The 137,569-nt window shown below is 40.2% G+C and overlaps 3 protein-coding genes across 7 annotated transcripts; 2 read left to right on the top strand and 1 right to left on the bottom strand.

Moving 5' to 3' along the window:
• The first annotated feature begins 15,614 nt into the window (after nucleotides 1–15,614).
• mstn (myostatin) lies at nucleotides 15,615–30,720 on the top strand. 2 transcript variants are annotated; one of them, XR_010001021.1, is made up of 4 exons: nucleotides 15,615–16,453; nucleotides 22,490–22,863; nucleotides 26,283–29,136; nucleotides 29,271–30,720. XR_010001021.1 is itself a non-coding variant. In XM_062963739.1 (3 exons), the coding sequence occupies exons 1-3, from the start codon at nucleotides 16,081–16,083 to the stop codon at nucleotides 26,661–26,663; spliced, it is 1,128 nt and encodes a 375-aa protein (XP_062819809.1). In that variant the 5' UTR covers nucleotides 15,615–16,080; the 3' UTR covers nucleotides 26,664–30,720. The 2 variants fall into 2 exon arrangements, 1 of the variants encoding a protein (XP_062819809.1); XM_062963739.1 differs by having other exon boundaries at nucleotides 26,283–30,720.
• Nucleotides 30,721–64,506: 33,786 nt separating this feature from the next.
• pms1 (PMS1 homolog 1, mismatch repair system component) lies at nucleotides 64,507–128,593 on the bottom strand. Of its 4 annotated transcripts, none has more exons than XM_062963713.1 (13): nucleotides 128,455–128,593; nucleotides 116,021–116,174; nucleotides 113,404–113,586; nucleotides 110,200–110,302; nucleotides 104,729–104,892; nucleotides 88,611–88,727; nucleotides 88,157–88,279; nucleotides 86,495–86,638; nucleotides 85,360–86,312; nucleotides 82,620–83,078; nucleotides 77,188–77,318; nucleotides 65,669–65,829; nucleotides 64,507–65,348 (listed from the first exon to the last, which is right to left on the bottom strand). In XM_062963713.1, the coding sequence occupies exons 2-13, from the start codon at nucleotides 116,150–116,152 to the stop codon at nucleotides 65,184–65,186; spliced, it is 2,835 nt and encodes a 944-aa protein (XP_062819783.1). In that variant the 5' UTR covers nucleotides 116,153–116,174; nucleotides 128,455–128,593; the 3' UTR covers nucleotides 64,507–65,183. The 4 variants fall into 4 exon arrangements, with proteins under 4 accessions (XP_062819783.1, XP_062819787.1, XP_062819794.1 ...); XM_062963717.1 differs by having other exon boundaries at nucleotides 77,188–77,309; XM_062963724.1 differs by lacking the exon at nucleotides 64,507–65,348 and having other exon boundaries at nucleotides 65,690–65,829; nucleotides 77,188–77,392.
• LOC107982435 (uncharacterized) lies at nucleotides 122,297–137,219 on the top strand. Its single transcript, XM_062961581.1, has 5 exons — nucleotides 122,297–122,307; nucleotides 128,514–128,916; nucleotides 131,978–132,066; nucleotides 134,330–134,525; nucleotides 137,052–137,219. Exons 1-5 carry the CDS (start codon nucleotides 122,297–122,299, stop codon nucleotides 137,193–137,195), a joined length of 843 nt encoding a protein of 280 aa, XP_062817651.1. The 3' UTR covers nucleotides 137,196–137,219.
• Nucleotides 137,220–137,569: the final 350 nt, after the last annotated feature.

Raw genomic sequence — 137,569 nt, 5'->3', positions numbered from 1 at the left:
ATCAGAACAGTAAATAAAGAACAACACTCTGAAAACAAGGGAATTCCAAACATGAAACAATAAGGGCCAGCTAACCTCCAAACAAAGGATTCCCCCAGGCAGGAAGAAACCAGGCCTTGCTAATCAAGGTGATTAATTACAACATCCACACCTGCCTCTAACAGACAAGAGTTTTTTTTTCTCCCACCCTGGACCTTACACAGATATATAAACCTCCCTTGCCTAGTTTCCAATATATCTCACAACCTCTGAGGACGCCTGAGACAGATGTGGCCGAAACGTCAGGAGAGAAAGCTTCCGGAATATGGCCATACAACCTGAAAAACTCACAGCAACCCTATAATAGTCACTCACACAGAACATCAATTTAGAGTTTTATGATTCCAAGTGGTTTATAACACCCAGAGGGTTGTGTATATATAGCCTTAATTTTTGTATGGTTTGCTTCTGAATGGCAGGCCATACAAAAACCTTTCATTTTAAGTTCTGGTTTAATAAACAGATTAGAGAGATGAGCCAAAACTAACAAAATGAATTTCAACAGAGGCAAATGCAAGATACTCCACTTAGGCAGAAAAAATGAAATGTCTAGATCCAGCGAAGTCATGCTCCCCCTCTATTCTGCCTTGGTCAGACAACACTTGGAATCGCACTGTGTCCAACTCTGGGCACTGCAATTGAAGGGAGATGTTGAGAAGCTGGAGTGTGGCTAGAGAAAGGCGACTAAAATGATCAAGGGTCTGGAGAACAAGCCCTATGAGGAGTGGCTTAAAGAACTGGGCATATAGAAGAGAAGGCTGAAAGGAGACAAAATGGGGGGCATTTATAAACATATAAGGGGAAGTCATAGGGAGGAGGGAGCAAGCTTGTTTTCTGCTGCCCTGGAGACTAGGGTCCCTTCTACACAGCCCTATAGTCCAGAATATTAAGGCAGAAAATCCCACAGGGTTATCTGAGTGTGGACTCAGATAACCCAGTTCAAAGCATATATTGTGGGATTTTCTGCCTTGTTATTCTGGAATATAGGGCTGTGTGGAAGGGCCCTAGCACGTGAAACAACGGCTTCAAACTTCAGGAAAGGCGATTCCACCTGAAAATTAGGAAGAACTTCCTCACTGTGAGAGCTGTTCAGCAGTGGAACTCTCTGCCCCGGAGTGTGGTGGAGGCTCCATCTTTGGAGGCTTTTAAGCAGAAACCAGATGGCAATCTGTTGGGGGTGCTTTGAATGTGATTTTCCTGCTTCTTGGTGGGGGTTGGACTGGATGGCCCACGAGGTCTCTTCTAACTTTATGATTCTGTTGTTGTTCTTTGGAATATGACACTTCACTCCGACTTTTCATTTTTCCATTGTTCTCCTTTGTAACTTCTACCGTAGTTTTCTAAATACAATATTTCTTTCTTTTTTTCTCCTTTTAATATAAACCACTTCCAGAGATTTGGGAAGATTTGGGTGGTTGATGTCATTGCTCTTCATCGTTTTCTGAAAAGAGTCTAGATGCTGAATAACGACAGAAATTTGGATGAAACCTCTAGACCAGGGGTCCTCAAACTTTTTAAGTGGAGGGCTGATTCACAGTCCCTCAGACTGTTGGGGGGCCGGACTAGGATGAAATAGTTCAAAATTAGGATTGTTTTTGTGTGCCATCAAGTCATTTCACACATAGGTCAACCCTAAGTCTAATGTTTAGGACAGAGGCCAGGTAAATGACCTTGGAGGGCCGCATCTGGCCCATGGGCCTTAGTTTGGGGACCCCTGATCTAGACAATCTCATAAGACTATAGGTAAGCAAAGAGACTTCCAAGACCATCTAGATGGTCTCATAGGACCATAGGTAAGGAAAGTGACCTCCAAAAGCCATCTAGATGGTCTCATACGGCTGTAGCTAAGCAAAGAGACCTCCAAAGACCATCTAGACAATCTCATAAGGCTATAAGTAAGCAAAGAGACCTCCAACGACCAAGTAGACTTAGGTCAACCCTAAGTCTAAAGTTTAGGACAGGGGCCAGGTAAATGACCTTGGAGGGCCGCATCTGGCCCCCGGGCCTTAGTTTGGGGACCCCTGCTCTAGACAAATAGAAGTACCTATGGCAAAGAATGTATAGCCTGCACACAAATCTTTTGTTTGTTTTATCTTTGTGGTTATACCTAAATATTTCTTGTGAAAAAATAAAGGTTTGTGGTTATATTTCAAATGCTTTCTTTTTGATTTCCAAACTCACTAAATTATACAAAACACTCAGGTAATAAGAGTAGATGAGGGATGGGAGAACTTTGTGAATTCACTATGTTTAGGGATAGAGTTGGGGGGAAATCAGGGACAAAAGAAAAAAACAAAATAATTCTGCATATAAAAGATAAGCAGTAGTGTATGTTTCCCTGATAACCACTTCATCTGGGTGGCCTTGTGTAGTTGTTAACCAAATCCACACCAACAAAAAATGTTCATTTTCTTCTTGTTTCTCCCCACTGGTGGCAGGAGAGTTTGCTACACATTTCACACACCAAGATATAAATTACAAAATAATTAAAGTTAGTGGAATTATAGAATTTTTTTTAAATGTCATCTTTATTCTAAGAAAGTTTTTTTCTTGAATATTTTTATCCAAAAATACATCAAGCAGCAAATTATTATTTTTAAATTCAGTATTTTTAAGTAATATAAATATTGTTTGACCTCAAACAATCCAGCAGAGGTCAGTATATGAACACTTTCACGGCACTACTGGATTGTTTCATTTTGTTAATGGACTTTCTGCAGGAAACATTTCGCACTGAGAAAAAATACAGAAAGGAGGCAATTATACTCTTTTTAAAAGTCCAATAGTGAAGGAAAACATTTGGTGTGTTTTTTTACTGTGTCAGAAGTGAATTGAGACAAGTCAATTCTGGTGTGAGAGAATTGGCCATCTACAGAGATATTGCCCAGGGGACACTCAGGTGTGTTAACATCCTGCTGGGAGGCTTCTCTGATGTCCCCGCATGGGAAGTTAGGGCTGATAGATGGGAGCTCACCCCATCTCATGGATTCGAACCTACAACCTTCAGGTCAACAGTTCAATCAGCACAAGGGTTTAACCCATTATGCCACTGTGGCTCCCATGGTGGTTAATATGGAGGTAGACTAAACTAGATAAGAATTCAGAAAGTGATGAGGTTTGCTGCTGCAAATATCTAATTGGCACCAGTCTGTGTTTTCCCAAAGCTCAATTTCCCAAAGTTAAAGAAGTAGGGTCCTTCCACACAGCCATATAACCAAGAATATCAAGGCAGAATAACCCACTTTATCTGCTTTGAACTGGAATATGTGAGTCCACACTGCCATATATCCCAGTTCAAAGCAGATAATGTGGGATTTTATTCAGCTGTGTGGAAGGGGAACAAAATGCCCAGAAACACATCTAGTTCATAAATATTTTTGTTTTTGATGCCACTTTTCTTGAAGTCCTTCTTTAGGAGTTTGATGCTTTACTACCCTGCCCCTCCCCCCCCCCCTCCCCCCACAAACAAGTCAGATTCTTATATAAATTTTTGCTCCAAAAGATGTGTTAGGGCTTCTTTTCAGAGGCAGTCTTATTTTTCCAAATTGACTTTTTAAATGAATTATATTTAGGACTTATTTTTGACATATTTCGAACATCCTCAGAAATGCTAAAAAATCATGATAGGTCTTATTTTCAGAGTAGGTTTTATTTTGGGGAAAACATGATAGCTAGTGCTAGGCTTCACTCTCCACCAAAAAAGCAGTATGCAAAAGTTTATTATAAACAGGAAAGGTTTAAAAAGAGGTGGGAATTTTCTGACTTTTAAAAAAACTAAAGTGGAATAACTTCATTTGAGACTGAATTGCAGAATTATGTTCAGAAAACATATTCAGGACTAGCTGTGCAGTCAAATTACAACACATTTTAAAATACACAAGACAAAAATACCTTCATTGACCAATGAAAATGCTCAAAATATATCACACAAAACTTTCAAAAACTTGCATATGTATTTTGTGTAGTTCTGTGGGCCAACCGAGATCGAAAACTAGGTTATTAACAAATTAAATGGAAAATGGTGCTAAAGAGCCAAAACCTTTTACATTGTCCTGTCAGTTATTCACCCTAAGCTCATTTTTCTTGGAATTTTGCAAAGTTACTTGTCTTTTTGGTGAGTCTCTCAGGCCCAGAAATTACAATGTTTGCGTCACAAAATCTGAGCCAAGTACTCCTGAGTTCCAGCAAGGTGAACTGTGAAGGGCTTTTGAGGTGTTATATAATCCAGATACTGGAAAGTTGTGTAAAATAAAAAATAAAGGGGGAGGGGGGAATGGAAAAATGTGCAAAATAAAAACCGGGGGGGGGGGAGAAATAAGAATATAAGTTCAGACACCTTTCTTCATTATTTTCCACCGATTAGCTTCTGGCTTCAGCCCAATTGTTAGACTGAACTAGTGTAGATCCATTGAATCAACTGCTTAATGGTTAATCCATACTATAATTCGACAGATATAGTGGCAATAGCCCTCAAGATGTACCTATCCAAACACCCTTTTGCACAAATACAAGACTGCTTTCAATTCACCAGTGTTGAGGTAAATATTCATTCAGATGCATTTGTATGAACCTGTTAAGTTAATTGCACTTGTATGAACCTGTTTGGTTCATTTTTGTTACAAAGCAAAATTGAAATGAAAATGCTGGGATCATCACGCACTAGACTTATTAAACCATACAACAGATGGTTACGAATTTGATTTTGAACTGTGTTTACTTGGAGTAAAAATGTGACCAGAGTGTCAGAATGGTGATTAGGAAGTTCAGGCTCAAGATGAGCCATGATACAAAGTGACATGGTTCTCTCTCTTATCTTTCAGCCGGATTTTGGGGAAAATACATTCTGAGTTGTCGAATGTGTTGTCGAAGGCATTCATGGCCAGAATCACAGAGTTGTTGTGAATATTCCAGGCTGTATGACCATGTTCCAGAAGTATTCTCTCCTAACATTTCGCCCACATCTATGGCAGACATCCTCAGAGGTTGTGAGGTATATTGGAAAAACTAAGCAAGGAAGGTTTATCTGTGGAAGGTCCAGGGTGGGAGAAACAATTCTTATCTGTTGGTGGCCAGTGTGAATGTTGTAATTAATCACCATGATTAGTATTAATGGCCTTGTCAGCTCCATGTCCTGGCTTCAATACATTTTGAGTTTGTTTGAAGAAGCATATACACAAAAATAATAAATCGTTTTGTCAATAAATACGGTATTTGTCTCCAAACAAAACAACTTGAAGCAGACTTCAGTGCTGTAGTAATTTCAGAGATGTCCCACTGAGTCTAAACCAGTGTTTCTCAACCTGGGGGTCGGGACCCCTGTGGGAGTCGCAAGGGGGTGTCAGAGAGATCCCAAAGACTCCTCTGACAAATGACAAAATCATCCCCCCGCCAATCCCACCGGTATTCAAATTTGGGCATATCAGGTATTTGTGCCAAATTTGGTCCAAAACCATAGTCGTTTGGGTTCACAGTGCTCTCTGGAAGTAGATGAACTACATCTCCCCTAAATCAGTGTCAATTCTTCCCTAATCCCTCCAGTATTTTCTGTTGGTCATGGGGGTTCTATGTGGGAAGTTTGGCTCAATTCTATCATTGGTGGGGTTCAAGGAGATCTTTGATTGTAGGTGAACTATAAATCCAAGCAACTCCAACTCCCAAATGTCAAGGTCTATTTCCCCAAACTCCACCAGTGTTCATATTTGGGCAAACTGAGTATTTGTGGCACGTTTGCTCCATAGTACTCTCTGCATGTAGGTGAACTGCAACTCCAAAACTCACGTTCAATGACTACCAAATCCATCCAGTATTTTCTGTTGGTCATGGGAGTTCTGTGTGCCAAGTTTCATTCAATTCCTTCATTGGTGGAGTTCAGAATGCACTTTGATTGTAGGTGAACCCTAGTCCTGGCAATTACAACTCCCAAATGACAAAATCAACCCCGCCCCATCCCCACCAATATTCAAATTTGGCCGTATCAGGTATTTGTGCCAAATTTGATTCAGTGAATGAAAATACATCCCGCATATCAGATATCTACATTACAATTCGTAACAGTAGCAAAATGACAGTTATGAAGTAGCAACAAAAATAATTGTATGGTTGGGGCTCACCACAACATGAGGAACTGTATGAAGGGGCTGTGGCATTGGAAGATTGAGAACCACTGGTCTAAACGATGATTTTGAAAAAACAAATCTGTTTAATTGCCTGCCACAATCCACCTTGGGTTCTGCAAAAGGGGAAAGACAATCAGTCAAAAACGATAAATAAAAAATACTAATATATTTAAGAAATAAGAATAGCTTTAGTTCATGATTTGAGCATAATACTGTAGTTAAATTAAGTCCAGATCAAAATATTTTAAATCAACAAGTAGCAAGGACAGCTTGGAAAGGATGGTTTTCTAGGCATTTCTATGTGCTCCTCCACACAGCCATGTAATCCAGAATATCAAGGCAGAAAATCCCACAATATCTGCTTTGAACTGGATTATCTGAGTCCACACTGCCATATATTCCAGTTCAAAAGCAGAAAATGTGGGATTTTATTCAGCTGTGTGGATGGAGCCTATGTTCCATACAAGATACTATGCACAGGTGAGGTTTCTCATCTGTCTCATACAACTGGATGGTGAAGCTCTTACATCTCAACTTTTGCTTTAAATCTATGTGGGAATCAGATAGCCAAAGAGATCTGGAAGGTAAGAAGATGAGATTATATAGGAAGCTGAATGTAAGAATAGGAGGTTTTGTGTGCTGGAGAAGAAAACTCAGCCCCCTTCCACACAGCCATGTAATCCAGAATATCAAGGCAGAAAAACCCACAATATCTGCTTTGAACTGGGTTATCTTAGTCCACACTGCCATATATTCCAGTTCAAAAGCAGAAAATGTGGGATTTTATTCAGCTGTGTGGATGGAGCCTATGTTCCATACAAGATACTATGTACAGGTGAGGTTTCTCATCTGTCTCATACAACTGGATGGTGAAGCTCTTACATCTCAAATTTTGCTTTAAATCTATGTGGGAATCAGATAGCCAAAGAGATCTGGAAGGTAAGAAGATGAGATTATATAGGAAGCTGAATGTAAGAATAAGAGGTTTTGTGTGCTGGAGAAGAAAACTCAGCCCCCTTCCACACAGCCATGTAATCCAGAATATCAAGGCAGAAAAACCCACAATATCTGCTTTGAACTGGGTTATCTTAGTCCACACTGCCATATATTCCAGTTCAAAGCAGATATTGTGGCATTTTATTCAGCTGTGTGGAGGGGCCCTCAATGTAGCTATGTAGTGGCTGATATAATCATGGGTTGCATTTTTTCAGCTTTGTTCTAATAAATCGTTTAATGTGGGAATTTTACTTAAATTTAAATGACCATTTAGAAAAAATTTAGTTAAAAATTTCAATTTCTAACATAAAGATAGTTCACAGCCAGTTATATCTGCAGCCTTGCATCATTGTTGGATTTCAATTGGTAGGGTTGAATGTTATTTTATGCAATTATTGTTTTGTGGATTTATTTTGTTACTGTTTTCTTTGTTATGTTATCTTATTGTATTTTGTGTGTTCTGCAGTATTGTGTGCTTTTTGTGAGCTGCTCCGAATCCCTTTGGGGAGATGGTGGTGGGGTACAAATAAAGTATATAGATATAGAAATATAGATATATATGTAATTTAAATATATATTTTTAAATCTTATTAACAATGAACAAAATAAATGCACATCATTCCACAAGGTATTTTTTTAAAAGTTGCTTTGCTAAATATATATGGTTTCAGATAGCATAGGGAAGAGTGAACACCCCTGTGATGTCTGTTTTTATTTCTGTGACTCTTCAGAAGATTTCACCTCACTTTCTGACACTGTGATAATTGGATTTTGAAAAATTTGGCTTGTTATGGAAACAAGGATTGGTGATATAGCTTCAGTGGAAACCCCCTTTCCCCATGATAATTATTTCAGGAGTGAATGTCCCTTTCTGGGGATAGATATCTCTCACTTCCTGTTGTCCCATCCCTGTTCTTAAATAGGAGTCATTTGCAAGTCGGATGTTTGTAACTTGGGGACTGTCTGTATTTGGCTCAGATGAATTACTTTCTTCTAAAAGAAGGATGAAACTATGCATCCTCCCAATCCTTCTTTTGCCATCAAAGCAACAAGACAGGGGGAAAAGGAATGGGTTCAGAGAAAATTGCCACCATGACTGATAGAACAAATTGGGTGAGAAGAGCCAATACTTGATCCAAGTAGGAGCAGATCTATAACTATAGCAGTGGTTCCCAGCCTGTGATCTGTGGACCACCAGTGGTCCCCAGGAACTAAAATATGGTCCGCAGCCTCACCATCACTACACCGTTGCAATGAGAGCGACTGGTCTCGCCCAACCCTCTTATAGTGCCGAGCCAATGGGAATGTTGGGAGGCAAGAGGCTGACTGCCCACCAAAGGCGCAACAACAAGCCTCCTGACTGCTGCTTCTCCTCCTCCTCCCTCCCCCTGAGTGGAGCCGTTCCATGTGGCACCTGGGAGCGGGGACACCTTGGTGTCTTCATTTTTAGGCCTGTTCCTGGGGTTATTTGGGGGTACAGATTCAGAAAATTGCATTGGATAGACCACATCAACTCTAGATTTTTAAATATGGTTTTCTGTGGGTGAGCAGATGGCGACTATTGGATGGCATATTTTCTGTATCAGAAACTAGAGCTGATGTGGTCTATCCAATGCAATTTTCTGAATCAGCACCCCAAATAACCAAACCAAATCTAAAATTGACCCAAAATTGATTCACAACCCTTTGGTATTAATGTTGGAGAGTGGTCCCTGATCAAAGTGGTCCTTGGTCAAAGTGGTTCCTGGTCAAAAAAAGGTTGCAAACCACTGAACTACAGCCATGATTGTAGTTGGCATAGGTGCTAGGTGTCAGCCCACCACTATCTAACTGAAATGATGGTCCTCACAATATCTTAAAGCGATCCTGGTTGGCTTTCTATTAAAGAACCAAAGCTGAGTACTCAATCCTGAGGAACCCTTCCAGCTTGAATGATTCTGTAGTGATATGATTAGAGAAACACGAGGTCCAGCTTAGGAAATTTGCATAAGGCTGCTAAAACTGATATATGATTCCAAGTGGACCAGTTGAAGTGGTTTATGTTCTGAAGGTAGATAGTTTACACAACTTTCAGCAAGTAACAGGTTAAAATAATGCTATCGCTGCAGCAGCCAAGTAAAATTGCATCCTTTGATCAGCAACCTTTAATGGTTTCAACTGAAGTGGTCAAACAGAATGGTGTACGGCTAGGAAGGGCAATACACTATGGCATCAAATTGTCCCCATTGCACAAAGGGATGTAATGGTAAGCCGACATATGGACAGTGTTCAAGACAGGATTAAAGTACAGTAGAGTCTCACTTATCCAAGCTACGCTTATCCAAGGTTCTGTATTATCCAAGGCAGTCTGCCTTTTAGTAGTCAATGTTTTTGTAGTAAATGTTGCAATGTTTTGGTGTTAAATTCATAAATACAGTAATTACTACATAACATGACTGTATATTGAACTGCTTTTTCTGTCAATTTCTTTTAAAACATGATGTTTTGGTGCTTAATTTGTAAAATCATAATGTAATTTTATGTTTAATAGGCTTTTTTCTTAATCCCTCCTTATTATCCAAGATTTTCGCTTATCCAAGGTTCTGCCGGCCCGTTTATCTTGGATAAGTGAGACTCTACTGTAGTTTCACTTAAGCATCTTCCTTGTTGCATTTCCTATGCCACCCATTTAAATATGCAAAAATGCAGCCTATAACTGGTGTTAATCTATTACAATGGCATTTGAAAGTATGGACCAGTCATGTTTAATAACTTCTTTGATATGACCTTTTCATGGTGCTACTGCAGTAACATTAGCACACATCTCTTTGGAACTGCAATTAAATCAACAAAAAGTGATGAAGCGTGGACATGACTTCACCCACAGACATTAGTTGGCATCCAAAAGTTGACTAGAAATGGAATGTTTTCAGAAAATATGATTCAAACAGTCATCACATTTAGTTCCTGCATTTTATTGCAATGATGCTGAATGTTTGTGCAGTTGTTTCCATTGTAAATCCCATTTTTGAACATTGCATAACTCTTATAAATGCTTTCTCCAGCCTAACACATGGCACACAATGATTTACATGAAGACCAAATTATTATTTATACCTTGGTTCATTTAAATCTTTCAGTGGAAAATATTAGCATTTCAATTCTTCCACAATGCTCAGTATTTTTTTGCTATCCTGTTTCTCTCAAAATAAGGCAGGGTTTTATATTAATTTTTACTCCAAAAGATGCTTTAGAGCCTGTTTTCAGGGCAGTTTTATTTTTCCAAATAGACTTTTTAAATAAACTATATCTAGGGATTATATTTCGAGCATCTTCAGAAATGCTGAAAAATCATAATAGGTCTTACTTTAAGGGTAGGTCTTATTTTGGGGGAAACGGTATTAATTAGAAAAATGTACATGTATGTAATGCATGGATCTATAAACGATCAAAGCAATAACAGGGGTTTGTATTGTTGTTACTGAAAACTCATTTACAGGATTGCAGCACAGACCACTGTTATATTTGAAAAATATCATTTTATTAGAACTCTACTGATTTTTACTGGAGCTCTGTATATACCACAAGAATATTTTAAAATGGCACAATGATTTCAATCAATTGAACAAACTATCTGTTTATCTTGACAGTCTCTATCCTATTTGTGGCTGGTATAAAATGTCATTATGAAACTAATAGAAGAGCCATGAGAATACTGATATTTTCTATCTGCGTCCAATATTTGGCACTCAGTGGGTTATGGCAGGTGAATAGTATTTTAGCAACTGAGAGCACATGGCCATGGACAGATGTAGTTTCTGTACATTACTCCCTCTGCCCTTGCGCTTTGCTACTCTGCTGCAGAGTACATATGCCTAGTATGGAATACATCTCACCATGTTAAAACAATGGATTTGGCTCTTAATGAGACATGCCGCATTATCACTGGATGTCTATGCCCTACATCACTGGAGGAATTATACTGTTTAGCTGGTATTGCACAACTTGACATCAATCAGGAAGTAGCAGCTGATAATGAAAGGACCAAGGTACTGACATCTCCAGCCCATCCTCCGTTAGGATATCAGCAAGTATGCCAACTGCTTAAATCAAGAAACAGCTTCCTAAGATCTACAGAGATACACACAGGAATATCTCAGCAAGAGAGTCCAAAAATGGCAGGCTAAAACCCAGAACCTCAATCCATGGCTGATTCCAGGTAAGAAACTCCCTCCTGGGCACACAGAAGACTGGGCGACTTGGAAGGCGCTGAACAGACTGTGCTCTGGCACCACGAGGTGCAGAGCCAATATTAAGAAATGGATCTCCAAAGTGGAGTCCATGACATGTGGGTGTGGAGAAGAGCAAACCATAGACCACTTACTGCAATGAAAACTGAGCCCTGCCACAAAGACAATGGAGGACCTTCTTACTGCAACACCATAGGCACTCCAAGTGACCAGCTTTTGGTCAAAGAAAATTTAGTATAATGCCAAGTTTTTAACTTTGTTTGGTTTTTTAAATACATTATAGCTATATTCTCAATTTGCTCCTGACATGATAAATATATACTCCCTCTGTAAAGGGATATGTGGATATGCCCGCATATGGGCACCACAGAAGGTTCAAGGGAACAGGAGAGAGGCAAAATACAGAATTGGAACAAAAGCCTACCTACTAAGCCCACAAATCAATGTGCCCGGAGGCTTGGCATGTTTACAAATCTCATGTTCCCAGAGACCCTTGGAACAAGGTAACGTGCAATCACACTAAGTCATTTGCCCTGGACTTGGTGGGGGACTGGAAAGAGAAACTGGTCTGCAAGGATTAGGCTTCTAAATCCCAGCTTAATTTCTCCCTCCTGGCTTTCCAAACGCATACACCTATCTCTTTAGTGATATATGCAACAATATCCATGATTGATAAAACACTTATACATTCATTGGTCAATCAAAAAGCCCAAAATACATCATACAAGAAGCATTGCTAGCTTCTTCATCAAGGAGAGACATTAAAAACCATACAAGAGAAAAATGTGACAATGACTGAGTCACAAGTTTGCATTTAGTCCTGTGTAAGGACTGGCAATATAAGACTGATAATAAAAGTTCGAATCCATTAGCAACAGAAAAGTAACTGTGTAATGCACATCTTTCAACGCCAATGATTAATCTTTTCAGTGGAGTGGGTTCTCCTTTCACTTATGAAAGAACCTTTGCCTATCGATTGGCCTCTGAAGGCACACAGCTTCTCCCATGGCCAGTTATTTTTTAGTAGGTAAGACAAACATGTTACCCCTTTCTCCATGAATTGTTCAGAGATATTGTATTTGACTAACCGTTGTATGTCTCTGATTAATTTGGCGGTGGGGAGAGGATTGCAGGCTAACATAAGATGACTTTAGAAGTTCTCAGGAGGAACATTCTGTCTCCTCCTCATTCTACCCAGGAGCACTTCCCTAAATGCCTCTCCAGAACAAGTTCACAATCCTGATCAATGTGAAGAGAGAATACTATGATTTTATGTGACGATTTCTGGGAAAGGTCAGAGCTCTCAGAATCAAGGGGATATCTGCCTGGTTTAGGTCTTCTCTTCTCTGGTCCAAACCCCTAAGTCCACATTGTTCAGGGAAAATCACTGAGCTTCCCAAAAGGGTTTTGGGAAAAAACAGATAGCAGGGATGTGGGAGAATGTGATGAAAAACTCTCTTTACTTGTGTGTGTCCTCAAGTTAACATCTAAGCAGTTAAATACAATAGTCAGCCCCTACTGAAATAGGCCCATGGACTAAGTGTGTGGACTTATCCACTGACTTGGTTGTTTATGTGTATGTGTATATGTGTATGTGTATGTATGTGTGTGTATATATATATAGGATTTAAGCCCAGGAACCTATATTTTTCTGGTTTTGTGATGCACAGAACTCTAATATCACTTGGAGAAAAAACCCTCTAAACTCTTTTGATAAATAAGGAAATTGAAGTAATCATTGCTATATACTGCAAGAAAGTGCTCTAAAGAATTACTTTTTTTTACAAATTTGAGTTTGTTGTTGTTGTTTATTCGTTCAGCCACTTCCAACTCTTCGTGACCTCATGGACCAGCCCACAACAGCCCTGTCGGCGGTCGCCACCCCCAGCTCCTTCAAGGTCAAGCCAGTCACTTCAAGGATACCATCCATCCATCTTGCCCTTGGTCGGCCCCTCTTCCTTTTTCCTTCCTTTTCCCCCAGCATCATTCTCTTCCCGAAGCTTTCCTGTCTTGATTTGAGTTACTCCCCCCCCCTACTTGAATCTCAATGAATAATCTATTGCAGAGCTAAGCCACGAAATAGACCTCACATTGTAAGAACAATTTTATTCCCCCTCCCCCACATGTTTATGCTTTTCAGTAAGTAGATGCAAATGTGGCTCATTATGAAGTGGAAGTTGTTGCTGAGTTTAACTGGATGATAATCCCCTCTTCTTCTTCTGCACTGGAAGTTTGAGTGGAGAAAGTTGGAAGATAACCAAGCCAGTGTTGTTTTGCAAGATTATGGCTTCATCCCATAATCATGGTATGCTTTTTATGAGGCAGGGTATGGGGAGTTAAAGTGTAAAGCCCTCTTTGCGCCTGCCAGCATAATCTTGACTATTTTCTTCCACTCCACATCTCGTAAAGAGATGAATATTAAGAAGGTTGTGGGTTGTTGTATGTATTCCGGGCTGTATGGCCATGTTCTACAAGTATTCTCTCCTGACGTTTTACCCACATCTATGGCAGGCATCCTCAGAGGTTGTGAGGTAAGAAGGTTGCTTTCTTTGCTTTGTCCCTTCTCACCTCATCCCACTGAACTGTCATCTACATGAAGGTGAAGACTAAGATCCTCAAGATTATTTTGGCCTGCAACTGCCCCCAGCCTTAACCACCATAGTCAGTGGTGAAGGACTATGGGAGCTGATGCCCCAAAACACAATTCTCCATCTATAGGAAGGATGTGGATTATCTCTGCAGAATCTCAACTCCCAGACCTACTTAATATACTTCCTGGATATTTCATTGCAAGAAGTCAGATATGTGTTCAGAAAGTGTGAACATCTGTCCAGGTTTTGATAATATCTGCTGTTGTGCCATGGTCGGCTCCATCACTAAGCACAGTGATTTAATAGTCTCAGGTGAGAAATGCAATGGTACTCCACCTCCATTATTTACCTTGATTCTCCTGGTCGTTTATTTGGGAACACTGCTGCATCTACCAAGATCTTAGATTGGTCAGAGAGGTCTAGCTCACAGGCGAAAGAAATAGGGCCTTCTAGATTCTTGTACTCTAGAATATCATCATCATACAGTAAACCTTTTCAGATATATTCCATTTCTATATGAACTGCAGAGTTTAATTTATACCAGTGCGGGTAACAATTGTCCTTCAGATGGTTTTGGTCTACAGCAGTGGTTCCCAACCTTTTTTTGACCAGGGACCACTCTCCTACATTAGTACCAAAAGGGTTATGAATCAGTTTTTAGTCAACTTTAGATTCAGTTTGATGTGGTCTGTCCAATGCAATATTCTGAATCTACACCCCAAATAACCCCAGGAACAGGCCTAAAAACGAAGACACCAAGGCGCCCCCGCTTCTAGGTGTAACATGGAACGGCTTCACTCAGGTGGAGGGAGGAGGAGGAGAAGCAGCAGTCAGGAGACTTGTTGTGGATAGTTAGCCTCTCCCATCATCCCTGTTACCTCGGCACTATAAAAGGGTTTCACGAGACCATTTGTTGTAACTGTGTAGTAACGGTGAGGCCGCAAACCATATTTTAGTTCCTGGGGACCACTGGTGGCCACGGACCACAGGTTGAAAACCACTGGTCTATAGCATAGCCAATGGTAACGAGTTCTGGAAACTGCAAAAACATCTGAAGAGCCACAACAGTCCACCCCAATTTACAAAAAGGCTTGTAGATAACCTGTATGCTTTTCTACTAAGCGAAGACATAATGAATACCAGCAATATTATCTACAGATGAGACAATGGTTACAGATGGTAAGCATTTGCACTCTGATCCTGAACTTGTTCAGTCTCTTTAAGCAAGGATGATCCAAGTATGGAGAAAGGCATATTGCAATATGCTGGGGGTGAGAAAAATGCTGCCTTTCAAATGTCTCTGGACTACAGCTCCCATCAGTCTTAGCTAGCACAGTCAATAGTGAGGGCTGCTGTCTTGTAGTGTAATACCCAAAGTGCTGCATTAGTCCATGTAATGTGTCCAGGATGGTGATGTCTAACAAAGCAAATATGATTTTAAAAAAACTGCAATTATATACACTGATGTATAATGAAATTATTTTTTTAAACCCCTATGCTGTATGATTGATTACAATGTTGGACTTTGAATCAACATTCATTGTTGTTTAATTAATGCTGCAAAACATAATTTTTGGGAAGATTTTTTATTTGGCAGTGAATTTCTTTCCAAATAGAAAAAAAGTTTTCTGTTTCAGTCATTGGCTATGTTTTTTGAATGCGTGGGGAATGTATAAATTGATTCATAAGAAAAGAAGCAGCTGATTCAAATTTAAGAATGGTAATACTATCTTCTGATACGGCTGGCTATATTCCTTGGAAATATTATTTCAGCATGTGAGGAGATACCCTCGATGGAACAGTCAGAATATCAGCTTAGCTTTGGCAGTAACAGAATAAGGTCTAGCAACTTATGACGGACATGGCTTTAACATCTGACAGCTAGATTCATTGTTGGTTTAACAGCCAATCACCACTTTTGACGACACAAGCTAATGAAGGGTTGGGAATATAAAAAGCCCTCTTGGAATATACAAGATTCACCAGAGTGGTGACTTGTCTCAGGTTGCATTTGCCTTCAGCAATTCAGAGTACGGAAAGATTAGAAAAAGAACTAAAGAAGGGGAGGGGGAAAAAAAGAAGGAACAGGAGTTCAGTGAATGTGGGACAATGCAAAAGTTTAAAAGTTATATTTATATTTATCTTCTCATGCTAATCATACCTGGTCCAGTGGATCCAAATGAAAGTAACCAGGCAAATGAGAATATAGAAAAAGATGGGCCATGCAATGCATGCACATGGAGGCAAAGTACAAAATCTTCAAGAATAGAAGCTATAAAAATTCAGATCCTCAGTAAACTGCGTCTGGAACAGGCACCGAACATTAGCCGGGATGCTATACGGCAACTTTTACCAAGAGCTCCGCCAGTACAAGAACTGATCGATCAATACGACGTCCAAAGAGACGACAGTAGTGACGGATCTTTGGAAGATGATGATTATCATGCAACAACTGAAACTATTATTACAATGCCAACTGAAGGTAAGTACTCTACAACTCCACTTTATACATTACGCTTCCTGGGTCTTTGTGTGAGAAGGCAAAAAGCCTCATTTGAGTGTTCTTTTAAAAATTGCTTTCAGTAGAAAGCTGGGAAATGATATTGTCAGGAGTCTGAATTCTGGTATTTTTAATGTGTGTATGCCTGAGTCTGCATGCACATGAGCATTAATGTATGCCTAGTTTTAATATACAATATAATACATTATAGGAGAAGAACTGCTATAAATATCCCCTGCTAGTTGTTAGGTAAAGGTAAAGGTTTTCCCCTGACATTAAGTCTAGTCGTGTCCGATTCTGCGTCCATTTCTAAGACAAAGAGCCAGCGTTATCAGTAGATATCTCCAAGGTCATGTGGCCAGCATGACTACATGGAGCACCGTTACCTTCTCGCCGAAGCGGTACCTATTGATCTACTCACACGTGCATGCTTTCAAACTGTTAGGTTGGCAGAAGCTGGGGCTAACAGCAGAAACTCACCCTGCTCCCAGATTAAAACTGCTGACTTTTTGGCCAGCAAGTTCAGTAGCTCAGTGGTTTAAACTGCTGCACTACTAGGGGGCTGCTGGTTGTTATAGATGTACAAATACAACAATTAATCAACCTATTTCAAACCATTGGAGCCCCTGGTGGCACCATGGGTTAAGCCCTTGTGCTGGCAGGACTGCTGACTGAAAGGTCGGTGGTTCGAATCCGGGGAGCGAGGTGAGCTCCTGTCTGTCAGCTCCAGCTTCCCATAAGGGAACATGAGAGAAGCCTCCCACAGGATGGTAAAACATCAAATATCTGGGCGTCCCCTGGGCAACATCCTTGCAGACAGCCAATTCTCTCACTCCAGAAGCGACCTGCAATTTCTCAAGTCGCTACTGACATGAAAAAGATCAAACCATTTGCACAGAATTATGAGAACAATACAAAAATAGTAATGTGTGCGTTACACCAGCAATCTTTCTAAAGGTGTCTATTTTTGAGGATTTTTTGAAAAGAGGAGGGAGAATATATTTGACAACTGTTAAACATTTATCTCCAGTGTGTTCATATAAGATTTGAGCTATGAAAAATATGAAGAGGGAATTTCCTGATCCCAATCCCCAGCTTTGCACACGTCAGAGCTTTTCTCCTGATCCCTTGCTGCTTTGGCATCTTTTTAATTCTAAGAAGGATTCTTGCTTCACCTTCAACCCAGCTAATGCAACATAATATAATCTATGTGGTGACATCACAGAGCCACAAAGCCAATTAGATGTGGTCACCCTGTGATGTTAGTGAAAGCCAAAAAAGCCACAACACTCTCACCCTGAAGCCACAATCCAGCTCCAGTTGTACACGAAGGTACTTTGGAATGCGTATTCGGACATGAGCTGTATCCAGTATGGAGAGATAATGTCCTAGTTTTGCTCTGCTGTGTTGTGGCATTTGCTGCAGTGCAAATGTGGCAAAACAGGGAAATTTGGTCCAGAATTCAGTCCACATACCACTCTCTTTGGAAAATGTGTATGCTTTCCTACGTTTCAACAAACTGTCCAACATAATGTGACATTATGGGCAATTTTGAAAAAACAGAAACATTTTCACTACACCTGTACTCAGTTCTGATACCCAATACTTGTCAGCAGTGATTACAAACAACACATATATATATTAAGTAACCAAATAATAAAAATGGCACTTATTACCATAAAAGCTCATTAACTGCCAGCCATACTCTATTTTTAGTATTAATAATGTTAATGCATACTTGTCAATTCTATCAGTTGTGCTATGAAGGACTGAAGGCATTTACTGAATGAGCAGATTCTTAGTTATCTTCTTAGTGCTAAGCATCTGCCGTGGCCCGTATCAAGTATCTTTTGCACAGATAATATTATAGTATCTCATGTGCTTCATTATCTAAAGTATTTGGCTGCGGCAGCTGTTTTGGGAATCACACTTGGAGCGATGATGAAATAATGTAAAATGAAAAGTTGTGACTTAGATTTGCTCTTGGCAGCAGTAGTATAAGCACTAAGTATAGTCAACAACAAAAATCTTCTGGTGCTACAGCTATCAGTGGTAGGGGGTTGGGCTAGGTGTACCTCTCAACATTGACAGCGATTTTTTTAAAGCAAACACTTCTAGAGAATTTGAAATATAGTCCGCTGAGCTGCTGAACTTGTTGACCGAAAGGTTGGCGGTTCGAATACAGAGAACAGAGTGAGCTCCCACTATTAGCCACAGTTTCTGCCAACCTAGCAGTTCGAAAACATGCAAATATGAGTAGATCAATAGGTACCGCTCCAGTGGGAAGGTAACAGCGCTCCATGCCGTCATGCCAGCCATATGGCCTAGGAGGTGTCTATGGACAATGCCGGCTCTTTGGCTTGGAAATAGAGATGAGCACCAACATCCAGAGTCGGACACGACTAGACTTAATGTCAAAGGAAAACCTTTATCTTTACCTATGCTTATCCCATTAAATTCAACATAACTTAATTCCAAGCTATGAATATAGAATTTGGATTTGAATATGCAGTAGAATATGCACTGTACCTGGGCTGCTTATGAAGAGGGTTCTGAAACTGCAATTAGTGCAGAGAGCAGGAGCCAGGTTTCTAATTGGAGCTGACTACAGGGAACACGCCACTCTCCTGTTAAAGCTGCCTGTGAGTTTTTGGGCTCAATTCAAAGTGCAGGCCATTACTTATAAAGCCATTTATGGTTCGGGTCCAGCTTATTTGTGTGACTGCATCACCTCCCTAAGACCCTAAGGGCCTCTGGGGAGGCCTTTCCCATGATCCCACCACTTTTACAAATGTGGTTGGTGGGAATGGGGGAAAGGGCCTTCTTGGTGATAGTGCCCTGGCTCTGGAATGCCCTCAGCAAAGAAATTAGACAGGCTCCCTCCCTAGCTTTCCTGCGACCTTTCGGTCTGCAAGTTCAACAGCTCAGTGCTTTAACACACTTCGCCATCGGGGCTCCTACTTGTATGTTAGTATACATCAAAATGGAATACGGTTACATTACATTACAAATATGGAGCGTTTATAAGTATCCAACAGGTTATATAACTTCGCTGCTTGCTAAAAATAGTTTTCCTATAGATGGCAATTTCTGCTCTCATAAACTAAGTCTTCACATGGCAAATTAGAAATCAAGGCATTAGGGTAAAGTGATTAACAAGTTTATTCCTACTCATAGAAGCCACTTGATTCCTGCTATACGTAATTCACAGCCTTATTTGCACGATCAATTGAATATGTCCCTAAGTTGAAATAACAGGCAATCACAGAAGTTAAATGCGTGTTTGCCATTCTCTCTCTTCTTATAAATACATTTTAGGAGCTGGCCTAGTAAGACGTTGCATGTCACAATCTTTTTCAGGCTGAGGACATTTGTACAGTGTGTTCAATATCCCTGGTGATTTTGACTGGGGCAGGGGAGTTGATTTCAGAGAGTGATTTGTGCAGCTGGTGGCAGCTAGTATAACCACACAGACTTCCAGAGATTCCCTAAGTGTATTTCTTTACAATGTGTATCCTTCTTAATGGCAATAATAATTATTTAATTTCCATCTGAAGTTTTCAGCAGAAATTAATATAAGGGTCTAACTCTAAAACAAGCCATCAACATGAAGCGCTAGATTTGCAACCTGGAAATACAGATGTAACCGTTAAAACGTTTTCAGTTTCTTTACAGCCTCAAATTACCTGAGTATTCCTATTAGTTTCCATGAAATTTCAGGCTATGTGCTGCAAGGCAGGTATTTTCAATAATGAAGTCTGCAATGTCTTTATAAAGGTGCTTTCCCCTGTTCAGCCTCTTAAAATCAATTTTCATCCTTCCTCCACTTTCCCATTCATTTGTTTTTTTTTTTTTACTAATTTTTAAATTGTGAGATATTTAATAGACTTTTTGTATTTTATACGTACTGAGAGCTGCTTTAGAGAATTTGGTGAAATACAGAAGTAAACTATAAGAAATAAAAGGTGGATGTAATGCCTCAAACGACTGCAGACATGTTAAAAGTAATTGGCCCTATTCTAAAACACTACAGAAGCAACACTATTTGTGGTCAGCCAGTATAACGCAGTGTGCAGTAAGATATGAGATATTCCTATTGAATATCTGGCAGCAATTTCTGCATGTGTTTCTTATTACTATATGTGGTCCTGTTCATGTCAAGCAGCATCCTTATTTATATTTGGTACAATATAGAATCATAGAATTCTAGAATTGGAAGAGACCTCACGAGCCATCCAGTCCAACCCCCTGCCAAGAAGCAGGAAAATCGCATTCAAAGCACCACCGACAGATAGCTATCCAGCGTCTGTTTAAAAGCCTCCACCACACTCTGGAGTGGAGAGTTCCACTGCTGAACAGCGCTCACAGTGAGGAAGTTCTTCCTAATGTTCAGATGGAATCTCCTTTCCTGTCGTTTAAAGCCATTGTTCAGCATCCTACAGTAGTCTCCAGGGCAGCAGAAAACAAGCCTGCTCCCTCCTCTCTATGACTTCCCCTCACATATTATACATGGTTCTCATGTCTACTCTCAGCCTTCTCTTCTGCAGGTTAAACATGCCCAGCTCTTTTAAGTCGCTCCTCATAGGGCTTGTTCTCCAGACCCTTGATCATTTTAGTCACCCTCCTCTTGACACATTCCAGCTTATCAACATCTCTTTAAATTGCAATGTCCAGAGTTGGACACAGTGTGATTCCAGGTGTGGTCTGACCAAAGCAGAATAGAGGGGTAGCATGACTTCCTTGGATCTAGACATTAGACTCCTATTTATGCCGGCCAAAATCCCATTGGCTTTTTTAGCAGCTGCATTGCATTGTTGGTTCATGTTTACCTTGTTGTCCACGAGGACTCCAAGATTTTTTTTTCACACATACTCCTGTTGAGTCTGACGTCCCCCATTCTGTATCTTTGCATTTCATTTTTTCTGCCTAAGTGGAGTATCTTGCATTTGTCCCTGTTGAACTTCATTTTGTTAGTTTTGGCCCATCTCTTTAATCTATTAAGATCTGTTTAGATTCTGCTCCTGTCTTCTGGAGTATTAGCTATCCCTCCCAATTTGTTGTCATCTGCAAAATTGATGATCATGCCTTCTAACCCTTCATCTAAGTCATTAATAAAGATGTTGAACAGAACCGGGACCAGGATGGAACCCTGTGGCACTCCATTTGCCACTTCTTTCCAGGGTGAAGAGGAAGCATTAGTGAGCACCCTTTGGGTTCGTTCGCTTAGCCAATTACAGATCTACCTAACCGTAGTTTTGCCTAGCTGGATCTGTAATTGGCTAAGTGAATGAACCCAACGGGTGCTCACCAATGCTTCCTCTTCATCCTGGAAGGAAGCAGTCTGCAAAATCTTAGTCACACCCAAATTGTACACATGGAGACCAGTCATGATATCTGTCAGATGTCGGGGGCAGGGGGATACTATACCCAAATGGCAAACGAAGGAGGAATTGGATATTGATTTAAGTGACATGTTGGGAGCTGAACAAATAAGATATTGGAAAGTGATGTGCATTAGACCTGCGACCTCATCAGATAGGTTAAATTACCCATTGTACACAGTTCCTCTTCTCTTTTGCCACGGAGCCTGCCAGCTCCCATCCTACCCTACGACATACATCTACTTCTGGCGGGACTCTGTGGCAAAAGGGAAGAGGAATCGGTGTATTCCACCACCATGGCAACACGGGAGGCTTCCCGTGTTGAATTTTCAACAATGGGGGAGAGGGAGCTGGGAGGTGGACACTTTGCCCTGTGGGATGGTGTAAGGGGCAAGCCGGGTAATGTGGGGTGTGGGGCAACGGGATCCCCAAGGCCTCAGCCAGGCACTGTCAGATTCGCTGCAATGCGTGGTAAATCCCTATGTTAACATGATAAGGTCCCTGGTCTCACAATTGTAAACGGGCATTTCTAATAAATCATATTAAGTGATTTAGAAATCTCATTTGTTATGTTTTATTGTTCAGATGTTTCTGAATGATTGCAAATAGGTAATATTTTCTCTCCATTATTTTACAGCTGATTTTCCGATGCCAGTGGAAGGAAAACCCAAATGTTGTTTTTTTAAGTTTAGCTCTAAAATACAGTATAATAAAGTAGTGAAGGCCCAGTTGTGGATCTACTTAAGACCAGTTCAGAGGCCTACCACAGTATTTGTGCAGATCCTGAGACTCATCAGACCCATGAAAGATGGTGCAACTTCGACTGCAATTCGATCTTTGAAACTTGACATGAACCCAGGCACCGGCATTTGGCAGAGCATTGATGTGAAGTCTGTTATGCAAAATTGGCTCAAACAACCTGAATCCAATTTGGGCATTGAGATTAAAGCTCTGAATGAGAATGGAAGAGATCTTGCAGTAACTTATCCAGGACCAGGGGAAGATGGATTGGTGAGTTCTGTCTAAAAATCTACACACATCTTCTTTTCATTTAGTATTTGAAAATGTGTTTTCTTTTAGATAAACAATACAGAGATTTTCTAAGGCTGTCACTATGAGCATTATTACTCAGCAGTAAGCCTTCCAAATTTTACTTCCAAATAAATGTCTTTAGTACTTTATTGAACAAGTTATCTGAAAATTAACAACAAAACTGGTAAATCTGCTCCTTCATGGTTTAAAATAACAATTATACATACATGTAGGGCCTTTTCCTATCTATAATACTGACAACACCTACCCTGTTTCCCCAAAAATAAGACATCCCCAGAAAATAAGACCTAGTAGAGGTTTTGCTGAATTGCTAAATATAAGACCTCCCCCGAAAGTAAGACCTAGCAAAGTTTTTGTTTGGAAGCATGCCCGACAAACAGAACACCAGAGAGTGCAGGATCGGTAAATGTACGTACCATAGATTGTTGTACATGGAAATAATGGTAGTAACAAGAAATTCTTGATAACATTCACAGTTTGTTTGGTTATGCTGGTTTGTGATGACAACTACTGTACAGTATATAATAAATGTTCATTTTTTTTGTTCAACAATAAATGTGAATTCTTCTTCATGGAAAAATAAGACATCACCTGAAAATAAGACCTAACGCATCTTTGTGAGCAAAAATTAATATAAGACACTGTCTTATTTTCGGGGAAACATGGTATGTCTAATCCACAGAGAAGCCAGGATATTCAGTTCATTAACAGTTTGTTTGTTATCCTGAGAATGACTAAACTTTTGTCTTACAAAATTGTATAGCTTTTCAGTTCAATAAATAAATTAGCCAATATCCTATTTCTATATAATTAAAATGGAATGGCAATAGCTTCTTCCCTAATAATCTAAACGACTCTTAAATAAATATGAATATTAACAAACACTTTGATGGATTATACCAATCTATCTAGTTTACCATCCTGCTAGCTATTGTGAACAACCAGATGGCCACGGAAAGTCTACAAACAGAATACTATAATGTCCTTTTTCTGCTGTTGTTCCCTAATGGTTGAATGGCATGTTGCCAGAGGTCAGAGTTGGCTGATGGGTTCTGCATTAGTGGTCTAGCCTGAATTTTTCAAAAAATTGGCAGGATTTACCAAATAATCTTTGATACTTAGTAATATAAGATGGATAAAAACTTTAACCCAGTGGTTCTCAACCTGAGGGTCCACAGATGTTTTGGCCTACAACTCCCAGAAATCCCATCCAGTTTACCAGCTGTTAGGATTCCTGGGAATTGAAGACCAAAACATCTGGGGACCCACAAGTTGAGAACCACTGCTCTAACCAGATTCTCCACTGATCTAGAAAAACGAATACATGGCGGTTCCTCAAATTACCTTGTTACTAAAAATAATGTCAGATGAAGCACCTGACATTATTTGTAATGCATGCTGTAAGAAGAAGGATGTGTCTCTTAATGAAACCATAGGATTTGAGTTGACAGCTTGCTGCATCAGATAGACTTTGTTTTGCTCTTCCAACATTATTCACATAGGAATTATCATCTTATTTAATCCAGCCCCATATACTTTCAGGGAAGTCAAAAACATTTTTAATGCTATGAAATAACTGCAAATAGTATTCAGTAATTTTGGTTCCCTTCTCGTGCCTTTTCCCAACAATTAAAATAATCTCAAAGAAAACAGCACATTGATGAGTGCTTTTTGGCAGGTGGCTTGCAGCGTTAGGACTTTGTCACATTGACTCCTTACTTTGTCATAGGCAGGGCCATAGCCAGAAAAAAAAAAAGGGGGGGGGGAATTAAAATTTTTTAGTGAATCATGAAGGGCAGTTCCATAACACAAAATATTTTAGAAATCAGGCTCTATCCATAAACTTCAGTGGACACTCAAGACAGGTAAACTTCATTGGACACTCATGGGGATTTGGTTAACCAGTTAACATTTATGATTAAACCAAGGGTTTTTTTAACCTGAAAATTTTCGGGGGGGGGGGGAGTTTGAACCCCTAACCTCCCCCTCCCCCGGGCTACGGCCCTGGTCATTTCAGGATGGAGCCAGCACAGAGACCGCCAGAGCCCATCACATGATCCAGGGCTACTTCCGACGGGACTGTGTCCTGGCTCTGTCCTGGAAGCATCTTACAATGGAGCCCATGCGGGGCTTCCCATGTTTTTATTACTTAAAATGGGGACAGCAGGAAGGGAGCCAGGCAGTGACACTTTCTCTTGTGTGATGGGAAAATCAGCAATGTGGGGTGACAGTTTCTCCCAATGCCCCACGGATTTGCTACCCTGCCTAATGAATCCCCCCATTGCTGCCTGCATTTGGAACCTCAATGTGATGAGGTCCTTAGTGTCTTAAATGTCTGTGCAGCTATTCCATTTTATTTCAAAATAAAATTTTTCTTTATGGAGAAATCATCCAGATCAAATCCCGCATAAAACTCTGTGTCTGGGGCAGGGCAATTCCACAGTAAAACTCTCATCCAAAAGCACCCTGATTGTCCAGAGGTTTGAGATGTGTTATTTCTCAAAGTTTAACTAAATTCACATTAGATCAGAGGTTCTCAACCTGGGGTCCCCAGATGTTTTTGGCTTTCAACTCCCAGAAATCCTAACAGCTGGTAAACTGGCTGGGATTTCTGGGAGTTGTAGGCCAAAACACCTGAGGATCCACAGGTTGAGAACCACTGATTCGGGGCCTTATAACAAAAAATTATATCGTAGTGGAACTGCAGACAACCATAGGATTGGAGTGATAGATGGTCTATATTCAGAACAAAAAGAAGTAGACATTTTAAAGCCTCAAAGTCTTCCTGTCCTGTAAAAATTGTGACAGCACAAGATGTAATATGTACATACAAATATAATCAACAACAAAAAGGGATGAAGTATGAGACGAAGCTTGGACAGTTTCTGACCTTATTCCTACATCTGGTCACTCTGGCCGGGGCCTGCCACTCAATGAATTCAGACCATGTTTGAATTCTAGTTCCCCTAGATGCACTAGAAGAAGGGATTTTCCCACCACTGATCTGCTCCCATTCCACAACTGGTACATTGGGCAGCCTGTTTGCTACTAAAAAGGTTTAATATCTATGACTGAAAATCAAGAATAAAATAAAATAAATCTCAGGTATTACTTCAGGCAGTTTTAGAAGTGGATGGGATTGTTTATTCAGTGATTCTCAACCTGTAGGTCCCCAGATGTTTTGGCCTTCAACTCCCAGAAATCCTAACAGCTGGTAAACTGACTGGGATTTCTGGGAGTTGTAGGCCAAAACACCTGGGAACCCCCAGGTTGGGAAACACTGGTCATTATAATTGTACAGGGCATTTGAGGTTAAATGTTAGTTGATGTATGAGAGTTATTCTTCAATTGTACACTCCTTTTCCCTTTATTCACAGAATCCATTTTTAGAGGTGAGGATTACAGACACACCGAAAAGATCTCGTAGAGATTTTGGTCTTGACTGTGATGAACACTCAACAGAATCTCGATGTTGTCGGTACCCCCTGACTGTGGATTTTGAAGCATTTGGATGGGACTGGATCATTGCACCCAAACGGTACAAAGCCAACTACTGCTCCGGAGAATGTGAATTTGTGTTTCTACAAAAATATCCACACACTCATCTGGTCCATCAAGCAAATCCAAGAGGTTCAGCGGGCCCTTGCTGCACACCCACTAAGATGTCCCCCATAAATATGCTGTACTTCAATGGAAAAGAACAAATCATGTACGGAAAGATACCAGCCATGGTAGTAGATCGTTGTGGGTGCTCATGAGTCCTTCATTAGGTTTTCTACTTCATAAATACGGAATCTACAAAAAAAAATTTCCTTGAGCAATTTTTGAAACTGTGAATTTTTTGAACAATAGGCCTACCTCTATTAGGCTGCACTCTAGGCTATTGTAAAGATTTCTTACCAGGCAAACTACAGTATGTGGACTGAAGGACATTTTAACCAGTGAAAAGATAAGCTACAATCAAACTTACAGGATTTCACAATGAATTTCTCATTCTGGAAAGGGATCTCTTTTCATTTATGCAAACCACATAATCATATAAAGGTATCAGAAATAGAGCGACCTTCTTATATTCCAGAGAATGAAAACGAGTAGATTAGTGAACGTAGTCTGAACAGTTTAATTTACTATTTCATTTACACTAGAGGATATACTGGTGATATATAGAGTGAAGAGAGTACCAATGAATTTCCTCAAACACTTGAATTGAGTTTAGAGTATGAAAACTGATAAGATGAAATTCCACAAAACAGAAGTCCACAAATTAGATTAGATATGTTATGTTTCCATTCCTTTTATAATTAGTATGTTCATTACTTTCTACCAGTGGTGCTATCACAATAGTTCAAACGCAAGATTGGCCGCTGGAGCACAGAAATATAGAATATGATTTATTAGCCATTAGATTACCAGATTGACCAGGTTCCAAAGGATAATTATTACCAACGAAGCAACTCCATTGGGTAAAATGAGAGGAAACACTCTTGCTTCATTCTGCAGTCCCTATAGTCAGGGATGGGCAACTATGGAAAACTTTTTTTCGGGTTCAGGAGCAACTTCAGAAACTGCAAGTCGCTTCTGGTATGAGAGAAATGGCCGTCTGCAAGGACGTTGCCAAGGGGACTCCCCAATGTTTGATGTTTTACATCCTGTGGGAGGATTCCCTCATGTCCCTGCATGGAAGGCTGAGGGGCCACAATAGCTTTCCAGGAGAACCTAAGACCATTGTATCTTCTAAACCTTTCTCAATGCCCCCCAAAGGTTTCCCCCTAAAAGTCTGGACTTAAAAGGGGATTAAAAACATAGGGGAAATGCCCCCATAAAACCAAAAGAGCATTGGGTGCAATTGGGAAGCACAAAAAAGTTCTGATGGCCTCATGTAATTCACAGCCTGTGTTTTGCCAAGTTCCATCCTTTGTACTCTAAAAACATGCTCCGTGGGACAAAGGCACCTAAATCTGTGGCTAGTCCAAAGCACTACTGCTTTGGACTGTCCTAGATTCTGGTGCAGTGTTTACACCTCTTTATTCCTAACTGTGCCAGCCGGTTGGTTGGTCACTCTAACCCTTTGCCTCAGACAGAGCTCATCATATGATGCAGGGCTACTTTTTGCCACTATAGTGGTGGCCACAGACCTCTGGAACCTCCTGTCTATCACCAGGCACCCTTGCCAGTATTATCAAACATGCCTGCGCAATGCACATCTTGGAGAAAGGAGCTTGTAAAGAAGGGGCGATCTCCTTCTCCTTCCCATGTCATGTGAGAACCTTTACTATGGACCTCATCAGATGGGATTTTTCCCCGTCCTAGGATGCTGTGGAGCCGAAGCCGGGACAGAGCCCGACAGAGCTCATCATATGATGCAGGGCTACTTGCGGTGGGGCTCCATCCCATCTTTGTCTCCGCAGTGTTGTCTGAGGAAGCCCTGAGGATACGGGTGACCAGGACCATAGCCAGAAAAATAGTTCGGGGGGGGGGGGGGGCAGTTTGAAACTTTTTTTAGCGAATCTTGAAGAGTAGTTCCATAATGCAAAATAATTTAGAAATCAGGCTCCATTGATAACCTTCAGTGGACACTTAAGACAGATAAAGTTCAGTGGACACCCATGGGGATTTGGTTAATCAGTTAAAATTCCTAAGTAAACCAGGTTTTTTTTTTAAACGTAAAAAAAATGGGTGGGGGGGGGGGGTTGAGCCCCTAAACTCCCTCCCCCCCCCCCTTGGCTACAGCCCTGCGGGTGACTACCCATATCCTCATTTAATAAGCTGGGGACAGTGTGAAAGGAAGTTGGGAGCAGCCGGGTAAACACAGTGGGACGGTGAGGGTATGAAGCTGGGTGCTGCCCCACCGTTTCTCCCGCTGTCCCCTGGAAAATTGGATGTCAGTACTGACCCATGTGACCAGTGAGACTGGTTCCAAACCAGAACTGGCACAGTTGTTCATTGCCCATCCCTCCCATCCTGCTGATGCATGTGGCTGCTTTGGAGTTTGGGGAAGCTTCTGAGCATTCCTCAACTTCTGCTGACATAGGATAAAATGGAGTTATCCAGTTTTACCCTGTGTTAGAGGTCAGAAGTTCCTGGGCATCATCTGGATGCCTAGAGGCAACTTCTGGAACAATTCAAGTTTTGTGGCCCATGCAGATAGGCTCTAAGAAAAACAATGGAACAGGTATTTAGAGATCTGCAGGGTATAGGAGAAGAAGGTTTGGGTGTTAGTGGTAGCATAATGTTGGATTTAGGACAGTGGTTCTCAACCTGGGGTCCCCAGATGTTTTTGGCCTTCAACTCCCAGAAGTCCTAACAGCTGGTAAACTGGCTGGGATTTCTGAGAGTTGTAGGCCAAAACACCTGGGGACCCACAGGTTGAGAACCACTGAATTGGGGCCTGCAGACAACCATAGGATTGGAGTGATATTTTTATTATACATTTTCTAAAAAAATATTAAGCACAAGAATTTATGTCTCTTTCTTCAAGTATAGTTTATTAATCAGAAAAGGAATGGGATTTAAAAAATTAATGATGCTTTTTGTGCTTTAGCGTACATCGCTATTACAGGGAATTATGAAAGGAAAATGTTTCCTTTTGATAAAAATAATTATAGCCCACATTACAAAATTACAGTTTGCACTATGATAAACCAATGGACAGAATTAATAAGTACAGTATTGTAAAAATAAAACATTGATATATTACTAAGTTTGTATAATATATATGCACACATGCATACACACTATTATAATGTAAATAAATGTTTGTTTTTTTATTTACTATTAATATATCATGAATCTTTTGGGTTAACTTGCTCTATCATGTATGATTACAATTCTAATAATGAGACACATTAAGGTTTTCTTCTTGTGTACCAAGTACACTCTGTTCTAGGACCGTTCCCACATTTCTGAGATCAGTGTGTACACACGATGTTCTCCTCACCACTTAACTGCTCCACTAACCTTTTGTACACTTATTGTTTGCATGGGTTCTGCTTCTTGACTTGTAATAAATGAGAAACGCTTCATGTAATCATTCTATGTGCATATGGATTAGTGGACCAGAGCAATTTTGGATACCATTACTGCAATGTAAACGTATATACATTTTCATGTTCTCCTCTTTTTTTTTTTTTTAGATTACTCAGTTGCACAAGGAGATAAACAGGGGACATTATGGGTTGGACACAAAGTGAAGGGCTATTCTATATTTTGCCTTAAAACATTACACAAGAAAAATGATATGCAAGAGAAGTATGAAAATGCCTATAGTATGTACCACCTAGAGCAGTGTGTGGAGCTATAAATTCTTGCACAAGCATTTTCAGAACAGTAACAGTGACTTTTTCACCAGTCATAGCTCTTTGGTTCCAGCCTGATGAATAATCAATTTTGTACAGATTCAGCTAAAATGTAATTTGCCATACTTTAGTAATATATCAATATATTGTTGACAACACCAATACGAACATGTTCAGCAACTCTATTTTTTCTTAAGAGCTAATATCTTACAAAATATTTTATAATTTTTATATTATAAGTATGCAATAAACTTTAATTTTCTCATATTACTGTATATTTTGCTCAGCATAATCTGTAATTTTTTAATCAAAACCAAATTTTAGAAATCTACCTATTTCCTATTAAGGGACTTTTTTTTCAAATGTGAAAGAATATTGAAAATACAGACATTGTACAATAACCACTATAATTTCTGTTAAAATATTTTCATTTTTTGTACAATATCAAAACTGTATTGTTGTGTTCTGGATTTCACCTTATCATTTTATTTATGTGAAATTACAGCAGAGTATGAGTCTCTTCATTTTCTTCCCTTTCCAACCTGATGCCTTCAAATAGTGTCTTTTGCTGAGCTTAAGGCGTCGTTCCTATGGGGGCCGTGGTTGCGCAGTGGGTTAAACTGCTAAGCTGCAGAACTTGCTGACCGGAAGGTCGACGGTTCGAATCCGTGGGGCGGGGTAAGCTTCCACTGTTAGCCCCAGCTTCTGCCAACATAGCAGTTTGAAAACATGCAAATGTGAGTAGATCTATAGGTACTTCTTTGGCGGGAAGGTAACAGCACTCCATGCAGTCATGCTGGCCACATGATCTAGGAGGCATCTACAGACAACTCTGGCTCTTCAATTTAGAAATGGAGATGAGCACCACCGTCCAGAGTCGGACATGACTAGACTTAATTTTAATGGGAAACCTTTAAGGCAATGTTCCACACATAGACCTGAAAATGGTGCTTTAGATCTTCACCATAAAATCAATGAGACTTAGAGTATATCTAAATGTACAATGCTGGAGAATGGCAAACATATTTTCATACTATCTTAAATCTGGACAGTGGACACATGTATATTTGGCATGCTTGTTTTTCTTGCCTATGCAGTGCATGTATAGGACTGCGAAAAAGCAGGAGAGTTCCATTATACTTATGGATATCTGCAAATGTAATGTTGGGTATACTCTATTTACTTTTAAAAGCACATAAAAACAAGATCTTACACATCTCTTCCAACACTTGTACAGCAGCTAATAGGGCAAAGAAATGACTTCCAGCTGACAAAGGCTCATATTATATCATCACACTGCATTATTCAGTTCCTGCGATGGTGCAATGGGTTAAACCAGTGGTTCTCAACCTGTGGTCCCCAGATGTTTTTGGCCTACAACTCCCAGAAATCCCAGCCAGTATATTAGCTGTTGGGATTTCTGGGATTTGAAGGCAAAAAACATCTGGGGAACCCAGGTTGAGAACCACTGGGTTAAACCCTTGTGCCGGCTGAACTGACCTGAAGGTTGGCAGTTCAAATCCATGAGACAGAGTGAACTCTCATCTGTCAGCCCTAGCTTCCCATGTAGGGACATGAGAGAAGCCTCCCAGCAGGATGGTAACACATGTAGGCATCCCCTGGGCAACGTCTTTGCAGACGGCTGATTCTCTCACACCAGAAGCGACTTGCAGTATGTTCTCAATTAGCTTCTGACACAATAATGAAAAAAAATCACTTCCTATGTTCAAGAAAAGTTTTTCATGAAAGCGTCTTAGTATTTCATGTGTCCTTATGCCACATGGAAGCCAACATAATTTTACTTGATGCCAAGTGTTACTTAGTAGACCCCCATGCACATTAAGAGTCCAAGTATTTCCATGGATTCAGGCCAATATATGAACTTGAGCAGGGATATAAAACAGAGTATCTATTTCACGACAGCTTGCCATCATTTGTAAGAATGAGGTAGGAATGATTCTGCATGTTTTGTACATTGTGCTCACACTTCAATATACTAATAAGTCTTTTGTTGTCAAAGGCTTTCATGAGCGGAATCACTGGGTTGTGAGTTTTCTGGGCTGTCTGGCCATGTTCCAGAAGCATTCTCTCCTGAAGTTTCACCCATATCTATGGCAAGCATCGTCATAGGTTTTGAGGTTTCTCATGGACAACTGAAGTCATACAGTGGAAATTTAAAAACTAAATCTCTCACGCCTTCCTCTTCTGCATACAATTTTCAGTTCTATACATAAGATACATCAGATGCCTTGCTGTGAAAGTCTCTCACCTGAGAGGCCCAATGGGCACTCACATTGATTGGATTCCCTGGTGAGTTAAAACTTGCACCTTTGTTAAAGCTTTTGGTGACTTAGGGTTCGCTGCTTGGTTAAGTTGTGAAGTTCTACTGGTATTTTGTTGCACACAATTTTAATTTCCATTTTAAACCTATTTTTAAAAAAATTCTTTTTAAAATGTTGCAGATATGCATAGAACAATGATTAAAATGAGAAAACAGTTAGGATTTTAAATAAACCTGTCTTCTTCCCAATAGTTTAAACTAATATATATGTGACTTACACTATAGGTAGAATTTTACACATGAAGGAAAATTCTATACAATATTCTAACACAGCACGATTAAATTTTTTAAAAGGCAAGAACATGATAAGAGTGCGTATTTCCTTGTGAACAGATGTTTACACTAAAAGTAATACGAAGTATCAGTAGGGTATATTTGTTTCCTAATAGTAAATATAGTTACATATTTCAGGGATATGTTTTCCTCCCAATGTGAGCACGTAACTCCTATTAACACTAATTGGAGTTACACATGCACACTGAAAGGAGATATCCCCCTTTTCCTTTTATGTCACTATCTAAAAGCATTAGAGTCTTGCCAGCTGCCTGACAGATCATACTGCAATTGTGGTGCTAATGTTAGCAGTACTATATCAAGTGCTGAAAGCAGAAAGAAGACCATCTAGGCAAACAGTTAAAATAGAAAAAGGTTTCATTGATAGCTTGTGCATAGAGAATGCACTTGTTCTCATTTGAATCATTAAATTCAGAATCTTCTTTCTGTATACTATAGGTAAAAGAAACATAGTTGTAAACTTGGTAAATTCTTTTTGTGTTTCAATTGCTCAAGTCTATGGAATCATAGTATTTGTAGTTTTACATGGCTTTTAGCTTTTTCTAGAGCCTTACTAACTACAATTCCCATAATTCCATAGTATTGAGCCAGGGCACACTAAGGGCGCTTCGAGAAAGCAGCAAATCGTGGGCTTCAGTCAGGGGCAAAAACTCCCAGGACTTCAGAAGAGGTCCACATACAGACCTGTAGGATTTCTGTCTCTGTCGCTCACACTTGCTGCTTTGTTGTAGGATTTTGCAGCTCCCAAGATGGCCATCGTGGGATGTCCGCAAGAAACTTCACCTTTTTTAAAAAAAGAAACTCAAGATGTGAATATGCGAAGAAGCGAATAATTGTATATGTTCCATTCCTGAGTTATAGAGACTGCCTGGCCATCTGTGTTGACAAGTTTGGCCGTGTACTTGTGGCATGGATCAACAGATTGCTGTTCCAGGGTTATACATGTCTGTTCCTGATTGCTCTTATTGTGAAAAGATGTACAGTAGAGTCTCGTTTATCCAACATAAACGAACCGGCAGAACATTGGATAAGTGAAAATGTTGGATAATAAGGAAGGATTAAGGAAAAGCCTAATAAACATCAGATTACATTATGATTTTACAAATTAAGCATCTGGGGACCCCAGGTTGAGAACCACTGGTTTACACAATCATATAATCCAGTTCAAAGCAAATAATCTGGATACAAAAACTGGATTATATGACAAGGTAGATGGGCCCATTGTTTCTTATTTACAGAAAGAGTGGGAAATGGCAGCCCTCCTGAATATGTAGTTGAATTGCAATTTCCATATCTCACCAATGATGAAAGCTATACTCCAAAACATCTGGAGTGCCATGGTTGCCCATGCCCATCTCTGACCTACAAGTTAACATTCTGGACACAGGAAGTATATCTCCTTGATATCAAATGCTGTACATTCATTATTATATGATTCTTTTTAAAGTGTATCTCTTTTGCATATACACAAACACACCATACTTTTTCTTTGGTTATCAACCCCTAATACTAGAACTAATAATGCAAATGTTAATATTAAGACAGTACAATTGCTGAAAACCTCACATCTAAAGTATAATTCATCGCCCCTAACTTAGTTTCCACCAGGCTGCTATGCCGTGAATGCTGAGATTTGGATATATACTTCTCACTATGGTAACTATGCTTGGCCAAGTCAGGTATTAAGAAACTAATCTATTGCCCCATGGTTTACTATATTTTTACACAATAGCTGTCAGCTTAATAATATTTTTTAATCCACTACAAAATTTTCAAGACATAAATAGTATGTGTGTGTGTGTGTGCACATGTGTAAAAGAATGAAATCTCTAAATGCCTAAAACCTAATATACGTGCTAAGCTTGTGAATGTGATCTTTTCAAGCATCTGTGACCCTCTGCAGGAAACAGAAGGGGCTTCTCATCTTCCTAAAGTTTCTGCTGATGCATTCAGTATGCAGCCTGAGATTAATGCATCTCAATATGTCTTTAACAGGCTAATAATTATACCAAGAAGTAATAATGACAGAAAATATATATTTTTTCATATAGCAATTGGTGTTTTCTCAAAAGCACTTATGATGACAAACCAGAAATGAAATATTAATGCCAAAGCAAAAGGACAACCCAAACACATGAACAATATTTTCAGTATTTGCTCATGGAAAGTATCTCCAGTTTTTAGAAATTCCCCAAACCATCGTTCAATTAATTCAGCCGAGCTCTCTGGCCATTTTTCTAGCATTTTGAGAGTGGTCAAAATGGATGGAGGGAAAGGGAACTCTGCTTACAACATGCTAGCTATACAGCTTACTATGCTATATAGTTGGCTAGCTGCATAGCTAGCTAGCAATAAGTATAAGAAAGTTGGTGTCTTCCTACACCAGTTGTTCTCAACCTGGGGTCCCCAGATGTTTTTGGCCTTCAACTCCCATAAATCCTAACAGCTGGTAAACTGTCTGGGATTTCTGGGAGTTGTAGGCCAAAAACATCTAGGGACCCCAGGTGGAGAACCACTGCCCTAGATATTATAGTGGGCCTATGGTATCTGCTAGGATTTAGTTCCAGACCAAATCCTAGCAGATTCCATACACAAACACGCACACAAATCCATGGATGTTCAAATCCCTATACAATGTTGTAATAAAATCTGTCCCTTCCATGAAATGGCAAAATCAAGGTTTGCTCTATCATCTTCTGGAGGGGCATTATGGCTTGACAACAACTTCACTTTCTTCCTCTTCCTCTAACCCATCACATGGAACACAAATAGAGGAAGGCTCTGCTTCCAATAATGAAAATGCACACAGTCAACAATTGGTGTCCCCAGACATTAATTGCCTCCTGTGAATACATTACAATATTCTGCTTCCATAACACTGCAAGCAATAAAAGCCGTAAAATCTATCTCGCGAATGCAGACATGGCAACTCTCTGCTACAAGTTGTAATGTTTCTCCTGAGTTAGCAGAAGATCTGAATGTTGAGGCGGGTAATTAGAAACTTAGTGTTATTTGGGTTTCTGCATAGATTAGCATGGGACCCCTATGCTAGTGGGGGGGGGGGCAGGCAATTGCCCAGAGTTTTATGCCCATGGCACTGGATAGGGCTGAATGGGCATAAAAAACTTTATAAAAAGGAGCTTCGTTCTCAAAGGCTTTGTTAACTGAAGTAACCTTGCACTTACCTGAATCAGGTTCTATCACATTAAATTATTATTCACAAAATATCAAACAACTATTCTATTAAAGTAACGGACCATGTTCTACTGCATAGCCTTCTGTGGAGGTATGAATGTTCAGGGAACTCCGAAATCTGCCAGGCCACTTGCAGACATCCAAAGTTCATGCCTACTCTGGCTATGGTGCTTTGTCCTACCTATTATTTGCTACTATTTATATACTACTAAATTTAAACATTTTGAAGTAAATTTTATGTCAATAAATATGAGATATACCCAATACACAAAAGCACAATACATTTTGATTGGGGCCATGAAATAGATGTTAGGTTGGACTAAATTACAAAGGCTTTCATAAAGAAATATGTTTTTAATAGATGTCTAAAGTAAGAATAGCTGGTTCATAGCATTTTTAAAGGGAAGAGAATTCAAAATAGTAGATGCTATGACATTACATGCTCTGCTCCAAATAATACAAGAGTAAAGCTCAGAGGCATGCAGCACCGCATATACTGACAGTGATAGGAACGGTGCATTCTGTTCTCCTATTCAAAATATTCTATTGTGTTAAAGGCCATTTTAAAGTTTATTGCAGGGCAAGTGGCAACCATCTAACAATATAAATATCCTCCTACAAATACTCTCACACTTGTGAAGGTTTGTCTTTCATTAAATGGTACACAATTGACTTTACGTCATGTAAAGTCCATGTCATTCTAAGTTGTGGATTTGTACAGAATAGAAGAAGCCGTGTTGGATCAAAACAAAGAAAAATAGAAAGGATGTATCGTTGGAGATATTTTTAACATATTTTGTTAATAAAAATGTGTGTTAGACCAGGCACAGGTTTTGGAAGGAACTGTACAAATTGAGAGAGAGTTACCCATTGTGAATGATAGTCTGAAAGAGCAATCCACAATTGGCAGACCTAATCTCCATATTCATTTGAATTGTTTTCCTCCAGTGTTGTTACACAGCCTTGCATATTTTTATCATTAGAATTATTCACAGACAGAGTAGATTGCTCATTTAACCTTTCTTGAGTGATTTTCAGGAGGCTGAAGGAGCAATTCACAACCATTGGGACAAAACTAAGTCATACCCTTTACAAGGGGAGTGATTGTCTGTTTCCTTTAATACTATTAGTAGAACAGTTTGCCTAAAGCAGTGGTTCCCAACCTGTGGTCCATGGACCACCAGTGGTCCCCAAGAACTAAAAGATGGTTCATGGCCTCACTGTTACTATACCATTGCAACTAGAGCGTCTGGTCTTGCGAAACCCTCTTATAGTGCCGAGGCAATGAAGATGTCAGGAGGGGAGAGGCTGACTACCCACGAAAGGCATGACAACAAGCCTCCTGACAACTCCTCCTCCTCCCTCCCCCTGAGCAGAGACCTTCTATGTAGCGCCTGGAAGCAGGGAGCCTGTGTATCTTCATTTTTAGGCCTATTCTCGGGGTTATTTGGGATATTGATTCAGAAAATTGCATTGGATAGACCACATCAGCTCTAGATTATTAAATATGGTTTTCTGTGGATGAGCAGATGGCGACTACTGGATGGCATATGCTCTTTATCAGAAACTAGAGCTGATGTGGTCTATCCAATGCAATTTTCTGAATCATCACCCCAAATAACCAAACTGAATCTGAAGTTGACCTAAAACTGATTCCAAACCCTTTTGGTACTGATGTTGGAGAGTGGTCCATGGTCAAAGTGGTCCCTGGTCAAAGAAAGGTTGGGAACCACTGGCCTAAAGGATACCCGCCCTGATCAAAATTTGTTTACTTTATCATGTCTGATAAATGTTGATGGTTCCTTTCATCCAGCTGCTTTACACACTTCATCCAATGAAGATGTTGGTTGGATGATGTTGTTGCTATTGAACTTGTCAAACAAATCCGCACATGCTATTGTCTCAGAATGTGGGAACAGTCACAGTACTGATAACTACAGCTTCTCAGTCTTCATAAAACCACTGGCTTTGTTGCTATGAATCCTAGGTTGTAGGATGAAAGAAACAAATAAAACATTTTGTATACCTAATTCTTTTTGTCTTTCTGCCTAAATCTTCACTAACCACCTAACATCCAATGAATGCCACTGTCTTTCCAGTAGATGTGTTGGATTCTAGGATTTTTATAATTTCTCATTAAATTTGTGTGACACACCTACACACTGCAGCCAACACACTAGCATGTTAACATACACAGTTTGAAGAGCTCTGCTCTAATAGATAGGGCTCATTTTATGCCACTTAATTTTAAGCTATTAATACTTCTGATTTAGACAGGGGTTTGAAACATTCCATAGCAAGGAAAGATATAGGCTCAATCCTCTCATAATGCCTGGCATCTAAAAGATGTATGCATACAAAAACATTTCAACCAAAATGCAGTTCGTACAAAGATGATACTGTGAGATGAACTTGGATGGTTTCAGTCCACAGGATAATCTTCTATCATCTTGGATGGTAGATCATTTCCAGTGGAAGCCTTTCACACTGTAAAATGATGGAAATCATTTTAAGAACTATGCAATAAATGCAAGATAATACACTGTAAATAGGTTGGAACTGCAAGTGTGTCAGATGTTTCTCTGATCACTTTTTATTCTGTTGTTCCTTAATTTTTTTTCTCTATGAACTTGTGTAGATAAAAAAAAACTCCAGTTCAAACCATGTGCCCAAAGGATTCTGCAACTGAATTGTCCTCAACAAGGAGCAGTTTGCATTTGGTTCACACTGTTTTGGTACAAAATACAACACAAACATGGGCTATGACATATCTGATTGGCACTCTCCCTTTGATAGTTGCAAACAAATGTGGGAGAACAGTTTGATTCTAGACACGCCTTTGGCATCACATCCTGGTACAGGATGAATCAAAGAAATTCTGGAATTGGGACTTTCTGTTGTAGTGTCAAATGTGACTTCCCAGGCTCCCCTTCCCATCATTTTAGACATTTAAGCTCTTTCCTACTCTAGAGGAGGAGAGGAGAGGCACTGTGGCAGGCAGGCAGGCACGCTTTCAAGGCATTTAAAGGAGGCATGTCCTTAAAGCTGTTTCCTATTCTAGAGGAGAAGAGGTGTTGCAGGAAGGAACATGTGTTTTCTCTCCCGGGTGTCACACTCTCTCTCCAAGGCATTTTAAAGAGGCTTCCCACTTCCTGGAGCTATCCTCCCTGGGCTACCTTTAAAAACCCTCTTTTTTCTTTGGCAGGCTTCAATCTCCTTTCTGCTTTGGTTTTAATGCTTCCTGATAGCTATTTCTACTTTCTAGTAAAGCAGTGGTAACTAGGTGCTAGTAGTTTTCAGGGAATTGTGGTTTTCTTTTTGTTTTCTGGGATTAATAAAATACTGAAGTATGATGTCCAACAGGGGAGGAGGAGCTGAGATCGGCTCCTGCTTGCTTTCATTGTGAGTGGGTTTTCATAGCAGGAAGGCCCTTACCGTTACATGCTCCCGAAGCTACCAAAGGAAATGGGAAAAAAGTAAACAACTCTACTAAATAGCATGGTGACTTTTTTTTTAAAAAAAACCTGTTATTCTTATTTGCAAAAACATATAAAATAAGTCAATGTATACTGTTCTTTGACAAACATTCAAATCTAAAATTCAGAAAAGTGAGGAAATAATACTATAATTCAGCGAATTAATTTGAGAGTTTTAACTCTTAGTTCCTGAACAGGCCTTTAGTAACTCTAATGTAGCCTTACCGGGATATATTTATTTATGTTTCCTGAGCAGAGTGATGTGCATTCAAGTCTCACTGCTATCCCAGCTGTACAGAATCTAAGCTATCATGTATCAGTGGCAAGCCTCCAGGGAAGACAAAATGTGCTGCACCTGTTTTTAAGTTTCATTATTATTTATACTTACCTTCAGCCCACTTTTGTTGAAGTACATATTTGTGCCAGGAACACTTCCCACCGTAAGTATCACTATGTTCACAAATGGTCTTCTGAATCCAAAACCTATCAACAAACTACTCTCAGAATAATCTCTGTCCTTTGTGATAATAACAGATATTTACTAGTACAATGGCTTAAGATTTTTTTAAAACTTGTAATTAGGATTGTGCACAAAGTGAATGGGATTTGACATATCTGAGTGGGAAAGAAGAGGGCAAAGTGCAGCTTTTGAAATATTGTTGGGACTGAAACTATTCATGTTCCTCACCATTGGCTATGTGGGCTAGGGGTGATGAGAAATGAAAATGAAGAATATACCAGTGGTTCCCAATCTTTTTTTTTTTTTGAGCAGGAACCACTTGGGGAGAGACCACTTTGACCAGGGACCACTTTCCAACATTAGCACCAAAAGGGTTATGAATCAGTTTTTGGTCAACTTTAGATTCGGTTTGGTTATTTGGGGTGCTGACTCAGAAAATTGCATTGGATAGACCACATCAGCTCTAGTTTCTGATACAGAACATATGCCATCCAGTAGTCGCCATCTGCTCAAAAAATTATATTTAATCATCTAGATCTGATGTGGTCTATCCAATACAATTTTCTGAATCAGCACCCCAAATAACCCCCGGAACAGGCCTAAAAACAAAGACACCAAGGCGCCCCCGCTTCCAGGCACCATGTGGAACTCTCAGGGGTAGGGAGGAGGAGGAGAAGCAGCCGTCGGGAGGCTTTTCATGGGTAGTCAGCATCTCCTCTCCCAACATCCCCATTGCCTTGGCACTATAAGAGGGTTTTGCAAGATCAGTCACTCTCATTGCAACAGTGTAGTAACGGTGAGGTCGCGGACCATGTTTTAGTTCTTGGTGATCACTGGTGGTCCACAGACCACAGGCTGGGAATCACTATTCTAAACCTTATTGGGAAGACTGGGAAAACCGATAAACTATCTTTCCAGAAATAGGAAGGAATTTAACAGGGAGAAAGGAACACACTGGATTTAGCCTTATAATATGACTGTCTTTCTCGAAATTGAATAAACAACTTTCTCACAGCAAAATCTCCTTGCACCATCTCTTTTCTTTCTCTTCATTCAATTACAATGGAAGAATTCTCAGTATAAATTTTAGCACAAGTGACTAATTATTGGCCGGGTACTTTGATGATGACATGTGTAAATGGCTTGTTCAACAGCTGACTCGCTCCAGATCCAACTGTTAGTTTTGCAATCAGTCTGGGAGCTTAAGGCATGGTTGAATCGCATATGATGAGGTATTTGAGAATGATTTAAAACATTCAACATCCATAACTGTAAAATTGAATTGGATAAAAGTTGTTATGGGAAGACTCCAATAAACAGGAAATACTACCAAATAGTTGAGAAATCCCTACAAACAATGGTATTTCAAATATGTATAATCATGCTTTGCCACTCAAACTGTATGGGATGGCTGACGTAGAAATTATTTGGAAAGAAAAGCAACACTGTGTTAAAGGAAGGTTGATCATTTGGTTTGGAATGGCAACTTAATCTCAATTTTACAGCCTATATGAATGTCCAGTTCCATGCACACTTGAGCTAGAATGCCCTACTTCTAATAAATACTAGTTATATAGGACTCAGAGAATACAGATATGCATGTTTGGATCATCAGATTTTTCACAAAGAAATAATATTTTTCTCCACTGAAATATAAAATATGTGGCTATGCATGTGTTTTTGTACAGAAAAACAAGACAAATATATCTTAGTGGTTAATATTGGCCCTTGGTCCAAAACCAAGGTCACAACAACATCTATTATAGAACTCCAATATGCTGATGATAAAGTAGTCTGGGTGCATTCAGAAGATCTACAAGCCACTCTAAACACCTTTACAGAAGCATACGAGAAGCTCGGCCTCTCATTGAACATCAAGAAAACCAAAGTGCTCTTCCAGCAGGCATCAGCCAATCCTTCTGCAATGCCAGGAATACAGCTTTTTGTGTAACATTAGAAAATGTTGACCATTTCCGCTACCTTAGCAGCAACCTCTCCACAACAGTCAACATTGACACTGAAATACAACACTACCTGAGCTCTGCAAGTGCAGCATTTCTCTGAATGAAGGAAAGAGTGTTTGAGGATCGGGACATCCCTAGGGATCCCATCCATTCATCTACCTATTGTCATCTACCTACCTACCTATTTATTTATCTATCTATCCATCCTTCTTATCTATCATCTATCTTCCTATCAATCATTTATCTATCTAACCCTGCTATACGCCTGCAAAACATAGACAGTCTACAAATGTCACACTCAACTCCTGGAAAGATTCCATCAGCATGGCCTCCGAAAAATCCTGCAAATCTCTTGGGAAGACAGGCAGACAAATGTCAGCATGCTGGAAGAAGCAAAGACCACCATCATTGAAGCAATGCTCCTACGCCATCAACTCTGCTGGACTGGCCATGTTGTCCAAATGCCCGGTCACTGTCTCCCAAAGCAGTTACTATACTCCTAACTCAGGAACAGGAAAGGTAATGTTGGTGGACAGGAAATGTGATTTAAAGATGGGCTTAAAACTAACCTTAAAAACTGTGGCATAGACACCAAGAACTGGGAAGCCCTGGCCCTTGAGCACTCTCACTGGAGGTCAGCCGTGACCAGTAATGCTGTAGAATTTGAAGAGGCACGAATGGAGGGTGAGAGGGAGAAATGTGCCAAGAGGAAGTCGCACCAAGCCAACCCTGACCGCCTTCCATCTAGAAATTGATGTCTTCACTGCGGAGGAACATGCAAGTCAAAAATAGGTCTCCACAGCTACTTATGCCTCCACTGCCAAGACACTATACTTGTAGGGCCATCATGCTCAGGCTATGAGGGATCGCCTAAGTAAGTAAGTAAGGTTAGTATTATGCAGTTGTTGTTGCTCTGTGGTATTAAACTCTATTCACAAGGCATGTGATCCTGTAACTGAGAGACCATCATAGCCAGGTCATTAAAATAATTCTTTTGGAGATGTACCTTAGCAACATCATACATAACTATGCCTCCGTCTTTTCAGGTGCCATTAGGCTTTCTCATTTCTGGTGGCCATCCTGCTTGTCCAACAAGCAACCGATGAGTGGGGTAAACTGAACTATAGCCCCACTGTATTTCTACAAGCTCTTATGCTATTTTTTGTAATTACTTATCACTACCTGTTTGAAAATGCAAAGAATTTACAGCTGCATAATAGTCTCAAATGTTCCACCACATCCCATAGTGCCTAGAGATCATACACAGCAATCACTTAATCAGTTACTGAAATACAGCTACTTCTGGAATGAAATACAACAACTGTTTCATGATATAGAGTGCAGCTCATCATAGACAAGGAAGTGAAGAAGAATACCATAACTAACTGAAATTGCAGGGAGAATTTAGGTAGGAAGAATGCAATTATCCCTTTTGGAATTTAGCCAGGATATTAACATTAGTATCTTATACTTCTATGATGTGTCCCACAGGAATTTTTAACAGCTACAAGTGGTCAGGACCTTGGTTTTACATCTCAGCCTACAGAAGCTCTAAAATATAATGCTTCACTTTGGCTTAAGAAGGAATTAAATGGAAGGGTGAGATATGCCTCACAAGTTCCTACACCATTTAGATTATTCCTTAGAGGTTTTCCATCCAACTATCTGTCATCAAGACAAAGCCTTCTGCTTCTATCTTATGCTAGCTCAGCATAAAGAGTGCAAAGGTCTACAATGATCTAAGCAGCAATGTGAAGTGAAGGATTAGCAACCTAATAAACAATCGTTTGAGCAATTGATTTATGGAGTGGTGTTTCTTCGCTTTTTAAAGTACGGTTCAGCAGTGAGCCACAGGAGTTTTATAAATCCTGTCAATCCAACATTAGTATCTTAGAAGAGAGCCCATATGTATGAGACACACACAGATACTTTACAAATAAGTATGAGACACAGACAGATACTTTACAAATATTAACACAGAACTAATGCAAACTAGTCAAATGCTATCTTATAGTATCTTACAACATTAGATATACAAGAAACAGTGGGGTAAATTCATAACCCATCAGTAGTGGTTAAAGGATCCCAAGTCAGGGGTCTGATTAATTCACTCCAGATTTGGATAACTCTCCAAAGAGCTCTCCAGGGTGCTGAACTGGTTTGGAAAGGGGAGATCAACAACTTGAATAGCTCCTTTAGGTAAAAGTAAAGGTTTTCGCCTGACATAAAGTCAAGTCGTGTTCAACTCTGGGGGTTGGTGTTCATCTCCATTTCTAAGCCGAAGAGCCGGCGTTATCCGTAGACGCCTCCTAGGTCATGTGGCCAGCATGACTGCATGGAGCACCATTACCTTTTTGCCGGAGTGGTACTTATTGATCTACTCACATTTGCATGTTTTCGAACTGCTAGGTTGGCAGAAGCTGGGGCTAACAGCAGGAGCTAACAGCGGGAGCTCATCCCACTCCCCTGATTCAAACACATTCAGCAGCTAGCTCTGCAATCCAGTCTTTCCATGAAGCCACAGAGGGCAAAATACTGATGGTAATGTTGTTGGGGTACAGGATAATCTAACCTGTTTACTTAGTAAATGTGCCTTGATGGTGATGCAATATAATATTTAGTAGCATTTGTATTTGTAAATGCCAGTAGAGAATGACAGAAATATTTTTTCCAAAAGGTTTTCTGATTTTCATTAAGGACTGCTGCATGTATCATATTGCTTATATGCAATATAGTATTCCTATGTAATTATTTACAAAAAAACCAGGAGAGATATTTTTGAAATACATACATAAACATATGCATACATCAATATTATAAAAACCACATGTATGGGGTATTATGTGATGATTCATAGCAAACCTCCAGACTGAATGTTCATTTTTATCTCACTTATCTATAACAGAAGCCACAATCTATATGTATGGTATGGATCATGATCATCGTCATCGTCATCATCTATGCTATCACTCATGGCTGAGTATGATTGTCTTCCAAGGGTAGTAGAGTCTTGGCAGTGGGTCCATAAGTGATTTTAGAGACTTATTCTGGATCCATATGGTCTTTTGCAGTGAGGACATACATTTTCAGATGGAAGGCAGTCCCAACAAGGGTTTGTTTGGCGCACCTTCCTCTTAGCATGTTTCCCCCTTTTGCCCTCTATTTGTGCCTCCTCAAAATCCACAGCACTCTTTGGTGATAGCTGTCTTCCAGTAACAGTGCTCGAAAGCGAGGACTTCCCACTTTTCAGTGTTTATTCCACATTTTTTTAGATTGGCTTTAAGCCCTTCTTTAAATCTCTTTTTCTGTCCACTGACATTCCATTTTCGTTTCTTGGGCTGAGAATATAGTAACTGCGTTGAGAAACAGTAATTGGACATTCAGACAATATGCCCAGTGCAATGAAGTTGATGGCAGAGAATCATCTATTCAAAGCTAGTGGTCTTTGCTTCTTCCAGAACGCTGACGTTTGTCCACCTGTCTTTCCAAGAGATTTGCAGGATTTTTCAGAGACAATGTGGATGGAATCTTTCCAGAAGTTGAGAGTGACGTTTGTAGATGGTCCATGTTTCGCAGGTGTACAATAGAGTTGAAAGGACAATTTCTTTATAAAGAAGTATCTTGGTATCCCTACAAATGTCTTGATCCTCAAACACTCTGTTTCATTTGAAACATACGCCACTGGCAGAGCTCAAATGGTGTTCTATTTTGGTGTTGATGTCAACCTTTGTAGAGAGGTGGCTGCCAAGGTAGCAGAATGGTCAATGTTTTCTAACATTACACCATTAAGGTTTTTTTTCATGTCAGGAGCAACTTGAGAAACTGCAAGTTGTTTCTGGTGTAGGAGAATTGGCTGTCTGCAAGGATGTTGCCCAGGGGATGCCTGGATGTTTTGATGTTTTACCATCCTTGTGGGAGGCTTCTCTCATGTCCCCAAATGAGAAACTGGAGCTTACAGAAGGAGCTCATCTGTGCTCTCCCCAGGTTGGATTCAAACTAGCAACCTTCAGGTCAGCAATCCAACCTTCAAGTCAGCAGTCCTGCTGGCACAAGGGTTTAACCCACTGCACCACTGGGGGCTCCTACCATTAAGCTGCATTTCTGGCATTGCAGAGGGGTTAGTTGGTTTCTTCTACCACTTTGGTTTTCTCAATGTTCATTGAGAGGCCAAGCTTTTTGTATGCTTCTGCAAAGATATTTCAAGTGGTTTGTAGGTCTTCCTCTGATTGAGCACAGACTACATTATCATCAGCATATTGGAGTTCAATAACATTAATGGTTGTGAACTTACTTTTAGTTTTCAGTCTGTTAAAGAGTTTGCAATATGTCTGATACGTGATTTCCATGCCAGTGGGAAGCTTCCTGCCAACAAGGTGTACAATCATAGCTATGGAAAATCAGGTTGGGGAAATAACACGTCCCTGTTTAACACCTGATCCCTGTTTGACACCAAAATGCTTCACATTGGGAACTGTTGTTGTTCAAGACTCCTGCAATAGTGTCATCATGGAGGAGCCACAGCATGTTCACATATTTACCGAGACATCTGATTTTCAAAAGGATGGGCTGAAGAGCATTACGACTCATGGTGTAAAAGGCCTTTGCAATGAATGTCATGTATAAAGGTTATTTTTTTTTCCTTGCATTTTTCTTGGAGCTGATCCAGATATCTCATCATCAACAGATTTGTGGTTGCTATTCCATGACGGTATCACTGAATAAAGTGTCTAAAGTAGTCAGCTAACAATGAGTTCCTGACAATATAAAGGCACAGAGATGCAACCAAAATATTGAATAAAGAATGTAGATAGGTTTCATCTGGTCAGTCAATTATTTCTTGTTGGATCTACAACTGAACTTCATTTGATAAAAACATTATTCTTATTACAATTTGACATCAATGAAAGGGTTAAGAATGTATTAGGCCTGCAAGGCTAAAAATGGACAAAGGTAACCATTTATTTTACCCTTTGGAAAAAGTTAGGAAGGCACAGCTGGGTTCTAGCCTGTCACACATTCCTACGTTTTTAGTTACTACCAGTATTCTCAAACAAGGATACATGATAAACAGTTGCAGGTGGTAAATTGCTCGTGTACGGAAATGGCTTTCTTCAGCAAAAATTCTACAAAAGTCATTTGTCAATAGAAATATTTGTATCTCAGGATGTGTATTTAGCAGTACTGAAAAGAAATGTCCTAAGTTTCTCAATGAGGAATAAGAACCGAAAGCTTGGAACATGTAAAACAGAAATTGCAATACATTCTACTATGTATAAGGGGACATAAATATGGGGAGATTATGTCATGGAATACAAAGCTTTGCTTTTGATGATGTTTTGTTTGCTAAAGATATAGGCCTCCAAGAAAGCTGGCCGACAGTCCTCCCACAGGTTAATATCTCGAAGTATGGCATAAACAATGTACATTGAGCTGTTTCTTGAGTATCAAGGAGAGAATTGGATTTCTAATATCAGGTACTTTGCTCACATATATCTCTGGCAATAACTAAAATATAACTGGATTCTGCAAATTGTTAAGGCTCAGGCTATTTGACCAGTCACATCTCCTCTTATAGACCAACTCAAACGCTGCGGTCAACGGAGGAAGCCCTATTCTCGATCCCACCCCCGTCTCAAGTATGGCTGGTGGGAATGAGAGAGAGGACCTTCTCCATGATTGCCCCCCACCTCTAGAACGCCCTCCCCCAAAAAATTATAATGCCCCCTTTCCTCCTCTCCTTCAAAAAGCAATTAAAGACACACCTTTGCTCACTGGCATATGGAGAGGAGGAGGATTAGTCAATTGTGTTCAGCCGTCAGGAAATTGTTTTACACCCTGCCTTTGTTGGCTGGGTTGGCCTTGTTGATATTACAGGTAATTATAATTAATTTTAACATTATTTTAAATAAACCTGGTGACTTCTGTGAATTCTTTGTGAATTCAGGTTCATGCTTTTATATCAGATATAACTTAATTTAATTCCAGGTTGATTGTTTAATTTGATCTTACATGTGGTTTTAATTTGATATATGTGTGTCTAAATATTTTGGGTTCTGGGAGTGGGGTCTTTCAATGTATTTATACTTATTATTGTATAGGCATTGAATGTTTGGCTTCTGTTGTTGGAATCCGCCCTGAGCCCTTGGGAGATAAGGGGAATATAAATAAAGCTATTTATTATTTATTTATTACTTTTAAGATGCTGAGACTATTAAAGAAATTCTATGGCATATAAGTCTAACAACAGCTAAAGGTTCTGTCTTCTGGAAAGATGCATGATCCCCATGCCTGGATCAGATGCAGAATATGGGAGCGGGAGTAAGATAACATGAGAAATATTCTAAAGAAGGTACTTAATGTTATGTACCATGATGACCCTATTATTACAAAAAATAATAATGCAGGACCATTGGTTCATGTCCCTGTTTTGTCATTAAATGTATTTATAAACAACAAAAGGTGGTATGGCACCTTAATTATTAACAAGGCTCCACTAAGTATCATCCTAAAATAATTCTTAATGTAGGATTTTTAAAAACTGGAAAACCCATTTTTATAAGTGATCTCCTGTTGAAGCAATGTTACAAATATGTGGTTTAATTGCAGTAATGGAATTCTAAAAGCTTACTGTGGAAAATAAGCTTTTCATAAACTATGAATACTGCTGAAGATATGAAAACATCCAGAAAGTGTTTTAGTTGAAGTCTGAGCATAAGTTCCCTATCCTGGGTTTTAAGAGACTACACTCATGAATAGGATAATAGACAACATTAAACATAAAATGCAGTGCCGTAGTTGCATGAAACTGGGTTTTAAGCTCACTGCATTAACCTATTTTTAAATAGAAACGTTTTCTAGAAAAGCAAATACAGCAGAAACATGCAGTATTTATTATGCTGCCTTCTGCACAGGTGTTATTTCAGAGTGATTAGTACAGATTATCAGATGATCATCTTCATCCATGTGATCAACAAGACCAAAAGGTCACCATGGTTTTAGTTTACCATATGCTATAAAATTCATATGTTAAACTGACAGGTTAGCATAACTCCTCTCTCCACCACCACCACACATACAGACACATACATTACAGATAATTTTAATTGAAGAAATCAGAAATTAGACTCGAAATCATTTTGTGGAATACAGCATGTCATAAGAGGACCTCTAAATATTTAGGTCATGCAAATTCCCACTGAAAACTAACATGACTTCTGTCCAGTAAATATATGATAAAAAAAATCAATGCAACTGCAAATGATACAACAGCGAATTTTCTCAGGAATATTTCTAAATAAGACAATGGGACACCAAAAAAATCAGTGAGAAATCTTTGTAAAATGGAGTATTTCCATTTTTGAAATAAACAAAAGGCAAAACCTATGTATGATTTGTTTGCAAATTATGTCAAGAGTCAGATTTCTTTCATTTTATTAATAAGTGATAACTCTGCTTTCTTACACTTCTAGTACGCTACTCCAGCATTACTTTATTTAGCTGCAACACCATGCACAAATGCTGATCCTAAATATATCTGCTGAACTCTAAGTGACTTCTGTTTATAAATAGGACACAACATGCTATTAAATCTTCCTTACAACAAACTGTCCTATGCCAAAATATTTGCTCTGGATTTTTTTAACCTACCGCTAAACATTGGATAACCAGAAGTTATCCTTAAATTTGTTTTGTAAACTTCTTGCCTTTTCTACGTATTGCCAGACAAGTGTTATAGTTTCTGGATTTGACTTTGGATCCAGTAGCACACTAATGCAGCAATTCTTAACTTGTGGTCTACAAATTTACTATGTAATCATTTCCAGAGTGAAACCACTTTCTTCGATGCCTAATAGTCAGCGTAGAAGCAGCCTCAGTTAACAATTATGGCTTTTTACAAAGTATTTTAATGCCTGGATAGTGCCCTTTAGGAGGAAAGTGAAAGAAGGCTGAAAAAACACAGGCTTTGTTGCATCTGTATGTCCATGGTTAATAAAATCAAAGTTTGAAATGGGAAACATTCTGCTCTACCCAATCCTACTGTAGCTGGGTGTGCCTGCCTACAACAGGTGAGTTGTGCCCAGGATCCCTTAAAGAGCATGCACATTAACTTAAGAGTTCAGCAGATATATTTGACACCATTTTAATTCTCATGGTTCGATGCCATGCCAGAACGGAAGTTGTGGCCTTCTCTGCTAAAGAGTGCTGGTGTCTCATCAAACTATTTATTTATTGTGTCAGAAGTGAATTGGGAATACGGTTATAATGTATAGAAAACCACAAATAGAAACTTGGTATTATTCTAAATGTCCTTTGACCAGAAGCTGGCCACTTGGAGTGCCTCTGGTGTTGCTGTAAGAAGGTCCTCCACTGTGCATGTGGCAGGGCTCAGACTGCATTGTAGTAAGTGGTTTGAGGTTTGCTCTCCTCCATACTCGCATGTCGTGGACTCCCTTTGTAGTCCCATTTCTAAAGGTTGGTTCTGCACCTTGTGGTTCCAGAGCACAGTTTGTTCAACGTCTTTCAAGTCACCCAGTCTTCTGTGTGCCCAGGCAGGAGTCGTTCATCCTATATCAGCCATGGATTGAAGTTTCCTGATTTTAACATGCCAGTTTTGGACTCTCGCTTACTGAGGTGTTCCTGCGGGTATCTTTGTAGAGTTTAGGAAGCTATTTCTTGATTTACAGAATTGGCTTACTGGCTGATGTCTGAACAGAGGATGGGCCGGAGATGTCAATGCCTTGGTCCTTTCATTACAGGCGGCAACTTCCCGACTGATGTCAGGTGGTGTGATACGGGCTAAACAGTATAATTTCTCCAGCTGCGTAAGGTGTAAATACTTTATGATAATGTGACATGTCTCAATAAGAGCCATGTCCACTGTTTTAATGTGGTGAGATGTATTTCATACTGGGGGACATGAGAAAAACCTCCCTTCAGGATAGTAACACATCCGGGCATTCCCTGGGCAAAGTCTTTGTAGAGGGCTGATTCTTTCAAAGCGACTTGCTCATCAAACTGCAAGTCCATGATGCCCTAGTATTGAGCCATATAGAGAGATACTGTAGAAAGGAGAACTCTTCAGGAAAAGGGGGCACAAACTGAAGCGATTTTATGCTCACCCAAAGTAACCTGAAGTTTGACCCACAGTAAGAATCAGGAGACATGCATGCTGATGTATAACCAAGAAGGGGGACAGTATGACCTTGATACCTTATTGTGCCCCAGATCACGTTCAGAAAATTGATATTAGATGCCTCTAACCCAGTCTTCTGGAACTTTGCATGGTTGTGCCACATATAATAATAATCCTTTATTTGTATTCCACCCTATCACCCCAAGAGGACTCAGGGCGGATTCCAGCATACACAAACACAAAGGCAAACATTCAATGCCTAGAAACAACAAAACACAGATGACGATAACGGCTTCCCTTTCCGGTTCTGAAAGGTGGTGCTCTGGCTACGGGGTGGTGTTCATCTCCATTTCTAAGCTGAAGAGCCTAGTTGTCTGTAGACACTTCCTAGCTTATGTGGCTGGCATGACTGTATGGAGCACCATTTACCTTCCTGCCAAGGCGGGTACCTATTGATCTACTCACATTTGCATGTTTTCGAACTGCTATGTTGGCAGAGGATGGGGCTAACAGCAGGAGCTCACCCCATCCCACAGATTTGAACCGCCAACCTTCCAGTCAGCAAGTTCAGCAAATCAGTGGTTTAACCCATTTTGCCACCACAACGGATAAAACCACTGAAAGAGATGAACAGGAAAACCAAGATTTAACTCCTTCTCTCCTGCTCTAGCATGGGAGAAATCCTGAATGAATAGAATGTAAAACTTCCCTGAAAATAAGTTCTAAATAATATACTGATCATGAATCCACTTCCAAAATTACTAGGCATTATTTGTTTGGCTCACAAACAGGCAACTCTGTTGAAGAGGTTTATCAAAAATCAGACTTTCCTCTGTAGAGTATGACTGAATAGTCCTTGTTTGCATTTAATAATAAATAATTAAGGAATAATTAATATATTAATTAGAATGTTTATAATATATTTACTTCATTTGGGAAGTCTGTTTCAAACTGAAATTGATAAAAATTTGTGAAGATAATAGTTTAAAAAACCCAGTGAATGAATTAATATTGAATTCTTGTATGCATGAATTAACAAATGGATTCAGGCTTCAGTACAATATTTGAATAATGCAGCTGCCAAATTCATTGGTTTCAATGTTTCCGGAAACTAATCTCCTGTGTAAGTTACAACACTCAACTACTGTGCTTCTATTCTGTTCTGAGTGATGACTTAATGATGCTTCACAGTTGCATGACATTTCATTAACAACGCTAGTTAAAATATGTGCCAGTTCTACAAATTAAAATGAATTAATCCTGTTTTATAAGAAATCGTGTTTACAGGTTCATGAAAATGCTCTGTTGAGAGCATAAAATTTTAAATATGAACTAAAAGTCTAAAGAAAGAGGAAAAGCAAAGACATTGCACTTGAAAATATTGGGATGATATGGCCACGACAATGAAAGTAAAGTAAAAGCAAATGGCCAGGATCTAAATATGCTTTATTTTCCAGCATATGTCTTGGCAAATTCTTTCAACTGTATTTCCTGCTGAAGCCCTCTAGCTTCAGTTCCAGAGGGATCTAGAAAATCCACTTGCAGGTAACTTTTTTGGGGCACAGGAGCATTTTGTGGAGGAAAGACGTGATGAAGCCTTGATTATGAACACTAAGATTTGCTCACTGTTCTCTGGCTCCACTGCCAAATCATTGATTCCAGGATCACAGAGAATTTGATGAGTAGATGTTCAGTCTTTAAACATATCAACATGTGGGGATAGTCAGGATGATGACTTTTGGCCCCATCTACACTCTGATACCTTTAAGGTCCTGCATGCACATATGTGTATATCCCAATGCATTCACACTCTATTTTTGTAGAGACTTCATATTATTCAACCCACATTCCCTTTTATCTGTTTCAAGCTTCTCAAACAATCGGAGATATGATAACCATTGACAAGTACCAATATAGTTGTGCATAAGGACCTAATCACATTAGGTGCCCTAATGCGCGCAACAGTGGGAGGATTCACCAGGCAACGTGGTGAATCTTGCAGGCAAAGGGGGAATCCATCGCCCTGTGTCCCACATTGCTACCTTTTCCATCACACGAGGGAAAGTATTGCTGCCCAGTTTTCGTCTGCTCTTGCCCCATTGCTGGCAACAATAACAATCACAGGACACTTTCATCTCAGTTTTGAGATGGAGCTCCCTCCTCCCAGCAGTAGCTGTGCATCATTTCAAGAGATCTGGTGGGTTCCATCCCTGAGCTGTACTGAAAGTGTCCAAGGACGGGTAAGTTTGCTCATGTGATGAAGCCCTAAGTGGACTTAATATATAAAGTAGGATTGGGGGCCAAAATTATGGATTATGATATGACCTGTGCATATGTGTGGGGGGGGGGGGGAGTGTCAGTTTCACCTCAGCAAGTCAGCTGCCCTTGGTCAGTGCCATTTCCCCACCCAGGCATTCAAAAAGACCAGAAGTGGTGCCATGGCAGAAAAAGTAGGAGTTGCTGCTTCTTTCAGATTCTCCTGGGACAGACTAAGGTCTTGTCTTTCTCACTCCCTGGAGTTACAAACATCCAACTTTCAAACAACTTATAGTTAACAACGGGGGTGAAACAACAGGAGGTGAGAGAAATCTACCTCTAGGAAAGGAAATTTACTTCTGGAAGAGTTATTAGGGGGAAAAGGTGTCTCAAAACTGAAGCTTTCTCACCAATCCTTGTTTCCAAAACAAGCCAAATTTTCCAAAATCTAGTTATCACAGGGACAGAAAGTGAGGTGACATCTTCTGAACAGGGGCACAGACAGCAAAACAAACACCACAGGAGTGTTAACCCTTCCCTATTCTATCCAAAGATAGATAGATGGATCAGTGGATGGATGGATAGATACCCTGTTTCCCCGAAAATAAGACATCCCCAGAAAATAAGACCTAGTAGAGGTTTTGCTGAATTGCTAAATATAAGGCCTCCCCCGAAAGTAAGACCTAGCACCATTTGTGTTTGGAAGTATGCCCGCCGAACAGAACACCAGAGCATGCGGGTTTGGTAAATGTACATACCATAGATTGTTGTACATGGAAATAATGGTAGTAACAAGAAATTCTTGATGGGATTCACAGTTTGTCTGGTTATGCTGGTTTTTGATGACAACTACTGTACAGGATATAATAAATGTTCATTTTTTTGTTTATCAATAAATGTGAATTCTTCTTCATGGAAAAGTAAGACATCTCCTGAAAATAAGACCTAGAGCATCTTTGTGAGCAAAAATTAATATAAGACACTGTCTTATTTTAGGGGAAACACGGTAGATAAATAGGATCAGGTACCATGAGGGTATTTAGACATGGGTAACAATCTTTAAGATATGAGTACATAAGAGGTCTTTCAACTACCTCTTTGCTATCACACTTCCAACTCCAAACAATTAACAGAAAATGGCTTGGATTTTAAAAGCTTCCACACAGCTGAACAAAATCCCATATTTTCTGCTTTGAACTGGAATATATGGCAGTATGGACTCAGATAAGCCAATTCAAAGCAGGTATTATGGGATTTTCTGCTTTGACATTCTGGGTTATATGGCTGTGTGGAAGGGCCCTTAGGATACAATGGGAACTCCATTCCATTTGCATACAGCTAGAGCAGAACTAGAAGAAAAGGCAGGTTTCTGTGATGTTCATACAAGCTGTGAAGGACAACAGAAAACAATTGGCTACTAGAGTTGTGTGTGGTACCCGTTTCTCCCATTTCATTTGATATTTTGTTCCAGGCGGGAGCCCAAAACGGGAACACCCCCGCCCCCGCCCCCCCAATGAAAATTAGCTCAAAATGAAAGAAATGGGAGTGACTACCATTTCCTTGCCTGCTTTTCATGAGCACATTTTAATCTTTTTTATTAATCCACCAGTAAACATTTACTCTCCTCTTCCAGGAGGTCATCACTCTTCCTTATCTGGAAGTGGGAAGCCTCCTTAAAATGTCTTGGAGAGTGCATGGTGACCAAAGCCCTCTCCTTCTCCCTCCTCCTTGGTTCTTGGAGCTGCCGCCTTGGGTCATTGCTTGCTGTTGCTGTTGCTTTGGTGCTGCTGCCTCTCCTCCTCCGCCTCTGTCTCTCATGCAAGAAAAGCGCCTCCAGCCCCTTCTCTTCCTCTTTGGCACCTCTTGAGCACAGGGACTCAAGGCAGCAGCTCCAAGACAAACCATGCAATTGCCAAAAATGATGGGAAGGGGAGACAACCCCCCTCCATTGCCACCAGTTAAAGAAGAAATGAAATAGTGGGGCTGGGCACTGGGCTGTGTGTCTGGTGTGTGGAGCATATTAGACATTTGGCATGAAAGAATGGTGCCCTTCCCTGTCTGCCTCCTGCTGCTGCTCCTGGAGACGTTAGAGGGCAGCGCCAGAAGGGGAAAGGGCAAATGTTTTAAGGATGCTCATTTTCATGCAAAAATGAAAATGGGGGGGGGGGGGTTATGAATGAAACAAACAGAAATGCATAGTGATTCTATACAAATGCACAAGCTTATTGGCTAGCTAGCAGCAAACCATATGCCTTTCGATCCTTGTGATTCAAACAATTTTAGATTTTGCCCCCGGTGAACTCCAACATGGGAACAGAACTCAGATGAAGAAAAAATGAACTGAAGGAAAGTGTGCGTGGTGTTTCCAGATGTGAATCACCAAATCAGTCATTGTGTTAAGAATTAAGAATTTTTTCTGTCATATTAGCCAATTCACCCTTGCAGATACATGTTTATGTATATTTATGGTTTTATTTTATGTTCCGGCATTGAATGTTTGCTGTATATATGTTGTGCTCCGCCCCGAGTCCCCTTCGGGGTGAGAAGGGCAGAATATAAATATTTTAAATAATTAAATTTATCCCAATTTCTCATCCATGAGGCTAAGGCCCCTTCGACACAGCTGAATAAAATCCCACATTATCTGCTTTGAACTGGAATATACGGCAGTGTGGACTCAGATAAGCAGATATTGTGAGATTTTCTGCCTTGATGTTCTGGGTTATATGATTGTGTGGAAGGGCCCTAAGTCACATTCTGTCTCTCAAAAGTATATTCCCATTTTGCTCTTTATCCCCTGCAAATGTAATTTTCTTTGATTTTAATTCAAACCTTCTTTAAAACATAAGACTATAATTGCTTAACATTTGTCCAGTGACTTATCCTGCCCAAAGAGTTCATAAACTCAGGATTAGGATTGTAGTGTAAATCAAAGTATCTAACAACATTGGTTATAATACTAGTTATGCTACTCCTTAAATTATATTTGCATCACATGTAAGAATTTAACCATTATGTTGTAATGATATTTTGTAGCAAAAGTAAGGATTATCTTATTACCCCAAAACATTCCATTACTTTTTGCATCTGTTTACTGATAATAAAAGAAGCAGCTGTTTAAAACCTAACAAACAGGTGTGAACAATTTGAGTCTTTAAACAGAAGCTGAACTAAATTTTTAGTCTTCATGTTCTGAAATTATATTTCAATGACCATTTTAATATCGTTATTTTTTTTACTTTATCTGCAATGACTGATAAATAATATAGAGGAAGTAAAAACAACAGAGAATCTTTTAGGACCTTTAAGACTGACAGATTCACTGTGGCATAACTTATCATGGACTTCAGTTCACAAGTTTACTTCAAGATCTGGTTCTTACACTCTGCACATGCTGAACTAATTATATCAGATGTGTTCCATAAAATCTTTAGTCACACAACTGAGCAGCCTTTTCTTCGCCAACTGTTGTATATCAAATTCGCTGCAGAAAACCATGATAATTATGAAGTAACAGAGTATCGGATTCATAGCAGTAATATATCTCTATCTTAGTTAAGCTATAAATGATAATCAAGCTTGAAATTGTATATTTATTTGACATAACTCTTCCGTATCGCTGGCATCCATGTCTGCTTAAAAATGTGATAAAATATTTCAATTTGTACACAGATAGCATTACTCAGCTCAGTGTGTTGCTTTGGAAGGCACCTGAACAGAAGTAAAAAGAGAAATTGAATACTGTTCCTCCGAAGATTACTAAGAAAATGCATAATTGCAGCAATGAATTAATTTAACCAGTGGTTGGATCCAATTTTAAAAAAAACAATTAAAAAATAGCAGGGAACAATAATATTACTGTAGACTCTCAGTTTAAAAGCACCTGTAGAGGGAGGATAAATGTTGTTTTTGGTTGCTTGAGAGTTACTATTAATAATAAGCCTAATATCATATCCCATACTATACTACACGACCAGTGGTCCCCAAGAACTAAAATGTGGTCCACGGCCTCACCATTACTACACCGTTGCAACTGGTATCTCAAAACTCTCTTATTGTGCTGGAGCAACCGGGACGTTGGGAGAGGAGAGGCAGACTACCCACGAAAGGCGTGACAACAAGCCTCCTGACTGCAGCTTCTCCTCCTCTTCCCTCTGAGTGGAGCCATTCCATGCAGTGGGGGCACCTTGGTGTCTTAGTTTTTAGGCTTGTTCCTGGGGTTATTTGGGGTGCAGATTCAGAAAATTACATTGCCCACATCGGCTCTAGATTTTTAAATATGGTTTTCTGTGGGTGAGCAGATGGGGACTACTGGATGGCATATGTTCTACATCAGAAACTAGAGCTGATGTGGTCTATCCAATCCAATTTTCTGAATCAGCACTCCAAATAACCAAACCGAATATGAATTGACCAGGAACTGATGCGTAACCCTTTTGGTACTGATGTTGGAGAGTGGTCCTTATCAAAAAGGTCCCTAGACAAAAAAAAGGTTGGAAACCACTGATTTAGATTGTCCTTTATTAAAAACAATAACATTCAATTTGATTTCAGAGAAATAACTGGTAATTTATTTACAAACTAAAGGATCACCATAATGGCTAGACCTGAGGGCCAAATCCAAGGCTCTGCTTCCCTTTGTAGCTAATCAGGCATCATCTACACTTACCATTTAATGCAGCTTGAAGTTAGCTTCAAACTGTGGCAGCCAGATAACAAGCACAAGTGAGCAAAAGAATGTACTTAATGTGCACCAGGGCTCTGTGGCTTGTACAATCTATCACTATTCAGGCTCAAACTGCCTCCAGGATTGCCCATGTAATCACCTGCATAGTGAACACTTTCTGCTATACCAGTTTGAAACTGCATTAAGTGGTCAGTGTAGATGAGACCAAGAAACCAAGGCCCTATCTTCACTGCCATATAATATTCAGATTATCTGCTTTGAACTGCAGTATATGGCATTGCAGACTCATATAACCCAGTTCTAAGGAGATAGTGTGGATTATCTGCTTTGATAATTTGAATTATATGGCAGTGTAGAATGGTCTAAGAGGTGGTGCAGCAGCAGTTGCAAACCAAACAGACTTTGGTTCCTAGGCTAGAGAAATTTCCAGCAGACTTCAAGGATGCCACTATCATCATCCTATGGAATTCGAAGAGGCATGGATGGGGGGTGAAAGGGAGAAACTGGATTGCTTTCCATCTTGAAAGGATGTCCTCTCTGCAACAGAACATGTGGATCCAGGTCTCTAAAGTCACCTATGGACCGACTACCAAGACCATACACTTGGAAGGCGATCATACTCAGCCATGAATGATAGCCTGTGATGACAGAAGGGTGGATACAGCAAACCTCTAAGTACAGCAGAGTCTCACTTATCCAACACTCGCTTATCCAACGTTCTGGATTATCCAACGCATTTTTGTAGTCAATGTTTTCAATACATTGTGATATTTTGGTGCTAAATTCGTAAATACAGTAATTACTACATAACATTAATGTGTAATGAACTATTTTTCTGTCAAATCTGTTGTATAACATGATGTTTTGGTGCTTAATTTGTAAAATTATAACCTATTCTGATGTTTAATAGGCTTTTTCTTAATATCTCCTTATTATCCAACATATTCGCTTATCCAACGTTCTGCCGGCCCGTTTATGTTGGATAAGTGAGACTCTACTGTACTGCACAAATCCCAGTACTGTGATGATGGCAAAATGAGTGGTTTTCTCGACCTACAACTCAAGAGCAATTCTCTGTGTGTATCTATATATCTGCATGAATATCTGGGCTAGGGGAATTTGGATTGCAAAACTACCTTGGCAGAAAAAACATTTTAGAAAAACCATCTCATCTGTTTGTTTGTTTTTTTGTTGTTGTTTTTTAAAAGACAATTAGCTGTAAGCCAAAGCAAAGCTATTACAGAGTTTGGAATGCTTTTTCCTTTCTAAGGAATTTAGTTATTCCTCCCCTCCAGATGGTAGATGTTTTTTGAACACTTACATTTCTACTGGTGTCAAATTAACTATCAAGTATCAAGCTAATACAGTGTTTCTCATCCTGCAGGTCAGGACCCCTGGGGGGGGGGGGGGGGGGTCAAAAGGGAGTTTCAGAGGGGTCATGAAAGATCAACCGAAAACACATATTTCTGATGGTCTTAGGAACCCAAATCCTTCCAGTATTTTCTATTGGTCATAGGGGTTCTGTGTGAAAAGTTTGACCCAATTCTATCATTGGTGAGGTTCAAGGGGCTCTTTGATTGTAGGTGAACTATAAATTCCAGCAACTACAGCTTTCAAATGTCAAGGTCTATTTTCTCCAAAACCAACCAGTGTTCACATTTAGGAATATTGCCTATCCTTGCCAAGTTTGGTCCAGATCCATTATTGTTTCGAGTCCACAGTGCTCTCTGGGTGTAGGTGAACTACAACTTCAAAACTCAAGGTCAATGCCCACCAAAGCCTTCCAGTATTTTCTGTTGGTCATGGGAGTTCTGTGTGCCAAGTTTGGTTCAGTTCCATCGCTAGTGAAGTTCAGAATGCTCTTTGTAGATGAACTATAATTCCCAGCAACTACAACTTCCAAATGACAAAATCAACCCCTAACCCCACCAGTATCCAAATTTGGGCGTATTGGGTATTTGTGCCAAATTTGGTCAATCAAATGAAAATATATCCTGCATACGAGATATTTACATTACAATGCATAACAATAGCAAAATGACAGTTATGAAGTAGCAATGAAGATAATTTTATGGTTGGGGGTCATGGCATTAGGAAGGTTGAGAACCACTGAGCTAATAGTTTTGATACTGATCCAAGCAGAAGCTGGCTTAAGTAGACACCATGATGAACACATGGATATGCCACATGCTGACCTCCTTTTCCTAACAGCAGCTATGCTAGCAAGAGCCAGCAAGGTCTTGAGCCTGTACTAAAAGTAGGCCAAGATTTTAGGTATTAAATGATATTCCCTCTCTATCTGTAGTGGATAAAAAGGGATTACATAGTCAGAGCTGAAGACCAATAGATAGGTTAAGTTTGAACAGGTTTGGCAGATGGAAGTAGTGTGGTATAGTGTTCTAGACTCTTTTTCTACACTATGATGTTATTTGTGACTATTATTCAAGATCACATATATCTATGTTTACTATTTATTGAAACTACAGTGCAGTCTCGCTTATCCAACCTTCGCTCATCCAACATTCTGTATTATCCAATGCAGTCTGCCTTTTAGTAGTTAACATTTTTGGAGCCAATGTTTTCAATACATTGCGATGTTTGGTGCTAAATTTGTAAATACAGTAATTACTATATAACGTTACTGTGTATTGAACTGCATTTTCTGTAGATTTGTTGTAAAACATGATGTTTTTGGAGCCAATGTTTTCAATACATTGCGATGTTTTGGTGCTAAAATTGTAAATACAGTAATTACTATATAATGTTACCGTGTATTGAACTGCGTTTTCTGTAGATTTGTTGTAAAACCTGATGATTTGTAAAATCAACATAATTTGATGTTTAATGGACTTTTCCTAAATCCCTCCTTATTATTCAACATTTTCACTTATCCAACATTCTGCCAGCCTGTTTATATTGGATAAGTGAGACTCTACTGTACAACATATAGGCAGTCCCCAAGTTAAAAACACCTGACTTACAAATTATTCACAGTTAAGAACAACGGGTGAGACAACAGGAAATGACAGAAATCTTCCCTTCGGAAGGGAAATTCACTCCTGAGTGTTATGAGGAAAAGGGGTCTCCAGTGAAGCTTTATCATCAATCCTTGTTTCCACAAACCAAATTTTTCAAACTGTTCTGACTTACAGATAAAATTTAACTTAAGAACAAACTTACACAACCTACCTTGTTTTGTAACTGCTTGTAACTGGAGCTATTTCAGGGGAAATAACTGACAACACCATCTTGAGTATTTCTTACCTATGAAATATGAAATACAGGCAATGTGAAGGCACATGCATATTTATACACTAATGTTAAAATAATGAACATGCTATTATAGCTTGCATTTCTGTTGCTTCCCATCCCCACCTCCCTCATGAGGCGATATGCATGAATTCGAAAAAGTGGGCCACAGTTCACAAGGCCTTATACCGAATAAACGTCACGATCTCACAAAGCTCTTTTGTTGTTTCTCCTTCAGCTGGTCTTACCTCACAGGGTTATTGTGCAAATAAAAGACAGGAAGTTTTCCACAGCAGCTCAACTTCTATTTGGACAAAAGGCAGGGTCTACATCTCAGTTCCATCCATGTCGAAATGGGTGGTTGTTTCACACTTCTTCCTTCTCTGAAACCAAGAAAAGGCGGGAAATTCTCTCGGGGCCTCTCCTCACCTGAGGTATGAAGCGTGAGGGGAAAAGGTGGGCAGGTGAAGCCACCAATTCAGTTCTGAGGGAAAATATGGCAGTAGCAGGGTGGCAATGAGGCAGAAAGGTGCTTGTTTATGAAACTATTGCTCTCCCAACCCTGTTATACGCCTGCAAAATGTGGACTGTCTACAGAAGTTACACTCAACTCCTGGAACGAATGTATCAGCGTTGCCTTCCCAAATCTTTTGGGAAGTCAGGCGGACAAATGTCAGCATGCTGGAAGAAGCAAAGACCACTAGCATTGAAGAGATGCTCCTTCGGCATCAACTCTGTTGGACTGGCCACGCTGTCCAAATGGCCAATGACTGTCTTCCAAAGCAGTTACTATACTTCCAATTCAAGAATGGGAACCAGAATGTTGGTGGACAGGAAAAGAGATTTAAAGATGGCCTTAAAGCTAACCTTAAAAACTGTGGTATATATACTAAGAACTGGGAAGCCCTGGCCCTTGAGCGCTCTAACTGGAAGTCAGCTGTGACCAACAGTGCTGTGGAATTTGAAGAGGCAGAAACGTGTGAAGAGGAGGGTGCATCAAGCCAACCCTAACCGCGGGACCGCCTTCCATCTGGAAACCGATGTCCCCACTGTGGAAGAACATGCGGGTCAAGAATAGGGCTTCACAGTCACCTACGAACCCACCACCAGGACGCCACACTTGGAAGGCCATTATACTTGGACAATGAGGGATTGCCTGACAACAAGTTCTCTTCAGCATTGCTTTAGGCGACATGTTTACTTTTAGTTTGCTTACTGCCTTGTCCCTCCACATACAGACAACCTTTGAACGTTTCTGAAATGTGTCGGTTCTTGGGAAAAAGAGAAGTGTTGGCCAGGGAAAAGAGCATAGTTGACAAAAGGGCACAGAGTTGATGTGTGGTGAAAAGGACCAGCCCGCCTTGGAAATGGTTCAAGAAGAGAAACCCACACAGAAGGGAGGCACCAGGCCCCACTCCAAAGGGCTTCCTTGAGAGGCAGTTTCCACTCTTAACCCCATGGCCTCTAGCAGTTTTTCCAACTTGGATTTCACTTGGATTTTCACTCTTGGTGTTCACTCTTCCCTGTGGTATCCAAAGTTAAAATGGCTGGAGTTATACTTTAAAAATATACCTGTTCTGGCTCACATACAAATTCAATTTAAGAACAAAAGCTACAGAACCTACCATGTTAGTAACTTCGGTACTGCCTGTATTCAGTGTACCTTCAAGTTGTTTCCCTAACATGAATATATCACAGGGTTTTCTTAGAAGAAGAACATTTTATTGATTAGCCCTTAGGCCATATCAAAGTACCAAGCCAAATAACCAGGTTCGAAATATCCAAAAATAACATATAAAACGGCTCTGTACTTGAGCAAAACAATACGATTGAGATCCACATATGTGGGGCTGATTGGGGTAAACTGTAGGGGTGACAATGACATATGATGTACATACTCAGTTTTATTATATTTATTTATTGTATGGTTACAAGGGTTTTCTTAGCAAAATTTGTTCAGAGGGGGTTTGCTTTGCCTCCCTCTGAGGCTGAGAGAGTGTAACTTGCCCAAGGTCACCCAGCCGATTTCCATGGCTGTTTCCAAAGTTGTAGACAAACCACAACATGACACTGGATCTCTACTTCTGTTTCTGCCCTAGAAATTCTGCCAAGAAAACCCTGTGATAGGTTCAACCTTGTTGTTGCTGTGTTTATTTAAGTTGTTTCCCCCTTAAGCCAGCCCTAAAGCGAACCTAACACTGTTTTTGAGGACGGAGGGCAAGACCAGTCAACTGATCTGGTTTTTGTGCTTCTTATACAAATTGCAAATAATATGATTTTGAAATATTTAATAACCTCAAAAGTGTATCTGCTTATATGTGTGGCACAATTTTTGAAGCGCTTTGGTCACATTATGTTGCACTGAAAACAAGAAAGCAAGTCAATGTCAATAACAAGAAATCCTAATTTCCAAATGTGGCATAAACGTTCAGTGTTGTATTATGACAATGATGAAGGCTGTCACTTGATAGTGAAGATATCCTTCAAAATCTGGTTTTTTCTGGTCTTATACATTTTTCTTTACCACTGCATATTCTCAATCTGTAAACCATTCACAACATAATGGCTGCAAAACCTATAGCCTTTAGTCATAGTTACACATCAAAAGAATATTCTGTTTATAAACAATCTAGCTACCTCATTCTAACACAAGTAATCAGCATTGCACTGCCTGACACCCATCAGGCTGTAGCAGCCTGTAATGAAAGGACCAAGGCATTGACATCTATGGCCCATCCTCTGTTCGGATATCAGCCAGCAAGCCAACACCTTATATCAAGAAATAGCTTCCTAAAATCTTCAGAGATACTCGCAGGAACACCTCAGCAAGCGAGAGTCCAAAAGTGGCAGGCTAAAACTTGGAACCGCAATCAGTGGCTGAGACTGGATGAGAAACTCCCTCCTGAGCACACAGAAGACTGGGCGACTAGGAAGATGTTGAACAGACTGCGCTCTGGCGTCACGACATGCAGAGCCAACTTTAAGAAATGGGGCTACCAAGTGGAGTCCACAACATATGAGTGTGGAAAAGGGCAAACTACAAATTACTTACTACAATGCAGTCTGAGCCCTGCCACATGCATAAAGGAGGACCTTCTTACAGCAACACCATAGGCACTCCAAGTGGCCAGCTTCTGGTCAAAGGAAATTTAGTACAATGCCAAGTTTTAAACTTTGTTTGTGAGTTTTCTATATATTATAACTGTATTCTCAATTCACTTCTGACACAATAAATAAATAAACACAAGTAATATTGCTACTGTATATTTAATGTAAAATAGTTACATATCATATAGCTCACTGTTATCTTTTGAAATATAACTGGATTCTTTAAGTATTCTGCTATGCTAAAGCATAACTCAATTATACTATTAAATTTGCAACATCCCACATTCATAGAATATGCATTTGATTTCAAGTTTCAAGTGTATGAGTGTACATGGCCCATCTTTTACATATCGTCTATACACTGCCAGCAACACGATCTGTGTCCACAAGTGGTTTCTACAAATACATCTGTATTAATTGTTTATAACATCTGCACAATCAAGACCTTGTTGAAAATATTGTACTTTTTGCTTTGGAAATGAGTTTTTATTCTGATCCTTGTCTATTATTGCTATTAAAAATCAAATCCCCTCTTCTTTGCTTTTGTTTTTAACTATAGGAATGGCATTGCCTTTACAGACTTTGCTTCACGAAACATTGTAAACGAATAAATGTGGGGAGTTAATCCCACCTTTAGTTGTTCTGTTTGAAAAGAAATCCAGTTTTCAACATATTTGCATTTTAAATAAATAATTATCTGAAAATACAATACAAAACAATGCATGAATTCAGTGCTCATGTTCTTCTTACAAAACAGCAAAATTTACATTTTATTTTGTATAAAAATATGAAATAGGATTTCAAATGAAATATTTCCTTGCTACTCGCTCTGTGGAATATCTGTTAAACAATGAACTAGAGGCCGGCCATGAACACAGCTTTTATCTTGATTTCCAAGTTGCTGTTTCATTCTATAGACAGTGTCCTGAACATCTTCCTTTGATAAATACAATGGTAGCTGCCGAGAAAGCCGCACTGCTTCTCCCTGTGGAAGCAAAAACATTGTATTATCTGCGCTTATAATATACTAAAGATGTAGAATGGTGAACTGTCAAAAGAACATTTTTTGCTAATTTTTGACATATATTATAAAATGAGGACTTTTTAATGTTATTTTCAGCCTTACCCATAAGCATTCCGCACCAATACCAGATTTAGAGGATGTAATAAAAGTATTGAATTTACCCATTCTTCTGGTAATACTTTAGCTCTCCAAAAGCAATATTTTTTTTAAAAAAAACCCATCAGATACATTAAAATAGCATGCTTTTAAAATAAATAATACAATATTCTTTTTCTTCTTACCTCCAGGTAGTTTACCACTTTAAGAGGTCTACATTCATATACTTCTTTTGCATTATCATTTATCACAGCATTGAGAATTTCTTTCAGATCTGATATGCCATAGTATGGAACACAATTGGCCATTCCTTCTATTTCCAGCTGATTTTCTGAAGCTTCAGAACCTATTAATAATAAACAAACAAATAAACAAAACAATGTAGTGTTTAAAGCATTGGTTCTCAACCTGTGGGTCCCCAGGTGTTTTGGCCTACAACTCTCAGAAATCCCAGCCAGTTTGCCAGCTGTTAGGATTTCTGGGAGTTGAAGGCCAAAACATCTGGGGACCCACAGGTTGAGAACCATTGGTCTAGAGTTAGGTAGTATGTTTTTACATTCAGTATTGATCTGTATTCTCAAAAATGCACAATGATCACCACTCTGCAGTACAGGTGAGTTTTTATTTATTATTTAATTCCTATGTAAGAAAGAGCATGGACAACAGAATGTCATATTGAATATAAGTGAGCACTACCCTTTCATATTACTTGTGCTTCAGTTTGTTCAAATCCCATTCTCCACTGGTTATATCGCACACTGCTTAACCCTTTAATTTGTAGAACACTGGGCTGTTCTTAAGTATCTGATTATTTTAAATTTCTAATTATTAAAGTATACAGCAATCCGGATTACAAGTTAGACTTCCAAACAAAACAAATTCATCTGGCTCTCCATATCCACTGGTTTTGGTTCTAGGACCCTCGTAGATACCAGAATCTGTGGATTCTCAAGTCTCATTATACACAACTGCGTATTAAAATGGCGTCCTTTACATAAAATGGCAAAATTAAGGTTTGATTTTTAAAATATATGGTTTCAAGCCATGGATGGTTGAATTCATGAGTGTGAAGGGCCAGCTGTAGCTAATTTACATGGGACTAGATGCTGCTTTATAACAATTCAATACTGATATAAGGGAAGTTGTAGAACATCAGTTTAATTTGAGATCTTTTAATATAGTGCGGTATTTAAATGCTTTAAAAAAAGGTTATGAGTACTCTGTATCTGTACATTGAAATGTGTCAGGCTTACTTCAAAGGACCAGTCTGAACGCAGATCAAAGACAGCTGCTCTCAAACACAATCTTTATTGAAGAATACATGACTTTGGAAAAGTCGAGAATGACCTAATGTTTACATACATCTAATTTTATCACTTCTGATGCAACGTAATATCACACGCAAATATCATCATCAAACCCCACCTTCTGGATCACATTTCCACCAAGGTTTCTATCCCCCCCACACTACAGCAATTATAATTGTTTATACTTTCACCCCTGAGTTCCCAGGCTCATTTTATCTTCTCCCGCCAGGTGCTCGCATGTTTATGTTATGAAGTCAGATTCAGGGCTTGGAAATTCAGCCCTGGGATCTGGCTGCATGACATGGCGCCCCCGTTTCCTTCGTCCTCCTCTTCGGTTCTTCTTTCACCATAGTCCTGAAACCAATCAAACAATAACTCTATGGGTCCATTTTGTCTAAAGTCCCCATATATTTTTTCAGCAAGCTGCGATGGAAGACTGGGTGTATTTTCCCTAAACTTTTTGGCAATGCCAATTGGAAAGTCACTTCATTGATAACACCCTGTATTCTGAATGGTCCAATATATTTGGGGCCCAGTTTTCTTGAAGGTAACCCCAATTTGATGTTTTGGGTACTTAACCACACTAGATCTCCTTTATCTAATTTATCGCCTTCCACCCTCTTTCTGTCTGCGAACGTTTTATACTTTTTGTGTGCTTCTTTTAACGAAGCAGTCACTTGATTCCAACATTCCATCATTTGCGTTTTCCATTTCCCTGCCTCTGTTCCTTCATTTTCTGTCCACCTCGGCAATTGGGGTAACGGTTGTATTTCATACCCGTAAACTACTTCAAAGGGGGTTTTGTTTGTTGCTGAATGTATAGTTGAATTAAAGGCTAGTTCCGCAAACGCCAACCACCTAGACCAGTCATTTTGTCTCATGTTAGAGTACATTCGAAGGAACTGCCCAAGCGTTTGCTGAGTACGTTCTACCGCCCCGTTTGTCATGGGGTGAAAAGCAGAACTTAAACTCCTTTCTGCTCCTAGCATTTCCAAGAATTTTTCCCAAAATTTTGCTGTGAATTGTACTCCTCTGTCACTGACTACTCTACTTGGACATCCATGTAATTTGTAAATATGGTTTATGTACAATTCAGCTAGTTTCTCAGCCGATGGTAGCTTCGTCAGTGCTATAAAGTGGGCCTGTTTAGAAAACAGGTCTAATACTGTCCAAATATAACGATGTCCTTTGCTGACTGGCAGTTCTCCCACAAAGTCCATAGCTACACATTCCCAAGGCCTGGTAGGTTCCGCTACTGTCTGTAACAATCCCATAGGCTTCCCTCCTCCCGATTTATTTCTGGCACAATCATCACATTGGACAACATGATTCTTTATGTCCTTCCTCATTCCTGGCCACCAACAATGTTTTGCTATTGCCTTTGTTGTTTTGGTAATTCCTGTATGACCAGCGCTCTGGTTGTTGTGAAAACGATGCAGAATCTTAATCCTTAATATTGCTGGGATATACAGTTTCTTGTTTACAAACCAAAATCCCCCCTTCTGGTCCCCCTTTTCTGCGTTGGACGCGATCCATTGATCTCCTTTATAAGACTGTTTTAGTTCATTTCCCCAGTTATCTTCCCCGCCGAGTTCGACAAAAGCCGTGTCCTCCTTTTGGGTTTGTGCTCTTGTCCTGACAGCTAAGCCCCATTGTTTGTCAGAGAATATTGTCCCCTCCTTTGCTGTGGTTAGGCCTTCGTGTTGAGGCATGCGTGAAAGAGCATCTGCCAAGACATTCTGTTTCCCTTGAAAAAACTTTAATTGGAAATCGAATCTGCTGAAGTATTGCGCCCATCTGATTTGTTTGGGGGACAATTTTCTAGGAGACTTTAAATACTGGAGATTTTTATGGTCAGACCAAATTTCGAATGGGATTCCGCTTCCTTCGAGGAAGTGTCGCCAGCATTCTAAGGCTTTTAATATGGCTAATGCCTCTTTTTCCCATATTGGCCAACTTTTTTCAGTTTCGCTGAACTTCCGTGACAAATATCCACAGGGTTTTAAGTTCCCATTTTGATCCTTTTGCAATAGCACTGCCCCGTACGCACAGTCTGAGGCATCGCAATGGATTATGAAAGGGCTCCTGATATCAGGGTGTTTTAGGATGGGTCCTTCAGTGAAGCATTCTTTTAAGGTCTCGAATGCCTTTTGGCATTCTGGCGTCCAACTCAGTTTGGCGCCGGGAGCTTTCACTTTTGCTGTCTCCCCTTTCCCTTTTGTTTTTAAAAGTTCTGTAAGGGGTGCGGTTATTTGTGCAAAGCCTTTTATGAAGGGTCTGTAAAAATTTGCAAACCCCAGAAATGATTGTAATTGCCTCCTTGTTTGAGGCACTCCCCATTCTTTCACATCTGCTACTTTAGCTGGATCCATAGCTAACCCTTCTGGAGACATCCGATATCCCAGAAAGTCAATTTGAGTTTTATTAAATTCACATTTGGACAGTTTTGCGTACAGCTTTGCTTCTCTTAGTCTCTGCAAAACTTCCCGGACCAATTTTACGTGCTTTTCCTTATCTTCAGAAATGATCAAGATATCATCAAGGAATATGAACACCCCTCTGTACAATAACGGGTGTAGTATTTCATTTATAAGCTGCATAAAGCAGCCGCTTCCATTTTTTAACCCGAAAGGCAAAATTTCGTATTCAAAATGGCCGAATGCGCAGGAAAATGCGGTTTTCCAAGTATCCTCCGGTTTGATCCTTAATTTATGATACGCTTCAATTAAATCCAGTTTAGTAAATATGCTCCCTTTCTTCAATACGGTAATTAAATCCTTGACTAAGGGCATAGGGTATTTATTGTCCTTGGTAATTGCGTTTAAATTTCGATAATCAATACACAATCTTAGGGAATTGTCTTTCTTTCTCCTAAATAACACTGGAGCCCCGAGAGGAGAATTAGATGGCTTAATGAAGCCTCGAGCCAGGTTTTTATCAATGTATTTTCTCAATTCCTCCTTCTCTTGCACAGACATGGGATACACTTTTGGTTTTGGTAAGTCTGCTCCTGGGGTTATTTCAATCCCTACTTCTATATTTCTTTTGGGAGGCAATTTACTGGCCTCTTTCTGATTGAAAACATCCGCAAAGTCTCTGTATTCAGGTGGCAATAGCTGTGGGTCTATTTCCCCTGCTTCGTCTTCCTCGTCCTCCTCTTCTGCAATTTTGCTTATCTCCCATTGCATCTGCTGTTCTTTAAATGCTAAGCTTTTTCCTCTCCAATCTACTTCAGGATTTGCTTGTTCGAGCCATGGTATCCCCAATATTACATGGTATGTGGCAATAGGGGCTATCACAAAGGATATTCTTCCTCCCCATTTGCCTATTTTGCATGGAACTCCCCGTAATTCCTTTGTAGATACTTCCCCAGCAGCGACTGATCCATCTAGCTGCGAAAATGCAATTGGGGAGTCAAGTGCCATCTGCTGGCATTTCAGCGCTCCTGCTAATTCTGGGGTTATAATGTTCCTAGAACACCCGCAGTCTACAAACGCCTTGCAGGTGGCCCGATTTTCTAGCCCCGAGAGGCAAATTGGTACTACTATCATGCGTTTGTCCCGACTCACCAATCTTTCCGAAGATTCTGGGGCCTGCACCTCCTCCTCCGCACGCCTCCCGGTTGCTGGCTTGGGCTTTGGGGCTTTTGGCGGCTCCCCCTTCCGGGCCCAGCATTCCGCTGCTCGGTGGCCCGTCTTCCCACATACAAAGCATCCCGGTTTAGGTTTGTTGTCGTCTCCTCTGGAGGGAATCCCCGGCCTCCCTCCGGGTCTTTCTTGCTTCCTCGTTTCTCCTCGACCTCTCGCCACCGGTCTTTGCTGGCCGCTGCTGCTCCTGAAGCGCTTTACTTGTGCCAGGGTAGATTCGACGCGCCCCGCTAGTTGAATCCATCCCTGGAGCGTCTCGGGGTCGTCTCTGTGCGCTGCCCAGCTGAAAATCTCGGGGCGTAGTCCCTCTTTAAATAGTTCCACTTTGGTTACTTCAGACCACTCCGGTACCCTTTCCGCGAGGTGGAGGAATTCCTCTGCGTACTCGGGCACCGTTTTGTCCCTCTGTTTTATTCCTTTCAGCTGGTCTCGAGCCCTCAATTGCCCTAGCCGGTCTCTGAACCGGTTCTCCAGTGCGGCGAGGAAGCGGGGCACTGACCTCAGGCATGGGTCGCGTCTGGCATGCAATTGCACATACCAGCTGGCTGCTCCTCGCTTTAGTGTGTTGCCGATGGCTCGAACCCTGCTTGCTTCGGAGGGAAATGTGTGTGCGTTGTCTTCCATGTATCCTCTAATGCTAATTAGAAAAAAGTTCAGTTCCTCTGATTCCCCTCCGTATTCCAGCTTGAGATCTTCCCTTCTAGGCATCCATTCTGCAGCCCTTTGATATTGTCTGGGCGGCATGGGGAAGGGTTGCATCAGGTTTCCTCGGGTGGCTCCTTGGAACACGCCGCGCCCCACTCCGGTGGTCATTCTGCGCGGCTCCTGGAAGTCTGCCGCCGCTGTTGGCTCTTCCGCCCATCCGCATACTGGCCTAGCTGTAGCCCCCTCATCTCGCCTTTCCTCGTCGTACGGCACATCCTCCTCCTCTTCCTGGACCCCCCGCTCCTCTCCGCCTTCGTCTGCGAATCCACTGGACCCGATCCCTGGCCCCAGTGGCCTTTCCACCCCGACGCCCATTCGGGGGGTTGGGAGCTCTGTTGGAGACGGCGGCCTCAGGGTCCCCAGGGCTCGCTGACGCTCCACTTCTCGCGCCATGCTGTCCCGGAACTGCAGCTCCTGCCAGTATTCCTCATCTCCCTCGTCCCTTGCCGCCACGGGGCTCTGCGTTGACGCCCGCTGGCCCCTCTGGCTCCAACCTCCTTCTTTGCTTGGTTCTCTCTCGGCGCCATATCGGCTGGCCTCCTTCTGGAGATTCTCTTCCAATAATGGCACCAATCTCCCCACGGTTTCCGACAGCCTGGATAAATTAGTTTCCAGGATGGATAACCGCAGGGCCACGGTCTCCGGCATACTTCCTCCAGATCCCCAACTGGTTTCTGCAGCTGCAGAGACGCCTCTTCCGAGCCTGGGAATTCTCTGGGTCACGCCGTTCGGCTTGGGGTACCCCGTAGAGGAAGCTATGGCTTGCAGCGTCTCTTCTCTCTTCGGCCGGGCCCCTTGCAAAGGCCTCTCTGCCTCATTTGGGCTTTGATCTTCTTCCTCGCTCATTATCACTTCACTGCGAATTCCGCAGGAGGGTGAGAAATGGGATTCTCGACTTTAATGTCAGGCTTACTTCAAAGGACCAGTCTGAACGCAGATCAAAGACAGCTGCTCTCAAACACAATCTTTATTGAAGAATACATGACTTTGGAAAAGTCGAGAATGACCTAATGTTTACATACATCTAATTTTATCACTTCTGATGCAACGTAATATCACACGCAAATATCATCATCAAACCCCACCTTCTGGATCACATTTCCACCAAGGTTTCTATCCCCCCCCACACTACAGCAATTATAATTGTTTATACTTTCACCCCTGAGTTCCCAGGCTCATTTTATCTTCTCCCGCCAGGTGCTCGCATGTTTATGTTATGAAGTCAGATTCAGGGCTTGGAAATTCAGCCCTGGGATCTGGCTGCATGACAGAAATGCATACGTAAACTATGGACACTTCTGCTCAGTCAAGCTACTTCGTATCCATAAACTAATTTTGCTGTTTATTTATTTAATTTATTTAATTTTTATGCCAATAAGGAACTCAACGTGGCTGGAGGATGGCAAAGAAATGGGGGAGAAAGACATTTCAGTGTATATATGGTTAGATTGCTCACATGTCTTTTTTCTGGGATTTGGTTATCAGCACTTTTGTCCTAACCAAGGTATTTTTGTTAATATGTCAGAACCAATGATAAATTGCTGCACAAGGATTTGATTGCTGTACTATTGGCCATGGGGTATATGGAAACTGCTTGGTAGTGGAAAACCTTTGAGAGAATTAGTGTGAAGAAATGGCTAGATAGGGTCGAGACAATCATGTTCTTAAAAGCTCCAATATATACTGTGAATGACTAAAGGCCAGACAAATGCTTAGGTTTCAAGCATCCCTCCATTTTATTTTCAAATAATGCATTTGAAATTATTGTCCAACCCAAGCCACAGACTGGATACTACAAAAATGTTTTTTTTTTTTAGCTATTTAATTTGATTTGACTTAGATCAGTGGTTCCCAACCTGTGGTCCATGGACCACAATGGTCCACAAGAGGTAACATATGGTCCTCACTGTTACTACTACGGATAATAACACAGTCCAACCAAAACATTTTTTCCTTGGTGTCTTCATTTTTAGGCCTGTTCCTGGGTTATTTGGGGTGCTGATTCAGAAAATTGCATTGGATAGACCACATCAGCTCTAGATTATTAAATATAGTTTTCAGTGGGCAAGCAGATGGCGACTACTGGATGGCCTATATTCTGTATCAGAAACTAGAGCTGATGTGGTCTATCCAATCCAATTTTCTGAATCAGCTCCCCAAATAACCAAACCGAATCTAAAGTTGACCAAAAACTGATTTGTAACCCTTTTGGTACTAATATTGGAGAGTGGTCTCGGGTCAAGTGGTCCCTGGCCAAAAAAAAAAAAAAAAAAGGTTGGCAACCACAGCCTTAGATGGAAGAAATATTTTGTACCCTTTTCCTACCTTTCTCTTAGTATTACAAATGGGATAAATACTTGGTACATTTAGACATACAAGCTGATTATTAAGGTCTCCCGGCTGTATTATGTTTTGCATCTTTTTAAAATTTTCTTTCTTTTTCCTATTTGTAATTGCTCAGAGACATTATTTTCTGTGTTCATAAAAACTAAACTTTTGCAACATATGAAGATTAAGATATCAGTTTATCCTAGCTTCTGAAATTGAACTGACTGTAATGTAAAAGCTACAGGTGTCAAGAATTTAGGGAGGTATGGGCACCTTAATTTCTCAAATGAACAAAAAGTATGGTGATGGTTGTAATGGAGAAAGCTAAACCAACCAACCAGCTTTGCCCCAAGGTACGTTCACTGCATCTCTTGACATTAGGAAGTTTTCCCTTTCTGATTTATTTACTTTAATAAAAAATGGAAAAAAGATAGGAAACAAATCAAAGAAAGGAAACTGCTTGCTGCGATACAGCACAATAAACAACAAATAAAATAATATCATGAAATATCTCTCTGCCAACAGTGATTGATAAATTCTCCTATCTATATAGGCATTAACATGTTTTCCCCCCTGCCTATAGATTTTGGCACCGAATTAAGTTACAGGCACTAAAGTACGAGTTAGTTAAAAAGTAATGTTGTATCTGGAACCCTGACCCCTAGGGCAAGAGGTAAAATTTGGGAGACTTAAGGAAAGAATTTTTCACTGAATGGAAACTTTTCTTTCTACAGTAGTATCATATGTAATTGGAACCCATTGTAAAATGTGCTGACTGGAGGCTTTATTTATAAACCGAGTTTAAATTCAGCCTGTAGTGAGTATTAGTGAAGTTGTCCATGGGTTAAGAAAATACTTCTTGTTGGAGGGAATTCATTTTTCATCAAGATAGTTTTCCAAGTTTGTTGTTGTTGTTGTTTGAGACCTATCTTTTAAGATTCCCATATGCTATAGCAGATCTGTCATCGCGCTACATATGGAGCATGGGGCAGCAACACATGTTGCTATAGCATTTCTGAGAACTCACAGTATATCTTTACTAGGACCTAGTGAATTACTATTGAGGCATCATATTCCAATTAAAATTAACCTCCTGCAGGGCTCAGTTTAGTAGAAATTTGCCACTTTAGGAATTTTGTATTGTAAAACATACAATATATGGCTAATCTAAGGAACATGCAACAGAAGGTTGCAGCATACCTAGCTTGGAACAGAAAATCTCCAAGTCTGGCTCCAGAAAAGTCAGGTCTATACTCGCAAGCTATCCTAGTGTTTTTCACCAGTGAATCCAATGGTTCTCATCCTGTGGGTCCCCAGATGTTTTGGCCTTTAACTCCCAAAAATCCTAGCAGCTGGTAAACTGGCTGGGTTTTCTGGGAGTTGTAGGCCAAAAGACCTGGGGACCCACAGGTTGAGAACCACTGGCATAGACCTTCTATCTAGAAGCAAAGCCATATTAAGGAATATTAAATATCATTGCAGATAACATGTAAAGTATCCTAGAGTAACTTTAACCTGTAATTGTCTTTTACCAAAACTTAACTAAAAAGTTGGTTACAGCTGCTGGAAAGCATCCATTCATGTATGTAAAGTAAATTAAAACAACTTGAAAAGGAGAAAAACTTAAACTTTTGTCCTTAATTTTTGTGAAGACACTCAACTGAGAAATGTGTCAAACTGTACCATGGAGTTTAACATAAATCTAGTGACTTTAAGTCTAATAATTATTATATAAATTACACATGATTGTGTAGGAGGGGGAAACTAGCAGAGTTTGGTCTCAAATAGCTTTGAGGAAATCAAGCAGAATAAGAACATATTTTGTTGGACTATACTGACTGAGATCTAGGTTGGGTCAAATCACAGTTACCTCTAGCTCCAACAGCTCTGCCAGACACTAGTAAAGGGTACATGATGATAACCATGTTTTGTTTGTTTTGAGTATATGGCCATCCGAAGCCTACAATCTCCACATAGGGGAGCTCCTTTCATAGTTGCAGCTAGATATTGTATTTATTCCTCATAAATTTGAGGAAACACTCCTCTTGATGGCCATGAGATGCTTCCAGGACAACAGATTTCATAGGTTAAGGATATGATTGAACAAACTGGCATTCTAGTATTACACTGGCTATTAAATTGAATGCACAGATCATTCATGTATTTGTATGTATTTTTTCTTTTTCACAACTTTACTTTGCAGAGGGCACCAACACTGTTCCTAAATCTAAGATCCTGTTTATGTATTTAAATGCCAAAAAATCATTTTCTAGCATAGCTGAGCATCCATTCCTTCTAGTACCTGAAACATTTGTTCTAACATTAAACCTAATTTGGTCTATGTAAATTTGAAATACTATTGCAAATGGGAGGCACTATATGAGTCTCTCTCACCTTTACCTCTGGTGCAGATCAGCCGTAGATAAAATTTAACTATAGTGTTCATTTCTTATGAAATATCATCATTGTATGCTGGAGCCCCCAGTGGCGCAATGGGTTAAACTCTTGTGCTGGCAGGACGGCTGACCGAAAGGTCAGTGGTTCGAATCCGGGAAGTGGGGTGAGCTCCCGTCTGTCAGCTCCAGCTTCCCATGCAGGGACATGAGACAAGCCTCAAATAGGATGGTAAAACATCAAATATCAGGGCATTCCCTGGGCAACGTCCTTGAGATGGCCAATTCTTTCACATCAGAAGTGACTTGCAGTTTCTCAAGTCACTCCTGACATGAAAAAAATTACTATATGCTTCACATGGAGTCAGTATGGAGAATTTGTTTTCTAGCCATCAAGAATGTTCTGCACAATATATTTGGACAAAACTGTAGAAAATGAACACCTGAAACTATATACAAACTAAGGGGCTTAAAAAGAAATTTGCCTTGGGAGACATAAGCATAAATGATAAAAAATCTTACACGTGTAAATGAACTATTTTGAAATTCCTACACAGGAAACTAATTACACAGCATATATGACTCATTTATTCGAAACAAGGAATACATGCCTGTACAGCTGGGAATGAAACATTATACTCTTGAAACATTTAAATGAGTACATGAATTATGTGCTAATCTTGGGTGGACCACATACATCCTGCAGACTGCATATGATATCTTCTTGTCTCCCCATTGCTTAACACTTACAACTGAAGAGATCCATTTAAAACAGAATACAGTAGAGTCTCACTTATCCAAGCTAAACTGGCCAGCAGAACCTTAGATAAGCAAATATCTTGAATAAGGAGGGATTAAGGAAAAGCCTATTAAACATCAAATTAGGTTATGATTTTACAAATTAAGCACCAAAACATTGTTATACAACAAATCTGACAGAAAAGGTAGTTCAATACGCAGTAATGTTATGTTGTAACTACTGTATTTACGAATTTAGCACCAAAATATCATGATATATTGAAAACACTGACTACAAAAATGCCTTGGATAATCCAGAACCTTGGATAAGCGAGTCTTGGATAAGTGAGACTCTACTGTAACAGTTAATTTTCCAAAAAATGGAGAAACATGAAGATGAAAGCCACATAAAACCACCACCATTACACCATTACTATTCTCCTCAATTATCCAAAATAATTCATTTTCCCTTATATACATCTAAAGAACTATAAGCACAATTTCTTGTAACAATGAAGAAAAGAGACAAATGTCAGTAATTGAAGGTTCAGAGTCACAACCAAAATATGAAGTCATGTCATCATACCTGGTATTATCTTTATCTTGAATCCATTTGCTATAAGTCTTGAATCCAACAGATATGAAGACCCATCAAATCGTACACTTTCTTTGGGCATCTTGCAAAGAACATCCATATATTGAGACTCCCTAAGAAGACTAAACATTGATTAAAGTTGAAGACTTGAAAGAAGAGACAAGGAAAGTTGTATTTTGAAATGTCTGTAATCATTCTGCAAATGTCAAAAGGTTTTTAGAATTATCAGTAATTATACTAATGGTTCTAGCTATTTTTATAAGTGTATAAAAGCTTGTTACTTACAGAAAATACTAGCTATCTGAAGGGCATTCTCTAGATCAGTGGCTCTCAACCTGTGGGTGCCCAGCTGTTTTGGCATTCAACTCCCAGAAATCCTAACAGGTGGTAAACTGGCTGGGATTTCTGGGAGTTGTAGGCCAAAACACCTGGGAACCCACAGGTTAAGAACCACTGCTCTGGATACTACAAAATTCTATAGGTCATGCAACTGCTGTCCGCTCGTCATAGTTGTAGCTGGAAGTTCAATTTTTCTGGTTTGATTCAAGAGCAAAACAATACGAATGGTTCCGTTTTTTGTGGCATCTACTGTTTTCTTTCTGTTTTTTTCTCTTTTCTCTTGTTGCAAAAGGCTGAGATATCACTCAAATGGGGGTGGGCAAATTACCAAGGTCAGAGGGGTTTATGAGAGCCTCTAGAACTCAAAGTGGGTTGTACCCCTTCCATCACTGCCTTCTAGCACTAATGTTGCCATTGAAATTCAGTGTCGTGGCATTCTGTCCTCTATGGTGCACAAAGAGAAAGAAAGATCAAGGGATGAAGTAGGAAAGTGAAGGAGTCACTGAACTAAAGTGATTCCATTTTGGAATGCCTGTATGGTTGAAACTAGAAAATCAGTCTCCCTTTGAGAGTAAAGGCAAAGTGTGCAATTAGATGTCTTGCGACAGATGACATGTGTTCTATGTTTAGCAATGATCAGTTGTGCCGATTCTGAGAAATTTATGCAATGTTTATGAAATGTATGCAATACATGTACTTTTTGCTGCACCTGTTGAAATATTCTACAGTTCATGATTGGGCAATATCCCGAAGTTGTTTACAACTCAGGAAGTGCTTGTAATTCTTCCAGTAAAGCCCAGTTCAAAATGGGGAACTAGAGAAGTGTATAAAAGACCCTGAGCCGATGGGCTCGGGGCAGACAGTTTGGATCAGCAACAGCCCGTGTTGCCCTGTCTGTCGGTAGCTACCTAATAAAGGTGTTTTTGTCCTCAACTATTTTGGGCTCTTGAATGGTCTCATAGCGGCTTGGCGAACTCGGGTAATGTATAAATGTCTGGGGGACGCCCAAATCACCCCTTACATTTCTGGGGGCTCGTCCGGGATGAAATTATGGGCTTTGTAGTGATGAAATTTTGGGCTTTGTAGTGTTTTTTTAGTTGCCAAGGTTCCGTTGTAGCCCACTCAAGAGCTGCTCTTGGGAGCAAGGCGTGTCCACTTCCCCTTCCGGGGTGCTGCGTACGGTCCGCACCGAGACGTGCGCACGGCCTCTAAATAGAGGTAAAGACCGGTGGTTCCCTTCGCGGCACCCGAGCGAAGGAAAGGCGTGCTCTCCTCCAAAACAGAAGTTGTGAGACAACCACCGTTGGGAAAGTCGGCCGGCCGCCGCGGGACGGAACGAGAATTAGGCAAGTATACCTCTTAAAACCGCTTGTTGTTTAGCATTGCGGGGAGGGAGAGTTTTAAATTGTAGAAGCAGTTCTGGGTCCCGTAGGAATCCCTTGGGAACCAAGAGAACCCCAAAGGGAAGAGAGCTCTGGGAAAGACCTGCAAGGGGAATCCGACCAGGTCCGGAGGCAGGCCCTAGTAGCAAGACGTGCAAGGATGGTCCGACCACGGTCTGGGGACATACTCCACTAGGAAAATAATCTTTCACGTCCAGTGGGAAAGCGGAGGAAGACCGTTGATCTTCCGGCTGTGCGGGCCAGGGTCAAATCCGCGTACCCCAATGGGTGGGAAAGAATCGAAAGGGACAGGAGGGCCAATGACCCCCCTCCGATGTATGTTGAATAACTTTGAGCAATTGAAGGAGTACACAGCCGAGGCAGAAATGGTGCCTTGTTTGGAGGTTTGGATGCTGTGTTTGGTTTGGATTTGTGTTTGGTGGTTTGGATGCTGTATTTGGTTTGTGTTTGTGCTCAGTGCACTGTTTGGAAGTTTGGATGTTGTGGATGTATACCAAGAGAAAGTGTTCCCAGTGAGAGTAGACCCTCAAGGGGATCTGAGTACAGCAAATGGTAGAAACTCATTGAGGCTGTATCAGAACCTGAATGTTTGTGCCCTGGAAAAAGGGACTCCAAGAGTTCCAAATTTGAGAAAGATCTACCAGATGGAGCAGGAGCAGAATGAAAGTCCAGTAGCATTTCTAGAAAGGCTCAGGGAAGCATTTGAGGAGTTTTCTCCTTATGATATGGATGATCCTAGTGATCGAGCTGAAGGAAGGATAGTGCTGAAGAGTGTTTTTGCCAGCCAATGTTGGCCGGATATACGGAGAAGGTTACAAAAGGATGCTAGATTGACTCATTTGACTTTGGAGAGGATAATGGAAATAGCAAATCAGGTTTATTTGTCCCGGGAGGCCGTGCAAGCCAAACGGGAAGAGGCAGCGGTGTCTCGTAGGGCCAAGGTTATAGCCGCTGTGTTAGGGCATGAGCTTGGAAAGAATAAATGCGCACGGTGCCACAAGCAAAGGCACTGGGCGGCGGATTGTAAGGTGGATCTTGGAGGAGGACAGAATAGGAAAGTGCAAAATGGAAGTGGAAGTTGGAAAGGAAGGAGACAGAATGAAATAAATGAGGAAAGCAGGTAGGAGGAAGCAAGATGTAAACAGGAAACCAGGAAGTCATAACAGGGTTTTGTTTGTGTGTAGTTCAACATGATGTGAGGGGGTTGCATGTGCCATGGGTTTTGCATATCCCCACAATAAAACATATTGTTGCTATTCGGTCTAGTAGATGCTAATAAAGTAAAGGTAAAGGTTTTTCCCTGACATTAAGTCTAGTTGTCTGACCCTGGGAGTTGGTGCTCATCTCAATTTCTAAGCCGAAGAGCCATCATTGTCCATAGACACCTCCAAGGTCATGTGGCCAGCATGACTGCATGGTGCGCCATTACCTTCCCACTGCAATGGTACCTATTGATCTACGCATATTTGCATGTTTCCAAACTGCTAGGTTGGCAGAAGCTGGGGCTAACAGCAGGAGCTCACCCCACTCTCCAGATTCAAACCACCAACCTTTCGGTCAGCAAGTTCAGCAGCTCAGCAGTTTAACCCTCTTCACTGCCGAGGGCTCCTCTAGTAGATGCTACTGTTGGTAATAAGTCAAGTCTTCTGAGAATCTATAGTGTGTTCTAAAGTTTTAAACTGTTGTTTTTATATACATTAGTTTGGAGGACAATACTTTCAAGTTGTAAGTTATTAAACTGATGGTCACTTGGAGAGGAGACGTCCCAACTGATATAGCAGTGAACAAGCAGCTTCAAATGGTCAGGGGCATACTGAAGTGAACTTACTGTTATTCGAAAATATACTTTTGCCGAGTACATCAACTTCAGTTTTGGAATGAACACACATGGAAGACTTTGGATTTTGGTGACTATTCCATGACTAACAACTATAATGTAGCATAAATCTTTTTAGGCTAGAGATGCATCTGATGAGTGAATTTAATCCCACTAAAGCTTACACCAAGATAACATTTAACCAGACTTCTTGTTTTGTTCCAACAAATGAATCCAATTATCATTCTTGAATTAGGAATTGTGTTTATCATCTATTCTGCTATGTAAAAGATTTTCTGATTGAGCTATCAGAGGTCCTTTTATACTTGGTATTGTTGAAGATTATCTCAGATCTTCATGGCACCATGTTAACTATGGTTCTTTTCCTATGTTCTGTGTTTTGCACAAGCCACCTCCTTCCCTCATACACCTGAATATGTCAACCTTTTCCAGTTACTAGTTTTGTGATGTTGACTGATATATTTTATGATTTTTTAAAACTTTTTGGTTTTCATTGTTTTAATTATATTGTTTATTTATTATGTGCTTTTAATGTTGTAACTTGAATTCTGTTTATGCTGGGCTTGATATCCATGTAAGCTGTCTCAAGTTCCTTCGGGGAGATGGAGGCGGGTTATAAGAATGAAGTTATTTATATTGTTGTTATTATTATTATTATTATTATTATTATTATTATTATTATTATTATTATTATTATGTTCTACTGCCCTGGCTTGTAATGTCTCATGTAACAGATGAATGTCACATAGAGGCAATTTTAGTGATACCTCCTTTCAGGTTTAGTTAGCAATTAAGATTATTTTTATGGTAAAATGTTTTTTGCTAAAGCCTTTTAAGGGAATAATAAAACACAAAAAACCCTGTAAACAAATGGAGTACACAACTAACATATCAGCAAATACCAGATAATATGCTAAAGAGCTTGCATAACAGTTTACAATATAGAGTACTTTTAAAAATATTTGCTATATATAGACACAGAACACAGAAATATGTTCTCAATTGTCCATACTAATGAATTCATAAAGCAAAGAGAAAACAGGCAATTATAAAATTATGAAGGCATTCAGGGAATCTATCTAGCAGTCATATCAGTACAGACACTCAGGTTACGGGCAAGATAGGTTCTGTACTTTTGTTCTTAAGTTGAATTTGTAGGTAAGCTGGAACAGGTCGATTTCTTAAGTGTAACTACAGCCATTTTTAAAGCTTTGAATAACATAGAGAAGAGTTAACATGTCTGCAACATTTCTTTTACTGCCTGTGCCCTGTTCAGAAAATTTCAGTTCACTTTCTGTCCCTGTGACAACTGGATGTTGAAAATTTTGGGTTGTCATGTAAGCAAGGATTGGTGCCAAAGTTTAAGTGGAGACACCTTTTCCCCAGGATAACTCTTTCAGGAGTGAATTTCCTAGAGGTAGATTTCTCTCACTTACTGTTGTCTCACCCCTGTTCTTAACTATGAGTTGGATGTCTGTAACTTAGGGACTGTGTGTATATAAGCCCTTCCTAGCACTACTATCAATTTAAATATGAACAGAACTCCTGATAGTAAACATCACTGCTGTTTTACTATTAATCTGTTTATATATATATATAACAACTTTAAAGCCATAGCAATTTTACTGTCTTTATGTACTGTACAACATATAACTATGGAACAAAATAATATGTTTTTAAAAAATCACTGCAACACTATGTTCTGGGTATTGGGTTTGTTTCATGAACTCAAAGATATGAGTCATATAATTCTGAACATCAAAGGATTATCAAATCAAAACATATGATTTCTTATTTACTTAAATGGATGTATTCAAGATAACGTCACTTTCAGGTAACATTACCTGTCAGTTAATACAACTGGTTTGTCCAACTTCTCTATCGGAAGCTTATGGCTTTCAAGAAGTTTTTTAAACAGAAGGGCTTCTTCTATTCTGTATGGATTCAGCATCATTATTTTTTTCTCAGAGGCCATTATCCATGCATCCGGAAAATTCAGAAGATGAATTAGGCAAGGTTCATCTTTATCAGATTCTTTCTGCCCAAGAATGTGCAGTTTCCGTCTGAATGAATCCATAGAGAAGGGCACCTTCACAATTTTTATTGCTTGGCAACTACTGTGTTTCTTTTCCATTTGAGAATGAAAAAGCTTGTCAAGTTTTGGTTGGTTAGACAAACAGTCTTTCAATCTGGCTTTATGTTTTTTCTCCTTATCTGTTGACAATCTCTTCGTGCTTTGATCCATAGCTTTTCTGCTTTGCTTTTTGTATCGATCCAAGTCTCTGGCAGCTTTTTCTTCATACCTTACAGAGACAAAAAGGGTTTGGGGAAGAGGAATAAAGAGACAGCAGAGCATATAAAAACTGGAAATTAGTTATGTTAGAAAAAGGTTTAATAAACACCTAAAGAAATCATTGTTTAGTGGGTGGCAGTTGTATCCTTCCACCAGTAGGGAACAAGTTCCAAAAAAATTATGTATCTCCAGCCCTGAAGGAGCAAGGAAACCACCTGGAGCAAGCCTTTGGGTTGTAGAAGTGGTAGCTGATGGCTTCCCCGTCTGTGAGTTTTAATTTCTCATAAATTACACTTGATAGGGAGCTTGACTCCAAAATAAAATAGGTAAGTGATAAAACACTCACTATCTGGGAAAAAAGAAAACCATAAAATTCCTTGAAAGGAAAAAAAAATCCCAAACAGTTTAATAGCTTTGCTTTGACCTAGTTGTGATCTTTAAATTAACAGGTGGGTTGGTTAGTTTACTGAGAAACCCAACTCAACTTGTAGCATTCTTATTTGTGCAAACCATCTTAATTATTCTGATGTCCATAAGAAATCTTAGACCTAGGTGAAAATGCTCCCTATAACTCAGAAGACATTTGGAGGCAAATCCCCATATTTTTGAGAGTTTTAATTTTTTGTTTTGCAGGGGCGCAGTACAGGGGTTGTGGTCTGTCATGCTCTTGAGAGACTAATGCAGGCCCCTAGCTTCCCCCACTTGCCCATTCCTACTGCAGAGAAGTGCCCGTATAGCAAAAGTTAAATACGAAATGTATCATATGAACTACACCACATAATTAACTATAAAATATCAATGTAACATGTTTTAACCCAGGGGTCCCCAAAGTACGGCCTGCGGGCCACATGCGGCCCACCGGAGCCATTTATCCGGCCCCCGGCGGCAGTGGCTCCCTCCTCCTCCACCAAGCAAGGTGCATATAGCGTGAAGGAGAAGGAGGAAAAGGCGCACGCCTTTCTCGTCTCCTTCCCCCCACGGGCACCTTTCCTGCCACTGCCGCCGAGGAAGGGCCGCAAGGGGCGAGGAAAAGGCGTGAGCCTTTTCTCCCTCGTCCCAAAGGCAGCTTTCCCATTGCCACCGCTGAGGAAGGCAGCGGGAAAGGTGCGCATGGGGTGAGGGAGGAGAGAAAGGCGCACGCCTTTTCCTCACCCCGCGTGCATCTTTCCCGCTGCTGCTGTCGAAGAAGGGCCACACGGGGAGAGGAAAAGGTGTGCGCCTTTCTTCCCTCAGCCCACGCGCAGCTTTCCCGTCATCACTGCTGAGGAAGGCAGCGGGAAAGGTGCATGCAGGGTGAGGGAGGAGAGAAAGGTGCATGCCTTTTCCTCGCCCCCGCACACTTTTCCCGCTGCCGCTGCTGATAAAGGTGCACATGAGGCAAGGAAAAGGCGTGCGCCTGTCCTCCATTGCCCAGCCGGCAGCTTTCCCATTGGAAGGCGAGCATGGGGCGAGGGAGGAGGGAAAGGTGCGCACCTTTCCTGCCTCCTCGCTCGCCTTGCACACTTCTTTCCCGCCTCCTCCCTCACCTGGTGTGTGCCTTCTTCAGCGATGGAGGAGGGAAAACAATAATGGAGGCATGCCTATGGCAAAAGGAAGAGGCCTCTCGTCTTATCTTGCCAAACAGACTCCCTCCTCTGCAGCCCTGTCTGGATTTATTTTTCTTGAAGATTAGCAATCTCTTCCAACCCTGATTATTACAGTATTGTTTTTGTTTTGTTTTTGTTGTTGGTCAGGGGTGCTTTATGTTTTGGTTCTCAAAGGCAGAAGGGGGTTGGACTATATGGCCCAAGGGGTGTCTTCCAACCATTTTTATTATGGTGGTATTAGTATTATTATTATTATTATTATTATTATTATTATTATTATTGGGTGTCTATCTGTCAGGGGTACTTTGATTATGTTTTGGTGCACAAAAGCAGAAGGGGGTTGGAGTAGATGGCCCAAGGGGTCTCTTCCAACCCTCTTTATTATTTTTATGATGATGATGATGATGATGATTAAGATGATTAACATTGAGGCTGTATTTGTTCCCTTTTTTTTTACTTCAAATTAAGATATGTGCAGTGTACATAAGAATTTGTTCATAGTTTTTTTTAAAAACTATAATCCGGCCCTCCAACTGTCTGAGGGACTGTGAACTGGCCCCCTGTTTAAAAAGTTTGGGGACCCCTGTTTTAACCATTATGCCAAATGCATTTTCCATTCTGTTTTTGAAATTAATCAAGATGCAATTTAATTTTGAGTGGTATGACTGACACAGGACAGAAACTCTGAAAAGTCTGCAAACTTACTTCTTTTTCTCTTCTTTGTTCAATGCCTTCCACATTTCTTCCATTTTCAATGTGAGTTCTTCTGCACTTGCTTTGGTATTTTCAGTCGACAATCCAGAGCGATGCTCTTGAGTAAAAAGGGCAAATGCGGTCATTGGTTTCTTTATTATCTGATTGCTAATTATATCATAAGCTGTGATTTGTCCCACTTTCTCATTTACCACATTTGTTCTTTTTATAGTTTGGTTGTTGTTTTCCTTGTGAAGATTTTGTTGGGTTTCTCCATCATTTTTCTCTTGAGGTTTTACTCCTCCTCCTCCTCCTCCTCTTCCTCCTCCTCCTCCTCCTCCTCCTCCTCCTCCAGGAATTAAAATCTGAACAGGCTCCAGATTTTCTCCTCTGGAGTTCCTCAGTGCATTCCCCAAACTCCACTGATCAGCAGTGATTTCAGAAGACTCTTTTGGCATGATGGGTTCTTCTGTTTTATCTGGTTCCTGGAAATGGTCATTCATTAGATCACCTTCAATGCTGGTTTCAAAATTAGTGTCCATGAAGATATTGTTGTCTGGACTAAATAGTCCTTTAGATTTGTTCTGTTGGTCTTCACACAATTCTACTGTGGCACCCTGAAATATGTCATATCCAATTCTCTTGCTGCTAGATGTATCTACTTCAGAAGTCAAACCTTGAGATGTATCATTACACAATGTTTGATTATTCAAATGGAGCTCTGGGTATTTTTCTCTTCCACTGTTTTTCCCATTGCTACGAGATGAAAACAATGGCATACGAGCTTGTTGCTTCGTATTTCTACAAGATCCAATTTGGTTCGCACACATTGTTGTTTGTTCTGCTTCATTAATGAAAGAATCTTCTAAAATAGTATCTGTCTTTTCGGTTGGACAAGAATCAACCTCAGTTAGAGGTCCATATAGGGAAGTCAAGATATCGTCAATAGCAAGGCAGATGGATTCCTAAAAAAAGGAAACAAGTACATTATATAAGGAGTATTTGTTACTACAGCACAATTAAGTCAAGCCAAAACCCACATTAAATATTTAAAATGATAGTTTATTTTAAAACCCATGTCATATTAAAGAGACAATACATTTGATATAGTTCTCTACACACATGTCCACCTCTATCCATACTGTACCTGGTTATGTAGCAATACTTGAGATTTATCTGGTGTTAAATTGACATCCACAGCAGATGGAGGAATAATAATGTTGATTAAGAAAACAGGATATGAACGATTAGAATCCATTTGAAACTTCAGTTTATAGTACTGTTGAACCAGCTAAAAATATAATGACAATGTTGAACAGTTAGTTTTCAGATTGGAATAACTAACTACAATATAAGATGTATAAAAAGGAATTTACTTAGTCAGGGATAAGAAGTGTATGGACTTCTAGCTGCTATTCAATATCATCCCTGTACACTAGCTATGCTGGTTAAGACTGATGGGTGTTGCAATTCAACAACATTTGGAAAACTAGGCAATCTGCACCCTTGTTCTGTATATATACACAGCAAGAATTATCCTACTGTATCTTGAAAGGAAATGGATGTAGCTCTTAATGAGACATGCCGCATTATCACAGCATGTCTACGCTCTACACCACTGGAGAAATTATACTGTTTAGCCAGTATTGAACCACCTGACATCTGTCGGGAAGTAGCAGCTTGTAATGAAAAGACCAAGGCATTGACATCTCCAGCCCATCCTCTGTTTGGATATCAGCCAGCAAGCCAATGCCTTAAATCAAGAAATAGCTTCCTAAGATCTACAGAGATACTTGAAGGAATACTTCAGCAAGCAAAAGTTCAAAAGTGGCAGGTTAAAACCCAGAATTTCAATCAGTGGCTGAGACCGGATGAGAAACTCCCTCCTAGGCACACAGAAGACTGGGTGACTTGGAAGGCGCTCTGGCACCATGAGATGCAGAGCCAACCTTAAGAAATGGGGCTACAAAGTGGAGTCCACAACATGTGAGTGTGGAGAAGAGCAAACCACAGACCACTTACTACAATGCAGCCTGAGCCCTGCCACATGCACAATGGAGAACCTTTTTACAGCGACACCAGAGGCACTCCAAGTGGCCAGCTTCTGGTCAAAGGAAATTTAGTATTATGTCAAGTTTTAACTTTGTTTGTGCTTTTTCTAAACATTATAACTATATTCTCAATTTGCTTCTGACACGATAAATAAAATCTTGAAGGGAAGAATTGGTTTCCTAGTAATTAGAATCCAGCCTCCGCCGTGATTCAAAGAGATGTGAATTTTTGTTTCAGAAGCTTTTTAGTGATAAAGCCAAATACTATCGTATTATAATAGGCTTTCTAGTTACAATTATTTCCTTGTGTTAAACACAAAAAATGGACGTGACAGTCAAAAATGTTACAGTTTTTAAAAAATCTTCAGCTTGTGACCCAACATCGGTCTTACTTGTAAGCAAGTAACAAAGGCAACAAAGCCATAGCCAACGCCCATGAATAATCTTGTAGAATCAATGAGATTTCAAAATTATTTCAGAAGTGGGAAGTTTCAATTTCATAATATGAGGAAGAGAAAAATCACAGCATGATACAAAGTCATGCAACTAATTCAATTAACTGAAATATATTTAGGAGTTTCAATCTCTACTTGATTCTGCATTACAAACAAAAAGTGTCAATATCTGTCTGTGATACAAATTGATGCTCAGCAGTGCAAAGTATAAAATCCCACCTGGCTGTAGTTAACAGCTAATTCAATTCTTTGCATCTCAGCCAGTATTTTATAATCTCTGAAAAATTGCTAAGAAGGCTGTACCTTGAGAATTTCCTTTAGATACACTGGCCGATTGTTTACAAAAATGAAGCTTCTTTCTGAACTTGGATGACTTGTCAAACCACCACCTGAATCAGGCTTTGGAAGGAAGCCACTGAAAAGAACCTACAATTGTAATTGATGACAAGATTATAAAATGGCCAAGGAAAACCTTTATTTTTAGGACAATTCAACATGAAAATTCACACCAGGAAGTAGAAATGATTGCAGATGTGCATTATATTTCAATGTGCGTCTACATCACCTATCATAAAATAAAAATGAAATCAACATATAAGATTTTCAATTTGTGTGATAAAACTCTGAATAGGAATACAGAAAATGAAGGTTCACATATCACTTAGAAACAAAGGGGTGGCTTAAAAACTTTGCAATGCAGGAATGTGTTATAGTGCTTCACTCCTAGAGGGGAACTCACCAAGAATCAAAATCGTACCTCAATATCTTTACAATGGCGTTGAAATGATACCATGTTGTCCATAATGGCAGCTCCCACTACTGCCATGAAAGCCGTTTTGTGATCCAATGCCCTGGTCTTCTGCCACATTACTGTCTGAAACAATATGTTACAGCACCATATGCCTGGCATTAACTTTAGTTCTGTTCAATATGATATGCCCACAAACCTTTATATCCCATATCACGTTTGTTCAGTATTTTTAACATTCTGTTCCTAGATGCCACAAGCATCCTGTGATCAAATACCTAATACAGCATACAGAGATCCATTTTGATCATGCTTCTTCTCTTTTGTATGCTGAAGCAATTGGCCAACCCCTCAGAATGAATGGGCACCACTTGCCTTTTGGCCTGCTCTGCAGACCAAAGGTCTGAGCTTTATTTTTACCGCCAAGTGGACTGCCAATGTCAAATGGCAAGAGCCTCCAAAAGTTGGCAATGGTTCCTTCATCTTTGAATTCTAATAAAAGACTTGATACAGATGTTAAACAGATTTTTTTTCTGGAGATTGTTCAATGCACTTTGAAAAATGAAGTGGATAAAATAATAATAATAATAATAATAACAACAACAACAACAACAACAACAACAAACAAACAAACCCAACAACATAAGTTAAAACACAGACCAACAGAATTAAAACATTGTAGCATAAGAGAGGAAATAAGAGAGGGAATGTCACAAAAGAGACATGTCACACAAGATAATGATGACATTCACAAACATTGGTTGGCCCCTATCATGAAGCAGCATTAATGTCTGCTTGCATTTCAAGGCACCATGTCAAAGAGGGTCAACTTCCAATGTTGGCCACTGGATGTTCACTAACCAGAGGCCATTTCTGACTTTTATGGCTGTCTCTCCTGACACATTCCCACTGGCAACGTGTCTGATTTCTTCACGCCAGTGAGGAAAATGGAACAGTCAGGTAAAAAGGGGAAAAAAGGGAGGGTGGGGGTAGTGCAGTTATTGTTAGTAGATTAACTCTTAAATATCTAGCATGTTGTTGAGGAAGGGGGTTGAGGGGACAGAGGGAAAAACATTATACAAAATTACAGTAGAGTCTCACTAATCCAAGCTAAACGGGCCGGCAGAAGCTTGGATAAGCGAATATCTTGGATTATAAGGACTGATCAAGGAAAAGCCTATTAAACATCAAATTAGGTTATGATTTTACAAATTAAGGTCCAAAACTTCATGTTATACAACAAATTTGACAGAAAAAGTAGTTCAATACGCAGTAATGTTATGTTGTAATTACTGTATTTACGAATTTAGCACCAAAATATCACGATATATTGGAAACATTGACTACAAAAATGGCTTGGATTATCCAGAGGCTTGGATAAGCGAGGCTTGGATTAGTGAGACTCTACTGTATAGTTACTACATCTAATCCTTCATCGCTATTACCTTACACATATTACTTAAAAATATTACAAATTAAATATATCCGTACAACAAAAAGAGGAATTATATTGTCATCTAACTTTAATAGCCAAATCTTCTTATATTTTCTATATTATTCCAAGTTCTTCTTGCCTTCTGTGCCAGCTCTTATTCATTAAAACTTCATTTTAATTATTCTTATTTGGATTGTTTCTTTTAACTCTTTTAACTGTTTTATCAAATTGTAATTGTTGTCTGAATTATTGTCTAAACAATCTAAAGGCTTTAATCTATCAGTAAATTAGTATTGTGAAGACAAAAAATTACTATATAACACTATCATTCTTGGGTTGCTGTGAGTTTTCCAGGCTGTATGGCCACGTTCCAGAAGCATTCTCTCCTGTCATTTCGCCCACATCTATGGCAGGCATCTTCTGAGATTGTGAGGTCTGTTGGAAATTAGGCAAGTAAGGTTTATAAATATGTATCTGTGAGAAATTGTGGGATAGTATCTGGATCTCTGCAGTGTAGAAGGAAAGTCAGGGAGCAGAGCAGATGTGCTTTCCTGGTCCTTAGTTTTTCCAATCTCCGTGTGTCTTGGAACTGTTTCTCATCCCCTCTCCCCAATCGATTCAAATCTAATTAGGGGATACCAACTCCTCTATTGTCCAAAGATTCTTAAATGAGGGGTTAATAAGTATTACAAATAGTATATGTAGAGTAATAATAGTGTTTTTAGCCAACAAGTCCTGAGATCATGTCCATTTCAACCCTTGTCATTTAAACATAATTCTGACAATTTTCAAGCCAGCTTTGGGCTCTAAGATTCTTTTCCTTTTATGAAAAATAAGAAGTGATGATCTGGTCAGTTAATGAACTTCAAAAGGTAAAATGTGTATGTGTTATATTGTAATAGGGGAAATGCAACCCCTGGAAGTTTGGTTTGGGAGTAAGGGTAGAGGGAGACCTACAGGGCCAGTGTAATGTATGTATGTATGTATGTATACACACACACACACGTGAAAGTATGCACTTTGACTGTCTGTTTGTATCACAAAGGCTGCTGCTGCTAGCTGAAGTGGCTCTCTGTGATTTCACTGGATTGACTGTTGCTAGGTAAAGTGGCCCTCTTTGATGTCACTGGGAAAGAAGGTTGACGTGTATGAGAGGAATGGAGGAAGGAAAGAAAGAGCCACAAAGAGAGCTTGACCAACATTGATGTATATTTTGAGGTAAGCCTTCTCAGAGCTGGAGAAGGGAGAAATAGGTGGTTAACAGTCCTAATGATACCTAGGAAATGCTGAGTATATATGTTAGTAATAATAATAATAAATTTTATTTCTTATGCACCTCAAGGGTCAAGGCTTGTGGAGATCGCTCTTTGCCCACAGAATGGTATGTACAAATTATATACAGTGTTCCCTCACTACTTCGTGGTTCGTTTTTTGTGGATTCGCTGATTCGTGGTTTTTCAATAAACTCTAAAAGAATATTATAAATCATAAAAAATTACAATTTACAGCCCAAGGAAGGGAGGAAGGAGATGCCAAAGGGAGAGAAAAGGAGCCCAAGCGGCAATGGGAGGGGAAGAAGGCAATTTATCAACACACAATTGGTTGATAAAGACTTAAAATAGTGTATAACTACTAAAATAATGTATAAATATATAGCGTCCCTACTTCGCGGATTTTCACTTATTGCGGGTGGTCCTGGAACCCTAACCCCCGCAATAAGTGAGGGAACACTGTAAATTAACCTATGAACTGTGATAAATCTTGGCATATAAACTCAAGAGTAAACTTCTTGCAAAAGTGTGCCTAGTTGGATTGTGTATTAAGTTCACATAAAAGCAAGTTTACTATGAAATGAAAATGCAGACATCTCTCATTCATTTTCCAATATTCTTGCCAAAGCATGGCGACATTCAACTAATGGTCAACAGAAGTAAATTTTTTCCATCTATGTCTGCTCCCGTCTGCATACAATGTTTCATTCTTTTTATGTTGACAGGTAGTCTAATAGAAAAGAACTTGCTGTCATTTTCTTGGTGTGCCACACTATTTTCTATTTTTTAAAAATAAATGTTTTTGAATGGTTTTAAGGAGTCCCGGGTGGCAGTGGGTTAAAACCTTGTGCCAGCAGGACTGCTGACTTGGAAGATTGGGTTGCTGACCTGAAAGTCTCCAGTTCGAATCCAACCCGAGGAGAGTGCGGATGAGCTCCCACTATCAGCTCCAGCTCCATGCAGGGACATGAGAGAAGCCTCCCACAAGGATGGTAAAACATCAAAACATCTGGACGTCCTCTGGGCAACATCCTTGCAGATGGCCAATTGTCTCACACCAGAAGTGACTTGCAGTTTCTCAAGTCACTCCTGACACAATTTTTTTTAATATAATATACCATTTTATAGCTTATTGAAGGTCTTTGTCCACATGTGCTTTTCGTTGTATTTCGTTTTATCATGAAATTACCCTACATCCCAGCTTTGGGAACAGGAATATTATTTCTTTTCTTGCTAAAATTATTTGTACTAAGATCAAACTTTACTGGAGCTGATCATAAATCTCTTACCAGGAAAAAACAGAAGAAGCAAAAACTAATCTTATAAACATTTGGTCAACTTTGTATAAACGTGATGAAATTCAAAATAAAACAGCTTTACTACTCTATTCAATTAACCTACAGCAGTGATAAGATGAAAACAAAATTGCTCAAGTCAAGCAGATGTGCAACAATCTCCAACAACATAATCAATATACATAAGGCAAATTGGTAAATGACAGTAATATTCAAGATTTCCAGGGCCACATCACATTCGCAGGCCAGTGTTGGGGAAAGAGCAGAGTTATATAAAACCAGCAGCCACACAGCCAGGGTCTAATTAATCTGTTTTAATATCTACACAGGTTATTTAACTTTCCTCCATGCAGCATGATAAAGAATAATGAAATAGGAGCTCTTATAATTTTTCTCCCATGTTTCAATCTGAGTATGCAGAATAGCTCTTCTTCATGTGCAAATTCCTTACTGGATTGGAGCAACAGAACATTTTTCTGCAAGTGAACATTTTAATTATAAGTACGCTTTTCTTTTTTAAAAAAATCAAAAACCTATGCACTTTGAAATAGGAACCTAGAAATTATCCGTTTTGAGATCATGAAGTCCTATGATTTCTTTTAAAAAGTGAACAAACCCAACAGAACTTACTCTCTAAAATCCTCTGGCATAAACAGATTCATGGACTTGAATTCAATAAAATGCTAATGTTTAAAGCCAAATGATTACATTTGGACGAAGATGCTTTGGGCACAAGCATCGTATAAACGTCACAGTGCTTATTTTAGGTTCAATCAGTGTGATGCCACAGTTATAAATCTTAGTTGCTGATTAATGCAAGGATGTTATTACACTGCCTGACTGCCTGAATGGTTGATGCACATAGCTCTGAAAAGATCAGTTCACTAAAAAACAGTTACCCCGGAACATGAGGTTTGTCAAAGCACATGGAGCTTCATCATTTCATTTTGGGGGTTTATTTGAGACTGACAAAATTTCCATTTGGAATTTATAGTTTTAAACAAACTGTTTACAAATAAAATGACCACATGTAAGTAACAAGTTCTAGTAATGATGTTACATGTAACATGTTAATTTCCGGAGTAATAATCAATTAAGGTATGTATTTTTTTTTAAATGTATAATACAAGGATAGGTAGCAATTCTTGAAACTATGTAATGAATGAAGTTTTTTGTAAGATCTTGCTTGGGAGTTGATGGGATTTATATATATCTATATATTCATACACACACATATATATTAAGGACTATCTAAAATAATAACAAGCCACTAATGTAGGACTTCAAAAATAAGTAACATTATTAACAAACCCCTTTCAAAAACATCAGACCACAGAAACATACAGTATTGACTCAATTCTAATACTTACCTTTTTTGACTAAATTACCTTCCCAAAATTAAGGTGCACATTAGATTTGCAAAATAGGGTAAATACTTTTTTGGGTTTCGGGGTTTTGAAATGCGCATTAGATTCGATGGTGCTTTAAACTTGAGTAAATACAGGTATTACTTTGAAAAAAGGAAAATTCTAAATTCTAAATCAAGTATGCTAAACCAACAAGCCATGGCACTTTTACATTTCTGTACTTCTGAGAATGATTTGATTTCCCAATAGGCTTCCTGCACCACTTGATTTATAACCTTGATTATACTCTGAAATTGAGCTATAAATACACTCACACACCCCCATGTATTTTCTAGGTCATATAAACCTGGGGCTGATGAGCCAAGAATGAATCTGACTCTAGGCAGTATGATGACACTGCAAAAGTATCCTATCAAAATATATTATTACATACAGACCATCTTAGGTTTTACCAGAGCTGACCAAATATATCTTGCCTCTTCTCTGTTTCATTGAAAAGGATGAAATAAATTGAAAATTATGGGCCTTAATATTGATTTTGACCAACTCAGATGTTTGCTATTTAAATAATTTGGGGATTTTTTAGAAATTCAAAAAGCAAACATCAATGTTGCCTTTTTATATTAAGGAGAACATTTTAATATAACAATTGTATATCGTGAGCCTTGAGCAATGATGGAATTTGGTATTCGTGGGAAGTTGTGAAACTTATTGGAAACGCACAGCCAACTGTATAGTCAAAATGGTGCTGCCTCATCAACTTTTCTAAATATGGCCCTTAGTTATAAGCATAAATCATTAGAACAAATGGACGTGTTCGGAGTAATCATTCCCTCCCTTTTTAAAATCCAGAACAGAATTCCCTAACTACATCCCATGGCTAGCCACCTCTAAAAAGCAGTGATCATTTTACAGCAATGTACTCTGCCTTCCTGTATTAAAGATTCCAAAGTCGGTATTAGAATTGAGTGAAGGCATGTCACAGTTCATCAACTCTGAAATATAACTCATGCAAGTATAATCTCCTAATGAATTTGTATTAATGTCAACCTTTTTCTTATTCCTGACAGGAGCAGAATCCAAAACGATCTTAACAGATTAGAGAGATGGGCCGAAACTAACAAAATGAACTTCAACAGGGAAAAATGCAAGATACTCTAGTTAGGCAGAAAAAATGAAATGCAAAAATACAGAATGAGGGACGCCTGGCTCGACAGCAGTACATGCGAAAAAGATCTTGGAGTCCTCGTGGACAGGAAGGTGAACATGAGCCAACAATGCAATACAACTGCTAAAAAAGCCAATGGGATTTTGGCATGCATAAATAGGAGTCTAGTGTCTAGATCAGGGGTCCCCAAACTAAGGCCCGGGGGCCGAATGCGGCCCTCCAAGGTCATTTACCTGGCCCCCGCCCTCAGTTTTATAATATAATATATTGTATATACAGTAGAGTCTCACTTATCCAACATAAACGGGCCAGCAGAATGTTGGATAAGCGAATATGTTGGATAATAAGGAGGCATTAAGGAAAAACCTATTAAACATCAAATTAGGTTATGATTTTACAAATTAAGCACCAAAACATCATGTTAAACAACAAATTTGGCAGAAAAAGTAGTTCAATAGGCAGTAATGCTATGTAGTAATTACTGTATTTATGAATTTAGCACCAAAATATCACGATATATTGAAAACATTGACTACAAAAATGCGTTGGATAATCCAGAACGTTGAATAAGCGAGTGTTGGATAAGTGAGACTCTACTGTACATATAATATTGATAATAATATTATGTTATACAATATAATACTAATAACAATACCATATAATAATATTAATTATATGCTATATATTACATATTATATAATAGTATAGTGGTATAGTTCAATATAGTAATATATGATGCTAATATTGTGCTATGCTAATAATATAATATATTGTATGTACATACAGCTGCTCCGAGTCCCCTTTGGGGTGAGAAGGGTGGGATATAAATGTAGTAAATAAATGCAGTAAATAAATAATTAATTTTAGACTTAGGCTCGGCCAAAGTCTGAAATGACTTGAAGGCACACAACAACAACAATCCTAATTAACTTGACTATCTCATTGGCCAGTAGCAGGCCCACACTTTCCATTGAAATCCTGGTAGGTTTATGTTGGTTAAAATTGTTTTCATTTTTAAATATTGTATTGTTTTTTCATTGTTGTTGTTGTTGTTGCACTACAAATAAGACATGTGCAGTATGCATAGGAATTTGTTTGTATTTTTTTTTCAAATGATAATTCGGCCCCTCAACAGTCTGAAGGATTGTGGACTGGCCCTCTGCTTCAAAAGTTTGGGGACCCCTGGTCTAGATCCAGGGAAGTCATGCTACCCCTCTATTCTGCCTTGGCCAGACCACACCTGAAATCACACTGTGTCCAATTTTGGGCACTGCAATTGAAGAGAGAACTTGACAAGCTGGAATGTGTCCAGAAGAGGGCGACTAAAATGATCAAGGGTCTGGAGAACAAGTCCTATGAGGAGTGGCTTAAAGAGCTGGGCATGTTTAGCCTGCAGAAGAGAAGGCTGAGAGGAGACATCATGGCCATGCATAAATATGTGAGGGGAAGTCAAAGGGAGGAGGGAGCAAGCTTGTTTTCTGCTGCCCGGGAGACTAGGACACGCAACAATGGCTTCAAACTACAGGGAAAGAGAGTCCAGCTGAACATTAGGAAGAACTTTCTCACTGTGAGCGCTGTTCAGCAGTGGAACTCTCTTCCCCGGTGTGGTGGAGGCTCCTTCTTTGGAAGCTTTCAAACAGAGGCTAGATGGCCATCTGTCGGGGGTGCTTTTCCTGCTTCTTGGCAGGGGTTGGATTGGATTGCCCACAAGGTCTCTTCCAATTCTGTGATTCTAAGGGGCAATTTAATTTGCACATGACATCCTGAACACTGCATGATTCACCAGGAAACCAAAAGATAATCAAGATATCCACAAACTACTGAAAGCTGTCTTATGGGCTGGCATGTCTGGAAACAATTAGCCATAATTACAAGCTATGATTAACAGCATTTAATGGTTAACTGTAGCTTCATGGCTAGCTGCTTTGATTTATTAAGAGAAGAGTAACTGTCCTTGATGCATTTACACACTACTCACACATATGTTGACATTATTTGCTGTAAATTATGTACTATGATAACCACTGAGTTAGATCTTTTTTCCAGCTTAAATGCTATTTCTTGGACAATTATACAAGCACAAAATTCCTAACTTGAGATGGGTTCCAGCATTAAAGAAATACCTTGAACATTTTTGTATATGAATGAAACCATCACTTCTATCCAAGATAGATTGCTTTGGGGGCCTGACCAGATCTTCAGGCAGCCAGATGGCCACACTTGTTTTGGAGGACCTAACTTTAGAAACCTGCATTTAAAAGTTACAAGCTGGTGAGGTCTGAAAGCTAATGCCTGATGAAAAATAATACTTATCATGAGGAGTTGCTTGGATCTACAGACATACTGCAAAGTACTTGTAAATTCCACAGAAGAGAAATCCTGAATAAGCATTGATGGCTTTTAAATTTTTGATTTCTTGCTTAATTAGCATGGCGGTCTATTGTGTATGCCAAATATAATACCAGTCAGGAAACTTGGATTTCATTCTTTCTTAAATTTTATGGCAAATATCTCCTTGTATCGGTCCTGCAGTCATAGGGAATGCTCTATTTTTATGAGGTTTTCCCACTGCTAGCCTGAGGAGCAGTTTCTGTCAACATTATCATGCTCGGATTTCTCCTTGCTCATCTGAACTCTTCCTTTCACAGAGGAGGTATTCTGGGCAAGCAGGTGACAGAGAATCCTTTGGCAGAGAAGCCAACTACTGAAAGATTGCCAAAAATCTGGAGTGCATCAGGGTGCAACGTAGGCTTATTGAGCCTCCACATGGCTAGCTCCTGTGGCCGGCCGATTCTAAGAACTCCTGTTCGAAAACTAAGATCCCTTGCTGTATAGAGTAAGAAACTGAGTAATGTTGCAAGAAAGAAACAGGTCGCCACATCACATTTTTATACAAAGAAGTTTCAACCTATTGAAGAATAAACATCAACAAGGGCTCATGCACTCACTTAAAGACTAAGGGCAGAGTTAAGGCGCATGATGGCAGGGTTCCAGACATAATGACTTCTTCCTGGGTCACACAGTGGTGGCAACAATCCACTTAGTTACAGTAGATTCGAGTTGTCTATTTGGTATTTGGCAGGCTATTATCTGAAGAGGAAGGGCCAGTTACACAGTCAAATACTCCTGAGAGCCCACACTGTTCCTTTGTTGCATTCCCATTTTTAGGCTTGCTTGCTACTCATTCTAACGCATCCCTGATCTAGGGCCAGTCTATTACTATCCTTATATATACCAAGACATTACTCTTTCCTGCTTCGCCTGTCTTCACATGCAGCACAGGCAATTTAACCAACAAACAGAGGTGGTGTTACCTGACGTCTTAATAACAATCCTATATCGGACCTTCTCGCTGTACTGCAGGATAGTGGGTCATTATGCAGCCATTCTTAAAAGCAAGCTGAGTAGCAGACTATACTCATAGTTTCTGTTCAAAATATACTAGTATTTCCATTTAAAGATCTCAAAGTAGAAGGCCTTCACGAGATCTCTCACGCAGTCCTAGGCAAGCCAGATTAAATGTTTGATTCTTTAAAAAGGCAATGGTTTGGATAACATCCTTATATATGGTATCAAAAAGCACAGATTTTAATCACCATGTTACAAGACGAGCCATACTAAGGATTTGGAACAAGTACAAAATTAAACTATGTCCAAAAACTCCATTATAAATTTCAACGGAAGAAGCTTTTTACAAGTTAGATAAGAAGAAAGGAGAACACTTGATTACATAAAGAGATTTAATAATACATGAAGATGATAAATACAGATTTAAAACCCAAGAACTGAAAGATGCAAGACTTCACCTACAGTGATACAAATGCAGGCAACTGAAAGAAAGATTTACACTTTACTGTAAAAATATGGGATTTGAAAAGACCAATCAGAATTTGAAAAGGAACTGTTTACTAATGAAGAACATCTTATTGTAAAATATATAAAATATTACTGAAGATGGAAATGGAAACAGAACTGATAAATTATTGTATGACTAAATGGGCACAAAACATTGCACATAACATAGAACTAGATACATGGGGAAAATGTGGACTATTGGCTTAAAGAAAATTCGATTCTACGATATTAGAGAAATTTTTTATAAATGATGAACAGGTGTTACCTCGCCGAAGTAAAATTAGCTAAAATATGTAAGGGAAAAAAAACAAGTGCTGAAAATGTAAATAACAGGAAGGAACTTTCTTCTACATCTGGTGGTCCTGTAAAAAAGCAAGAAAATTCTGGGCAAGATACAAAAAACACTGCAAGAAATGTTTCATTCAAAGATTCAATTGGAGCCCGAATAATTTTTATTGGGAATGTCAAATAACCAAACAAAATAATTAAACTGTAAATTTGGCACTACATGATAATAGCAGCAAGAACACTATATACACAGTTCTGGAAGAAGGCAGACCTCCCAACAATAGAAGAATGGATAGTTAAAGTCTTTAAAATAGCAGAAATTGACAAATTAGCAATGATGAACAAAGAAAAAACACAATCTTTATCAAGGACTGGGAATCATATCTAAACTATGTTTTAAAAAAGGAAGGTTTTTATAAGGCTTCACAATTTAACCTGTTTGAATCTGTGCAGGCAATTTATAAACAATAAATATCAGGCCAGAAGGAAGAATAGAAAAACAATGTAATAGGAAGGAAGAACAGAATTATATATGAATGTCCCCAATCCAAGGGACAGGAAGACACTACATTGGGAGAGAGGAGGGGAGAACATAACCAAATATGAATATTGTATAGATGTTAGGAAATACTGTATTGGTTCATACATATATACATGTATATAGATTTGTTTTACTGTTTTTTATGAATATGTAAACTGAAAATGAACAACATATTAATACGTAAAAAGGCAGCTAAGTATAACCATTATCAATCGTAAGAGATACAGGTGCCAACATACTTCCTTTACTTGCTTTACATTACTCAGTTTCCTTTGATATTGTTTCCAGCATCTAACATACTGCCCCATTACAAAGAATTGGATTGATATGCTAGGCCAGATTGCCCTGCCTTTGCTAACCAATGTCTTTTTGATACTAATCAGACTAGATTACTCACGTTCATACTGGTAGGTAGATAATAGGTTAAATTAAGTGATGCCTGTCCAACAAGGAATGTACTTTACGTTTTCTTTATGGCCTCCCTTTTGACACTTCATCCAAAATCCCTTCCAGAAGGTGGGAAGGGTCTCTCCTGAGCTGAACTTTGGAGCAGAGGTGGGGAGAGGAAGAGGATGTCATTTCTCGCACAGTGTTAAATGGAATTCAACAACCATAATTTGGTACACAAATTTTGCTTCCACCTACTATATTGCTATAATCGGAATTCTCTAATGTGGTAAGTTCGTAAAATTCATAAATAAAAAGAATTTCAAGTAACAAGAGTGGAAAGCTAACATAGTTAGTCCCTCCCAACCTCCTAATGGTTTATTTCATTTCCAGATGGTGCTTTATTGCCGAATAAGAGTGGACAGGGGCAGATGACAGCTCATTATCACTCTGAGGTTGTCTCTGAGATTGCTAGCGCTTCTTAGGTAGTGGCACAATCTAGCCATCTCAGTTATCTACAGTACTATTTCTAATGTGATACAGCTGGAACAGAATTATTAATTAGCACTTGTGCTATGTATGTTTATATATAGCTTTTCTATCAGCAGATTATGGAATTCTGCAAACAGCAGCTCTAGATGTACATAAATGTTTCCCTCGGGATATTGAAGATTTTAAAATAGCAAAGAATTTGAAGCTGCTTTTATAGAGCACCAGTGAAGGAGCTCAGATTCCAAGAAGGATCATCCTTTACAGGGTAAAAATTTAGCTTAGGTTTCCAGGTGGCTAAAATGTGACAGGCGAAAAACTTTTCGCGTTCTTTAAAAGACAAAAAATAAACACCGAGTACCCCCCCCCCACCTTCTCTGGTCCACAGATCATCAACTTTAAATAAACTTAAATAAATACTGCCATAAATTATTTCCATGCAATCAACTCATTATTCAATCTGCTTTCAAGGAACATGGTGACGAAAGAGGGAAAATACCTCTTTCTAACATAACCATACTGGCAGGAGGATCAACATTATCAGTATTCAAAGAACGTCTTGGCAGGATAAACCTTCATAAAAAGATGACACACAAGCTAATCCAGGTTGTCAAAAGAGTAATAGTCTATCAAGAGTGATCTGGTAACCAAGTCATTATTTATTGCTAATGCAAATCAAAACATAACAAGTACGGTAATACAAAAACGCCAAACGCAAGGCTAAGCCTATGTTAACGGCTGACTGAGAAAACAAACTTAGAGCAGAATGCAGTAATAATAGTTAGGGGAAAGTCGTAATAAAAAGGCAACTTTCACTCAGCATCAAGAAATATTTCCCTCCTAATACGAGACTATAAAGTGCTATGTAGTGGTTTGAGCACCAGACTACAACTACGGAAATCAGCTTTCAAATCCCCACTCAGCCGTGAAAACCCACTGGGTGACCTTGAGAAAACCATATTTTCTCAGCCTCAGAGAAAAGCAATGACAAACCATGCCAAGGAAATTCCATAATAGACTGACTTAGTGGAAAATGACTTGAAGGCATACATCAATAAGAACAAAGGGCACTTCAGTTGTCATTAGCTGAATACCTTTACTAACTGCCTCAATCTTCCAACAGATAAGACAATATCATTATATTCTCTTTCTCTCACATGCAACCATAACCTTAGGTTTCCTGCATGACATTTAAGTGGAGACACATACTGTACAGCAACTAAACAGACCCGTTTAGCAAACTGGAGCCTAAACACCTTGCCCTCTTCCCTGCATGATTCTGGATGAGGTCAACATTTTTTTCTCTGTGACGTGTACACCACAATAATAAACTTTCTCCCCCCCACACACACACAGCCCGGCACCAAGAAATCAGCAGGAAATATTTTAACGAAAAATGAATTAGACCTTTTTTTTGTTGTTCCATAATCTTTCTTACTTTTCTCCAACTACAGATTGAGGGTGGTGGTAGGAAGAAAGCAAAGAAAGTAAGATTGCTTGTATCAATCCCTTTTCCACCTTTCTTTGATGACACTTTGCCAACACTGCTTGAAACATCTCAGCTGAATATGCCAAAAATTAATTTTAGACCTTATACGTTTCTGGATAGGACCATTAAAACCTTGAAACCATATTGCCAATCTGCCATGCATTTCTGTACAATCTGACTCTAGTTTTACTACATTAACATTCATGAACATGGCACACAAGTGATGCCTCGCTCATGTACTTGTATAAGATACAATTGAAGGCCTTAAGGTGTGTGCTCAGAATCAACTACAATTATGCACTCTTCCAGAGAATGTCATTAAACCAATCAACATCTTAATTTAATCTGCTAATACAATCCTGTCTCAAAACTTTTATCCTCCCTTTTCCCATTCCTCCCAAATAAGAAAACTGTTCAGCTTTATCAATGTTTTAAAATCTATGAGTAAATCAATTAACTTGGCATTTATCAGCAGTGAAATTTAAAAGTTAGGACTGTGCTTCTAGATTTGGGGGAGGATTTTTTAAATACTTTGTACTACTAAGACAATGAAAGAAAGCAAAATGAAATGAAACGAAATGTGAGAACAGCACCAGCCATGATAGATCAAAACAGTCATATTTTGTCTCGAAATCTTTTTCTTATACTTGTTCCTAAGAAGGCACAATACAAAAAAGAAGTGGCTAAAAAGGCATATAGAGGATGATTCCCTTTTGTTATGCTGTGGCGAATGAGCGACCTCTTGTGTTGAGAAATCTCAAAAACTATGCTGTCAGAAAGCCAGACAAATCATTTGACATCAACAGGTTTTGTGCAGTGACTCTTGAACTTCTCTTGAACCCATACATATTAATATAAATGGTTTGCCTTTTGCTCAGACCCAGTGACCTTTCTCTGTAACCTGTCAGAATATTTGAGTCCACATCACTTTACTAGTTAATTCAAATTACATCTTACAACTATCCTGAACTCTCTTCTTACTATTCTTAATTTCTAGGCTTCATATCACTACAAACATGACAACCTAAACTAAGTAAGAGACATTTTTTGCTACATCTCTGATTTTTGAAGAATGCTCAGTTTGGGTAGCAGAAATGTGAAATCCTGTAGTATAACAATTTGACCATTAGATGTCACTTTTATCTTGGAACTAATACAGGCATTTATCCTCTTCAATTACACCAAAGGAAGGTTGCCAGTAACTAACTGTAGCTGTTCTGTGTGTGTGTGACCTGTTGACTTATGGTGACCCATGAATTTCACAGGGTTTTCTTAGACAAGAGATACTCGGAGATGGTTTGATCTGCTCCTTCCTCTGAAATATAGCCTGACAGTACCTGGTATTCCCTGACAGTTTCCCATTTAAGGATGGCATTGCTTAGCTTCCAAGATTTGACAGGATCTAGGGCCTTTATGGTATTGAGGCCTCTGGAGCTATTCTATAATCACATTATTTAATCGGAAGCGTGGAAACTAGTGGTGATGGTACTCTGCTGAATCCTCCTCTAGTTTGGCTTTAGTCTTTCTTGCTCTGGAGGAGTGGGCTCGCTTTAAAGGACATTCCATTTAAGAAATGGTTATAGAATCATAGAATCATAGAATAGTAGAGTTGGAAGAGACCACATGGGCCATCTAGTCCAACCCCCTGCTAAGAAGCAGGAAATCGCATTCAAAGCACCCCCGACAGATGGCCATCCAGCCTCTGCTTAAAAGCCTCCAAAGAAGGAGCCTCCACCACGGCCCCGGGGAGAGAGTTCCACTGTCGAACAGCTCTCACAGTGAGGAAGTTCTTCCTGATGTTCAGGTGGAATCTCCTTTCCTGTAGTTTGAAGCCATTGTTCCGTGTCCTAGTCTGCAGGGCAGCAGAAAACAAGCTTGCTCCCTCCTCCCTATGACTTCCCTTCACGTATTTGTACATGGCTATCATGTCTCCTCTCAGCCTTCTCTTCTGCAGGCTAAACATGCCCAGCTCTTTAAGCCGCTCCTCATAGGGCTTGTTCTCCAGACCCTTAATCATTTTAGTTGCCCTCCTCTGGACGCTTTCCAGCTTGTCAACATCTCCCTTCAACTGTGGTGCCCAAAATTGGACACAGTATTCCACTTCAAGCAAAGCAAATGTGAATCCTCAGTTTGTACATTAAACACCTGTTCTAATTTCCTTTCAAATAGAGAGCAAAAGGGAGAAACATGCCAAGAAGAAAGTGGCTCATGTATCTGTAATGGGTTTTTTGTTTAGTGCTTCTTAAACTGTAACCATTCATGTATGTTTTCGTTGCTGTTAATACACCTCTGGATTATGCAACCCATCAATAGGCATAACCAGCTCAAATTAACAGAAGTCAGAGAAAACTAGTGATGCTTAATTCCCACCGAAATCAATAAGAAAATTGACCGCAACTAGTTTATTTCCCATTAAGTTTAACAGGTCTGTAGTGGATAAATGATATAACTACCACCTTTCTTTACCAAACATAATAAGAGCTCTGGTTAGCTACTATTAATGTTACAGTTTCGGCAGTTTTGAAGGCAAAGTGTTCCTTACCTTGTTATGTGTAAACATGATCCTCAGTTCTGGTTTTATAATGCCGTACGCCATCAGAAGTTTCTGAATTTTTTTCATTTCTTCCTTGCATTTTTTATCTGTTGAATAAAACTGCTTTCTTACAGGCAGATTCTTGAACAACTTCAGAACTGTGACAGTTGTACCTACCAGAAACAAGGGGAAGAAAAATAGAGAATAAGAATAAGTTGGCATACATTTTTGAATGTTTTTACTAATGTATGCTACAGTGTTAAAGTGAGCATTTGATTATCAAAATGTAGCTGTCTCTTAGATCACTGTCTGTACTAGTCTTTGACTATAGCTATAAACAAAATTAAATTACTTGACACCATCAGGTTTTACAATACAATCCTAATTAGAAAGAAACCCCAACGATTTCAGTAGAACTTAGTTTCAGAGACATATATTGGATGGCTAACAAAACTGTTCCTGATATCAGCACAAGGCAAGTTTATTAATGCTTGCAGCAGGAGAAAAAAATAACTACGATCCTTTTTAAAATGACATTGACACTTCATTTTTGGACACATCTATTCAGAAATAAACATTACTCAGACCAATGGGACTTAGTCCTAGCGACTGTTGCCTAATGTGGTATGATTTTACACTATGTAACACATTTTTGTTCCAGGGTTATAAATGTTGTTTCCTAATTGGTTCTATCATAAAAAAAAAGAAAAGGTTTATTAAAATGCCCAAATTGCAGGACATCCTGCAGCACGTTTTGCTATAGTATTTCAATGAATATCTCACAGAGTCGCAACCAATTCAACATAGTTTATGGCAGCCACAAAAAAATGAAATTTCTGGAGTATAAAACTACTTTCAGAGTGAGTACTGCACAATTAAACAGGAAATAATACCCTCAAACCAAGAACAGATTTTTTTTAAAAAAAACTGTTACATAATGTAATCAAAGAATCAAAAGCCACTTAAATGAAGAGGGTCTGAAGTATACTTATTTTCAAAATCAGCAATCATCTTAAAGCCTAATCCTTGGACTTGCTGTGTCAGACGACAAGTGTTAAGAGATGGGGCACAGCATTTGCGATGCTAGTACAGCATTGAAGGTTGTTATATAACTTGAGGTGCAAACAGATCTGACTGCACAAGTGGTTATGATCAGGGCGATCAAAGATTTACAAGTCAAACGAAAGAAGCACTATCATATTTAACAAGAAAATTCTTAAGATTTAAGTGTTCTGGTAATATATTTTATGAAGGACATGTTGTACCAGCTTAAGGACTCTACCATTTATAGCTGTGATATATAAAGTTACCATTACACTTCCACTGGGATCAAGTTTTCTTTTGTTCAAATATAAGAAGGTAACTACCATGTATAAAAATGCTTTCTATGTTAACAAGCAGTCATAAAATCCATATTCTTTGCTGCTGAGCTCACTTTTAGATATGGGCATGGGCAATCGAATAATTATTTAGAAATGTGATTATTACAAAAATTGAGAAGAATACTTATTTGTATGTATTATTAAACTAGCTTGGGTACCCAGCGGTGCCCAGGTTATTTAAAAACAGCATTGTTTGTTTTGGGGTGTTAGGTAATATCATTTAGTTAATTAGTAACCCTGTTTATTAGAAAAAAGCCAGTCTTTGATTTCATTTTTTATGAATGCTCCCATTAAAAAATGACGTGGGTGAACTACAAGTCCCATAATCGTGGGTCAATCCTCCCCAAACTAGGCTTGTATGAACAGCTGACCATGTTGGGCCTGTGTGCCAAGTTTAGTGCAGATCTGTCATCGGCTGGGTTCAGTGCTCTCTGGGTGCTGGTGAACTACAACTCCCAGATTCCCAGAGCAATCACTCCCAAACCCCGCCAGTATTCACAGTTGGCCATGTTGGGTCTGTGTGCCAAGTCTGGTTCAGATCCGTCTTCGGCTGGGTTCAGTGCTATCTGGGTGCAGGTGAACTATAACTCCCAGATTCCCAGAGCAATCACTTCCAAACCCCACCAGTATTCACAGTTGGCCATGTTGGGTCTGTGTGCCAAGTTTGGTCCAGATACCTTGACGGCTAGGTTCAGGGCTCTCTGGATAGGGGTGAACTACAACTCCCAGATTTCAAGGTCAATCATGCCCAAACCCTGCCAATATGCAAAGTTGACTGTGTTGGGTCTGTGTGCCAAGTTAGTTCCAGATCCATCATTGGTGCGGTTCGGAGTGCTCACAGATTGCAGGTGAACTATACATCCCAATCCCTACAACTTCTATAAATCATGGTGAATTCTCCCCAAACCTCTCTAGTATATTCAGTTGCTGTATGCCATAGAAAATAACAGGAAAGGGTTAAGAGGGAGGCAGTGGGTGGGGTCATGCAAATTCCACATCAATTGAGAGAGAAAGGAACCCTGGGATATGGCTCACTGTAACCTGCAATGTCCTTGGAGGGAGGGCTATGGTGTCTCCTCAGCACTGTGGGTTAAAGTAGTTTGTGGAGGTGAGAGGCTGTCTGTGTAAATGGACACCTCCACCACAAACAGACATACAGATTTTCATTTTTATAATGTCCATAGATTACTACTGCAGCAATAAGCAATGTGCAGCCTATGCATCACATGTGGCCTGTAGAGCACATGCCACCTTTTTTTGGGGTGGGGGGACTATTTTAAAAGGGAAAACTGTATTCTTGAAAAATTCCAGGAAATGAACAGATCCCACCTTGTTCCACTCAAAAACAGCCCCTTAACTGAGAGATGTTTCCTTTAACAGAGTCTACTTTTTCAATGGGAGCCAGGATGGTGTAGTGGTTGGAGTGCTGGACTATGGGGACCAGGGTTTGAATCCTCACTTGGCCATGGAAAGTCAGCGGTTGATTGTGGACAAGGCAAAGAGAAATGCCATTTTCCAGCAGGCATCCCAGGTGCAGAAAGGAAAGAGAGAGAAATGCTGTGTCTTCTGCTGTAGGTACAAGGGGCATAACAGGAGGAGAGGAAGCAAATCTTACAGCTGCACTCCAATAGAAAAACAAAGAGACAAGCAAACAAGAACAAAAAACTGCAACTCATCTTACTTACATGAAACATCCCACCTGATTTTGTTCCTGTCCTTCAAGGTTTACATTTTCCAGTGCTCATATCTGACCACCTTCCAGTACCCTTCTCTGAGGCTGGCCCTCACTTAAATTCCCAACTATCCCAGTCTCTATCAGATGCTCTCCTCAATTTCTTTCTTGGTTCTCACTCCCATCTCTGTCTTCTGGCATTTCCTCCCCCCTTCTCCCCCAACTACCATCCTCTTTTCATCTCATGTCTCCTTCCCTTCTTCTCCCACCTCCACTGTCCTCTTTCTATCCCAGCTTCTCCTTCTTCCTTCTCCCTACTTCAATAGTCTTGGTTCCATATCAGTCTTTGTCCTTGCTCCCTTATCTCATCTCAACTTTCGCTCTCTTCTCATCTCCTTTTCACTCCTGCACCTTTTTATTCCTATGCTCCACTTTAGCTCCTTTCTGAGATTTTTCCTGAAGATCCTTCCCTCCTTTTCCTCCTTTCAGCATCCTTCCTTCCCTTCTTTGCCATTCACCCTCCTCTCCTACCTGCCCTGTCTTTTCCCTTTTATTTTCTCCACTTTGGCTACTGTAATAAATTTGAAATGTTGCAATGGGGGTGAGGAAATATACCCCATGGTATTAGAAAATATACCAGAAATCACTCAATACAAGCTTTTTTTTTTTAATCCGCTGGAATGATGGCTGAGCACACTTTCTGTTTTTATAATAAGAATATTTTATCTTATAATAATATGATTTTGTCTCTTCTCTCTTTCCATTCCAATTATTTTCAACTTCTTACTTTCTGGAAGCTAGGTGAGCCTTGCAACCATCATTCATTCTACTTAGCCATTGTCTGGGGAATATGCAAGAACCAGATCTACATGTACTGTAAAGATTGACAGCACAATTTATTTACGACATTTCTACCCCGCCTTTCTCTACCCCGAAAACGGCTTCACACATAGGCAACTATTTTATGCCTTAAAAACAATGTACAATTAAAATGAACATTTCAATAGAAGAAAATACATTAAAACAATTAGAAACATTTAAAACAATTACAATTAATCCACAAAATGTATCCGGGCAATTCCTACAGTCATTGCACATTATTCCATATCTATCTATTGCACAAGTTCTCCAAAGACTTGGTCACAAAACCACATTTTTACTCTTTTATGGAAGGTCAAGTGGGAGAAGACTGATCTAATATCCCTGGGGTGAGAATTCCATTGTCAAGGGGCCACCACTCTCGTCCCCGCCAATCATGCCTGTGAAGGAGGTGGGACCGAGAGCAGAGCCTCCCCAGATGATATTAAACTCCGACATGGTTCATAGAGGAAGATACGTTCAGACAGGTAAGCTGGGCCAGAACTGTTTAGTGCTTTAAATCCTAGCTTGTAACAAAGGTGGTCAGGCTAGACCAGGCACGGGCAAACTTTGGCCCTCCAGGTGTTTTAAACTTCCACAACTCCTACATTCCTACATTATCACTAAGATTTCCTACTTTCTATGTTGAAAGAGGCCTGAAAGGTCATGGCTTTCCACTTAAACGAGAACATCATATGTCCCCATGTTTTTTATTCCAGTGCCATCTTTTCTTCTCTTTAATCTGCTTGTCACACATCAAAGCCAAAGTCACTTATGAGAAATTACTCTTTACCATGTTTTTGATATACTTAATTGAAATTCTTTGAATCTCAACTTTGGGAAGTAACACTATGTCAAAATTTGATCCCACACTAACACTGTAGTTGTTTATGTTGAATGTACATATTGTTACAATAAAAAAATTACACATGAAAAGGAAATGAAGCCGCGTTTGAATTTTATGAAAGTGTTACTGAAATGCAGACTCCATTTTAAAAACAACAGGGCATGGCATCCATGTATCTGCATAGAATCTTGTATCTTTCTAAACTTAATTTCAAATTCCTATTTCTTGGTAATGCAATTTTCTCTATTCTATGAACTCCAGCAGTGATTGGGAACATCTTGAAATAGGCAGGGAGCAACTGTCAGAGTACATATTACCTTCAAAGTACTGAAGCAAATACCACACATGCCACATTAAAAGAGACGTTTGAATTTAAAATTGGTTGGGAGGGAAGTATTCCTTGCCTACTTACCACAAAGAGATTTCTATGTCACCAAATACACCAAAGAATTAGCTTTACCAGAGACAGTGGGATGGACATATACTTAGTAAGACTGCACTAAATATTTAATTTAGAACACAGAAACCAAACACTCTGTGCTGACTTTTAAATTCCACATTCATCCATTTCTGTATTTTGAGAATCATGATGTCTGTTATTTATTTCATCTTGAAATGTTACCCAAGTTTCTTAGTTCAACTTGTTGGAAGCATTTAATTAATAAAGCTAACATGCATCTAGACTGCATTTGAAAAGTTGGAAGAAATATAAATATTTTACCTTGACCAAGATGAGATGGCTTTTGAGAAATTATGTGACCACTTCTATCCAAAGCATATTGGGTACTAAAATCCTCATTCGCTGTCTTTGTTGTGATCAGAACCTAATAATAAAGAGCATGATGTCAAGTGTTAATTTCCCAATAGGCACTTTCTGTTTCCTGTGGTCATTTGTTGGAGTGACTAGGTATGATGGTGTCAGGATCTCTTCAGGATCAGAAGGTCTAAACGCTGCTTTTGGGCAAATAAGAACAGCAGAAGAGTACGATAACTCTCTCTTTTGTCCTATTTATTAACTTCCCTGAGACATCTACTTGGATACTATGTGAACATATCAAACCCCACCAGGGAATGTAGGATAGATAAAAACAATGAAAACATTAAAATATATACATACAAAAACATTTTCAACATGTTAAAAAAAACTTCTTAAAATCTATCTGATTTGACAGATATCTTCTTATAGTCTTGGAAACAGATATACAGCAGTTTTCCGAGCAAATAATAGAATTTTAAAAAATCTACATTATATGTTTGCAAAGAGGTGCAAGCTATATCACCCAGAATATTCAGATATGAGAATTTTGGGGAGGGAATCAGGAATTGTACTGAATCCTGTTCTTTCTACGAGCAGCAGAAAAAAAAGAGCCTTCTTCACAAATTTGTTTCCAAATGCAAAACTAACTATTTGGAGGAAAAGAGGAACTGTGTCTCCTGTTCACACCATTACAATCCCAAAACTATACAATTCACATCAACAAATGAGGATGAATACAAAGGTAACGTTGTAATGCTCCATTTGTTAACAGGCATGGACCTTTAATGTAGATCAGTGGTTCCCAACCTTTTTTTGATCAGGGACCACTTGACCTGGGATCACTCTTCAACATTAGTAGCAAAAGGGTTAGGGTTTTGTCAACTTTAGATTCAGTTTGGTTATCTGGGGTGCTGATACAGAAAACTGCATTGGATAGACCACATTAGCTCTAGCTTCAGATACAGAACATATGCCATCCAATAGTTGCCATCTGCTTGCCCACAGAAAACCATATTTAGTAATCTAGAACTGATGTGGTCCATCAATGCAATTTTCTGAATCAGCAACGCAAATAACCCCAGGTACAGGCCTAAAAACAAAGACACCAAGGCACCCCCGCTTCCAGGCGCCACATGGAACAGCTCCGCTCAGGGGGAGGGAAGAGGAGGAGAAGCAGCAGTCAGGAGGCTTGTTGTTGCGCTTTTCGTGGGTAGTCAGCATCTCCCCTCCTGACATTCCCATTGCTTTGGAACTATAAGAGGGTTTTGTGAGACCAGTTGCTCTCATTGCAACGGTGTAGTAATGGTGAGGCATGGACCTTATTTTAGTTCTTGGGGACCACTGGTGGTCCACGGGAAACAGGTTGGAAACTACTAGTGTAGATAGTCAGGACAGCAGCATTTACATACATGCTTTACTGCCCGTATGATGTTTTCTATCACAGAGCAAGATGCAGTGCAACAACCTTATTAATAAAATTGATGTTGGCAATGTTGGGGGAGAACTTGAAGCAAATCTGACCGAGCACGGGCTAGAGCGCATTTGAAAGCCTCCTCCGTGGCAATGTGGGCAGCAGAGAAATAATTCATTGCTGTCAACATTGCATTTGCAAAGAACCATCCAACTGAGCTGTTTTAAGTGGTCAGAGGGCTATTACATACTAGTCCTCAAAGAGAAATCCCTGACCATTCAGCAGCGCACTGTGATGAATTTGTACGGTGTTTTGCAGATAAAATCACTCATATTCGTTCCGACTTGGATGCTGTTATTGATACAGTTCCAACTGATGTAATATTGGGTCCTGTTTGTCAAGTGTTGATAGATACCTTTCAATTTGTGCAGCCTGAGGATATGGACAGGATCCTTGGAAAAGTGAGAGCTACCACATGTATTTTATATCCTTGCCCTTCCTGGCTGATCAAACAGATAGAAGGGGACTGGCAGAGTGGGTGAAGGAGGTGGTCAATGCTTCCTTGCAACAAGGCAAAGTTCCACCTTGCCTAAAGGAGGCAGTTGTGAGACCTATATTTAAAAAGCCATCCCATAATGGGTACCTATTGGCCAGTGTCCAACCTTTCCTTTCTGAGCAAGGTCTTGGAGTGTGTGGTGGCCTCCCAACTCTAGGGATTTCTGGATGAAACGGATTATCTAGCTCCATTTCAATCTGGTTTCAGGTTTAGTTATGGAAACAGAGACAGCTTTGGTCGCCGTGGTGGATGACCTACGAAGAGAGATAGGCAGGGCCTTTTCTTGGTCCCACCTCCATCTCAAGCTTGGTTCATAGAATCATAGAATAGTAGAGTTGGAAGAGACCTCATGGGCCATCTAGTCCAACCCCCTGCTAAGAAGCAGGAAATCGCATTCAAAGCACCCCCGACATATAGCCATCCAGCCTCTGCTTAAAAGCCTCCAAAGGAGGTTGGTGGGAATGGCGGGCCTTCTCTGTGGCTGCCCCTTGACTCTGGAACTCCCTGCCCAGGGAAGTCAGAATGGCCCCCTCCCTGATGTATGTCCAGCGGCAGGCTAAAACCTTCTTATTCAGACAGGCTTTTAAAGATGAAAGTGTTTAAGATCTAGTCAGGGGATGTTGTGGTTTTTAATTCTTGGGGTGCTATGGGTGAAATTGGGGAAATAGTTTTTAGCACATTGCTATTATTTTATTGCTTTTTAATTAATTGCTTTTTAACTTTTGTATTAACCTTTTAAACTTGCCTTGTGTGGAGTATTGAGTCCACAAGGGAAGAAAGGCAGGGTATAAATAAAGACAATAATGATAATAATAACATATAATTTACATATTCATTTCAAAAAGAAATGAATATGTAAATGAAAACAATCCTCGTGTTGGTGGTGGGAATTGTAAATGTTTTGTATATGTACGGTATGTATTTTTTTGTGTTTTAAAAAAATAAAAATTTAGGGGAAAAAGCTGATAGCAACAAACAAAAATAATAATAATGATGATAATAATAACAACAAAAACAACACTATACCTCTTATAGAGAGCAGCACTGTAATTCTAGAGATTACTATGCACCATTCAATAGTGCCTGTTAAACAACTTCAACATTTGCCACAATATTTCCCTCCAATAGTCTGCAACGAAACAGCATTTGCAACTATGTTTTACCAACAAATAGAAACCTGGAAATTATATTGGACTTTTACCTCTGATGTGGAACAAATTGAGGCCAAAGCTTCACCACGAAAGCCGTATGATGTCAAGCTTTCAAGATCTTGAGAAGAACTGATTTTTGAAGTGTAGTGTTTCACTGCCATGACAGGGACATCAGCTGCCCTGATTCCATCACCATTATCTCGGACTTCAATCTTATCAAAACCATAGTTTTCCTATTAAAAAAATATATAAGATATCCAAAGTCACAGACAAACCACAACTGCAAATTGGACACTTTGTTCTGTACAAAGGTCTATTCCAGTAAACCCTTTTTAGGCTAAGGATAATGCAGAATAAATCAGCAACTTTACGCTTTGTCAAGGAACTCAGCTTAATGATGTGGCATTACGATAAGACCCATAAGATTTGAGTAAAACCAAATAGTTTGCTCTCCATATCCACAGATTCTGTATTCATAGATTCAAACATCTACAGCTTGAAGATATTCCAAATCAAATTACAAAAAGAAAACCTTGAGAGTTCCTATGCTTTGTACTGTGTACACTATAATGATACCATGTCATACTTGTAGCATCCACTCTCTTCACATCCTGCATGTAATATCTGGTAGTTGAAACATAAACTTTCTATTAAAAAGGACAGCCTGTGGCATCCTCTGCTGGCCATAATGAAGACTTGCAATCTCCATCTTCAACTCATCTTCCAAAATTTTCAGATTGAGTATTGACAAATTCTGAAGTCAGTGCAACACCGGCAAATGAACATATATGAGACTTGCACACAGGAAAGTCTTTTTTCACCACTGTTGCATCTCTTAGACTCAACTGAGCTCATTAGTGCTTTTAAAATGAGTACTTTCATTTTAAAAAAAGGCCTTCTTGAGGATCTTGCTCTATCTTGCTTTGCTTCTCAAGTGCCATCCAAAAGCCATTCTAGTAGGCTGTGTTGGGAGAGAATAAAGGTTCATACCAACAAACCTTAAAAGGCAACTCCACTGGGCTGTCATCTAATACCAGGATGGGAAATCTCAAAATAACAAGAACCCAAATTTTGTTGTTTCCATTTTCTCTCTCACCCCCCCCCCCCCCCCGGCCTCCGCCTTATTACTGCTTCCTGCTTTTGGGAATTGTAACCCTAAGGGTATTTTGGGTACAGCAACAGCAGAGAATAAATGCAGTTTGACACTAGTTTAACTGCCATGGTTCAATGATATGGAATTAGGGTGGTTAAAGGGAATCATCACGGGATGCCTTAAACCTACACCTGTTGATAAAACTCTACAAGTTAGCTGGCATTGCCCCTCCTGACGTGCGACGGGAAGTTGCTGCTAATGGTGAGAGAAAAAAGGTCGAACATTGTGAAAGCCACCCACTGCATGACTATCAGCCTCCTCCCACCAGACTCAAATCAAGGAAGGGCTTCATGAGAACCACCACTCCTCTTGATGTTCCTCCAGCAGCAGCAAGGGTGTCTCTCTGGGCAGCTAAACCTGGCAATTCTAACTGGATGGCCCCCCAAGAGGGTCTTCCTCCAGGGGCAAACCAAGAATGGGCAACTTGGAAGTCCCTGAACAGACTCAGAAGCGGAGTGGGCAGATCAAAAGACAACTTGGCAAGGTGGCACTACCTGGAGGAATCCTCCACCTTGTGTGACTGTGGAGCTGAACAAACAACTCAGCATATGTATGCTTGCCCACAATGCCCTGCCTCATGTACAGAGGAGGAGTTGTTTAAAGCTACAGACAATGCGGTTGCTGTTGCCCGCTTTTGGTCCAAAACTATTTAGTTGCTTGTGATTTCTTTTCTTTTTTTAAAATTTTATTTTTATTTCCATTATTTGAAATGTACAATGCTTTTGACACGAAATAAATAAAAGGGTGGTTAAAGTTTCGCATGATAAAGCTTTCTCTGCCAAAGTGTGCTGATGCCTCACCAAACTCCATCTCCCAGTTTGTTTGTTTTTTTTGTGTCAGAAGCAACTTGAGAAACTGCAAGTTGCTTCTGATGTGAGTCATGGCAGTTAAAGTGGCATCAAACTGCATTATTTTGACAGTGTGGGTGCACCCTCTGTCCTCCTCCTTCAGTCCACTCCTTTGGATACAAGGTCTACTTTGACAGCCTTTCCAGGTGAACAGTAGAATAAAATACCAATTTAAAATCAAAGTTTTAGTCTTTCAAATTCCTAGTGCACTTTGATTCTAATGTGAAAGAAATGAAGTCACACTGTTGTATTTGTAGCTTTTTTACAGATATGATTATTTTAATCTGTGTTTTAATCTTACGTTTATATGTTTTCAATCAACTTAGTCTCAATGGATTTTTGTTTTACCTATTGCATTTTAACTCAGCTGTATTCCACCTTGAGCTTTGGGAAGAGGGAGGTAAAAGAATAAAATGCACTATTATTGAATTATTATTGAATTATATTTTTTTGTTATGTGTTTTAATTTTGTACTTTGAATTCTCTGTTTATCCGGGGCCTGGTCTCCATGTAAGTCTTAATTCTTAAAAATGACTTCTGCATAGCAGTAATGGATACAAGAGAAAAATACAAAATTGAAATCTAACACTGGCACATTCACAATAAAGAAATATTATTGCATTTCCATATGTATTTCAATCACAATCCCAGCTTCATATAACTTACCAACTTAACATCAACATTTGTTGCATTAGCATCTAAAGAATTCTCTATCAGTTCTTTGACCACACTGACAACGGATGTGATGACCTGTGAGCTTGAAAGAATTCGGACAGTTTCCGCTGGCAATTGCTTCATTTCAAAGATTTCTGGATCAAATCTAAAACAGAAAAACATCCCAAATTTTAAAACACTATATATACAGTCTTCCCTCACTACTTCCCAGTTCACTTTTCGCGATTTTTCAATAAACTCTAAAAGACTATTATAAATCATAAAAATTACAATTTACAGCCTAAGGAAGGGAGGAAGAAGCCAAAGGGAGAGAAAAGGAGCCCAAGCGGCATCAGGAAGAGAAGGAGGTGATTTATCAACACACGATTGGTTGATAAAGACTTAAAATAGTGTATAACTACTAAAATAATGTATAAACATTAAAATAAATATAGTATCCCTACTTCACGGATTTTCACTTATTGCGGGTGGTCCTGGAACCTAACCCCAGCAATAAATGAGGGAACACTGTATAATAGGGTTTGCTTAAAGAAAAATGCTATTACACATTGAGCACCCTTATCCAAAATATTGAGACCAAAAGTATTTTGGATTTTTGATTACAGTAGACTCCCTGTTATCCAACCTCCGCTCATCCAACATTCTGTATTATCTGACGCTCCATTCCTCCCGGCGGCAAAGGCAGCCATCGCCGCCTTTGCAACCCTCCCTCACTCGCTTGCTCACTCATCCGCCCCCCTGGACAGGTCCTTGTTCTGTGCGAGCAAGGGAGGGCAGGCAGCAAAGGTAGCAGCAGAAGCAAGAGCCTGGCCTCCCTTTCCTGCCTCCTCTGGGCCCCGGCTCCCTAGTTTCCTCGTCCTGGCGGCAGCAGTGACCACCTTTGCCTCCTTCCCTCGCTCACTCATTCACCGGGCCAGCTTCTTGTCCTACTGCTGCTGCCGTTGCTGCGAGGACCCAGCCCGGTGAGTGAGCAAGTCAGGGAAGGGGGTGAGTGAGAGAGAGAGGATGGGAGGCAAATGTGGCAGCGGCGGCAGAAGCAGGAGCCTGGAAGAGGTGGGAAATGAACACAGCATTGAGGGATCATTTGTACCTTCAAGGGGCTGCAGTAGAGAAAATGAGTCAGGATTACAGAACATTTAACCTTTCAAATTTAAGTGTAGTAGACCTTTGAGAGAAAACTCGATAATTAAACTTAAGCACATGTCAAGGAAAACTGGTTCCACCAACCTGGGGAGTAGGTCCCCATCCTTCTGTCAACCTCAAAACCTTCCTGTGTGAAACAGCTTTTAACTAATGTTGACAGGAGCCTGGAGCTGGATTTTAATCATTTAAACTATTTTTATTATTATTTTAGTTCCTTGGGAATCTTACTGGTTTATTATTTCATTATAATTTTATGTCCGTTAGGATGGTGGAGGATTTATTTGATAGACTTTTATATGATAGTTTTTATATTTTTGTGTAACTACTGCTGCAAACCACCTTGGGTCTTCAGAGAAAGATGGTATAGAAATGTCATAAATAAATAAATAAATAAATATATAAATAAGTCAACTGTTCTCCAAAGTAAGGTGACTTATTCTCAGGTAAATGTGTATTGGAAATTAGCCTAAATTTCCAAATCAGGAGCAAACTGACACAACGGACACATGTTCCACCATAAACAACAGCGGTTTTACTCCACTGTTTAAAAAGCTCCTTATTAAAGAAATGAATTTATTCTTAAATAGGTTGAGAGATACATTGCCTCAGGTCCCTGACGGTTTAAATTTAGGGAAGCGAAAATGTTTTCCATATTCTCGATAGAAGGTGCAATTCTTGATGGAGTATATAGTGCCAAAGTGGAGATAAATGATGGGGCAAATTAAGCCAGCATGCTGCAGGTGGCAGTAAACACTGCCTCTGAAGCCTTGTTTTTCCATGAAATCCCAACTGCAGTGCCTAAGTGGGAACAGAGCGTGTTTAGGAGTGCATCTACACTGTAGAATAAGTGCAGTTTGACACCACTTTAACTACTGTGGCTCAATACTATGGAATAATGGGAGCTGTGGTTTTTGTTTCTTTAGCCTTCTCTGACAAAATAATGCTGGCACCTCATCAATCCAGAATTTTTTGAAAGTGTAGACATTGTCTAACGTTTATAAAATCACTCATTGTTTTCCAGGAGGGACCAAAATACCCTAAAGGCACCAGACTCCATCTGACTTTGAAATCTAAGCAGGGACTGTCCTGATCAGAACTTGGATGGAAAATAAACAAAGAGCACCAGGTGCTGGAGGCTATAGTTCAGAGGCTAAGATTGTTGTGCATTCCTCTCCTAAGAAAATGCCACTGAAATTGATGCAGTTGTCACATAGTTTTCCAGTGCAGATGTACGCAACTACAAAGCAGAGCACTAAATATGTCAATCTTGATTTTGCCCATCTATCTATCTATAAAATTATACTGTTTGTTTGTAGGACCGAATTAACAACAAAACCACTGGGCCAAATCACACCAAATTTGGCCACAAAACTAATCACTATCCAACAAGTGACTATCAAACAAAAAATCTCCCGCTTATCCCATTCCCCCTCCAGCGCTCAGAAGAAAGGAAAAAACAACAAAGACATACTACTGGGGTGGGGGGGAAATGGTGGCCATATCGCACAGCAGATACCCAGAGTCCAGCTATGTTTATGTCTATGTCTAATGAAAGACTTGATTTGACTATGTTTATTTTAAAGTCTCACAATTTTCAATATACAGGCAGTGCCCAAGTTAGAAACAAGATAGGTTCTGTAGGTTTGTTCTTAAGTTGAATTTGTAAGTCGGAAGAGATACATTTTTAAAGTGTAACTCCAGCCAAAAACAAATATTCTTTTAGCTTTTGATAGCATAGGGAAGGGTGAACATCCCTGAGGTGTTTATTTTGCTCTCTGTGCCCTTGTTCAGAATATTTCACCTCACTTTCTGTCCCTGTGGGGGTTTTTTTGTTAAATTTGTAACATTGTCACAATTATATATACACAATGATACATTATTTATATTATTAACCTCTTATAACACATTCTATTTATTACATTTTATCCTTTAGAGTTCTATACATCTCTTACTTATACCTATCAATTTTCCCCTCTCTCTTCCTCCCTCCCTGCTCTCTCTGGGACAGTTATGACTCTACTTATATTAGTTTATATTATTTGTTCGAACATGAAGATTTTTTTGGTTCAGTTCCTTATTTTTTCTTTCCCTTTTGCTCTAGCTGTAAGCTCTTTCCATTTCTGCTCCCAGTTCTCCTTTGGATTAATATATTTTGTTCTCCTTTCAGTTATGAAATCTTGGAGTATATACGCTGATAAATATTCAAGACATTTTTAAAATTCCCATTTCCCTTCATCTTTCCATCCTAAGGCAACTGTTGCTTGGGTAGCTGCTCTCATATATTTTGCAATTTCTATCTGTTTCTTTATTCCTCCCATTGCCTTCAATTTGTTGGGTAAAGAATTGTTTTTTGTTTAGTTCAATTCTTCTCCCTAATAATTCTTCCAGCTCATTCTTAATCTTTTTGTAGAAATTTTGTAGCTTTTCACAGACCTACCTCCATGTAAGACTCTGGAAGATGTTGGAGTTGAAATCAAGCTCACAACAATGATAAGCTGGAGACAAGTGGTTTATTCCTTCTTTCCACAATCCCTGTTTAAGACAGTTTTAAAGTTTCCTGCTCAAACTCCCTGTAATATAACAGCCCAACTCCAATTCTCCTGCATTTATGCCAACAAAATTTTGATGGCTTTTTGTAATGTGGGCCAGTTTGTGTGGGGTTCGATACCATTTTGCCAATATTTTAGATTGCATTTCTTTAATCCTTATATGTTTAGCTCCCCTAATTGCTCTTATCCAATTCTCAATCTCATTATACCTACAATTTAATTCGTCTTTCCATACCTCAAAGTGTGCCTCGTGTTGGTTTTTTTTTCTAATTTTTTTTCATATATAAATCCCCAATTCCTTTCTGTCCCTGTGATCATTGGATTTTGAAAAAAAAAAATGGCTTGTTTTGGAAAGAAGGATGGGTGATCAAGCTTCAGTGGAGATGACTTTTCTCTCTTGATGTCTTTTCCAGGAGTGAATCTCCCTTCTGAAGGGCAGATTTCTCTCACTTCCTGTTGTCTCATCCCTGTTTGCAAATAAGGGCCTTTCCACATAGCCATAGTAAAGGTAAAGGTTTCCCCTGACGTTATGTCCAGTCACTCTGGCAGGAAGGTAACGGCGCTCCATGCAGTCATGCCGGCCACATGGCCTTGGAGGTGTCTATGGACAACGGCGGCTCTTTGGCTTAGAAATGGATATGAGCACCAACCCCCAGAGTCGGTCACGACTGGACTTAACATCAGGGGGAACCTTTACCTTTACTATTAATTATAATAATCTTCTATCTATCTATCTATCTTCTATCTATATATTATAATAATAATATAATACATATAATATAATATATATAAATAATATATAAAATATATATTATAAATAATAATTAATTATTTTATTAATTAACTTTATTAATATATATATATATACACACACACACACACACACACACACACACAGACAGAGTAGAGTCTCACTTATCCAACACTCGCTTATCCAACGTTCTGGATTATCCAACGCATTTTTGTAGTCAATGTTTTCAATATATCGTGATATTTTGTTGCTAAATCCGTAAATACAGTAATTACTACATAGCATTACTGTGTATTGAACTACTTTTTCTGTCAAATTTGTTGTATAACATGATGTTTTGGTGCTTAATTTGTAAAATCATAACTTAATTTGATGTTTAATAAGCTTTTCCTTAATATCTCCTTATTATCCAACATATTTGCTTATCCAATGTTCTGCCGGCCCGTTTACGTTGGATAAGCGAGACTCTACTGTAATATAATAATAATATATCATCTATATATATATAAAAGAGTGATGGAATCAGGGCACCAGACAAAACAACAAAACTACAGGCCCCCCAACCTCGAAATTTGACAACACAACCCATCATCCACGCCTCTAGGTTGATACAACAAAAAGAAAAGAAAAATAAAGTCCTAATTAGAAGGAGAGCAATAATTGTTTTTATCCAATTGCTGCCAGTTAGAACGCTAAGCTCCGCCCAACCAACTCAGCCCAGGGCCTCAGTTTTGCTGTTTAGTTTAAATTAGAAATGGTCAGAACAGAGACTCATCTCTGGTTGGTTGAGAGTTTGTATTAATGCTATGACAGTCAACTCTCAATTAACCGGCAACCAAGGGGAGTGGTTGATGCCGGATAACTGAGAATCGTCTCTGGTTGCTTGAGAGTTTGTATTGCTATGACAGTTCACTCTCATTTAACCGGCACCCTTGGGGAGTGGTCAATGCCGGATAACGCAGAGTCATCTCTAGTTGCTTGAGGGTATGTATTAATACTATGACAGTCGACTTTCACTTAACCGGCACCCGTGGGGAGTGGTCAATGCTGGATAACTGAGAGTCGTCTCTGGTTGCTTGAGAGTTCGTATTAATGCTATGACAGTCGACTCTCATTCAACCGGCACCCGAGGGGAGTGGTTGATGCCGGATAACTGAGAGTCATCTCTGGTTGCTTGAGAGTTTGTATTAATGCTATGTCAGTCGACTCATTTAACCGGCACCCTTGGGGGTGGTCAGTGCTGGATAACGCAGAGTCATCTCTGGTTGCTTGAGAGTTTGTATTAATGCTATGACAGTCGACTTTCATTTAACCGGCACCCGAGGTGAGTGGTCAATGCTGGGTAACTGAGAGTCGTCTCTGGTTGCTTGAGAGTTCGTATTAATGCTATGACAGTCGACTCTCATTCAACCGGCACCCGAGGGGAGTGGTCGATGCCGGATAACTGAGAGTCATCTCTGGTTGCTTGAGAGTTTGTATTAATGCTATGACAGTCGACTCTCATTTAACTGGCACCCGAGGGGAGTGGTTGATGCCGGATAACTGAGAGTCGTCCCTGGTTGCTTGAGAGTTTGTATTAATGCTATGACAGTCGACTCTAATTTAACCGGCATCGGCGGGGAGTGGTCGATGCCGGATAACTGAGAGTCGTCTCTGGTTGCTTGAGAGTTTGTATTAATGCTATGACAGTTGACTCTCATTTAACCGGCACCCGTGGGAATGGTTGATGCCGGATAAGTGAGAGTCGTCTCTGGTTGCTTGAGAGTTTGTATTAATGCTATGACAGTCGACTATCATTTAACCGGCACTCTAGGGGAGTGGACGATGCCGGATAAGTGAGAGTCATCTCTGGTTGCTTGAGAATTTGTATTAATGCTATGCCCCATAGTATGCCATCACATAACCCTGTATGGACTAGACATTAATACTGAAATGCAACCATTGAAAGCAAATATAAGACCAATGCAGTCCAAACTGAATTATATGGTCAGCATAGACCGATGTAAAGCAGTCCAAGGCCGTTCAAACCGCATTATATAATAATAATAATAATAATAATAATAATAAGGCAGTGTAGACCCATATAACACAACCCAATGACATGCAGTGCAACAGCCAACATGGCCAACTTGGTGTACTAGCGGGGTTTGGAGGGGGTTGGATTTGCGATCCAGGAGTTGTACTTCACCCGTATCCAGAGAGCACTCAAGGTAGCCAACGTCAGATCTGGACCAAACCTGGCACACAGACTCAACATGCCCAACTGTGAATACTGGCACGGTTTTGGGGTCTGGGAATTGTAGTTCACCTGTATTTAGAGAACACTGAACCCAGCAAGTGATGGATCTTGACCAAACTTGGCACACAGACCCAACACGGCCAACTGTGAATATTGGGGAAGTTTTGGGGGAGTTAACCCAACATTTTTGGGAAATTGTAGTCCACCCCCATCCTTCATATTATTACTAAATATCATGGCTATTGATTACAGCAGCCTGGGGAGGTGCCTTCCACTGAGCCCTGTCTTCTGCTGGCCCTTCTTCAACTCCCTGGACAGGAAGGGAGGGGGTTCCATCAGGGCCAGCTAGCACCTCCAAACAAAGGATTCCCCCAGGGAGGAGGCGGCCTGGCTTTGAAGCTGCAAGGCCATTACATGCTAATCAAGGTCACTAATAACAGCATGCATACCTGCCACACTGAGACTATTCAGTGTATTCCACCTCACCAAACTAGGATCACAATAGGAAGAAAACGGCAACACTTTGTGGCTGCAAGGCTATTCACTGCTAATCCACCTGGCCAACAAACAAATCCAAAAAGCCACAGCAACGCGTGGCCGGGCACAGCTAGTATAATATATAAGAGTTACTGTGGTATAATAATACACAACAATATCGTCTCTAAAACCAGAACAGTAAATAAAGAACAACACTCGGAAAGCAAGCAAATTGGGAATTCCAGAAATGAAACAATCAGGGCCAGCTAACACTTCCCAACAACGGATTCCTCCAGACAGAAAACAAACAACCTTTCAACCTACAAGGCCATTAAATACTAATCAAGGTAGCTAATTCCACCATTCAAACCTCCCACACTGACACTATTAATTCCTATTCAAACTGGCCAACCAAGAATTCCGCAAGGTACAAACTGCCCAGGCTTGCAACCATCAAGGCTATTTAATACTTTTCAACCACTCCAACCAACATTTCCCCTACATACAAAACCCCCAAACTCTGAAACCATGACACTACTCTATCCCATTCAACCTGGCCTACCAAGAATACCCTATCTACAAAACGACCAGCCTTTTAACCTACAAAACTATTCAGTGCCATTCAATCTAGCCAAACAAGGATTCCCCTACTAAGAAAATAACCAGGCTTCAAAGCGCCTCTTTCATTGACACTCTTACTCCAACCACTCCACAAAACAGCCAGACTTTCAGGCTGCAAGGCTATTCACTCCTATTCCACCTGGCCAACAAATAATTCCAATAACCCACAGCAACGTGTGGCCGGGCAAAGCTATTTTTATAAATATTATATGTGTACACAATATATTATAAGTGTAGCATAATATTAGTATTATATATTATTCTATTGTTATATTGACACAGGAGACATCACGGATTTTTTTGTTTTTAACTGTACTGAGACCCGCCTCGAGCCATGGGGAGACGTAAGAAATAATAATATAAATAATAATAATAATAATAAATAATCCTAAAAAAACTCCTGAGGATCATGGACGCTAAGCAGGGTCCGCCCTGGTTAGGCCTTGGATGGAAGGCCATCAACCAACCCCAGGCTCCATTTCAAGGGAAAAGAACTGGCATAACCACCTCTGAGGGTATTCCTTGGCCAAGGGTGCAAAAATCGTGTTGCATTGTGTTATTGTCAGCATCTCAACAAGCTGTGAATGTTTGGCTATGGCTCTAGAACCCATGTGCCACACTTACATGGGTTCTAGAGTCAGAACCCATGTAAGGAAGCTTTGAATTGTCCTGCGGCTTGAACTTGGACAAAGGGTGCGTCTGCACTGTGGAGTTAATACAGTTTGACACCTATAACTGCCAGTGGCTTAACGCAAGGGAATTCTGGGAGTTGCAGTTGTACAAGGAAGATGGAAAGACTCAACTTTTTCGATGCAAGAAGATGGGTTTGCAAAGGGTGTGGGAATTAATGGAAATGGACAAACTCATGATGTTGACGAAGGAGAGTTCTGTGTTCGATTTCAAGAAAGACCAGGATTTATTTATTAGGTTTCTTCAGCAAAGAGTCTTATGCAGAGGTATTTATGGTGTTTTTCTTCTTTTAATGGGCAAAGTGGGAAACCATCAGGCAGAGAATGCAGAGCCCTTACGATTAGGCATTTTAGATGTGTATTATATTATACTAGCTGTGCCCGGCCACGTGGTAGTGAATTTTAGATAATCTGTGGAAGAAGTCTAAGTGAGGCCTAAATCTGCCTGTCCCCTAACTGAAACCTGGCTGTCCCTTGGTTGCTAGGCAACCAAGTGGGCAGAGATTAGCCCTCTAAACTGGCAGCAATTGGATAAAAAAAATTATTGCTCTCCCTCTAATTAGGACTTTATTTTTCTTTTCTTTTTGTTGTATCAACCTAGAGGCGTGGATGATGGGTTGTGTTGTCAAATTTCGAGGTTGGGGGGCCTGTAGTTTTGTTGTTTTGTCCGCTGCCTTGATGCCATCACTCTTTTATATATATAGATAGATAGATTACTAGCTTGGATGCTGGGAGATGTCCGGAATATTTGTCCCATGGCCAGAGCTGACATTGCCTCCAGACACAGGATACGGAAAGGGAAGGCCTTGACGTCTGTCTGCGTATTGTGTGTCGTTGTTACTGAGCAAAAAAGACATTGAATGTTTGCCTTATAGATGTAAATATAAGCAGATTATTATTACTGTATTGTCAAAGGCTTTCATGGCTAGAATCATGGGTTGCTGTGAGTCTTTCGGGCTGTCTGGCCATGGTCCAGAAGCAGCATTCTCTCCTGACGTTTCACCCACATCTGTGCCAGGCATCCTCAGAGGTTGTGAACTGCCTCCAACAGAGAAGAGTTCTTTCTTTCTCCCACCCTGGACCTTACACACACAAATATATATAAGGTTTACAGGGCTCTTCCAGAGTTGTCTCTTATTTTGGGACAAAGAAGTTGGGGTGGGGGGTGGGGGGATTACAGTCACGTAAAAAAAGTCCAGGCACAGAGCTCTCAGTCCCCGTAAGTAAAGCATTCCCCAGGATCCGGAAAGGCTTGGTTATGGCAAATTTTGTACAATGAATGCAGGACATCCCGGGAAGTTTCAATTCGATTCAAAGTGCTGGCTTTAGCCTATAAAGCTCTAAACCAGGGGTCCCCAAACTTTTTAAACAGGGGGCTAGTTCACAATCCTTCGGACCATTGGAGGGCCGGACTATAGTTGGCCACTGAATAATAATAATAATAATAAGTAATAATAATAACAGCCATAATAATAAAAAGAGTGTTGGAAGAGACCCTTTGGGCCATTGAGTCCAATCCCCTTCTACCTTTGTGCACTGAAAACACAAGCAAAGCACCCCTGACAGATGGCCACCCAGCCTCAATGTTAATAATAATAATAATAATGGTTGTAAGAGAAGAAGAGAACCCTTGGGTCATTTAGTCCAACCCCCCTTCTGCCCTTGTGCCGTGGGGGCCGGATAAATGGCTTCGGTGGGCCGCATCCGGCCCCCGGGCCTTAGTTTGGGGACCCCTGATCTAGACGGTCTCATAGGACCATAGGTACGGAAAGTGACCTTCAAAAGCCATCTAGATGGTCTCATAAGATATATATACATACATACATATATATATATATATATACACACACATACACACATATATATGTGTGTGTGTTTGTGTATACATGTATATATATACAATATAATTTACAATAATATATAACAATTATAACATATTGTATATACATATAATATTCAAAATATTATATTGTAATACAATACTAATAATACAATATAATAATATTAATTATATATTATATTTTACATGTAATATTACTAATAATATTACAATATATTGATACAGTACAATATAGTAATGTATTACCAGTATTGTGCTATGATAATATTGTATGTAAATTTAATTTGTAAGCCGCTCTGAGTCCCCTTCGGGGTGAGAAGGGCGGCATATATAAATGTAGCAAATAAATAAATAAATAATAAGACCGCAGCTAAGCAAAGAGACCTTCAAAGACCATCTAGATGATCTCATAAGGCCATAAGTAAACAAAGAGACCTCCAAAGACCAGGAAGACTTAGGTCAACCCTAAGTCTAAAGTTTAGGACAGGGGCCGGGTCAATGACCTTGGAGGGCTGCATCCGGCCCCCGGGCCTTAGTTTGGGGACCCCTGCTCTAAACGGCTCCGGCCCAGCTTACTTATCCAAACGTGTCTCTCACTATGACCTACCACGTAATTTAAGATCTTCAGGGGAGGCCCTGCTCTCGGTCCCGCCAGCCTCACAGGTGCGGCTGGCAGGGACGAGAGACAGGGCTTTCTCAGTGGTGGCTCCTTGGCTGTGGAACTCCCTCCCTAGTGACATCCGGCAGGCTCCATCCCTTTTGAGTTTTAGAAAGAAAGTGAAGACCTGGCTATGCGAGCAAGCATTCAAAGAATAAGTTTCGTTGGCTTCGACTCCATCTGGACTAAGGTTTTGTGGATGAATGGCTCAAGTATTTTGTATTACAGTAGAGTCTCACTCATCCAACATAAACGGGCCGGCAGAATGTTGGATAAGCGAATATGTTGGATAATAAGGAGAGATTAAGGAGAAGCCTATTAAACATCAAATTAGGTTATGATTTTACAAATTAAGCACCAAATCTTCATGTTATACAACAAATTTGACAGAAAAAGTGGTTCAATATGCAGTGATGCTACGTAGTAATTACTGTATTTACGAATTTAGCACCAAAATATCAAGATACAGTAGAGTCTCACTTATCCAACACTCGCTTATCCAACGTTCTGGATTATCCAACGCATTTTTGTAGTCAATGTTTTCAATATATCGTGATATTTTGGTGCTAAATTCATAAATACAGTAATTACTACATAGCATTACTGCGTATTGAATGACGTTTTCTACCAAATTTGTTGTATAACATGATGTTTTGGTGCTTTATTTGTAAAATCATAACCTAATTTGATGTTTAATAGGCTTTTCCTTAATGCCTCCTTATTATCCAACATATTCGCTTATCCAACATTCTGCTGGCCCGTTTATGTTGGATAAGTGAGACTCTACTGTATATTGAAAACATTGACTACAAAAATGTGTTGGATAATCCAGAACGTTGGATAAGCGAGTGTTGGATAAGAGAGACTCTACTGTATTTTAAATGTTTTTAATTGCTTATGTTTTATTATTTTGTATTGTTGTATATTGGCATCAAATTCTGCCAGATTTGTAAGCTACCCTGAGTCCCTTCGGGTGAGAAGGGTGGGATAGAAATGATGGAAATAAATAAATAAATAAGTTTTCTTTTAAGTTTTTATTGACTCTCCGAGAGGCCCTGAACCTCACAAGTGCTGATGATGCAAATATCAGAACAGGCACACCACCTCCTTTCTCTTTGGGGTCCCTTAACTGTCCTGCTGCTGCTGCTGCCCACGGTTTCCTTTCAAGCCCTGTTTGGTTTCATCCATGTGAGAACCAAGAAAGGGCTGCAGAGAGGAGTTCTCGTGGGGATTCCTCTCTGCTTCTGCTTCCACTGTGTGGTGACTGAGGGTGGCTCCCCCTACCGCCTTCCAGCCTGGATGGCCTTGGGCAGGGAACACTCTCTCAGCCTCAGAGGGTCCCCAAATCCCCCTCCCCCGTCACACACCACCCTCACGGCCAAGCCCCCCCGCCCTCCCCCTGCCGCCCATTCTGTCTCCATTTGTTTTTCAAAATGGACGCCGGCGAAAGATTCGTACCTGAAAGGCGCCCTTTATGGGCCGTGCACCCGCAGCATGAAGAAGAGGCGGAGTTGAAGAGGGCGGCCCATTGGGGCCGAGAGAGCCCCCTGCCTCGTCTGGGCCCGCCTCTTCGCAAGGGCGGGCCCGGGCCCCAGGCGGCGGAGAAGAGGCCTGACACCGCGCGGCCCCACAAGCAGGGTCGGGCCCCTGCTCAGGAGGCCCGACCCAAAGGGGGGCCTGCCAGCCCTACCGGGGGCGGGCCAGGGCCGGGTTCCCGCGGACGGCGAGGAGGCACTGCAGCCCCTTCTGGCGAGGAGGGAACCGGAGGGCGCGCTGCCCGCCCTGGGCCTCCTTCTCCAGCCCACGCCCCCCTCGCCGGGGCATGAACATCCGGGGCCACAGGGAAGAGGAGCGCTACCTGCCCCGTCTGCCCAATCCGGCGCTGACTCCGCCCAACTCGGCCACCTGAGGCTTTGGTGGGTAAGTGCGCATGCGCGGCTCCCTCCCTCCCTCTCCTTTCTTCTTTCCTGTCAGGAATTTTCCCACCCTGGACATTATTCCAAAGATAAAGAAACCCCACTGGCCTCGTTTCCAACAGACCTCACAACCTCTGAGGATGCCTGCCATAGATGTGGGTGAAACGTCAGGAGCGAATGCTTCTGGAACATGGCCAGACAGCCCGGAAAACTCACAGCAACCCAGTGGTGCCAGCCAGAGAAGCCTTCGACAACACGTTGGATTTAAAAGGATTTTTAAAGTGTTTTAATATGTGGCAAATACAGGGAAGTGATGCCCAATGTGGCAAATACAGCGAAGTGATGCCCAATGTGAGGCTCGAACCCGCGACCCTGGCATTCGAGGACCCATGCTGAGCTAGCCAGAATTCCCTTCTGGGAATGGAGAATTCCTATCTCTCTCTCTCTCCTTCCTTCCTGTCCCCCCCCCCCCCCCAAAGGGGGGAAACAAAGCACTCGTTCCTTGCAACCTGGTCCAGGCCCGCCTATTCCCTGCCCTCTGGGCCACCCTGGGCGAGGGCGGGCCTGGGTCCCAGGCGGGGAAGAAGCCTCCCTCCTGCGCCCCCAGAAGCAGGGCCCACTGCAGCCCTTTCCAGCCTGGATGGCCTTGGGCAAGGCACACCCTCTCAGCCTCAAAGGGTCCCCAAAGCCCCCTCCCGCACTGCCACAATCTCCCCTCACAGGAGGCATCGTGGATTAGTACATATTCAACTGAGACCCGCCTCGAGCCATGGGGAGGCCAGGCCCGGGCCTCTAGGGAGGGAGCGCTCCGGCCTCTGCTGGCGAGGAGGGGGTGCTGCCCGCCTTGGGCCTGCCCCCCCCCCCGAACATCCAGGGGCCTGAGGAGGAGGAGCGCTTCCTGCCGGAAATCAGGCCACCCTCCGCGTTCCAAGCCCGCCCTGTCCCCACCCAACACGCCCACCGGGCGCTTCTACGAGTAAGTGCGCATGCGCGGCTCTCTCCCCCCCATCCTCTCTCTCTCTTCACTAATCCTCCTTGTTTCCTGTCAGGAATTCATGTCTTACTGTCCTGATTTTAAGAGTTTTTTAAAATACGGGTCCCCAGATTGTGTTCCTTTTCATGGTTCCCTCCTTTCTGTTGACGTTCCCCGCATGCTTAAATAAATAAAGACCCACACTCTGGAAACAGAGGAATTAATTGTAGGCATGAATCAATCGGCCAGCTAACACCTCCCAACAAAAGATTCCCCCAGGCAGGAAGCAGCGATGACATGCCAATCAAGGGGATTGATTGCAACATCCACACCGGCCTCCAGCAGACACGCGTGCTTTTTTTTCTCGCGCCCTGGACATGATTCCACAGAGATATCAACCTCCCTTGCCTTCCCATATAGACTTCACAACCTCCGAGGATGCCTGCCAAGGATGCCATGGATGTGGGCGAAACATCAGGAGAGAATGCTGCTTCTGGAACATGGCCAGGTAGCCCAGAAAGCTCACAGCAACCCAATGTTGTTGTTGTTCTTGATGATGATGATGCTACAGTAGAATCTCACTTATCCAACATTCGCTTATCCAAAGTTTTGGATTATCCAACGCATTTTTGTAGTTAATGTTTTCAATATATCATGATATTTTGGTGCTAAATTCGTAAATACAATAATTACAACATAACATTACTGCGTATTGAACTACTTTTTCTGTCAAATTTGTTGTATAACGTGATGTTTTGGTGCTTAATTTGTAAAATCATAACCTAATTTGATGTTTAATAGGCCTTTTCTTAATCTCTCCTCAATATCCAACATATTCGCTTATCCAACGTTCTGCTGGCCCGTTAATGTTGGATAAGTGAGACTCTACTGTACCTTTCTTATTCATGTAAAAGGATCTTGGAGGCGTGCAGAAGACATTCTCCTCTGTGGCCTCTTGGGAAATGGGAAACAAAGGCCCAATCCAATGCCAGCCCCATTGGAGAAAGTACAGTAGAGTCTCACTTATCCAAGCCTCGCTTATCCAAGCCTCTGGATAATCCAAGCCATTTTTGTAGTCAATGTTTTCAATATATCGTGATATTTTGGTGCTAAATTTGTAAATACAGTATATACAGTAGAGTCTCACTTATCCAACACTCGCTTATCCAATGTTCTGGATTATCCAACGCATTTTTGTAGTCAATGTTTTCAATACATCATGATATTTTGGTGCTAAATTAATAAATACAGTAATAACTACATAGCATTACTGCGTATTGAACTACTTTTTGTGTCAAATTTGTTGTATAACATGATGTTTTGGTGCTTAATTTGTAAAATCATAACCTAATTTGATGTTTAATAGGCTTTTCCTTAATGCGTCCTTATTATCCAACATATTTGCTTATGCAACATTCTGCCGGCCCGTTTATGTTGGATAAGTGAGACTCTACTGTACAACATAACATTACTGCGTATTGAACTACTTTTTCTGTCAAATTTGTTGTATAACATGAAGATTTGGTGTTTAATTTGTAAAATCATAACCTAATTTGATGTTTAATAGGCTTTTCCTTAATCCCTCCTTATTATCCAAGATATTCGCTTATCCAAGCTTCTGCCGGCCCGTTTAGCTTGGATAAGTGAGACTCTACTGTACCTATATACTCAAGTATAAGCCGACCCGAATATAAGCCGAGGCACCTAATTTTACCACAAAAACTGGGAAAACTCATTGACTCGAGTAAAAGACAAGGATGGGAAATGCAGCAGCTACAGGTCAAAATCAAAAATAAAAATAGATATTAATAAAATTGCATTATTTGAAGCAACAGTAGGTTAAATGTTTTTGAATATTTATATGAAACTGTAAAATAATAAGACTTTAATAACTCTGACTCTGAATACCTATATACCCAAGTATAAACCGACCTGATTAGAAGCCGGCCAGGACCCTCACTTGAGTATAAGCCGAGGGGAGCTTTTTCAGCCCTAAAAAAGGGTTGAAAAACTAGGCTTATACTCGGGTATATACAGTAACTTCCCTTGAGACCCAGGGCGTGTCTGCCTCACGTGCTGCTCTCATTCTCAGGGTCAAGGGAAGAGCAGCTTCCTAGCAGCGCGCTGGCTCCATCTGCCGGCCGGCCAACCGAGGAACAGCAGTAGCTCATTGGCGAGGAGGTAAAGGTAAAAGTTTTCCCCTGACGTTAAGTCCAGTCATGTCTGACTCTGGGGGTTGGTGCTCATCTCCATTTCTAAGCCAAAGAGACAGCGTTGTCCGTAGACCCCTCCATGGTCATGTGGCCGGCATGACTGCATGGAGCGCCATTATCTTCCCGCTGGAATGGTACCTATTGATCTCACATTGGCATGTTTTCGAACTGCTAGGTTGGCAGAAGCTGGAGCTAATAGGAGGCGGGGGAAAAGGCTGGGTTTCCTCCGCAGCGAAAGCAAAACTGAACTCCTTTCAAAAACCCCATCTGCACCACCCCAGGAACGCATTTTCTCCCGCAGACTTCAGAGGGAAGGTCAGGCTGAGTTAGTTTAGGGGACACAGCAAGTTACATTTGAAGGGGAAAGAGGACGAATAGTTTGATAACTAACTGTATTGGTTTGAGCCTATGAGAAGTTTGTAAAGTTTTATATATTAAGTAGAAAGGTTTTAAAATGGAATGTTTGCTGCTCCCATCTCTTTTTCTCACCCACTTTTTTGCAACTACTAAATTTACTGAGCTTCCTAAGACATAATCCAGGTTATTTGATTTGAACTGGATTATATGAGTCTGCTCTGCCATATAATCCAGTTCAAAGCAGACAATCTAGATTTTATATGGCAGTTTAGATGGGGACTGAGGCTGGATCTGAACTGCCTTATATCCCAGGATTTGGTCCCAGATTATCTGGCAGTAATTATTTGCTTATCTCAGATTATCTGGCAGTGTAGACTCATATAATCCAGTTCAAAACAGATAATCTGGGATCAGATCCCAGGACATAGATCAGTCTAGATCCAGCCTGAGAGAGAGTGACTTGTCCAAAGTCATGCCCAAACAGGGATTCGAAAGGTGTTTTTCCAGTGTTGCAGCCCTGCACCCAAACCACTGTGTCCAATTGGCTTGTCAATGGTATATTATTATGTACATGATATGCATGATGTGCGTCTACACCAGGTATGAGCCAACTTGGGCTCTTCAGGTGTTTTGGACTTCAACTCCCATAGCCTACCGATTGTCAGGAATTGTGGGAGTTGAAGTCCAGAACACCTGGAGGGCCCAAGTTGGCCCATATCTGGTCTACACTGATCATGTAATGCAGTTTTACACTGCCTCACCTGGCAGTGTAGCACCAGGCTAAGACTAATGCATCTAACAGAACTAAATCTAAGTCCCCTTAACATAAAATATACCTACACTAATAAACACATATTAGACAGAGCTCCTGGAACTAATCTATGGACTGGAAGTATTTTGTTAACTAAGTAAATAATATCAATTTTAGCCTTTAGGTGGATTTGGAAGTTAGATAGTAAAGGTAAAGGTTTTCCCCTGATATTAAGTCTAATCGTGTCCGGCTCTGGGAGTTGGTGCTCATCTCCATTTCTAAGCCCAAGAGCCGGTGTTGTCTGTAGATGCCTCCAGGGTCATGTGGCCACTGGCATGGCTGCATGAAACGCCGTTACCTTCCTGCCGGAGCAGTACCTCTTACCTACTCACATTTGCATGTTTTCGAACTGCTAGGTTGGCAGAAACTGGGGCTAACAGCGGGTGCTCACTCCGCTCCTCGGATTCGAACCTGCGACCTTTCAGTTCGCAAGTTCAGTAACTCAGTAGTTTAACATACTGTGCCACCAGAGGTTCCTTGGAAATTAGAGAGGAGCTCTAAATCAGTACTTCTTAAACGTTTCCACTTGCGACCCCTTTTGGACCCATAATTTTTACATGACCCTGGTTATATAAAATAGATTTAAAAATGAAACATTTACTTATAACAAATCAGCATTTGCAAGGCTAATTTGCAAGCTGGGATGCATACCATTTAGACACCTGGAAAGTTACCATGGCAGGGGCAAAACAGAATTTAGGAGGCAAAACCAAGTTCCCAGGAGTTATGGTTGGGCTGTAAGCTGTGCTTTTTAATTTTTTAAAATGTGGATGAGTTTGGAAGCTACTTGGGACTCGCCAAAGAGCCACAGGATTGAGAGACCCCCCTCCCATTTGTGGCTTTTTTGATTGCCTCAGATGTCCCTGTTTGGAGGTCTAGGGCAGTTCTTGTCCTGTGTGAGAATGGAGGGAAGTAGCGTATGGGCCCTTGGGCTGGCATCCCCAAAATACTGCCCTTCCCAGTCTAACAGTCTTCCACCAGTGACACAGTGGTGCTTGCTACCAGAAAAGCCTGCTTCCCCGTCATATTTCCATCTGACCAATACTGCCTTGTTTTTCTCCAGGGGCATGACCTCCCTACTGCCTCTCCAAGGACACGACCATAATGAGCTACTCGGTACCCCTCAATGCCAATATCTTATCAAGGGAGTTGGGCTCTACGGCTTCATGCTCAGTGTCTGCTGGCACCTGACACGGCTGTTGCTCATCAAGACATCGATTGTGCTGGTGACACAGAAGTTCTATAACAGACGTCACCAGGTATGGCCAGGATGTGTGTGTGCTTCCATACAGATGTGTGTCCTCCCTGTGAAGTTATGAAAAACTGTAGGGGACGTGGCCACCCTCTTGACATACTTCACAGGCTTCCAGAGAAAGGAGGGGGTGGTTGTTCCCTGCTGCCCCAGAGGGTAGGACCAGGTGTAATGGATTGAAAGTATAGGAAAATAGAGTTCGATTGAATATCAGAAGGAACCTCTTGCCAGTAAGAACAATTTGACAATGGAATCAATTGCCTGAAGAGGTGATGGGATCTCCGTCTCGAGCTCTTCAAAAACAGCTACCTGGAAGAGGAGTGCTTCAGGTGCAGCACTGAGCAGGGATTTGAACTTGATGGCTTATGAGGCCCTGTCCAACTGTGATGCTATAAAATGTTGCTTTCTTTATGCTTCTTTATATTCACTGTTGCTCCACCACACTCCAAGGCTGTGTATTCTTCCATTGTTGAATAACACTTGTTATCAGGAAGTTCTTCATAATGTTTTGATGGAATCTCTTTTCCTGTAGTTTGAATCCATTGTTTCACGTTCTAGTCTCTGGAGCAGCAGAAAACAAGCTTGCTTCACCTTCAGTGTGACATTGGTTCGAATAGGTATCATGCCATCTATTAGGTTGTGTCATCTCTTAGGACCTGATCACGTTGGAATGTACTCTCTTTATATCAGCATGTATCCCATATCTTTTAAGGACTGGATGCATACTGTATGCAGACCTTTGGTTTAGAAGGTGCAATGAGTCTTTTGTTCTAATAGAAAATATTATTTCACTTTGAGAACTGCTGCTTGTACTTATACAGCCATTCCCCAATTTTTGACAATTCATTTTTGGATCTCAATTATAGCCATTTTTGCGCTTTCACCGCCTGGTCTGCTCTTTCAACCAATGCTAATAATGCTAATAATAATATGGCAGTTTCCTACTATCAGTTGAATTGGTACCATCTAGTATTTAGTTTTGCATTTGCGAGTTTAAAACATCCCTAGGTTCTACTTTCCAATCAATTCTGTTTTCCGATAGTGGTCCAGTCCTTAGCCTGTCAGATAAGTGGGGTTTTCCTTTATTAATAACTAGCTTGGGGACCCGGCGATGCCCGGGTCATTTGAGAATGGTATTATTTGTCTTTTAATGTTATGTTTTCTGTTTGGAGTGGGTGAACTGCAATTCCCAGAATTGTGGCTGAATCCTCCCCAAACCCTGCCATTATAAGTTGGCCATTGTGGGCGTTTGTACCAGGTGTGCTGCAGGATTCTCTGGATGGGGGTGAACTACTGCAACTTCCAGATTCCCGGGGCAATTGCCCCGAAATATCTATCAGTATCCCCAGCAGGCAATATTCAGTCTGTGTGCCAAGTTTGGTCTAGATTCGTCATTGGCTGGATTCAGTGGTCTTTGGATGGAGGTGAACTACAACTCCCAAAATCAAGGGCCCTTCCCACAAATACCTGCAGTATGTTCAGTAGGTCATGGCTGCAGATAAACTATAACTCCCTTTTTCCCAAACTTGTCCAATATGTTGTATTGGTTATGGGGGCTCTGTGTGCCAAATGTGATGCTCATTCATTGTAGGTGAACTATAAATCCCAGTACCTACTACTTCTCAACTTCCAGTCCAGTTCCCCTCCAGACCCACCAGTAGTCAAATCTGGGCATATCGGGTCTGCATGGCAAGTTTGGCCGAGAGCCATCATTATTTGGGTTCATAGCATTCTGGGTGTAGGTGAACTACAACTCCTCTATATTCCCCAGTAGGAGTGACAGTGCTCTGACTTGATGCAGGATGAACTACAACTTCCAGCATGTGGAGTCAGTTCCTAAACTCCTCCAGTAAGTTTAGTTGCAGCTCAGTTCTGCTCTGTTTGTTATGCAAAGAGATTGGAAAGGAAAGGGCAGTGGGCGGGGCCATGCAAATGCCACAGTAATGGAGAACCCTGGGATGCCTGCCTGTGCTGGAAGAAAAAGCAAAATCTAGGGTGAAATGGTCCCCAAACAAAAGCATTCCTTGGGTGGTGGGCTGTAGTGTTTGGGAAGGACATTGGCAGGGGCTGGGCTGCATGTTCATGGCGCTCACTGTGACAGCAATGTCAGTGGAAAAGAGTGACTTGCTAGATTGACCCTGGGAACTACAGCCTGTTTGTGGAGGCCGAAGGCTGTCTGTGTGAGCAGACATCTGTGCCACATACACACATATGGGTTTTCGCTTTTATTATGGATTTAGATTAGATTTAGATTTAGATTAGATATAATTGTATAGATGTTCAAGGTGTTATATAATCAATTTATATCTTCCCCAACCTCAGAAACTGACTTCAAGGTGTTAAGGCTGAATGAAAGACAAAGAACAAGCAAAGCACCAGCTAGCTAGGCTCACAAAATTTACCACAAAGATGGTTAGAAATCCGTGTGATGGGTACAGTCCACCCCTGCCACCACAGCACTCCCCCACAGAGGATTTTCCCCATGGGTCCAGTGGAGCATTATTCCATAGCCATGGTTGCTTCCAATCTGCAGGTGGCACTTGTGGGTCAAGAGCCCTTCCATCCTCTTCTCTGGATCCATTCGGGACAATATTGCCTATGGGGTGGAGGCCTGCGGCGTGGAGGAAATGACTGCAGCGGCCGAAGAAGAAGCCAACGCCTTGGCATTGATCCGTGAGCTGAAAGAAGGCTTCGGCACAAGTCAGTTAGGTAGAACTGAGAGGTATAAGGAGTTCTGTTGAGACTAGGTCTCAGTCAGTGTGACTGTAGTGAAGAGTAACTTTGAGTTTTAAGTTCCCAGTCCGAAAGACTGTCGAGAAATATATATTTCTGAAAGGAAAGATAGTGCCTCAACAAGTTAGACTAAGTTTAAGTGTTTGGAAAGTTATGTATCAACAGCTTTGTGTAAACAAGTGAGTGCAAGACAATATATGTTATAACAGGGATCCCCAAACTAAGCCCCGGGGGCCACATGTGGCCCGTCGAAGCCATTTATCCGGCCCCCGCCGCGGTGACAGCTCCCTCCTCCTCCGTTGAGGAAGGCGCATGTGG

The sequence above is a fragment of the Anolis carolinensis genome, chromosome 1, assembly GCF_035594765.1.
Source record: "Anolis carolinensis isolate JA03-04 chromosome 1, rAnoCar3.1.pri, whole genome shotgun sequence".
NCBI lineage: Eukaryota > Metazoa > Chordata > Lepidosauria > Squamata > Dactyloidae > Anolis > Anolis carolinensis.
This window is presented reverse-complemented; position numbering and strand designations above follow the sequence as displayed.

What these genes read in the sequence shown, in the direction of transcription:
- LOC107982435 (XM_062961581.1), top strand. An exon ending in GCCACCTGAGGCTTTGGTGG is followed by an intron (nt 128,917 to 131,977) that starts GTAAGTGCGCAT and finishes TCTCATTCTCAG; the next exon opens with GGTCAAGGGAAGAGCAGCTT. An exon ending in AGTAGCTCATTGGCGAGGAG is followed by an intron (nt 132,067 to 134,329) that starts GTAAAGGTAAAA and finishes GTTTTTCTCCAG; the next exon opens with GGGCATGACCTCCCTACTGC.
- mstn (XM_062963739.1), top strand. Translation starts at nt 16,081, where the DNA reads ATGCAAAAGTTTAAAAGTTATATTTATATTTATCTTCTCATGCTAATC. An exon ending in TATTACAATGCCAACTGAAG is followed by an intron (nt 16,454 to 22,489) that starts GTAAGTACTCTA and finishes ATTATTTTACAG; the next exon opens with CTGATTTTCCGATGCCAGTG. An exon ending in GACCAGGGGAAGATGGATTG is followed by an intron (nt 22,864 to 26,282) that starts GTGAGTTCTGTC and finishes CTTTATTCACAG; the next exon opens with AATCCATTTTTAGAGGTGAG.
- pms1 (XM_062963713.1), bottom strand. Translation starts at nt 116,152, where the DNA reads ATGAAGCAATTGCCAGCGGAAACTGTCCGAATTCTTTCAAGCTCACAG. An exon ending in GCCATTGTAAAGATATTGAG is followed by an intron (nt 88,280 to 88,610) that starts GTACGATTTTGA and finishes TTACAATTGTAG; the next exon opens with GTTCTTTTCAGTGGCTTCCT. An exon ending in CCAGTTGTATTAACTGACAG is followed by an intron (nt 77,319 to 82,619) that starts GTAATGTTACCT and finishes ATCAATGTTTAG; the next exon opens with TCTTCTTAGGGAGTCTCAAT.